Source organism: Haemaphysalis longicornis, unplaced genomic scaffold (genome assembly GCF_048455015.1).
Source record: "Haemaphysalis longicornis isolate Haplotype H1 unplaced genomic scaffold, Haemaphysalis longicornis Haplotype H1 scaffold_2, whole genome shotgun sequence".
Lineage (NCBI taxonomy): Eukaryota > Metazoa > Arthropoda > Arachnida > Ixodida > Ixodidae > Haemaphysalis > Haemaphysalis longicornis.
In genome coordinates, this window is record NW_027526295.1 from 193,182,120 (window position 1) to 193,325,900 (window position 143,781).

General features: G+C 47.7%; 3 protein-coding genes across 4 annotated transcripts; 2 read left to right on the top strand and 1 right to left on the bottom strand.

Annotated features, from left to right (window-relative positions):
• The first annotated feature begins 29,381 nt into the window (after positions 1-29,381).
• LOC144167580 (acyl-coenzyme A thioesterase 13-like) lies at positions 29,382-45,585 on the top strand. The gene is made up of 3 exons (XM_077696801.1): positions 29,382-29,670; positions 42,039-42,229; positions 44,650-45,585. The coding sequence occupies exons 1-3, from the start codon at positions 29,599-29,601 to the stop codon at positions 44,807-44,809; spliced, it is 423 nt and encodes a 140-aa protein (XP_077552927.1). The 5' UTR covers positions 29,382-29,598; the 3' UTR covers positions 44,810-45,585.
• A 6,476-nt stretch (positions 45,586-52,061) lies between these two features.
• LOC144169713 (tRNA endonuclease ANKZF1-like) lies at positions 52,062-95,754 on the bottom strand. Of its 2 annotated transcripts, none has more exons than XM_077699026.1 (17): positions 95,604-95,754; positions 94,910-95,109; positions 91,629-91,723; positions 85,117-85,213; positions 84,151-84,352; positions 82,562-82,682; positions 81,660-81,775; positions 80,125-80,278; positions 78,540-78,762; positions 75,086-75,322; positions 74,159-74,356; positions 69,648-70,152; positions 67,629-67,740; positions 61,948-62,046; positions 58,727-58,807; positions 55,162-55,232; positions 52,062-52,353 (listed from the first exon to the last, which is right to left on the bottom strand). In XM_077699026.1, the coding sequence occupies exons 2-17, from the start codon at positions 95,106-95,108 to the stop codon at positions 52,230-52,232; spliced, it is 2,634 nt and encodes an 877-aa protein (XP_077555152.1). In that variant the 5' UTR covers position 95,109; positions 95,604-95,754; the 3' UTR covers positions 52,062-52,229. The 2 variants fall into 2 exon arrangements, with proteins under 2 accessions (XP_077555152.1, XP_077555153.1); XM_077699027.1 differs by lacking the exon at positions 95,604-95,754 and adding an exon at positions 91,798-91,871 and having other exon boundaries at positions 94,910-95,040.
• Positions 95,755-95,944: 190 nt separating this feature from the next.
• On the top strand, positions 95,945-116,490 carry LOC144169716 (uncharacterized). Its single transcript, XM_077699028.1, has 8 exons — positions 95,945-96,251; positions 96,594-96,838; positions 97,033-97,096; positions 100,779-100,909; positions 103,306-103,424; positions 106,621-106,753; positions 109,350-109,446; positions 110,586-116,490. Exons 1-8 carry the CDS (start codon positions 96,008-96,010, stop codon positions 110,708-110,710), a joined length of 1,158 nt encoding a protein of 385 aa, XP_077555154.1. The 5' UTR covers positions 95,945-96,007; the 3' UTR covers positions 110,711-116,490.
• Positions 116,491-143,781: the final 27,291 nt, after the last annotated feature.

Genomic DNA, 143,781 nt, shown 5'->3' on the forward strand with positions numbered 1-143,781 from the left:
TGGGTTTGAGACTTAAATTTGAAGTAATGTTATGATGTTTTTTGTGGGTGCCAAAAGTTTTTAAAACCAATTGGTTGTATTTTAATACGTAGCATTTTTTGCCTAGAAATAGGCTAGTAACCCCACAGCCAGGACCATGTAGCGTCCTGCATTTCCAGAAAAATGAAGATTTGTGGAAGCAACACGTTGGGTTGTTATAATAGCCTAAATGAAGATGATTAATCGGAAAGCATTTACAAAAAACCAAGAAATAAATAGAAAAAATAAAATTCGCACAAAAATCGTCTGGCAAAATCCGAAATATCCATCTTATACATCTCCCGAAAAAGCCGAAGACTAAAAAGAAAAATCTGCAAAAGAATGATGGAAATACGAATAAAAAAGCGTGAACGGACCAACCCTAGAGTTCGCCTTGCAGCTTCGGGAAAAAAACAAGGAACTTCATCGCTATGATGGTATAAATTTACATCATTGGCGAAAAGAAACAAAAGAAAACTTAAAAAGAAATAGTCCAACGTCTTTCACTCCTCATAGCCCTAAGTGTCTGTAAAAAACTCACACTCCACGCAAGCGCAATAAGAATGCTACGCATTAGTAGACAATTCTCGAAATTTCTGCAGATTGTTTTAGTAAATAATAGTTGTTCGGTGTATTATAGGTGCTTTAGGCGCAATGGGTAACCTATTACAACTTCTAATTGTTTTTTGCACCGTTCCGGACTTGCCGGTTGTGTAATGCCGGAGAAATGGAATGCCGCCATACTTGTTAAATGGCGTTCGTGTACTTTCTGCTGTAGATGATGAACTTGTGAAATAAAGCCAATAAAACGCTACCACGGCAACGAACGAACCGGGCTACCCTTTTCTGCTACTTGTTCGGTGAGGGGGAAGATTTCGTGTTTTATTTTTGTGTTACGTGTTTTGTCCGTATTTAATTCAATTATTCGAGAAATAGGCGGCCACGCGCCAACTGCCGCACTTGCATGCATGCTGGGTTTCCTGCCGCCAGCCTCACTTAGGGCTTTCGTGAGGCACACTGGGGCTGGTCTACACTGCAACGTTCGGATGTGCTTGGGTCGTTTCGCCAATATTTGATAACTTCTGGACCCATCATCTTAGGCATGTTGCTGAGACAGTTTTGCAAATGCCTCGCGCGTATGAGTGAGTGAGTGAGCCAGTGAGTGAGCGAGTGAGCCAGTGAGCGAGCGAGTGAGTGAACGAGTGAGCGAGTGAGTGAGTGAGCCAGTGAGTGAGTGAGTGAGTGAGTGAGTGAGTGAGTGAGTGAGTGAGTGAGTGAGTGAGTGAGTGAGTGAGTGAGTGAGTGAGTTGGCGAGTGAGCCAGTGAGCGAACCGGTGACTCGGTGAGTGAGCGAGCGAGTGAGTGAGTAAGTGCGCCACATTCTTGTACTATTGATAAGTTGAAAAGTTGCGTGGCCCTTGAAATGTACTGACTTTCGTCTGCTCCGTACTGACGGAAGCCACGGGCTCCGTTATGTTAGTTTGTTTTATGTACGCTATTTTTGTCGTTTTGTCGTTACCGAAGAATAACGCCGGTGCCATCACGAGGTACACCAACATATCCATCTGTACTTACACCAAAAAAACACCGGGTCAGACGAATTGCCCCGGCTTCATACCAGTTACGACTAGAAAAAGATCAAGCACGAACTGCCCATCTTCCCATTGGCCCTCTCCAGGGCAGAAATCCTGCTTTCTGATTTTTTCCTTCGTTTATTTTGGTTTTATCGAGCACTTATTAGGTGCAAAGCGGCGCGAGTGGCGAAGCTGGGGCCGCTAAAGACGCTGTGTGCATGATGAAACTTGTACATGATGAAACTGTACATGAAATTGTACATGAAACTGTACGTGATGAAACATGATGAAACTGTGTACATGATGGCTTAACAGGGCGTCAGGTTACTTCCGGCTCTATCCCGAACTGCACAGGAATAGTTGGCAAATTGACTTCACCTTACCGATAGCGACGTACGAGAAGCTTATACGTAAGACCAACGCTGAAACGTTCAGAATTGCTCATGCTTAGTTTTCCTTCCTTCAGTTTCTTATTTTCGTCCCCAACAGCTCCCAAGACCTGTTGCCTTCCGTTCCATTCTCCAGCTCTTATCCCAGGCTTTGGGACATGCAAGGGAAGCATCCTTCTTCGTTTGAAATGGTGATGGTCTTCCTTGGGCTACCTAGACGCGAACATTTTCAAGGCAGAAAGTTAGGTCAGTTGGCTATTTACTGACTGCATTTCACTATCGAAAAAAGGGATGAGGACGACGAAGAAGAAGCACAGAGAACGCTCGCCAGTTGTTCTTCGTCCTCGTCCCTTTTTTAAATGCAGAGCATTTCATTAACTCACGATGTCACCCGGGTTGACGTCCGTAGTCCGCACCTTCGTTGTCCCTACTATATAAACAAAAAAATACCATCCGGCGCCCGGTTTCGGTCCCTCGACCCTACGGGCGGAACGCAATGTACATGGTGCTTTACCCACTGCGCCACAAAGCCGACACAGAATGGGACGCTACGAACGCGCCTTATATCGTTGACTCATTCAAATTACTGCTGACGAGCGCTCTCTCGTTGGCAGTTGCCACAAGTGCAACAACATTAACGTAACGCAAACTACTTAACGTCGTGCGCCCCCGGAAATGCTCTGCATTTGATCGTGCCCCTCGCGAGGGGGATGTTTCACTGCGTCTTGTCTCGGTCGCGGGACCCGTGACACCATCTGGCGGAGGCGCGGCACAACTCGTAGCACTTTGAAAAGATGCGGCGCCAGCCAGCTGTGTGTTTGCGGGCCGCACTTGTACAAATGGCGAGTGCATTAATTGGCTGTCGACAGAGCAAAGCATTCGTGCAAGCCGTTGCAGTCAGTCAGTCAGCCAGTCAGTCAGCCAGTCAGTCAGTCAGTCAGTCAGTCAGTCAGTCAGTCAGTCAGTCAGTCAGTCAGTCAGTCAGTCAGTCAGTCAGTCAGTCAGTCAGTCAGTTAGTTAGTTAGTTAGTTAGTTAGTTAGTTAGTAAACAACTCCGCAAGCATTTGCGTTTCTTGCTTTGTAAACAAAGCGAAACACGCAAGAATGACGAAATTTCCTTGACTCATTCAAACTACGTCAAGAAGCTGCTGATACAACGCATTCACTACCACCAACTCCCCAAACACTAAACGTTAACGCAATATACCCACCCCCTATGCGACGCATTTACTCGAGTCCCCCTCGCGGGGAGATGGGCCCAGTTCCTTTTTCAAGCGACAAATAGCCTTCTTTCTTCAGATAGAAGGGCGTTTTTCTAGCTGTTACGCCTGACGCAGTAGCGTTTGTCGTCGTCATAGCAACGGTCGTCGTCATAGCAAACACAACAAAAACATTTAAAACTTCTACACCACATTTTTCTCTAGTTAAATGTGAATTTTTCGCTAGTGAAATTGTCCCTTTATTTCACTAGTGAAATGTGAAATTTTCGCTAGTGATATTTTCACCTGCATTTCACTACCGAAGAAAGGGCCGAGGACGAAGAAGAAGCAGCACAGAGGACGCTCGCTAGTTCTTTTTCGTCCTCGTCCCTTTTTTCGCTAGTTAAATGTTAAATTTTTTTTTATTGCGGAAGTTTGCTAATCAGCATAAGGGGAAACTAAATGTATAGATACACGCCGGATTCCCGAAGGAATCGGAGCAGGGGGCCATGATGTGGTCCTTGTATCCACGCCATGAAGTCTGGCGGACGTCCGGGGTGAAATGTGGGCGAAATTTTCGTTAGTAAAATTTTCGCCCACATTTCACTAGCGAAGAAAAGGCCGAGGACGAAAAAGAAGAAGCACAGAGGACGCTCGGTAGTTCTTCGCCCTCGTCCGTTTTGTTGCTAGTGAAATGCAGGCGAAAATTTGTCTGTCTGTCTGTCTGTCTGTCTGTCTGTCTGTCTGTCTGTCTGTCTGTCTGTCTGTCTGTCTGTCTGTCTGTCTGTCCGTCCGTCCGTCCGTCCGTCCTTCCGTCCGTCCGTCCGTCCTTCCGTCCGTACGTCCGTCTGTCTGTCTGTCTGTCTGTCTGTCTGTCTGTCTGTCTGTCTGTCTGTCTGTCTGTCTGTCTGTCTGTCCTTACGTCCAACTACTTGCCACCCGGCAAGTCCCAAGCTATTCCAAACAGAAGAAAACGAAGGACAAATAAAAAGATGCTTGCCGACCCAATAGATTGCGCGCGAGTAGTGCGAACGCGATAAACTGTATTGAGACTTCCACTGTATTCATCTTGGGAGGAGCGAGAGGGGATAAGAGGAGCCTCAGGGATTGGGAAGGAAAGAGGGGGGAGAGGGCGCTACGGGCGGAGGCGGGAGTGAGTGAGTGCATAACTTTATTGAGCACGAGACGGGGGTAAGGGAAGAAGTGAGATGGGAGTCCCCTTCATTCTTACCCCCTCAGACGGCGTCCAGGAGTCCTTGCGCCCTGGCGGCGTCTTCGGCCATATGGACGGCCCGGAGTTGAACGTCCGGGTCTGAACTGAGCAGCACGGTCTCCCACTGCTCTGAGGAAGTGATGTCTAGTGCTTGAGGTGTGGTGTTCACTTTAAGGGGCAGGCCCATAAAATGTGTTCAAGGTCGGCCCTTGCTGAACATAATTTACACTTATTTTCGTATAGACCGGGGTAATAATGACTGTACGTCACCGGGTTCGGAAAAGTGCAGGACTGAAGTAGACGCCACGCTACTCACTGCCACTTTCCCAAGGCGCGATGAGCTGCGGGATATCTGGCCCTCCCTAATCTGTAATGGTCGATTATCTCTCTATAGGTCACCATGCGGTCCCTACCCCCCGTGCGAAACGATGCCTCAGGTGTTTCTGGGCAGCCTCGGAAGCTCAGACCTCGAGCTGCCTCGTGAGCGTTTTCGTTCCCCGGAAGTGCAGAGTGCGCCGGTGCCCATATAATTTGGACCCCTCGGAGTCTTAATTCTTTGAATCCTGTAAGGATTCCTTGGGCCTCGGGTGAGATCCTTCCCTTTGCGAAGTTTAGGATTGCAGATTTGGAATCGCTTATTATGTATTTCGCTCTTGTAGAAGAAAGCGCCAGTGCAACGGCTGCCTCTTCTCCTACATCCGGAGTGTCTATGCGGATTGTTGCGGAGGCTTTGCAATGGCCCTGCCGATCGACTACTGCCACGGCCATGGCGTTGTGTCCACAGTACTCGGCCGCGTCCACGTAGACCACGTCATCAGATCGTTCGAATCGTTTTTGGAGGGCTTTGGTTCTTTCATTCCTGCGCTGTAGGTTATGCACAGGATGCATATTTCTGGGCAGAGGGGTTGTGTATATACGTGTCCTCTGCTCGCTAAGGATATCCACCTTTTTTACTTGTTGACCCGCATAGGTGATTTGAAGCTCTTGTAGGATGTGTCTGCCTGTTTTGGTTTTGGAGAGTCTTTCTAGCTGTGCTATTTTTTGGGCTTCTACAAGCTCGTCCATGGTATTGTGCAGCCCCATCGCTCCAAAGCGTTCCTTTGGTGCCGTAATGGGTATACCTAGTGCCTGCTTGTAGGCGCGCTTAATGATGTTATTGATTTTTTTTCTTTCATCGGCCTTTAGTGCCAAGAAGGGCGTCGCGTAGACTATGCGGCTAAGAACAAAAGCCTCCACTAATCTGACGAGGTTACCTTCTTTCATAACATGATGCCGGTTGGCAATTCTGGAGATGAGGCGGACTGTCTGGTGTACACTCGTTTCGAGAGCCTTTATGGTCTCTGTATTGCAACCATTGGCCTGTATGCGAAGACCAATGACTCTGGTGCTCTGTACCATGGGAATGGGTCTGCCGTCCGCATATAGCTGGATATTGGTAACATCGCGGTCTCGTTTGCAGCCTCTCCGGGTTGGTCTGTAAATAAGCAATTCAGGCCCTTGGGGGTCACATAAGCCACTACCACGTCTATCGCCTGTTGTAGTTTTTCTTGAATTTCTCCGTCACTGCCACCGGCAACCCACAGTGTGACGTCATCAGCATATATGCTGTGGTGCATGCAGTCCTTCTATTTTGTTTAGTTGCTGTGGCAGATTAATCATGGCGACATTAAAGAGAAAGGGAAAGAGAACAGACCCTTGCGGCGTCCCTTTGCTACCAATTTTGATCTCGCCAGATTCCAATCCTCCAATTAGTAGTTGTGCAGTCCGCCCCGAGAGGAAATCTTTGACATAGTCATAGACCTTTTTCCTACCTCAAGCTGGGCGAGGTTGGAGAGCACTGCATCATGTCGCACATTGTCGAAGGCTTTTGTTAGGTCGACGCCTAGTACTGCCCTGGTATCTAGTTGTGAGCACCTGTCTGCATCAATAATTTGGTGCTTAAGTCGGAGCATAATGTCCTGAGTTGAGAGCTTTTGTCGGAACCCTATAATTGTGTGGGGATACAAATCTTTCTCCTCTATGAATTTGTTGAGCCTATTGAGAATGACGTGTTCCAACAGTTTGCCTACACACGAGGTAAGTGATATAGGTCATAAGTTTTCGAGGTGGAGTTTCTTGCCTGGTTTAGGAATAAAAACAATCCTAGCTGATTTCCATTGGGGTGGTAAGGTTCCCCTTTCCCAGCAGTGGTTCATGTACTTGGAGAGTGCGTCTATTGAGTTGTCATCCAGATTTCTAAGCATTTTGTTAGTTATTCCATCAGGACCCGGGGCAGACTTGGTACGTAGGCAGTGTATGGCATTTCGCACTTCTGCTACAGTGATGGGACGCTCTAGTTCTGGATTTGGTGGTCCTTTGTAGGGTGGGAGAGTCTCTGTAGGGTTAGTACCAAGGTAACGGTTTCTGATTTCTTAAATAAGTTCGTCGTCTGTGCCCTTGTATTCATGCAGTATTTTACTGAGATTGTGTCTCTGAGTAAGTTTGCTCTTTTCTGGATCTAGCAGGCATCTCAGGATGTTCCACGTTTTCGCGAGTCCCATCTGGAGCTCCATCCCATCGCAAGTAGAGTCCCAGTTTTGACGCGTGAGTTGGTTGGCGTAATCCTCAATATCTCTATTTAGTAAGGCGATCGAGCCGCCTGCGAAGGCTGCGGTTGAGTTTCTGCGTATTAAGGCGTTTTTCAAGGCCCGCCTTGGCTTCCCACATGTGTAGTAGCCTAGAGTCTGCTTGATGTATGTTGGCTTCCTCGGGTATAATTTTGGTTGCTGCCTGGACATGTTCATGAATATCTGATGTCCATGCTGCGATGTCCTCTATCACTGCACAAGTCGAATTTTGTTCAGCAGCCCTAATTTGCCGGAAAGTGTCTCAGTCTGTGATTTTGAGTTGCTTACCTGTGGCCCTAGTTGGCGAGGATTGGATGGTAGTTCTTAAAATGCAGTGATCACTCCCTAGGTTTTCTTGAGTGTTCAGCCATGTGACGTTCCATGTGTTCCTTGTGAATGTAAGATCTGGTGTGGTGTTCACGCTAATACTGTTGCATTTCCTTGTGGGGTAAGTAGGATCAGTGACCAGGGTGAGGCCCATCTGTTGGGCATCTTGCCAAAGCTGCCGGCCCTTGCTGAGGTCCTTCTTATACCCCCAAGCAGATCGCGGTGCATTAAAGTCACCCACAATAATAAGTGCCTGTTTTCGGGCTATGTCTAATGTTTTGCGAAAAAGATTTGCAAATCGGTTCTTTTGGCGGGGGCTGCTGTACAAGTTAAGCACAAAAAGGCTGCCCTCTGCGCGTTTTTTACCCGATAAAATTTCGACGAGGACGTGGCCTACTGTCGCAATGCCAGTATCGTGTTGAATGGCCGGGATGTTACGTTTCACTAGGGTAGTAACGGTTTTTTTGGATTCACCCGAGTTCAAGTCGTAGTACGGTTTATAGCCTGATAATTTAGCCTCGTCTCCCGTTTCCTGGAGAGCGATTAAGTCTGGCGTCTCCGGTTGCTGCTGATTACGTAAAAACTGCCATGAATTTCCCCGTTTTCGTTTGAACCCGCGGCAGTTTCATTGCCAAATGACGTACATATTTGCATTGTTACTCAGGGCCATAGTGTCCGCTGGTGTTATCGAATGTTCTGGCACCTTCCCCCATGTTGGGCCTCGAATGGGGCTTGGATTTGTATGCGCCTACGCCTGGTTTCTGTTGTGCTATTGTTTGGGCGTTTTCAATAGCGAGTACCCTAGTGTTTAAGTTTGCTAATTGCTTGTTCACCGACTCCGCAAATTTGGAGAACATGTCTTGCAGTTTTTCGAGACGGGCATCTATTTTTGTTTCTAGCCCCTCGATAAACGTTTACGTTGTCGGGTCACCGGGTTCGGTTCCGCTTTTCGCTTAAGGGGCGGTGTATCCGCCTCGGACTCGCACATAACTTCTACTGCTGCATTAACGGAAACTGGGATTGGCGTTACGGGTTCAGCAATGGGGCCGTTAGGTCGCGCTGGCGGTGGTGGGAGGTTTTTGGCCTTGAGTTGGGCATTCTCTGCTTTAAGCTGTTGGTTTTCTCTGATAACTAACTCAAGCATTTGCTTGATATGCGTTAGCTCTGCTTCAACTGCAGAAGGTAGCCCTGACTTGTATGTTGTATGGAGCAGTTCGGGAGACCTTGCTGGCCCAGCTCACCTTGCTGTGATCCACCATAGACTTGTCGTTGAGTCTGGAGCTTGAGGCAGAGCACGACTCTCTGCGCTTCGCCTCCCGGTGACGAGACTTGGAACGGGATCTGTGCCGGCCTCCAGTGCTCTCCTCTGCGGCTGGGGGAGGGAGTCGAGGAAACGAATCAGAGCGGCTCCTCTTCTCCGCGATTCTTGCTTCTCGGTGGTGCCCTTCCCGGGCCGGCTCTGTTGTCGGTGTTGCTCGTGTCCGTGGAGCTGTCCTTGGGTCTGGAACCACGATGCTGTTTCTCGTGGTTCCAGACCCAAGGACAGTTCCACGGACACGAGCAACACCGACAACAGTGCCGGCGAAAACTTGCGTAGTTCGACGTCGTTTGCGGCGAAGCAAGCAAAATACGCGGCAGTTTTGTTTTATCTTCGTTTTATAAAAGTGTGTGGACTAAACCAGTGACCCCACAAGCGAGAACGCTTTATTATTAAAGGATACAAATAACCTCACTTAAAATTGATCAAAATCAATCATTATCTTCGTCTGTGGGAAACGCTGGTGCCTGCTTCGTTGCGCTGAGACGCCGTGTAGTGCTTCCTCGATGAATCTGCAGGGGAAAAAAAAAGATCAGTGTGCGATGGAACGTTTCAAAGTTGATTAAAGAAGTGCTATAATGCCGAGTTGGAAAAAAGAGGAGGTTGCTGCTCGCTGCGTGCGATCGGCGCCATGAAAGGTTATTTCAAAGCACTGTCATGAAACACAACATTACACAGGCCACGTTTTGCTGCACGGGGCTGCAACGTGGCAGCCCGCTTGCACCCACAAGGCCGGCGGTCGTCGCCCACATGTGCTGACTGCCCAGAACCCGAGACCCTGGAGCACCTGCTCTGCTCCTGCCGCCAGCACGATGCCCCGCGAGCGGAGCTTCGGGCCGCACAACGGCGTCTCTGGCTGCCTAGCGACACCCTGATAGACCTATAGACCTGTTTTCAAGACGGGCCCCAACTCCATCCGGCGGGAAGCCTTCCGACTTGTCCTGGCCTTCCTCGAACAGACGTACCTCATACAACGGCTGTAGCTCAATGCCTGCCGGCCAGCCTTACGCACTTCTTATCTCTTTCTTTTTCTCTCTCCTTCTTTTTCGGTCCCCATTGTTTCTCACATATCCCCTTTCATATCCCCTCTCGCCTTTCCCTGGACTAGGTTGTATGCTGGTGAACTCCAAATGAGTTCAGAATATCCCCAGTCCACTTTTCCACTTTCTGTATCAATAAATCGCTCCCTCACTCACGTGACGTCGAAGGTTAGTCAAGGGGCATTGCTCACAAGCCCCTCTGCTGCTTGTTAAAACCTAGCTGAGGAATTAAGGCTTCCGTTCTCGGGAAAAGAGACTGACTCAGCCTGACTCAGTAACAGCGCGCAAACCCCTTTCTTTCCCTCGCTAGTTCTTGACGCTGTGCTACGCGGAATAAAGGGGACAGTACCTCAAGGCGAAACGCCCACCGAAAGGGCTCTTCTGATTTAAATACAGGCCCCGTTCCTACCGCGTGTTTAAAAATAGCGGTGTCCTTGGGTCATTTTGAGAACTTTGACAGCGCGGTGGACTACCCCTCCGCCCTTCCTCCTTCTTGAACTGTAAATTTCCATAACAGAATGCACCTTACACGCTGTTTCCGATTGCTGATCTTACCGCACGTCGCAAGCAGCTTTTATCGAAGTTTCTGCCATAACCTTAGTATTATGATTGAGCTAATAGAGACATTAATTCTCCATGCTTAAATCTCTCCTGAATTCAGATGCCCGTGGCGTCTGCAGACCGAATTAGCATTACCATCTGCCTCCCTGTAATAATAACAAACGGAAATCTTACATGCAGCCTTGGATACAAGTGTCGCCGCCTTCCCTTGCGAGAGCCTGCCCTTGAACGTGTATTCGCGCTGGGGGGCGTACTTAGTCCGGCAAGCTTCCCAGTGATCACGGACTCTCCGTAGTCTTCCGAAGGCGTGATTCGTACGGGAGTTGCAACGCCTCGCGTGCCAAGGCTCCATTCCGAGCTTCCGGTCTTGCCGAAGAGTGATCCTCGGTGTTGGGCGTCAACCAGCGTCTTCTGTTTTGCCGCCTCCTCTACATTTCTAGTTCCCGTAGTATACTGCCGAGGCCACCTTGAGAGCCGCGTTCTAGGTGCGGCGACGCGGGTTTCTGCAACGGCTGGGAGCTCGAGAGGTGCCATGGCAGCTGAACTGTCCTTCAGCTTCAGGATGACATCGTGTTCGGCACCTGCGTCGAATTTCTCGGCCTCTGGGGCGATGGTGTGGGAGTCGGGACTGGACAGCGTGGCGAGCCAGGCGGAAGAGCACAGCGCGATAACAACGAAAAGAAAGAACAGGCTGCAGGCGCTCTTGTAGTAGTTGGTGCACCAGTGGAGGAACGCCCTTCTCGCCGAGGTGTGCAGTCGTTGAGGCGATTCCTCGCCTTCGCCGTGTTCTGCGGTGTCCCAGGCGGTGTGCTGTGATGCCTCAGGGGGTGCCTGGATGACGCATGGGGCCGAGTTCTCGTTCAGTGACGACGGGCACGGGGCCAGGCCTTCCGCTAACAGGGGCGCCGACGAGAAGGAAAAGCCTGTCGACAACCCCAGATCCAGCGAAACGTGAGGCGTGAAGAGAAAACGTTCTGAAATAAAGATATCGTACTGGCTGGAAGCTGTAGAGCAATGTTCCTGACGTTCCTGGGCCATCTTTGGGGCACTGACAGTCCTACCGCCGATGACACGCGATGAATGGGGGTGCTCAAGAAAAAATTATGACGGTGACAATGGGGGTGATGGTGATGATGATAATGATGGTGACTCAGAAAAATATTTTTGAAAGCTATAAACTAATGTTATAGTTTTGTTTAATTCTCACTAACCCTTAAAAAGAAATATAGTTATGAGTTTGTGCTTTTATACTTGTCTGTTGAAGGCTTTTGATTAAGACGCGTTTTATTCTTGGCACCCTCGCGCCTCCGTAGATGAAGTACGGGGCTATTGTGAGGTATAACGTTTTGTGTTCGGTCAATAGGTGTCTCTCGCCAAAAGCGCGCGTGAGGTAAGCCTGTAATACTAATACACAATAGACTCCCGTTAAGACGATCTCCAAGAGACAGTGAAAACTTATTCGTATTATCATAAAATTCATATTAGGCGGAGGTTTTTTGCATTGTGGACTTCACAATACAGCAAAAAACATTACTTGTCTTAACCTCGGAGTTGGTCTTACCCGAGTTCATTTTAACCGAGGTCTATACTATATCTGAAATGACAGTGTTGTCGATACACTCATGACGCAATCGAAGGGAACTTCAGTCTCGCGCGCAGCGTTCACACATGCGTAGCTCGGCATTACCTTTGTCGACCCGAGCGGGAGTGAACGCGTGCGAGAGGGCTAAACCACCACCACTTTCGGTATACATTCCATCGAATTCAAACCGGTGACGATCGAGAGCGCCCAGTGTATACGATTAGAATCGGAACAAGTAACTGCACACACCCGGCGATATATATATATATATATATATATATATATATATATATATATATATATATATATATATATATATATATATATATATATATATATATATATATATATATATATATATATCGCACCAGACCAGTATTCTGGCGGTCGTGGGTTCGGATTCCACCCGGCGGGCATTTTAGGGGCGAAGCTCCTCTTGCTCGGGCCCTGTCCCGTCCCTCGTTGCTGCTGCATACCGCACGGCACATTAATGATGATTGTGGCAGGATCCCCCTAGGGATTGGCCAACCCAAGATTGGCCGAAGAGGACAAAACGTTCACCGCGTTCGTTGCTTTCCCTTCAAAAATTACCTAATTTCTTTCGGTAAGGCGCCCATTTCCTGGCCAATCCCCCTGAGTGGGTACGCGCCATTTCACTGGAACCACCACCACCACTTACCGGGGGTACACGACACAAGACGCTATGCAGAAAACAACGGCCAAGGTGGCTGAAATGTCACGCCGAATTCGCCAACTTACCTATGGAGATTCTCACCGTCCAAAACAACCCCAACCTAACCACCACAAACATCGACGTCGTCGACGGGCTTGTCAACGGAGCGGTGGAAAGTTTGACGCGTCGAGTCTTCAGTGCGGACGAATGTTTCACGGTTTTACCGATAAGCATTTTTGCTTCGCCTCTCTCATCATCATTTACTTCGTGGAGATGGCGGAATTTGTTTTCTCCACTTTCTTTCTTTACAAATTCTTTATCGGTTTCAATAACCTACCACATTTTCCCCTTTGCTTTCCGAGGTTTTTCTCACCGCCAACCCTTATTTCTGTCTTATTTCAACGAGCCCCTCTCATTTCCTATTTAGATTCGCTATTTATATATATATATATATATATATATATATATATATTTATATATATATATATATATATATATATATATATATATATATATATATATATATATATATATTGTAACAGAGATAGTGGCTGTTAAAAGGCGCACCAGTGTGGCCAAAGGGGTGTGTGCTCAACTGAGATCGAGGCTGACTTTCAAGTGCCGTCAATCGCCCACTAGGTCTATGTGCAACACTGAGTCATCGGAGCATCCCCATCGAGAACGCTCTGGCTGCGAGACCTGTGCGTGGACTCCCGAGCTAGCTTGGCCTCTGGTACAACCAGCCCCTGCTACCATGGTCTGGACGCCTGATAATAAACGTCGTTATAAGATATATATATATATATATATATATATATATATATATATATATATATATATATATATATATATATATATATATATATATATATATATATATATATACATATATATATACATATATATATATATATATATATAGAAATATAGGTCGGCAGTCTACAATGCCAAAGGAGGCATAGGGGTGTGGTTAGGCTCTTTTCTTTTTCACTACGGTTAATTAAGTAAACTTTTTTTTTTAATATACAGAAGAAAGAAAGAAAAACACGCGCCCAGAGTGGGGACCGAACCCACGCCTTTCGATTACATGTCGAATGCCTTACCAATTCGGCTATCTGGGCGACTGTGTTCTCCTTCACTTTCTGGGCTATTTATATTTACCAGAAGTGTATCTGACGCTTGAGGGTGGTAGCCAGCGCCACTCTGACTACACGGGGAGAAGGGGACCTTCTTTTCAACCCCTGGGGCGTGACTGGAACGTCTACAGCCTGTCATGAGCGGGTTACTGGCGGGAAGCCCTCTTATGCTACCTAGGCATCAAGGCTGCCAGAACCGAGACCCTCGCTAGGCTTTCGCAGAATAATATAGTAAGGAAATGAGGGGCTCGTTGAGGAAATACAGAAATATAGGTCGGCAGTCTACAATGCCAAAGGAGGCATAGGGGTGTGGTTAGGCTCTTTTCTTTTTCACTACGGTTAATTAAGTAAACTTTTTTTTATATATATACGGTTAATTAAGTAAACTTTTTTTTTTATATATACGGTTAATTAAGTAAACTTTTATATATATATATATATATATATATATATATATATGTGAAGAAAATGAAGATGACCGGGGCACGGCCTATCTGACGAAGGCCGGTCCCCAGTCGAAACGTTGACACCTATCCTCTTTCGACGTGTTTCATTTTCTTCATTATACGTACTGGTGGCCAAGAAATTGTTTCCCGCTCTCTCTCGCTCTCTCTCTCTCTCTCTCTCTCTCTCTCTATATATATATATATATATATATATATATATATATATATATATATATAGAGAGAGAGAGAGAGAGAGAGAGGTATATATACCACACTTTATTTTTTTAGCCACTTAAGTCCGAACCACGTCGAGCGGAGGCGGGAAATCACAGAGGCCGACTCGAGCGGCATGCACAAAATATGTCACGCGCCCCCACTGTGGCTCCGTCCCCGATAGAGCCTAGAAGATCATATTTAGCGAAGCGTCGCGCTCGGATATGATGATCCTGAACGTTACTTCAGTTTCTTCGCCTATAAGTAGGCACACAGTAAAAATGATTTCACTCCAAACCTTTGCCCATTTCCTCCCCCCATCCTCCAAAAAGGATAAAATTTAAACGATGGTGGTGATAACGATCCTCAAAGGACGCGCAGTGTCGAAAGAGCTGAGTCACAATTCACAACACACGAGTTCGCGTGCTGCACTACGATGTCATGATCGAATCGGGGTGATGTCTGATTTCCGGTGTCGTCACACCTGTACGTGAATGAATAAGCTTTATTATAAAGGAGGCACGAAGCCCTTTGGGGGGGGAGGAGGTAAGTAGAGAGGGGCTGAAGGAGGATACCACTGAAGTTCATTGTGGGATCATAGGTCCTTTCGGGGGCGTCTTCGTTCTTCTGTGCCGCCTAAAAACACATGGTCAGGCCCACTATATACTTCTCTGTAGAGACCACTCTAGAGTGCATATCGGCCTATTTCTCCGAGTAAGGATGCGTTACTCCGTAGTAGCTGTAAGAGCACGTGAGCGTCAGATGGCAGTGGCCATTTATCAAGCAAAGAGGCTCTGCTTTTGTAGAATGTCGTACTGTGCCAGATTAAATGGTACAGGTTAGGCATTGTAGCCTGCCTACAAAATGTACTTTTATCAAGCAGGGCGGCTCTGCCCTTGTCGAATGTCGTACAGTGCCAGATTAAATGGTACAGGTTAGGCGTTGTAGCCTGCCCACAAAATGTACTTTTATCAAGCAGGGCGGCTCTGCCCTTGTCGAATGTCGTACAGTGCCAGATTAAACGGTACAGGTTAGGCGTTGTAGCCTGCCCACAAAATGTACTTTTATCAAGCAGGGCGGCTCTGCCCTTGTCGAATGTCGTAAAGTGCCAGATTAAATGGTACAGGTTAGGCGTTGTAGCCTGCCTACAAAAGGTACTTTTATCAAGCAGGGCGGCTCTGCCCTTGTCGAATGTCGTACAGTGCCACATTAAATGGTACAGGTTAGGCGTTGTAGTTTGCGCACAAAAGGAATTTTAAATGCAGAGCATTTCAGTAACTCACGATGTCACCCGCGTTGACGCCCGTAGTCCGCACCGCACCCCTCCCTACTATATAAAAAAAATACTATCCGGCGCCACCGGAGCGTCAACTCGCGCTCGTGCAACGAGCCACGGATGCAGCGCAGGCCCGTGGCCTCCTGGACGAAGGAGGCTGACCACACCCCTTTTCCCTACCCCTTGAGCTCAGTAAAGAACGTTTTTCACCACCACCTATCCGGCGCCAGGTTTCGATCCCTCGACCCTGCGGGCGGAACGCAAAGTACATGGTGCTCTACCCAGTGCGCCACAAAGCCGACACAGAATGGAACGCTACGGACGCGCCTTATATCGTTGACTCATTCAAATTACTGCTGACGAGCGCTCTCTCGTCAGCAGTTGCCACAAGTGCAACAACATTAACGTAACGCAAACTACTTAACGTCGTGCGCCCCCGGAAATGCTCTGCATTTGATCGTGCCCCTCGCGAGGGTGATGTTTCTGTGTGTTTGGAGAGGCGCGAACGAGTTGGAAGCATTTCTGCCTCTAGGCGGCCGCGTGGCGCCATCTGCATGCTTCTCCGCGAGACTCGTAGAAGCGGCCTCAGGGCGGGGGATTCAAATTTTTTTTTTATCAAGCAGGGCGGCTCTGCCCTTGTCGAATGTCGTACAGTGCCAGATTAAATGGTACAGGTTAGGCGTTGTAGCCTGCCCACAAAATGTACTTTTATCAAGCAGGGCGGCTCTGCCCTTGTCGAATGTCGTACAGTGCCAGATTAAATGGTGCAGGTTAGGCGTTGTAGCCTGCCCACAGAAGGTACTTTTATCAAGCAGGGCGGCTCTGCCCTTGTCGAATGTCGTACAGTGCCAGATTAAATGGTGCAGGTTAGGCGTTGTAGCCTGCCCACAGAAGGTACTTTTATCAAGCAGGGCGGTTCTGCCCTTGTCGAATGTCGTACAGTGCCAGAATAAATGGTACAGGTTAGGCGTTGTAGCCTGCCCCGCAAAAGGTACATTTATCAAGCAGGGCGGCTCTGCCCTTGTCGAATGTCGTACAGTGCCAGATTAAATGGTACAGGTTAGGCGTTGTAGCCTGCTCACAAAATGTACTTTTATCAAGCAGGGCGGCTCTGCCCTTGTCGAATGTCGTACAGTGCCAGATTAAATGGTACAGGTTAGGCGTTGTAGCCTGCCTACAAACGGTACTTTTACCAAGCAGGGCAGCTCTGCCCTTGTCGAATGTCGTACAGTGCCAGATTAAATGGTGCAGGTTAGGCGTTGTAGCCTGCCCACAGAAGGTACTTTTATCAAGCAGGGCGGCTCTGCCCTTGTCGAATGTCGTACAGTGCCAGATTAAATGGTGCAGGTTAGGCGTTGTAGCCTGCCCACAGAAGGTACTTTTATCAAGCAGGGCGGTTCTGCCCTTGTCGAATGTCGTACAGTGCCAGAATAAATGGTACAGGTTAGGCGTTGCAGCCTGCCCCGCAAAAGGTACATTTATCAAGCAGGGCGGCTCTGCCCTTGTCGAATGTCGTACAGTGCCAGATTAAATGGTACAGGTTAGGCGTTGTAGCCTGCTCACAAAATGTACTTTTATCAAGCAGGGCGGCTCTGCCCTTGTCGAATGTCGTACAGTGCCAGATTAAATGGTGCAGGTTAGGCGTTGTAGCCTGCCCACAGAAGGTACTTTTATCAAGCAGAGCGGTTCTGCCCTTGTCGAATGTCGTACAGTGCCAGAATAAATGGTACAGGTTAGGCGTTGTAGCCTGCCCCGCAAAAGGTACATTTATCAAGCAGGGCGGCTCTGCCCTTGTCGAATGTCGTACAGTGCCAGATTAAATGGTACAGGTTAGGCGTTGTAGCCTGCTCACAAAATGTACTTTTATCAAGCAGGGCGGCTCTGCCCTTGTCGAATGTCGTACAGTGCCAGATTAAATGGTACAGGTTAGGCGTTGTAGCCTGCCTACAAACGGTACTTTTATCAAGCAGGGCAGCTCTGCCCTTGTCGAATGTCGTACAGTGCCAGATTAAATGGTGCAGGTTAGGCGTTGTAGCCTGCCCACAGAAGGTACTTTTATCAAGCAGGGCGGCTCTGCCCTTGTCGAATGTCGTACAGTGCCAGATTAAATGGTGCAGGTTAGGCGTTGTAGCCTGCCCACAGAAGGTACTTTTATCAAGCAGGGCGGTTCTGCCCTTGTCGAATGTCGTACAGTGCCAGAATAAATGGTACAGGTTAGGCGTTGCAGCCTGCCCCGCAAAAGGTACATTTATCAAGCAGGGCGGCTCTGCCCTTGTCGAATGTCGTACAGTGCCAGATTAAATGGTACAGGTTAGGCGTTGTAGCCTGCTCACAAAATGTACTTTTATCAAGCAGGGCGGCTCTGCCCTTGTCGAATGTCGTACAGTGCCAGATTAAATGGTACAGGTTAGGCGTTGTAGCCTGCCTACAAACGGTACTTTTATCAAGCAGGGCAGCTCTGCCCTTGTCGAATGTCGTGCAGTGCCAGATTAAATGGTACAGGTTAGGCGTTGTAGCCTGCCCACAAAATGTACTTTTATCAAGCAGGGCGGTTCTGCCCTTGTCGAATGTCGTACAGTGCCAGATTAAATGGTACAGGTTAGGCGTTGTAGCTTGCCCACAAAAGGTACACGTGGGTGCCGATGTGAGGGAAGTGGCGCCGTTATACCATTTTTCGGGTTGCGTCTGGGGTATGTGCCACGTTTGCGTAGGCCTTGTTAATAAAAATTTCTTCTAGCCGTCTGAGAGGAATTCCAGCAGGCAGGAAGCCCTGGGGGTTAATGTCTTGGAGCCGCTTACGGCTTTCTTGATGCAAGTATTGGCGCTGAAATACCATGTTACTCGAGTAGGTGCCGGCGGAGGGTTGGAAAGCATGGGAGGAGAGGTTAAGAGGCACGCCCTTGCAACGTAGTGGGCTTGCTGATTTCCATCTGCTCCAACCGTGAGACCTGCAGATGTCCACGCAAGTCGAACAATCGTGCGTTGTTGCTGGAGGGTCTGTATTAGTGCTATGATGTGATTGGCAGTTGCATTGTGAGCGTAGGCCTTGTTGAGCTCGTGTAACGCTGTATGAGAGTCCGTAATTAGTCTGAACTTGATGACGTTAGTTGGTGCAGAGTACATCCTCATCCGGAATAATTAATGTACAGCTGTTGGAATACTCGGGCGCTTCAAAAACAGCTGTACATTAATTACTCCGGATGAGGATGTACTTCCCAGCGCTGCATAAAACCGTGACTTGTCTCCTGCCAAAGCTGGCCTGTGATGAACCCTGTAATGTTACACCGAAGGAAACATCAAGGCATGAGGCGACACTAGTATACGACCATCTGTATTTTCGCCAATCGGGCCAATTCCGTGGCTACGTTATTCCTGATTCCTTTTAGTCTCTTTTTTTTCCAACTAAACCAAGATGTCGTCCATCTCAAGTGAACAAAAAATGAAGGAAGCAGATACTAACGCGGAAGCTTACTTGAAGCTGCACACAACCTTCCCGGCCATCACGACGGTTCAAGTCCACGATTGCAGCCGATTTGCTTCTTTTTCGCTGCCGCAACGACGTTTACTCCGTCATTGTTGCTATAAGTGTGGGCTTCCCTCATTTTTTGAAGTGATAATCATTGGACATCCCCTTGGAGGGGTGTACGCTATGACGTGCCGTTCTCGTTGCGAGCAAGTGTTGCCACGACAACGGCGAACGCTGGAGGTCCTTTTTTTTTTTTGCTCATCTTGACCAATCTTTCAAGTGGGTAGGCTTGAAAACGTGCGCCGAAGACGCTGGGCGCTCGCGGAGCGCACGCACACACGAGCGCTTGGCATTTTCTCGGTTTTTCTGAACTGCCGGGCGGTATCCGTGAGGCCCACGCGCACGTGCGCGCGCTCGTTAATTTCTTGGTATTTTTAACTGCGGACACGGAAAATTACGATTTGCCACAGAGCTTCGCACCTAATCTAGCAAAAATCACGGCAGGGTGCGGCAACAGAGAGACAACAGTGGAGCGTGGAGAAGTGACCACGCCAGTCGTGTCCTATCTTCAACAGCCACTTCTGCGTTAGACACTGATGCCTCGCAAGGCACAACAAACTGGGCATGACCTTCCACTTCGCGCACCCCACAGCTGGGCGCGGCCCCGTGAGTTCTGACGCTGCTCTGGGTTCGCTGCGTATCACCGGAAGATTGATTGATTGATTGATTGATTGATTGATTGATTGATTGATTGATTGATTGATTGATTGATTGATTGATTGTAGGGTTTAATGCGCCGACGCAACGCAGGCGATGAGGCGCGCCGTAGTGGAGGGCTCCGGATTAATTTTGACCAACTGGGGATCTTTAACGAGCGCCTAAATCTTGTACGCACGGGCGTTTTTGCTTTTCGCCTCCATCGGAAAAGCGGCCGCCCGGACCGGGAATCGAACCCGCGTACTGGTGCTCAGCAGCGCAACGCCTTAGCCACTGAGCCACCGCGGCGGGTGTATCACCGGAAGAGTCCACCCCGTTTCCTTCGTTGTTGTAGCTGTCTTCGTGGCAAATACCCTCTTGGGGGATGAGCGAAAAATCGGGATGTTTTAGGGGCTAATCTGCCCGCTTCCCAAAACCATTTTTTGGAAACGTAAAAACGTGGACGGCAAAAGGGGGCGCAATCAGACATGAGAATAAGACATGAGAATGAGCTTCCACGAGCGGTGCAGGGCTGGAGAAACAGCAGAGCTGGGGGTCGACCTAGCTTCTTCCCACACTGACAGCGGATCCCAGGAGAGGGAGCAGCCGGACCGCAGCAGTGCAAAGCCTTTTAGGACGGCACTGTAAATCAAAGACCATCAAAGTATGTGCAGTGCTTTATTCAGTAGCAGTCGTCGTCATCCCTTTCGTCGTCGTCTAACGACGGCACAGCCACGTAGGGAAAATCCTCTTGTAGTTTGTCCTCGCCTCGGTAGACCTCCACCTCTTCATCCGCTGGTTCAGTGGCCGTCTCCACGTGTGGATTGTTAAGGGATGGCGCGACAGATTAGTCGTCATCGACTTCGGCGCGGCGGACCCATCGCTACACGACGACGACTACGACGAAGGTGGGAGCTCCTCATGTGGGGTAAGGCCACGCGAAAGCCTGGACGATGCCGGGCGGCAGCCGTGAGGCACTCACTCACGTGCGCTCCATTTTTTTTTTGCTAAAGCCAAAGCGCAAAGGTCGTGCCCGCGGCGCCTCGCGCCGGCGACGCCGGGCGGTCGCCGCGAGGCACGCGTTCATGTGCGCTGGGGGTTTCTGTGCGGATTTGCGTCAGCCAAAACAGCTCGGCTGTTAAAAGGTCGATCGGTGCCAGATGTTGGGTTGGAAGAGCTCGGTAATAACCGGGGGTGTCCCGAGCCAAGCGCTAGCGATGTGGGTGACCCTGTCTGTCTGTCTGTCTGTCTGTCGGTCGGTCGGTCGGTCGGTTTTTGTCCATCCGTACAGCCTCCCAGCCAAAAGTTAAAATGAATACTTGAATGAGAAGTTCCTACAGGCAAAACTTTTCCAGACCACTAATACTGTAAACATGTTTTACAGCTTGCAGTCAAGAGTTCGACGAAAGTTCGTCCTGTCAGGTATCATGATGAGGACGAAGATGCGGTCACTGACCGAGTCAAGGTGAAAACACAGAGACATTTCTGGACCCATACGAGTTCCTTGGTCACACTGAAGCTACCTGTTTTAGTGTAATCAAAGAACCCGTACGGGTGCCGAAACGTCTCTGTGTTTTCACATTGACTCGGTCAGTCACCGCATCTTCGTCCTCAACACTCCATAATTGTTGACGTTGTTCAGCAAAAAGAAGACATTAGGCATATTTGAGGCAAATTGTCAATACATAAGTGGCATCTGCAGTGTTATTTCAATTAGAATACACGTCTGCTTGACTTTTGCGAGGCAAATAGAAAGATACGCGTTGAACACGATGCATTGACATATGCGTTGAAAACAAAGTCTACGGTCGGGCGCGAGCGCCTGACCCTAGACCTCGTGGCGGCATTCCAAGAAGTCCAACATTAACGAAAGGTTTCAGTAGATGGCGCGCCAGCAGTGGAACGCGGTAGAATCGAATTGACTTGACTAAACCTCCAACGTGTTTATCGTGGGAGGAGCGATACAGCAGGGGAAGAGCGTGATGATGTGGGCTCGAAAGAAAAGCGTTTACGTGGCGGTAGCGGCAGAAGACTAACGTCTTTTGACGACGTATGCAGCGAAGTGAGTAGATACGGGGCCATTTTTTTTAACACGAAAGTGTTTTATTCCCGGGTACACGAAGATTTCGCCGACGTCATATCCGTGGCGGAAGTGATGCCAGTACAACGAAGCAAGCGGCCTGTAAAGGGTGCACCCCTGCACACAGGGTCTTCTTGCGGAGAAGCAACCTTCAGTACTAAAGAGTACGTTATACTTAGGGTTGTTCGTTTTCGGGTTTTGTATTTTAACACGAAAGTGTTTTATTCCAGGATACACCAAGATTTCACTGGAGTCATATCCTTCACGGAAATGACTTCAGTGCACCTTTGTCGAAGCGACCCGCCAGCAGGACGTCGCTCGCCAAGCACGCCCACAAGACAGCAATCAACCCGCAAATCATGCTCAGCTGCAGATTTCTCTGCACATCTCACTTTCGTGTTTTACCGATCCCTATGACAGAGGAATCAATAACAGTTTTTTTTCGATGATCCATAACCAGAATGGTATGATTGTGCCGATGATAAAGATATAGCTTCGTTGATGGCATGCAGTCCACTCAGGAAATACCTGGCTCTGGACACGCCTCAGCAGTCCCCTTGTCCTTGAAATGCGTTCATCCCTGCTGTGGTTGGTCGTATTACCAAGTTTTTACGACGCGCCTTGGCAGCGCTATCCGTATGCTGGATACTGACCCATCCATTAGCACTTGCACGTTAATAATGGCGATAGGCACTGTAACAGACGACTCAGTAAAAGTGACAACAGGGATACTTGGTGAACGTCCATTACGGCAAGAAGCCTATCCCCGTAACGGCACCATAAAAAATTAAACCCAGTTCCCCCGGTGTGAAATCTGATTAAACAGCGGTTCTCTTGTGTCGGCTCGAACGTCAACGGGCGCTCGCCAGAGAACGGCAGCGCCTCCGCCGCGCAAATTGTACAGTTCGGGTAGAGGAATCGGCAGCTAAACGCCAGCGGCGGGAGGCTCCTTCCCTTCTCCCCCTCCGAGCGGAAGGGAGAAGAAACCTAACAGTCGCGCGTCCCTTTTCCACGCGCCGCCGTGATGACGTCGCTCCGGTTAGCCATGCTGCGCAGAAAAGCCCCCTCTACGGCCGCACCGCAGCCGCCTGCGCGGGTGGCACCGGGCCCCGTCAGGAGCAACAGCCGCAGCAGCAGTGTGAGCGACATCGCAGGAATCCATCGTAGCCGGACCTTGCTTCTATAAACGTTGGCCGTAAGGCGCCATCAACCGAAGCGCCCCCACCGCGTTTCGGCCGCCGTCGGAAGCGGCTCCTACACGCGCAACGGCCGGCTTTCCTGCAGCAATACGGATAACAAGATGGAGGAGGAGGAGGAGGAGGAAAAACTTTATTGTGAGCCAGGTGATGTGGGAGTGGCTCCTCAGTCCAGGAGACCATGGGACGACCTTGCTGTCTCAGCCCTGGACAGGTGGTCGCGCAACTCTTAGCTCCCTCCGAGAACTATCATCATCATCATCATCATCATCATCATCATCATCATCATCACCAGCCTATCTACGCCCACTGCAGGGCAAAGGCCTCTCCCATAAATCTCCAATTATCCCGGTCCTGTGCTAACTGCGACCAATTTATCCCCGTAAACTTCTTGATCTTATCTGCCCATCCTACTTTCTGGCGCCCCCTGCCACGCTTGCTTTCTCTAGGGGTTCACTCTGTTACCCTTGATGACCAACGGTTATCTTGCCTTCAAATACATACACTGCCCACGTCCATTTCTTCTTAATTTCTACTAATATGTCCTTAACACGCGCTTGTTCCCTGACCCACTTCACTCTCTTCTTGCCTCTTAACGTTACACCTATCATCTCCCGTTCCATTGTTCGCTGAGCCATCCTCAATTTAAGTTGAACCATTTTAGTGAGCCTCCAAGTTTCTGCCCCGTAGGTGAGTACCGGTAAGATGCAGCTGTCATACACTTTCTTCTTCAGGGACAACGGTAGGCTGCCACTCGTTATCTGAGAATGCCTGCCGTATGCACTCCACCCCATTCTTATCCTTCTAATTATCTCTGCCTCATGGTTGGAATCCGGGGTCACAACTTGGCTTAAGTAGATATATTCGCTTACCACTTCCACTGCCTCGCCGCCTATCTCAAACCGCTGTGCTGTCCCGAGGTTATTGATCATTACTTTAGTTTTCTGCATATTGATTTTCAGGCCCACGGTTCTACTCTGTTTGTCCAGTGCGGTAAGCATGCTTTGGAATTCGTCCCCCGAGTTACTTAGAAAGCCAACGTCATCAGCAAATCTCAGGTTTCTGAGGTATTCTCCACTAACCCTTACTCCCACCTGTTCCCAATCCAACGTTCTGAATACTTCTTGTAAGCATGCTGTGAATAACATTGGAGAGATTGTGTCTCCTTGTCTGACACCCTTCCTTATAGGTATTTTACTGGTCTCCTTATGGAGGATGGTGGTAGCTGTGGATTCGTTGTAAATATCCTCTAGTATTTTTACATAATGCTCGTCTACACCCTGGTTCCGTAATGCCTGAATGACTGCTGAGGTTTCGACCGAGTCAAATGCTTTCTCATAATCTATGAAGGCTGTATATCAGGGTTGAGTATACTACGCGCACTTCTCTATCACCTGATTGATCGTGTGAATATGGTCCATTGTAGAATAACCTTTATGGAACCCTGCTTGTTCTTTAGGCTGACTGAAATCTAAGGTTTCACAAATTCTGTTAACGATTACCTTGGTGAGTACCATGTAGATGACTAACAGTAAGCTGATCGGCGTGTAATTTTTCAAGTCCTCTATGCCACCTTTCTTATGGATTAGCATGATGTTCCCGTTCTTCTAAGATTTCGGTACACTCGCCGTCATTAGGCATTGTGTATACAGGTTTGCCAGTTTTTCAAGTACAATTTCCCAGCCATCCTTTAAGAGGCCTGCTGTTATCTGGTCCTCACCAGATCTCTCTAGAACTGCTCGGCTACTATGACTATTTTATCCCTATTTGTTATGCATTGCCCTGCTTGTCTTTAAGTGTATACATCTGAATTTTCCTCACGCCAAGACGCCTCTTCACTGCTTTCAGGCTGCCTCCGTTCTTTACAGCGTATTCGATCCTCTCCATATTATACTTCCGTATGTCAGCTGTCTTACGCTTATTGATTAACTTCGAAACCTCCGCTAGTTCTATTCTGTCAGCTGGGGTGGAGATTGTCATGTTTTGCCGTTTCCTAGTTAGATCTTTCGTCTCCTGGGAAAGTTTACCAATATCCTGTCTAGCCACCATGCCCCCGACTTCTACTGCACACTCTGTGATAATGCGTGTAAGGTTGTCGCTGGCTTCCTGTGTCGTAAACTCTGTTTCCTCGTAAGAGCTGAATATCGGCTCTGCAGCGCGATCCTGAATTCTTCTACTTTACGTCTTACTGTTAGCTCATTAATCGGCTTCTTTCATGCTAGCTTGTCGCGGTCCCTCCTTAAATCTAGCCTAATTCGAGATCTTACCATACGGTGGTCACTACACCTTACCCTTCCGAGCACTTCCACATCCTGCATGACGCCAGGGTTATGGCATAACATGAAGTCTATTTCGTTTTTATGCTCCCCATTTGGGCTCCTCCACGTCCACTTCTGGCTCTCCCGTTTGCAGAAGAAGGTATTCATGATGCGTAGGTTATTCCGTTTTGCGAACTCGACTAGTAGGTCTCTCCTGCTATCTCTACAGCCCACATAGTTCCCAACTGCCTTGCCTCCAGCCTGATTCTTGCCTACTTTCGCATTGAATCTCCCATAACTACGGTATACTGTGTTGTCACTTTAGCCATTGCCGATTCCACATCTTCATAGCAGCGTTCAACTAGTTGGTCGTCGTGGCTAGATGTGGGCGCGTAGCCCAGTACCACCTTGAGTTTGTACCTCTTATTGAGCCTAATTACAACGCCTGCTGCCCTTTCGTTAATGCTATAGTATTCTTCTATGTTGCCAGCCATGCTCTAGAAATCCCACTCCCAGTTCTCTTCTGTCCACTAGACCACAGTAACATAGATAGGACGTGTGTCCTCCTAACCTCCCTAAGCCCTAGTGTTGTCATGTTCTCGTGTTAAGCGTTGCCAGGTTCAGATTCCAATGGCAGCCTGTCCGGCTCCAGGGATTCTTAGCACCCTCTGCTGCATCACAGGTCTGACCGCCGCCGTGATCAGTTGCTTCGCAGCCACTGGAGACTGAAGGCCGTGGGTTAATTGGCGTATTCATGGGAGGTTGTGGCCGTTACTACACCAGGGTGGCCAATCCTGCTCTGGTGAGGGAGTGTGTTACCGGCAATGGTCACCGGCGTCAGGCCGCACACCAAGCCTCATTCTGCAATTCCATCTACACGCGGATTTTTTTGAAATCCGGTGGAAATTGCTCGGCACCGGGATCCGAGCACGCAAGGCGGAACTATATAAAGGAACTATAGCGCATACGAGACAATTGCGCCCTTTATCGATGGGTCTGAGAACCTGCTCTTACAATTGCGTGACGGACGACCTACAGCAGACTTGCTGAAAAGTTCGACCTACAACAGTTCCGCTGTTAAAATACTTTCTGCCTTCTAGTCTGCTTCTCGTCCTGATGCCCCATCAGCTGAGGAGCGTTTAAATTGGCCAAGGCACGTCCGTTTATATTTCTGGCACACAAAAAATAAACAACGACATGAAAAGAAACGACAGGACATTTACCATACCCGGAGCTGACTAGGCTCGCCTTCTGTTACGGACGATCGCGTTTGCCTTTAGTGGCAATAAATAGCAAATAACGTAATCGTGACGTGCCGCTTCATTGCGAAGCACCTAAAAAGCATTGACGCTCTCGGGAACACAGACGCCCGAATGCACACTTGGCACATCTGGCTATAATACAATATCTCCCATACATCAGGCTGACCAATTTACGTATACTGTGCTGAGGCGACCCTTCTAACAAAACCAGCTGTGTGTCGCGCACCTATCTCGCTGTTTCATTCCGCGTCGCTGTCAAATCTTGCGCTCGCTCAATTTTCGTTCGGGGGCTGGACGTAAAAATCAAAATCAAATTGTCTTTATGCGCCAAAGCTGGAGCGCACACATGTGAGCCACGCGATATAGGGGACGGATGCCGTTTAATTTAGACTAGCCTAATACCCCTGCTACACTAGCGTCCGAATGCCATTTAAACCAAATGTTATTTGACTCAAATTCGAAGTTTTGCTGTTCCACTGTAGTTTGAAATGCCATTCGGCTCAAATGACATTCGAGCCAAATGAGTACCCAGGGAGACATCTGGGCTCTCAAAAATGCCATTTCTAGCACACTCGCGCCCAGCGTTCCAAGTCAGCATAAACAAATACATTACTGGCGTACTAAAAACGAACAAAATATTTTTAATTTGTTTACTTCTCGTTAACTTAAATCGTGATATCGAGATATAATAATTCCGTACTCTCAGCACCAGTGCGAGCAAGCGACAAACCAGTGTGGCCAGACAGCACTAAAAACATTTCGATTGCAATTCAGAATTAAGCAAAAACCGTGTCAAAGCTTATGTTATTGATAATTTGATATCATTTTATTGCCAAAGGCTGCCACTAAATTTGATAGTTGCATTATTGTGTAAAAACAGAACTCGACAGCAGCAGCGCCAAGCAGCACGGCGAGCGATTGTTAACGCTTTCAAATGCCATCGATATTGCAGTGGAGCACGGCGGGTTCTGAATGGCATTCGAAGCACCGCATTTCAATAAAATCATATTCAGTTTAAATGACACTCGGACCCTAGTGTAGCCGGGGTATAAATCAATCCAAATATCCTCAAATTAATCCGGAATAATTTATGCGTTTAATGTGCGCCGCAGTTTCATCGCTACTGTAATTTTCATTTCTCAAGAAAAACTGCCAGTTCAAGCTTGTAAATGGGATTTGCCAAAAAAAAAAAAAAAACTCCTAGAGTTGAATCCGATGCATCTTAAGCGTACACTAAGCGCTCGCAGCAGGTAGGAGGGGGCTGGCTGCCACGGTTAGAATTCCAGAAAAGCAGTTTCACAAGTCTCATCGTTCGTCACGGATGAATGTGGAAGTTTGCCGACACGATATTTTGAGGACATATGCAGTTTGACATTACCCCAACACGTACAAGGAAATACATAACAGCAGAACAATAACGGCAGTCTGAGGCCTTCTGAGATGAGATGCCGCCCACTTTTCGCTCTTTTATTTCCTTTTTTTTTGTAAATATCGGTTCTATTAAACTTTTTCTTCCGCCTACAACACGGCGACCCATGCACTAAGGCTCGTAACACCACGTGAGCCACGCGGCTTCCGCCATCAGCAACGGCGCAGCGACAGAGCTGATCGCGGAAGCCGTGCACATACAGACACGCACAAACACCCTCGCTGGGAGCCATATGCGCAAAAGCTCCGCCACGGTCCCTCGCTGCGCAGGCGCGGCGCGTGTCACCATCACAAGCCCTCTTCCTTTTTCGCTGTAGCATCATTCGTCCTCCCTCGCTCGGCCGGCGTTCGCCTCTCCGAGACTTCACACACAGGTTACGCGGATTTATTTTTACGTTTTCGGCCTGTGCTTATAAACGTATGACTCGCGTTCGTGAATGAGCCGCGCGAGGAAGCCTAGGAGGACTCTGCGTAAGCGCGACGGATGCGGCCCGAACATATACGCACTATTGGAGAATATTTCCTGGTAGCAGTTTCCTTGAGATTTCCTCTCTTTCCTCTCTTCGTCTTTCCCCACATATTGGCGACAATGGCGCGTTGCGGCATCTTTCGTGCCTTTCTCTACACTTCTGTGTGCAAGATTGCATTAATCTCTCCGCATCATTCGGAAACATCTACCTCGTGCGCGGGGCGGGTTCTTCATTCGATACTGGGCGCAGACACCTCGTAAAAGTGAGGCTTTCGTTGCGGTCAAAAAAGGGTTTTCTGATACAACAAATGCGCTCAAGCCCCGGACGTTTCGAACAGCTAAGGAAGGCGGCGCGTGGCGATAACAATATACCGTATTTTTGCGATTCTAAGCAGCCCTCGATTCTAAGCACCCTCCCCTACTTTCGAGAAAAAAAAAAAAAAATCGAGAAACGTTTGCGTCCGAATGTAAGCACCCCCTCCCCAAAGCAACCATCGCCAGGTGAATTTCACACGCATGTATGCGGGCCCGAGTTGACGTTGTGGCCGAGTAATTTATGACGTTTTCAGTTATAAACAGCTTCAACGAAGCAGAAAACGACCTGTTGGGAAATACTGAGAGCGGCGGCCCGAGCGGCACAACGGACTCGAATGGTAGAGTGAGTGTAAATATGAGACGTAAGCGGCGGGTTCACTGTTTTCTTTTTAGTGTTTGCGAAATAAAACATTATTCCTTGCGCCCGTCTCGTCGATACACGGCCGCGAAAAAATGTGACGAGGTGGATGTAATTTAGGTTTTCGAATCTAAGCACCCCCCTCACTTTCGGCATCGAGATTGTGGAAAAAAGGGGGTGCCTAGACTCGAGTAAATACTAAATTAAAATGCGCACTCCCTCCCCCCCCTCCCCCCCCCCCCACTTCGTTTTCTTTTTTCTTTTTTTTTTTTTTTTTGTAGCTGCCACGTCTCGGCGGGGGCACGTGCGCCGTGCTTGCCACGGCCAAATCGGATTGCTCGGCTCCATGTGTCACGTCCTCAATGTTTCCTGCCGCGCACACGGCGCTCGTCATCTAAACCGTGTACGCCAGAACGAACGGAAACTCATCAGTGCCTGCGTACAGTGCCCGTCGCTCAGGGTTGGGAACCGCAGAAGCAGCGTTAAGTAATATTCTGACATGCAGCGCGTGAACCAGTTTATCGGCAACGTCATCAGAAAGATGCCCTACACGAAGGATTTCGTTGGCAAGGTATGCATGGCTCTAACACCGCTTTATTTACAGTGCGTGCTAATGGGCCGACTGGCCAGTAGGACTCTTCACATTTTGAATGCAGCTGTCCAGTTCTGTCTAGGGGGGCGATAACAAACCCGTTTTGCAGCGAAATTGGTTATCCGGTTTTTCGATTCACCAATTATTCGAATTTGAAAGCCGGGTAAGTGGAGTGATCAATTAGAGAACCTTGTTAACCGGTTTTGTACCAGGCTATTCGGATATCCGGATTTCTGTTTTATTTACGAAAAATATCTTCGTGAACCCGGGCAGGTTTTTTGGCGTCTATTTTATGGGGTCACCGTTCCGCCATCGCTTTTTTGAAGCCGGTTTATTTTACGTGGCTGCTACATTGAAGAATATATTTCACACCCAACCGTTCGAATATTCAAATTAATATCCGGTAACCGGCTGTTGAAAACGGATCTACTGATTATCTGTTGTTGAAAATTCAGCTATTCGGATAACAAGCTTTCAAGGACGGAGTCGCTCCGAGATCGGTTTAACCGGATAACCTGTTTTACGGATATTTGCAAGTACTATTTCGGTCGAGGATATTGATGTCTACATTTAAGTTTATATTTAAGTCTAGAAAAGTTTGAATACGGGCCGGGACTTGCCCGTATTCAAACTGTTGACGCACGCGCAGTCAACCCTCGCGATAACCGATCTTGAAATTAAACGTACATTCGTAAATAACCGAGTTTATCGATGCTTAACATCAAAGCAACGAAGTATTTTTTGTAACGAACCATTCGAATGTAAAAGAATGTTAAGAATGAACCAGAGGTATCTAACTTCTAAGACGAGGGAAGTCTAACTCTAACTTTTTCTTTTGACGAGGGAAAACTAAATGTGACTGCCACCTTTCAATGTTGAGGCTTGAAGATGCGGTTAAGCCTTCCCAAAGTAAAGTACATGCATTTATGTTTTATCTTCTTGGGAATCAGTTGCCATCGTTAAAGCCGAGGGGTGGGGAAGACTCTTGCTGTTGAAGTTTCCCTTTTTTCGTGTGTGGTGGGGGGACAGGGGTAACTTCGGCCATTGCTTCAAGTTGCGTGTCTCGAGTGTTGATAGATTCAATGAGTGCTGCAGGGGCTCTAGGTGGCTGCTAGTGTGGCTCAGAACGCTCCGAGTGCTTGGGTAATTCGTTCGTCAATAAGGGGAATGAGGTGTTCTGTGGCATTTTCATACAAAGCGTCTATAGGCGACTCAGGGGGTGTGCGTGAGCAGAGGCCGTGGGCTGCGTCTTCAAGGGCGTTGATGCGTTTGCTACCTTAGCAAAATTCATCCCAGCGTGATCCTAGCTTTAAGTGTTCGCGGTGCCTTCGACATCGTCACCCATGAAGCCACCCTCAATGGCCTGAACACCACACGCTGCAGTCAACGAACCTTCGACTATGCGCGGGCGTTTCTAGCCGAACGAACGGCCACAATCCGACTCGGATCACTGACCTCCAAGGCATTCTCTACACCCACCAAGAAAACCCCCCAAGGTTCGGTTATCTCCCCCCTATTATTCAATATTGCCATTTTAGATCTGCCTAAGCAGTTTTCGGGAATCAGTAACATTCATTATGCTCTCTACGCGGATGATCTTACCTTCTAGATCACCAAAGGATCATCCGGCTCCCAAACATACGCTTTACAACAAGGGGTGGGCACCGTCCTCAACTACCTCGCACAACGCGTTCTCACCTGTCAGCCCTCAAAATCGGCCCTTCTTGTTCTTCGTGCAAGACTCCCTTGCATGACCCCCAGGCCCGACATTAGACCCTCAGGTCATGATCGACCGGGAACCCATCCCACAAGCGAAGATCCTGCGAATCCTGGGAGAAAGCTTCCACGCAGATGGATCTGGAGCAGCACTCCAACCCCAACTACACCCCACCATATCACAGCTCGTCCACCTCATCCGCCGTATATGCATGCACAAACACGGTCTTAAAGAACAAGACAACTTTTGCAAGCATTGCTACTCAGCAGACTTACGTTCGGCACTCCCTACGTCCAACTCCGAAGAACACTCGAAGTTAGGTTCTCTCATCCTTCGAGCCTACAAGATAGCCCTAGGACTACCGTCTTTCACTCCCACCAATTACCTACTTCAACTTGGCCTACATAATTTGCTCTCAGAACTCATGAAAGCTCAAAGAACCAGACAACTATATCGCTTTACGCTCACATATATACGCTGCACAGTTCTCCAGAATTTAGGCCGGCCGGATCTCCATTAAGCATTACAGCCAATGCCACCTCACATACGGGTCAGCATCGGAGCCACCCCAATCACAAGGCATATGCATCCCGAGTACAACAAAGGACGTCGCAACGCTCGCGTTCGTTACCTAGACAGGAAATACTCTTAAGCCAACGACACCCGCTACACCGATATCGCTCACTCACCTCCCCATACAACCCTAGCGATCACCGACACCAGCGGCACTATCTACACCGCAGCCACATACCGCAACATCTCAATCTGCCACGGAAGCAATAGCCCTCACAGCGCATACAGCAACGTCCGACTACCTCACGGTTATCACCGACTCACAGCAAGCCTGTCGTAGATAACTCCTCGAAAGAATTCCCCGACCTGCCCTCAAGCGTCTGCAAGTCCTAGCATCCCCTCCTAACAGCACCATCGTCTGCACATCAGGTCACGCCTCCCTCCCCGGGCCCACGCTGCGATCCGCGAACTCCCCTACGGGGACCTGCAGGACCAGCAAAACCTGACCCAGCGGGCCGCCCTTGGGCAGCTCGGATTCGGCGGTGCGAGATTCCATCGTCGCCCGGGCTGCCAAAGTCACCGGGGACGTTCCTCCCTCGGTCAACACCCTTCCCCCGAATTAGCCCTTGCGGCAATAAAAGTTTTGTCTCTCTCTCTCTAAGGCGGCCACCCATCTTCTCTAAATTCTAAAATACACTTCTATTTCTCCTCCTCCTCATCTGGTGCCGATCGCATTCGGCGAGCCAGGCCAGGACGACAGGTATATCGCCATCTCTCAACGCGCATCAGAAAAGCCGAGTGCTGTGACGGAATACTTTTTGAAATGTTGATGGAGTTTTGACTCTGTCCTCAAAAAGCCTACAAAACAAGACTATGTAGCGCCTTTAAAAAATCAAACCCAGCTTGCCAACAGTACAAGCCTGATGTCCCAGCAGAGCTATGTTCGTCTCAGTAAGCCAAACTCGACGAGCGCCATAGAAGTCACGGAGAACCATTTACCCTGTGTATATATATGGCACTCGTCAGCAGAAGACAAAATAAACGCAAAGTAAAGTATGTAAGTGCTTTATTTGTACAGTACCCTCTTCAGTCTTCGTATACTTCGTTGTCTGCCACCGCAAAGTCTTCGTCGAGCGCTCCCTCGCCGTTGAAGACCTGCACTATACTTCTCGTTCTGGGCGACTGCAGTCTCGCCTAGTGGCGCGGCGCGCTTCCTGATAAGCCGCCTCTTCTTTTAGCGTCCGTATCTTCTTTGGTAGCCCCATATCTCTTGTGCGCGGCGGAGACGGAGAGTTCTGCCCCCGCCGCCGCGGCGGGTCCGAGTTTTATGAGCGCAGGTGGTTGCCCCAAGCAACACGCAGCGAGTGACGTCAGGAGCAGATGACAGTGTCAACGACGCTGTTTGCTCAAACGCTGACTGGCCCGTGTGCGTGGTATTTTAACAGCGAAGCTGTTTAGCAAATCGTAACTTTTCGTGTCGGCAGTTAGAAGTGCCAAGAAATTGCCGAGCGCGCGCAAGTGTGCGCGAGCTTCGCGGCGCCCGTCCAGCATACAACAAATCAAGAAAATGCCTAGCGCTCGTGCGTGCGTGCATCGCGCCGACCACCCAGCGTCCCTTGCGCACGCTTGCCAATCCTAGCATACGCACTTAGGGAGATTGGACAAGACTGCGGCGGCCGCCCGCCAGTTAAAAAAGTAAGAAAATGCCAAGCGCTCGCGTGTGCGTGCCTCCCCGGATGACGTTACCATCAGGGGAGGCATAGGCGTGCGCAGAGTTCTCGATTAGGGGGGGCAAAGTCTTACCGCTGCCCCCCCCCCTTACAGCAACTCCCGACCTCTTCCCACTGAAGGCCTAGCGGTCCAAACGAAGTGCGGAGAGGGATGGTTATAAAATTTTTATTTCAATGCGATGGAATTGCAACGCATACAAAATATTTCTAAGCAGAAATTTTTACTTTAATGTATTACATTGGCAAAATATGGGCCAATTTGACGCCCCCCTTCAGATGATTAGGGGGGGCGGCCGCCCCCTCTGCCCCCCCTGTGCGCACGCCTATGAGGGGAGGCACGCACAAGCGAGCGCTTGGCATTTTCTTACTTTTTTCTTAGTCAAGACAAGCACACCCACTTAGGGAGACTGACCAAGATTCGCAAAAAAAGAAAAAAAACTTCAGAGTTCGCCGTAATCGTGCTAACACTTGCTCGGAACGAGAAGGACACGTCATAGCGTACGCCCCTCCAAAATGATGTCCAACGATTATCGATTCCAAAATAAATGAAGGAAGCTCACACTTATGGAGTAAAGGTCGTTGCGGCAGCGAAGAAGCAAATCGGCGGCAATCGTAAACTTAAACCTTTGTGATGGTCGTGGAAGTTGCGTACAGCTTCGCTACCTTCAAGTCTTACGAGGTAGTGTAAGCCTCCTTCAATTTTTTTTCTTTTCTTTTAGCGAGCCCCTCACGTGGCGCAAGCCCACACGCAAGCCTGGACGATTCCGGGCGCTCCTCACGAGACGCACGCTCGCGTGCGTCCTCTGTTTGAGCCCATATTCGCCCTCTGCTCGCGTGTGTTCGGTAGTTTCTTTGTAGTTTTCTGTTTATGGACGGCGCAACCAAGAGTTTAAACATCTATGCTGTTAAAAGTGTCTTTCCCATCTAAATGGCATTTGAGGTTACGAAAACAAGGCAGCACCGCAGTGACAAACTGCAAGCAAAGGTTACCTTGTACGTAGTAATGAATGATTACAATGAAAGTAATCAATGGGTGTCATTTCTTCGCTGAAAAAAGACTGTTGTTCCGAACTCCTGCAGTGGCTTAAACACAGCGAAAAGCCCCGGTATTGTTTTTTCTTTGATGGTAAAAGCACAAACCACCACTCTACACGTAGGCGCCATGCCATGCAACCACACTAAAGCTTTTGTTGCCAACGTCACCAACCACCAGGGACACAAAATCACCGTCGTTACGATTCGCCCCAAACAACCCCCCACAGCGGAAGAAGTTGCCGTCGCCCTGGCTTTACAAACCACAGAAGAGTACATCACGATCCTCACAGATCCCCAATCGGCCTGGCGCAACTACCTCACCGGCCGTATCTCTCATCAAGTCCTACAAATGTCACGCCAGAATCCCCATGTGCCCCTCGTACGCATGGTATGGACTGGGTCAGGCCACATGGGATTAGAAGGCAACGGAGTGGCTCATGCCGCGGCCCGCGAACCTGAACTGAGGGCCGTGGCCGACTGCCCTTATGACCCCCTACCCTTAACCCCGCCCCCAACTTCGTCCACTCCTCTCCTCACATACGGCGGTATACAATCCTCACCCCACTATAAGCTACAACGACGGAAATATGCACCTCCTCACCATACTCCATCCAGGACCGGCGCAGTTGCGCTCCGCAATCCACTGACAAACACCTTTTCCCACAATACGCTCTCATGCTATGTTCCCTTCCCAATACCCCCCCCCCCCTTCCCCCACCCCCGGCCCTCCACGTGTTGATATCAGACGGCGTCTATTTCCCACGGAAATATGTCTTTTCAGCAACGCATTTGTGTTTAGAAGTCAAGAAGTCAAGATCGGTGTAAGCTTGGGCTTTGTATGATTGATTGATTGAAAACCCTTTATTAAGACAGGAAGACCAGAGGTCCGAGCGTGGTAAGGGAAGAAAGGAGGGAAATGAAAGCCAATGACTTGTCCACATTGATGTCTCGATGAAGTCCAATAGTTGAGGCAGTCGTAGGCCGGAGTCTTAATTGTGTCCATTGCTAAATAGTCCAAGCACGACAGTTACCGATGGCGCTCTTATACCAGTCGTGCTAGGCCACTCTTTAGAGAACACGCCGCTATTGGTACGAGTAAGGACGTGTCCATTAGAAATGGGTCAGTTGAGGGTTCGGGGCGGTGAAAGTACGGTGGTGATTGAAGGCCGGACATGTCCAGACCAAGTGGCGGAGGTCAGCTGGGAGGCTTTCACAATGAGGACATCGGGGAGGAAGGTGAGGCGTGTACCATCTACGAACTGTTTCCGGTGTGAAGGCAGTGTTTGTTATAAACTTGTGGTGAAGATGACGTCACTACGTGGTAAGGGAGGAAGTTTACTTAGGTAGCCTGTACGAGTAAGGTTTTTGAGATATGGCGTCTATACATTTTGTAGCGATGAATCCGCAACGACGGAGATGGTGTAGACGAACGAGACGGTTCCTCGGCAGATACCAGCGGAGTTTGAGTTAATGTACACTCCTGTGCGGCCCCATGAGCCGCCTGGTTACCAGTTGAGTTCGGCTCGTGGCCAGGTACCCAGTCAAAGCGGTCAGTGATGTGGTTACGTTGAAGAATTTGCACTTGGTAGAGAATTTCATGCACAATGGGGTTAGTGGTGGTATGGGAGCGAAGTGCCTGTATGGCCTCGTAAGAGTCCGTGATAAGTCGAAGCGAAGGTTGGAGAGCCATAGTAGTGTCATACAGGAGGGATGATACAGCGGCGTTCAAAGAGTGCAGTTCTGCTTCAAAACTTGTTAAGGTGCGGTCCATCATGGTGCAATATCCCGACAGAGCAGGAAGTTAGGGGCACGTCCATGCAAGGCCAACACATTGAAGGGTCACGCTGGCATCAGTGTATATATATATCGACTGCGCCGATTGAATCTACAGATTGCGTTGTCTATGCAACTGAGGGTTTCTGCGTCCGATGGGGTGTGAGTGCGGCGCTGTGACGCAGTCCGGTCGTGTCCACACGTGCATGTTGTGGGGATTTTGCGTTCGTCCCATGCAATCAGTGGTAGCCCTTGATGGGTCAGCGGCCACTTGCAGGAGGCCTGTGCTTTGGCCTCTTCGATGATTGCTAAGACAGGTGGAAGGGGTAATGATTGCTCCAAACTGGGGATGGGGGTGTGCCGAAGCAGTCCACTGATCACGCGAAGAGTGGCCCTATGTTACCTGTATGGTCTTCATGTGAGTATGGTCTTCGTGTGAGGTATAAGTTGGGAGTCTAAGAGCGGCTTTGTACGTTTTCCGTACGAGTGCGTCAAGTTTGTTGACTTCCTGCGGCTTGAGGTCGATGAAGGGGGTTCCGTTATAAGTATAAATCGGCTGAGCAGGAGGGCTTGCAAAAGTTTGCGCGTGTCCGTTAGGTCGTGCTTCTGACCGCGAATTTGGCGTATGAGGTGGGTGACCTGAGTGACAGTTTTGTGGATTTGCTGGAGGAGGACTGCTCCTGAGCCGTCGTGATCGAAGGGTACGCCAAGTATTCTGAGGACTGTACCGCACGCATCAACGCACATCTCTTGGGTAGATGAAGCCCGACCTACGCCTGACCTTCATCTGATCCAATTGTGGGCCTTTGCCGTCACGCGGAACTGCCTGCGGCCCGCCAACCGTCATCTGAGAGTGCCAAGATCCACCTTAATCACCTGACAGCCCAAGCGTGACGACATGAACGACGCCTTTCCAGGGCTCGCTGGATGGATTGGTGTGCTTCGCTCGGTCCCTCAACAAACACGGCCTCGATATGGCGCCCGTTTCATGCAATGGAACGAGGCCGCAAGCCGCAGAACCCCTTGGACAATGTTTACCTTGCATCGGGTTTCTCCTTGCAAGAATTTGCGGAGGAAGCAATGAAGGCTTTTTTCCCCAAGTATGACACGCCTCCTCCGACCTTCGGTGGACCTTCACCCCTTCCCCATGAGGCAGGCCGACCCCTTACTATGGAAGAGGCAGCTGGTCTTGTTTCCCCCTTCAGCATGGCGGAACTGTTGGCAGCTATCGACGCAGCAGGAACACATAAGGCACTGGGCCCCGATGGCATACAGTACGAAGTGTATAAGAACTGCACAGAGAAGTCTCTTCAGGTCATACTGACCACTATAAACGAAGAATGGGCCTCGGGATGCGTACCCACTTTCTGGAAGCACGCAGAAATCATAAGCGTCCCGAAAGCAGGAAAACCACCGGATAGGCTCAGCAATCTACGGCCGATTGCTCTGACATGTACCTTATGCAAGCTGGCTGAGCGTATGCTAGCATCAAGTCTCACATGGTGGCTTGAGGGCATGGGTTGGTACCATCCCTCTCAGATCAGCTTTCGGCCCCACATCGGCACAGAGGACGGCCTTGAAGCGTTCTCTACTTCCGTACTCATAGGAGGACGCACTTGTCGTATTCGTTCTATTCTTGCCCTAGTTGTGAAGAAAGCGTACGACAATGTGAGCCACCAAGCAATCCTACAGATACCACGCTGGCTTGAGTGCCCGGCGCCTGAGGTGTCCTTTATAGAGTCGTTTTTAACACACCGCACATTTTCAATTAGAGTTTCAGGACAGGCGGTGGGCTCCTTTTCAACATGCCGCGGGGTACTACAAGGCTCGGTCCTGGTACCCATACTGTTCAACCTTGCCCTTCTCCCGCTCGCTTGGACAGTAGGGGCATTAAAAGATCTAAAATGCCTCATCTATGCGGATGACATTACGCTCTGGTCGACACTTCCAGACATTGCGGATCAAGAACACGCTCTTCAGAGTTCTTTAAATACGGTTGACACGTGGTGAAAATGCGTGGGCCTCATGCTATCCCGAGATAAGACCGTGTTACTTATCGTCGGCAATCGAAGGGCTTGACAAAAACTGCAAAACCGACCCATTTTACTAAATCTTGATGGCGAGCCAGTGACGGAAGTTACTTGTCACCGCATCCTTGGCCTTGTCGTTGCGGCCTCCAGCTCAGCTACGCCATGGCTCCGGGAAGCTCGCCGGCGCGCCCTTCAACTGCTACATTTAGTTCACCGGATTTCCATGAAATCGGGAGGAGATTGCACAGAGATGGCTCGGCTTCTTGTATACGTGCAATCCTGCAGCCACGTATCACATACCAGGCTCAGTTTCAGTACATTACAAGGGCGGAGTGGGATCGTCTAGAGGTCATCAATAGAGAAGCCATGAGGACTATTAGCTGCCTTCCTCGCTTAACCCCCCCACGGCCGCTGGATGAGAGCGCACGCAAGGTCTCTACACTACAGGAAGAAGCTGGCCTTAACACGATAGATGAGTTGGTTCACCAGCGGCGACAGGCACGATCTCTTAAAGCGCCGGTGTACACATCTGTGGCTGCTTTAAGGTGGTATATGGGCCTCCAAACTAACACGCCGCCAGATCCCTCTCCTGAACCCCCTCCTTGGACCCGAATATTAATTACTGACTGCAAGCCTATGGGTCAGTCAAGCCGTGTTGCGCCGCAACTCTCATCCAGTGCTGGCCGTTTTACGTCGACGCCAGTATTTCAGGAAGCCTTATTACCACAGCCGTCGTAAACCCAGCCTTGCAATTTTGCCAAACCTGCCATTACTACGCCCCTCAGAGGCCCCCGTCAACACTTGCTGAGCTCAAAGCGATTTTCGATGCCTTGACGGCTATAGAGCTGCTGAGGCCAGACCAATCACAACCTGTCAACATCTTTACAGATTAAATGCAAGCAGTCCGAGACCTCCGGAAAGTACTTCATCAAGTGCTCATGTCCCAAACCATCCACGGGAAGGCTGCGACTCTTAGTTTCAGAGTGGAGATTACTTGGGCCCAGAGGACGTCGACCCCTGGACAGCAACAGGCGGATGCGGCGACTCATATACCTCCCACGACGCATCCACTGCCCTTTTTTGCAGTCGACGCAATGTCTAAGTTGGCCACCGACAAAGAAGACCTTCGGCGCTCCACACGCGCACTTATTTCACCATGTGGATCAAACCTCCTTGGGGGGCTCACCCGCCGTGAAGAGATGGCGCTACGAAGGATTCGCGTGGGGCTGCTCTTACACCAGCTGTCACCCACACCTGGCCCCCGGATCGACGGGCTCCGTTTGGCCAGACATGTCCATTTTGCACCACGTCGGCATCGACCGCAGACATTCACCATCTTTTGTGGACTTGTCGTGGCCTCCAACGTTCCCGACAGCAAGTACTACATATATGTAGTACCCAGGCCGGCTGCCCGACTACAGACGCTGGCTGTTTGGGCCGTATCACCGGAGCCTTTTAGACTTCCTGAGTGAAAACTTCCTGTTTACGTACATTTAGACACACTCGATTACCCCCACTGTTTTATGCTGCAGAGCAAACTTTCGCAATTAAAAAAAAAACTTGGGGTACAGGTTGGCCAAGAATTGTGACTTGTGAATGCGGGGTTGGAGGCGCCCTCTTGATTGTGCTCGGAGTACGAGGAGTGCCGATTCTGTGAGTTCGCATGTTAAGCATTTGTGTCGAAGGTATGCCATTGTTTCGTCAACCATCGGTTGTAGCATATTGTTTGCTTTTTTTTTTATTGCGCTATTTTGCCACAGGGCATAGGTAACAGGCAAACAATAGACAAAACAGGACAGGGGAACGACAAAGAAGGAAAGCAAAAAAAAAGGAAAGAAAGAAAGACACACAATGTGAGGCGGGCGCACTACAGAAAACTATAGAGTCCAGTTTCGGAAATAAATTCCAACAGTTTCTTGTAAAGTGGGCCGTGCGCCCACCGATGAATATCGGGAGGTCGCCCTGGACGATGTCCTGTGGGCCCCATGTGTCGAGCTCGGGTTGATTGAAGCCCTGGACACGTCCCTAGCAAGTGTTCCAATGTCGCTTCAGCAACAGGGGCAGGGCAGTAGGGGCAGGTCGGGGAGGGATCTGCAAGACTAGAAGTCCACGTTGCTCGCACAGCAGGCGTCAGTGCGACGCCCAGGCGGATTCTTCGAAGCACGACCTCTTCACGACGGGTTAAGCCGCCAGGAAGGTCAGACCCACGCGGAGGGAGAAGGGCACGCGTGGAGCGCCGAAGAATATCTTTCTTGATGAGTAGGGTGTCTTCCAGTGAGAGCTGTAGAAACGGGAGTGGGTACACCACTTGCTGCGGGTGAGCGGCTGAGTCGGCGAGGGCGTGCGTGGTCGTGCTCCAGCGGGTCCAGAGGACGCGAACAGGGCACGGGAATGATTGGAGTATCTGGTGCACCTCGCATGTAATGCCCAGTGTACTGTTGACGCGCCGGAGCTCTCGAGCAGCCTGAGCGGAATCGGTGTATAACACCAAGCGCGGTGGTGGGGCAGCGCCGAGCTCAGAAGCTAAAGCACACAGGCCATCTTGAATGGCAACCAGCTCCGCCAGCAGAGCAGGATTTTATTGTTTGCCGTCGGGGCCTTGAGTCGTCCATATAGTGTTAAGTCATCCGCATAGAAGTCGTGTTTAACACTGGTGATCGCATTTTGTTTTGCTGGAAGGGTGAAGAGGGCAATATTGAACATGGGCGATATTACTGAGCACTGCGGTGTGCCTTTGGCGGATGTTTGGAAAGTTGGCGAGACAAGGTGTCCGATTCTTATGGTGGCTGTTCGATTTCCAAGAAACGCCTTGACGAAGTGGAACGTTTTAGTACCGGCCGGAGATAGCTCGCTCGAGATCTTCAAGAGTTGCTTAATGGGTAACATTGTCAAAGCCTCTTTTTTTACGCTGAATATAGTGGCAGTTTTTCTGTAGTAACAAGAATGTAAAACACATAGCCTGCCACGCGCGTTCACTTCAGTTCAGTTTATTATTCATAACAAAATATACAACGCGTGAAAAACAATATATAGGGGGCTGCTGTGGCGCCAGCAGCCCCTCCCGCTTCGACTTCTGTCAGTGTGCCGGCGGCTAGCGGGGCCTCTCCCATAGAGTTAAGGCCAACCGAGATTCTACATGCATGCTACATTCAGTAAGTCAAAAAATATTTCTACACATGCGTCTTCGCGAGAAAAAAATATGTTTGTGCACAAGAAAAGTTCTACATTTTACTCGCTGGGTAAACATATTAAAGTACCCACAGCTCTTCCTGTATAATGTACTCCTAACCATGGCATAGTTTGTGTCGGCTTGCTTCAACTTTCTTGATGCCAATTTCGATACTAGGCAGTCTTGCGAAAACCGGACATGATTCTTTTTTGGAAGATAAGGATCTTTATCTTCCAAAAAAGAATAAAGAAAAGAAAAAAGGTACGTTCCAAAAGGGGCTATCCCTGCCAAATGAAGATGCCTTGGTCAGATTATATATATGCGCGTTTTAAAATCAACAGGCACGCGCACTGCCAAAGTTGTCGAACCTAAACTTTCAGGTGAAGCCCGTTGCCTGCCCCCGACCCGGTGTTGTGCAATTTGAGCTGCGGCTGGAGAAGGAGCATTGCGATCTGCACGGAAAGCTGCCCCCAGGCATGGCTACCGCCTTGCTAGACCTGTACACCTGGGTAGCCATCGGAACACTGTACGAACAAAACACCCCATTCGTCACCCTGCAAATGAACACCAGGTATTTACTATTCTCAAGGCAGGGGCAACCACATATGGGCGATTTCCGTGAGCGACGCGAGAAGCGTAACCCGAAACATCCATATGTTCACAGCTGGGGCGACAGCGACCAGCTGTCGCCCACACTTCACAATACACCGGCGACGAGCTTCTCGTCTTCCCTCCTACAAGGCTGACCATGTCGCCGCCTAGGAGGGCCTAGGTGCTGCTGTAGGAGGCGACTAAAAAAGCATTAACAATTTTTCTCAGCCGAGTTTCATTGTCTAAACATAATGCATCATATTCGTTTCGCTTAGAAAGGTACCGATTGCGGCGAAATTCACGCTCCCCCCCCCCCTTCTCACACACACACACACACACGCACGCACGCGCGCACCCCCCCCCCCCCCCCACACACACACACACACGAAATTGGCTGGCGATTACGATACTCCCTAATGCGATTTTTCGTGGCACGGCCGCTCGATCTCCCCCTTTCGAACGGCCGTGCTCGTGGGCTCTCTCGACGGCCTCTGCGTCGGCGGCGCGAAGTGCGTCTCAGGAAAGGACCGCAAACTGCGTCTTAAAGGGACCCTGCAACACTCTTCGTGCAGTGCAAGTAAACCTGCGCGACGTTTATATTAGACTTCCAGGAACACCCGAGCGAAATATTACACGTGCACGTGAAGCGGTAAGCGCGCAAATAGCCGTGAAAGACGCAGAAAAACCAACCTCTCTCTCTTCAATTCTCCTCATTATGCACCCCTGGCATGGCCTCTGCGACGTCAATCGGGCCATGGCTGTCCTGGCTGTCCTATTGGCTGTCGCCGGTCAACTTCGTGGCTAAATTCTGGCATTACCTGTGACGATCAGCCGTCGTCGGCGCTGTGTATGAACCTCTTCTATGTCTGAACCTGTCAGCATGCTTTTGGTGTTTCTTTTGTTTTGAGTGCGCGCAGAGTTTGAGTGACGAACTAAATATTCCACTTTCAACGAGCCCACTTGACAACAAACCTTTATTGCCCCCAAAACGCCCTACCAGCCTGAGCGCTTGCTTGCGAGCAGGCCACCATGCCTGCTTTTTTGTGACACCAGACCGGAAATAGACGCGTCCACGTTGCGGGGAAAAGGACGAAACTCCCCGGCCAGTGACATATCGAAGGCCGCCGAACAGAATGCCGCGCGCCGCCCCCCTTTCCGGGAGAGAGCGCGCAGATTTCGTCGCGTTGTCCGCGGTTGAGTTGAGAGGGAACATTTATGCGCGATTTTTCATCGCGCGTAGTTTCGGTGATGGTGAACGGATTTTCATCATTCTTGCAGGAGGAGATTTCTGGGGCAATAGACTTTACCCCAAAATACATTCCGAGTAGTCGATGGTAAGTGTTGCAGGGTCCCTTTAAGCGAACGCACATCATAGTCACGCGCACGCCCCCCTCACGTTTTCGCCAAGCATCGCGCCGTACAGCACCTCTTGCAGGCACAGCATACTGCCCCCTCCCCTCCCCCACCGCGCACTTTCGGAGAGTGCTGGCTCGCGCTGCCACGGTGAACCGCCCTCCCCTCTCAATTTCGCGCCACTCTCCTCCTTTGCTTTCTTTCACGGTTCGCTTTTTCTTTCACTCGTTGGTCCAGCCATCGTTTGCGCGGTCACGCCAACGGCAACATGGCTCAGCCAACGAACGGGCGACAAAGGGCTGTGCCCTGAAAGAGTGTCTCGCATACGGCACCGCATCCGTCGCGCACATGTTCTTTCCCGGTGGCCTAGCAAACGGCGGTGCTGGGTACACATTCTGCACAGACAAATGATGAAGTCCGAAAAACCATTCAGGATTTTTCAGTCACACCACCGACGCCGGCAAAATTTTCTGCGACATGAGCTCCTTAACGCTTACGCATGAATACCCCCCATATATAAGCGCATGTTTAACGCCCCAATAGCTGCACAGCAAAATTGGTCCACCCACAGATCATACAGCGGGTGGTATTCTGGTGCCCAGACGCAATACCACGTCTGAAAGCAGGCCGTGTAGTAGTCATAACCACCAAGTGCGACAGCGCTGCCGTGCCCGTGCACAAGCGTGACACGGTCTGCTGTTTCTGTGCCTCCACTCTTCTGCATGCATCGGAGCCGCTCAAGCACTCGTCTCTCTAACGGCCTTTCTCTATCGGGAATATGGCGCGCGGATGGATGATATACGAGTTAAACGCCATTGTAATAAAGAACCAACTTAGTGGCTCGACGAATGTCTGTATACCTGGCCTAAAACAAATCATTCAAATTATACCGTAATAGCGCATTTCTTGCATCTGTCGCCCCATATAAACTACTGACGGCATTAGTGTGGTCTTCATAGTTTTCTGGAAAATCTGTGCTAGTAACGCATTGTGCATGTATCGCTACGCTCCCAGGTGTGTTAATATAGAATGAAATGTCCATTCCAGGTATCTAGCCCCGGCTAAGAATGGAGACACCATCTTGCTGGATGCCCGCGTCACCCACGCCGGCAAAACAACTGTTCTTGCTGAAATGGACATCCTTGACAAAGCCACTAAAAGATGTGTAGTTCAGGGAATGCAAACACTTTTCATTCTGCAGATATGAGTGCTTCCTCAGTGTTACACATACCCCGGCCGGGCTAGCACGGCGGCCGCTCTAACCCGGCCGTGCACATACATACTTCCTTATTCGTGGACTCATCAGTTACTTTTTCTTCTCCGCTTCTAAAAATGTATAAACTCTTATTTTATATTAGGCACCATGCTTGAAAGTGTGTATTTGCCAGAGAAGTTAATTATTTCGATACATTATATTGCCAGATTGGAAGCTTGACAATATAATGCATTAGAGGAAACAGCCAAACCCAATGAGCCACCCTACTATTTTTGTGCACATCGTTTGGATTCCTGCGATTGGGTGCCTCACTGTCAAAAAAATCCCGGACGACCCCCACTATTGTGAAACCTGGGAAGGGGCGAAGCATGCAGTGTGTGAGTATATTCTTGGTGCCTTAGCATTTTTGCCAACGGAGAAATCTGTTGGGAGGTAGAGGTATACAGCTTTGCTGTAAAAGTCTCTTAAGAGTCTTTGAAGCACCAAGCTATATAGCGTGAGGCGTAAACGAGTGTCCCGGTGTTTTTTTTTTAGTACGCGTTACGAAGTGCTCCAGCACGAGGCATAAACGAGTGTCTACGTTCTAGTGCGTGGAGTAAACGAGTGTCCCGGTGTTTTAGTACCGTGTCTACATGAGACGAATGATGGGAGACGCCAACAGCCTCAGCCCCAAGGGGCTTCACCCCTAAAATCGTCGGACACTTGTGCCTGTTTACGAGCTTTGAATGCGAAAGACTGGTGATTGTCAAAGACTTTTTTACTGCTACTACATGTTGTTGTTTGGTTGGTTGGAGCCATAACAAGAACGGCACGTACCCGCTCTGTGGGATTTGCCAAGTCTGATTGTGGTTTCATTGTTAAAGAAGCTTACGAATTCAAACTAAGGGAAAATAGAAGTGGGATAGTAGTGGGTAAAGTGATGCGAACAATTTGAGAACCAAAAAAAACAAGAAATTCAATAATGCTGTAACAACAGGTATTAAAAAATTGGTTCATGCGATTGGCTAACAAGGCAAGCGACCTGATTTGGCAATAAAAGAGTGAAGAGCGTGACAAACATCCCCGTTGCACCAACCAAGCCCCGCTGCCCCAGATGACAATAAATTAGGCACGGACAAGGCAGGGCCGTACCCAGAAAATTTTTTCGGGGGGGGTTATGAATTTTGGGAAGGCGGTAGTTTTGCTGAAAGCAACAGTAAGTATTGTTTACGTGCTGCCTGGGAAAGATTTCGGGAGGGGTTTGAACCCCCAAACCCCCCCCTCTGGGTACGGCCCTGGGACAAGGCGAGACCCAGGTGCCGCGGCCTGCAGGTAACGATTTCAGAGGGAGAACCGCCGGCAAGACAACAGGAAATGCTCAATTGTTTTTTCCTCTTGACAGAAGCTGCACATGGCCGATGGCGCAATGTGTGCACGGTGTAGATAAAAATTCAAATTAGGCACTCGGCAGCGAAAGCAAGTCAGTGTAACCTCGTGCAGTCGAGACTGTGCATTCACACTTCCAAGAGTACCGGAGATGCTCATTGTCAGGGCAGCCAGCGATACTGTCTGGTGGGAAGCCGTCCAGCAAACTGTACTTTCGAAACCCAGTTGCAACAACGTAGGCTATCGTGGGCACAGTATCAGCCAGATGACCATTCAGTGCCAGGTAATCAGCGGTTTCGTTAAGTTCAATACCTGTGTGCCCTGGGACCCAGACCAGACGGATTTCCCTGACATGTGCCGGTATAAGCATCGACAGCGATCGATGAAGTGGAGTAACGGTTGGAGAAAATAAAGCGGAGCAGACCGAAAAAGAATTCGTCACAATGATCATCTGGTAATGCTCTTTGCTGAGCTTTTGAAAAGCGAGCTCGATTCCCAAAAATTGTGCCAAATACATTGATGTGAAATTTTTTTGTTTGTCTTTTGGCACGAACTGCTTCGACAGGCAAATCAGCCACACTTCACATGACAGCTTCCCCAGAATCAGAGCTCTCTGTAACACAAGTTCTACTCGTGCAGTCACGCTCACCTGTGACGCAGCACGCACTTGGCTGGCTAACTGTTGTTCTTACGTACTCTAGCAGGGTGCCGAGCTTGTGCAGTGGTAACTCACTAGGCTCCTGCTCTGAAAACCCAGGTTCAAATTCTGCACGAACCCAAATGTGTTTTTTTTTTTTTTTTTCTCTTACCCTGTCGAAGACTGGCAATAAAGAAAAAAAGAATTCAGAATGGAGCAATCGGTTAGACGCCGGCTTCATAACGCGAGGGTCCCATGTTCGATTCCAGCCACAGGAAACATTTTTTCTTTTCCACGATCATTAATCATCATCGTCAGAGAAAGTAAGCTTTCCTGCAGGGCGCATTGGCGGCATTGGCCTACAATGGCATCAGTGAGTGCACGAATTACAGGTTACACGAGCAGTGTCTGATCGGCATCGCTGTGCCACATATAGGAAGGCCGATAATTACCCACGAGCACATTTTGAGTCTGTTGGTAGCCTCAGTTCTGACCCCTATTGGATTGAAGCACTTAGATATTGCTGCGAACTATACCCTCAGGTTTGTTTATTCGTGTGTTATGTTGCAAGCGCCTGGCCATGCCCAGATTTCTTATCTTAGAAGTGAGGCACGCGCGTTTTCGTCGCTCTTTTGCATGCCGTGCAGGATATCTTTTTGGATGGGAAAGGTGTATCACCTGTCATCAGTAGATAGAAGGTTCGCCTTTGATCGCCAATGACCGATGTGATTCGATGGTTCTCAAAGGATTAACGCCGAAGGATAAATGCTCGCAAAGCAAACGCCACGGCATTCGATTCGCCGATGCCAGTCTGCGCACGTCACTTCGTTCACTGCTCCGAATTCTCTATTTGTGTATCCTTTGAGTTTCAGCAGTAAAGTTTTAGAGTAAAAGTCTGAAACTCACTCCAATAAACTTTGTTCCTTGAAGAAAACCTGTATCGTCTTTGCTACGTGACAATATGCTAGAGTCAACATACCAACCACCTACCACCTGTTTCTGGTACCTCTCACTGTTACGTCACTGCTGCATCAGCATCACAAAACATGCGATGCAGCGGGAGAATTGAACTTCGTCGTTAACTGGTAGATATTTCACTCAATACAGCATTGTTTACTGCCTTAGAAGCAGTTACAAAACAACTTATCTCCCGATTAAAACAAAGCTGTATGTTGTCTTCGCAGCACTTACTAATAGAAATGCATTCTGGGGTAATGTCTATTGTCCCAGCAATCTCATCCCACAAGGATTATGAACATCTATCTCTTCAGTATCACCGGAGCTACTTAAATTACGCATAATCGTTCCGTCTCAACTCTGCCTTGGACTACACAATGAATGCTAGGCGCTCTCTCCCGGAGACAGGGGCGGCTCGTGACATTCTTTTCGGCGGCCTTCAATATATCATAGGCAGGCGAGTTTTCTTTTCTTCGCAACGTGGAGCAGTCTATTTTCAGCTAGGTGCGATGCAAAACAGGCATTGGTGGCTGCTCGAAGGCGTGCGCTGAAGCTAGTAGGGTGTTTTTAAAGCAATAAAAGGTTGTTATCGAGTGATCTCTCTGAGTTCTCTGAGTAATTTCTCAGTGAATAAAGCATCGTTTGCTGCCAGACAAGCACTGGGGCACTATAAAACACCTAATCTTTCGAATCAAAAATTAAAAAAATCAAACAAACTTGTATTTTGTCTTCACGATGCTTTAAAAAGCATGTCATAAAGAGGCCAGCACAAGCTGGGGCCCTACTTCCAATTTTAATCGATCATCGCCATCTTCCCGAGTGCCTATAACTATTAGCTTTCACTTTCATCACAAAAATTGGAAGCCAATTGGAAAAAGGCTGTTGGCGCCTTGCAAGTTAGTAGACCCCACGCAAAATTGATCATCAACCCCCCCCCTCTGCCACCTCTGGCAAAGCTTTCCCTGGAAGTACTGCAGCCTGGAGGCTGGTGCAGAAATTACATGCACAATTAACACCAAAGTCGAATGGCCATCTTGTTTCAAGCAGACTGCACTACATACTCTCCGATTTTTTCCACTGACTGCGTATATATGCGCAAGTGATAAGCAGCTATGGTAGAGTTTCGCTTCCCACCGCATGCGCCTGTCGACTGCACTTGTACGCAAGGCAGAACATTTCAATGAAACCGAAATGGAAACAAAGCTTAGCAGATGTTCCGAGGCATGCTAATTTTTGTTTGATAGCTGAGGTTTGAGTCTTTTAAAATGCGCATGACCAGCAATAGTTCCAACATACATTTATTTTAGATTTACATGTCCCTGCTGCCTCAGCGTTTGTTTCACAAAGACGCTTAAGCAAGATCCACCAATATCGTCCTTCACCTTTCGAGAATCATTATGTTACAAAATTTGGATCAGGAAAGTGTATGGGGTGGCTATACCCAATTCCATCCTTTTGGCATTTTGCGTGTTAATAAGCAACCATGGCTACTGTGAGTTCTATACAGATAAACCTGGATGTAAAAAAGTTGAAAAAAGTTCGCAATTTTTCGTTACATGCAGGTTTTGAGTAAAGGCTCGCCTGAATGAAGCAGAAACGAAGCCAAAATGCTAGAAATCAGTGAAAGTGAACTCACCCTTTATGGACCTATTTCACAGCTAAAAACTGCGCGAGTTGCGCCTGCTGCTGTTGCACTAGCTTAGGCGCTACATGGGGCTCCAAAGAAGCAAAGTAACTCACCCCCACAACAACAAACGTAACTTAAGCATCACTTCTGCCTTTTGACACTTTTTCGCACATTAATGCGTTTGAACAACTACACTTACACTGAAAGAGTGCGTTTTTGCGAACTTGATGCTCTTTACCGCACTCAACATTGTTGAGATGGACCAAGCTGTACGAAGCCGCGGCATTCTCCTTTCTCGCCGGCAGAGACAGCATTTAAATTTGTGAGCTTGCCTTGAAAAAGCCCAACTTTTCGTTTTCTGGCAGCAGAAGTCATCACCGACACACCGGTACCACTGATAGCAGTGGAGATGCACGACTACTTCATTTCTTCGGCCGATTTGTGAATAAAAGTGGCAAAAACAGTGGATGATGAGCTTGCTAACTTCGTTATATCAAGGTTAACTGCCGCGATGTTTCGTTACAGAGGTCGCAAGGGCTTCAATGGGGTTGGCAATGGGGAACTTAAAAACTTCGTTAAATCCAGGATTTCGTTACATAGAGGTTCATTACATCCAGGTTTCACTGTATTTGTAGTCACAACACCGTCACTTTCTGCTATAGGTTGACTAGCATTTTTTGCTTTCATGTCCCCTTAACCATTTGCAGTCTGCACCTTTCACAACTTGTGAGAAAAGCTACGAAATATAACCTTGAACACCAAAGTCGGGCGTACCCCGACAGCGGACCGCTACGGCCGTGTCAGGCATGGCCTGGCAACAGACCGCAAAGGATTAAAGGGACCCGAGAGGCTGAATGAAAGATACCACCATTCAATGTTGTTTCAACTTTTGTTTGCCGGCAAACTATGCTTTGCTGCCTGTTTGAGGAATAAATAATTTTCGATCCCTGGCTGCGGCAGCCGCTTTTCTGATGGAGGCAAAAAGCAAAAACGCCCGTGTGTACGAGATTTCGGCGCATGTCAAAGATCCCCAGGTGGTCAAAATCAATCCGGAGCCCTCCGCTACGGCGCGCCTCATCGCCGTTAAAACCCTGCAACCAATCAAGGAATAAATAATTAAAGCTGCCATTTCTCTATCTCGTTTCCTTTCTTAATGTGATGGAAAAGATCGCGCCACCCATTGTGAAGAGGGATTGCCTTCAAAGGCAAGTAGAAACTACTTGTGTGGTTCCCCAGCACAGTGACCGATGGCTGTGGCTGTTGTTTGGCTGACTGTGCCAGTAATCTGAGTTTTGCCATGTATAAATAAACATGGGAAGCAAAAAGTGGTAGTAGCTCCCACGTTCAGTCGCATAAACTTTGTGACAACACTTACAACTACGTAAAACATTGGACTGAAATCGAAGCAGAAACAGATTTCACCAGCAGTTGCAGTAAAAGAACCTGCCTAATCATGTTTAAGGGGGAACACTGCCCTTGAAAACATTTTCTTTTAATTTTTAAGTGAACTCTGCGAAACTTGCCAGGCTTGCTTTTTTTCCACTGATTTCAAATATGGCATTATTTTTTTAGCCACTCAATTAGTTACCGAGATAATCATAGCTAATTAGCAATTTTGAGAGGAACAATGGACAAAACAGTGTTAACCGTGAAACTGTAATCTTTATATTTTCCAATAGTAGAAACCCTGGTGAGTGCAATAGGAGAATCAGTTTTGTGATGCACTGCTTGAAAGTACTTTTACAGCTCACTAAACTTTGGTGTTTGAAATGGGCATTCGAAATGGTTCCTTGCCACTGGTGGCACAAAGGTTTAATGTAAAATAAGTTCCAAGTGGAGCATCACAAAACTGATTCTCTTATTGCACTCATCAGGGTTCATAGTATTGGAAAATATAAAGATTACAGTTTCATGCCAGCACTGTTTTGTCTATTGTTCCTCCCAAAATGACTAATTAGCTCTGATTATTTTGGTAACTAATTGGGAGGTTAAAAAAACTAATGGCATATTTGAAATCAGTGGAAAAAAAAGCAGCAATACTGACAAGTTTCACAGAGTTTACTTCATAATTAAAGAAAACTGTTTAAAGAGCAGCTTCTTAATAAACGCTAAAGTTTGTGCCTTTTCAAAACACAGGGTAAGTAGGATTTCCCATATCAATTTTTGTTAGGTGTACACTAACTACCTGCTTTATGTCTGCGTCCCAAAGCTGCTTCGGTAAGCTGCATCAGTCCCGTTTCAGCAGTCCCAATTTGCAATGCCACAAATCGTAGTGCGGGAAAGTGTATGGGTTGGCTATAAGAGTTTTCACGTTGTTGGCATTTTGCGTGTTGATAAAAAACTGCTGTTGCCGTGACTGTTATATATGCATTAGAGGCACTGTAATCTACTGATACAGGACAACTTGTTTCCACACTTCTCTTTAAACGAGTGCACTCGCATTTGTCTAGCAGCTGGCATGCCGTCGTAGGCTCTCTTCAACCCAAATATCTTTATTTATATCGTCAGCTTTTGTAATTTTCATTGCACAACTCATATAAAATCAAATCATTGCCCCAATTGTACTCTTCTAGGTTTTTGTAGTGGCTGGCTTCATCTACCTGGGCACACAAAGTATACAAACGAGACTATTGAGCAATTACAACAAGGACCACTAGTAAGGCGATAAAAACAATAATTTATTTTAAACGCGTTCCTATGGCGTTTGCAAAAGCAGCAGTATTAAATTCTTGCCCATCAGTGAGCAGCCACGGCAGAAAAGGGCATGGCAAAGCTGTCAATGTGTCCCCAGAGGTGAAACACTGGACGTAAATGACCTGGGCATGTCAGGAACGATTTGTCTGAGGCTTCTTTCGGTGCTCCTTGACGCAATCAATCGTGCAAAACTTGTTCTCGTTGTAGTCAAACGGGACCTTTCCGGTAATGTCAGTGCCACACATAAAGCAACGCCTAGAAGAGGAGGGAGGGAAGTGCAGTACACGAGTGAATCGTTGAGCAAGGCTGCATGGTGCACATAACAAAAAAAAAAAAAAAAAAAAGCGACGTGAGAATTTCATCCTAAAACTGGGATAGAATCTTTTTTAGTGCTTATTTCAAGGAGATAATTTTTGTTAGAAATAAAATGTTCAAGCAGTCACTGTTCACTAGGCCAAATAGACTTATACAGTGTCACTTCGGCAGACAAGAGCTACCAACAACAAATAACTGAGGTATTCTTTTGTAGAAATGAGAGTTACAAGTACAGTAGCCGACCGTTTTTTCGGACTGAAAAATCAGACTTGCAGGATATTTCGGACTTTCCCGAGGAATCGCCAGCTGTCCCATAATAATGACTCACAGATCTTTCGAACTGCTCTTTTGTTCGGACTATTTTTCGTTCCCCTCCAGGTCCAAAAAATCGGTTGGCTACTGTAGCCAGTGTTAAAGGGCTAGTGAAGAGCTTTTAAAAAAAATTTTGTTGGGGGCATTACATTATGGTTTTCCTGACGCTGAATTCGAAAAACATGTTTATTTTATGTGTAAATACACCCAAACCATCTTTTTTCGTCAAAAGAAATGACCCCTGCCCGTGGGCACGGTGAGAGCCCTGGCTGCCTTTCGAGATTGGCTGGCGGCAGATGACGTCATATTCGGAAGAGCCGACGCTGCGGGGACCGCACGGCCTGAAGATATCATTCTGTTCCCGTTCAGATATGGGATAGAAGGTCCTCTGGTGAATGGAGGGCTCACACAATCTTTCCTTAGAATAGGAGAGCCTGAGGGAAGTATAAACAAAACAGGTTCACTCGCGGCGAGCTTTAGAAAGGGGTTCTCCCCTGACGACTCATGGCCGACTTGTTTCTCGGGTGCAGGGAAGTTGCGCAGATATTGGATCGCCGCTTTCACTACCAGCGCTAGCCACAATTCCTAGCACAATTTTTCAACCCACCATCACCCCCTTCCTCAAATGTGGAAATTTGTTTTTACATTTGGACAGGCGGCAACAAGCTCTGTGCAGCGGCCTGCGATGCGCACAGGCAAGCGCGGCTGCCGCCGGTCGCCGCGTCGCGCAGAGGTGCTGGTGCCAGGTCGCTGCTCGGCCGGTCAGCGGAACGTGGCATTGCTGCACATACGCATGTTTTAGAATAGGGGAGTTGAACGTTGGTCGCCCCCCAAAAGGTAGAGGAACCCAAGTGCAGCACGCTGGTCCCCGACAAGCTTTAGAACGCCTTCCCCAACAGCTCCAGCCGGCTCAGGTTGCACGGAGTCGCCGTTGATGTTGGGAACTTTAGGCTTAGCACCATGGGAGATAGTTGGTCGCTGCTGCTACCTCTACAATTGCGAATGACTATCCGTAACACAGTTTTTCACCACATTATCATCCCCTTTCTCGCATGTGGAACCTTATTCCTACGTTGATAGTCATTCTAGCGATCGGTGCTGTGCTCATTCTTGCGCGCAGGTAACGCCATCCATCGGCCTCTCGCCGCATCTCTTGCTCAGGCAGGCCCGTCGACGAGCCTCCGCGACCGGTCGGCGCTCCGCATTGCGATACAAATTGGATCACCTCTTTCGAAATCACGTTGGATGACAATCCCTAGCCCAATTTTTCACCACACTATCATCCTCTCACGCACGTTTACCTTGCTTTTCACGGCGGCCTTGATTCTGGACGGCAGCGAAGAGCGGTCGCTGCCGCGGCATGTGTGGTGCGAGCCGTTTCATGCGCCGTACGGGCATGCACGACCGGTGAGTGTGCGAAGCGCTTCCGCACGCAGAAAATGCTTCATGCTTTCAGCTTGCTTGATTTCTTCTTAAAATCTAGCTATTCAGCTAAGCTGTCATCACAGCCAACAACGTTGATCGGGAAAATGAGCAAGAAGTTCAGGAAGCCCAGAGCGCTGTGGTCCCACAAATTTTCTAACTCCCTTATAATAATGGATCAGAAACTTGGGGTACCTCCGTATTTGTTTGAGCCAGTCGCTTCGCGTATGAAGCACAGAGCAGCCGACTGACAGAGCCCTGCGACTACTCGTGAAGGCAATGTTAGTAGCCACGGGCGCTCGGGTAGGAAATCTCTGGTATCTAGGAGTCGCTTTAGGGAATCACACAGTAGCATTACGGTTAAAAAATCGACGCGGAAGCAACTTAAGACAATGATGATTAATAAAGTGCAGATTACACGCCTGCTTAATTCGGAACTTCGCCGAGAAAACTGGGACACAGCGAAGCGGCGGCGCACGTCGCTGGTTGTCTTCCGAATATGACGCTACTTCCGGTCGCTGCCTCTCAGTTTCTCGCTCTTCCGGCGATGCGGCAGGAAGCAGTGGGCGGTGTGTAGGGTCAACTTTAACGACGAATACCGCTGTCCCCTAGCTAAAAATGACCAAAAAAACTTTACAGGCACAAACTGACCAATGTAAAAAAGAGTTTTGCCCGGTTTTAAAAGTGCTCCAGTAGCCCTTTAACTAACCAAGCGAAGCTATGCAGTGACACCTAAAAAAAAAAAGTAACAATAACAAATAACTGAGCAATTGTCAAGCCAAACCTCTTAGAATCAGTATCAAATGAAAGTTAAACGTACTAGTAGCGAGGAGGAACAAGTATTAGCTACAGATTTCTCTTTAGAAAGCCAACCTAAATCCTCTCAGCAGCATTCCATTATCGCTTATGTTATCTAACACTCACAGCCTTTAGACAACTCTGCCTTCAAGGTGTCTCAAAACTGTGCAGAAAAGACACTTTGAATTAATGGAAACAGTGATGAAAGTTTCTCACATAAGCACAACATGGGCTCTATTGGTCTCCAAAAGTAGCTTTGCAAACCTTCGTTCTGCGGCCAGAGCTCTCTGAAAGAAAAAAAGAAATCGTACCTAAAATGAATGTGATGCTCTGCAAAACTAGGGTGAACTACACGTTATAAGTCGAGAGAAGCTCAAGAGAACTCCAAGAAGCGAAGCAGAAAGGGGGGCCAAACATCGAGGGTGCTGCCAGCACTACTACTCTATGACGTGGAGTAGTGGATAGAATACTCCCTTTTTATGCAAAAGACCTGGCTCAGATCCAGGCTGGACTAAAATATTTCCTTCATACCGAATTTGTTTTATCTACTTACAAATTTTCGTGGTACAAATGTTTCTTCTCTGTATGTCTACTCGTACAACCCACTAAAAAACCGTTAGCCTGCCAAATCGCACCCCCTCTCTCTTTCAACACACACTTGTTAGGTATATGCAAAAGCAACTTTGTGTGTTCTACTACGGGATTAATTAAGCAGCATTTCATGTGCAATAGTATTGAGTGACAAGAACAAAGCCCTGCAACACAGAAGCTCATTCGAAGCTCCCCAATGAAGCACTGGCAAGAAGCACTAGCAGACTGAGACAATTAATGCAACAACAGCATGCACTGCGATAAAAAATGAACAACTTAACTATTGAACTATACTTCTGCGAGCACACACACAAGCAGGTTCCACAGGAAAAATCATCTTGCAATGATTTCATTTCATTTCATTTCATTTTCATTTCATTTTCATTTATTCAAGGCAATCATCATTACAAGTTTATCTTGGGCGGCGTGGCTATAGGCAGAATTAACGCCTGACGAGGCCACGACGCCCATTCAACAACTGGAGACAACCCATCATGCAGTGCACTAACTGTCAGCATAAAAAATATTGACAAACGAAAGCAAACTGCTCAACTACGCACAAAACATGTCGATACACTACAACAGTAACACACCGAGAAATCCCTTTAAAAAGATACACGCAATAAAGAGTTCATTTTTCGGACAGTGGAGATAATACAGTCGAACCCCGCTACAACGAACGCCGCTTCAACGAAATCTCCGCTTCAACGAAATATTTCCAATTCCCCGTCAGCCAGCCATAGAAGTCCATGCAACAAAGTCCTCGCCACAACGAACCATTTGTCAGGCTTGCTTTCGCTTCAACGAAATTTTCGATGATTTGGGCTGGGTTTGAACAATTATTTTACAATAAAATAAGCATAGCGCCAGCTATATGTAACTTTTTATACATTCAGGACGCTTAGTTTCACCGAAAACATGCGCGGTGCGGCCACACCGCCACAAAAAAAAAAAAAAAAAAAAAACTCAGGCGGACGCCATTGTTTGATGGTGATAACGATGTGGCTGGCCGTCTTTACATGAGGCGCACGCCCGGTTCGCCAAGCCCAAGCCGGAGCTACAGCCAATCCGTATCCAGTTGAAATCGCACAAATGTGCTCCGCTGCTGGCGCGGCGCCGTCATGTATGCGTTGTCAGCAGCTGTCCTTGCCGTTTTCCGTCTACCATTCTTCATAGCCAAGAGCAAAAATCATGTTTGCGTGTTTGGTCTTGAAGCCAAGTCATCCTATCTTAGTCATGAGCGCGCGCGTCTAACCTGCCAAGGTCAGTAGCTGCCGCGCCGTGTCAGATGATAAGATAACGGCACTGCTCCTGCTACAAGTGAGAGGGGGGCTTCCGACGGCCTAGCAGCTATCTGCAAGTAATCAGTCGGTGGACACGCCTTGTTGTACAGCAATACGTTTTGCGCCTGCATTTCTTCACCCCACTCCGCAAGGCGTTCTTCGCGTGCAGTGAAAGAACAGATAACCACGCGTGCAGTGAAAGAACAGATAACCATTGGTATCTTTGTTATCCGAATAAACATGACGTTATTGCGCGTCACTCTTTTTTCTAAACATTGTATTATGCTGCCAATGATGCGGAAGCATACGGGGCTATTTTTCTGGCCTTTCCGTGGTGTGTTGAGGCAGATTTCGCCTCAACGAATTTTCGCTTCAACGAAATTTTTCGCACGTCCCGTCAATTTCGTTGTAGCGGGATTCGACTGTATACCATAATAGTGATTGTTTTACAGCAAAAGCAAAGTAGCTTTCACCAACAAGTCAAAATTCAAACCAGAACAGAAATCACAAAAGACCATAAGTTGACCACACAGTTCGGAGGTTTTCATTCTATATAAAACCAGACAAAACAGTACACTGCTAAATCAATTTTCCGCAAGGAAGAGAGCTTTCATAGTTTTTTTAAAACTGTGTTTTGAAACATCGGTATGCAAGAGATCTAAGATCTCATGGTACTGATTCAGTAACCCGGGTATTTGGGAAGCCAATCGCTGCTCCCCATAACCTGTCCTTGAATACGGTTTCGCGATTAAGTTTGTTCTTAATTCATACGGGCTTTGGGTTCTATGAAACTCCGTGTTAAATTTGTTTGTCACATTGGTACTTACGATATATTTCTAAAGACAGCCGATACTTATATAGTTTCCTATTATTTAGTATCCCATTTACCTCGAAGTAGGGCATACAACTCTCCGGGAGCAATATGTTATCTATAGCCCGCACCGCCCGTTTTTGTAACGAAAAAAGGTAGTTTAAGTTTGTCTGTGTTGTGGTGGACCACACAAGGCTACAGTAACTTAGTCGCGAATGAACAATTGCATAATAAATCTGCCGTTTCATTTTATTCGGAAGACAATGTCGCAGTCTATTCAGTGCCCCTACTGCTCGAGAGAGGTCTTTCCGCAAGGCGTCTACATGTTGCGTCCAGGACAAGGTTTCGTTAAACAGAACACCTAAAAATCGAATTGTTTGTGATTGGCCGACATAGGTACTCTTGAATTTTAGGCTCAAGTTGCCGGGTGCAGCCTGTCCTCTAGATCTGAAAAGTAGGTATTTGTCTTCGCGGTGTTAAGCTGTAATTTGTTAGCCGTAAGCCACGTATTCAAGCCGGACAACCAATTGTTAGCACATGTGAAAAGTTCATCAGTGTCCACGCCTGAAAAAAATACGTTGGTGTCGTCTGCGTATAGGACTAATTTAGCATTCTCTTGTATATTCACGTCATTGATGTATAATAAGAATAATATAGGCCCAAGTATTGACCCTTGAGGGACTCCATATTTAATTGCTGCTATCTCGGAGTTGTGACCGTTTACTACCGAATACTGTGTTCTTGAAGACAGATAGCTTTTTAGAAGAGACCATGCAATGCCCCGGATGCCATAAAAAGGAAGCTTTTTCAGTAATATGTCGCGTTGAACGCTGTCAAACGCTTTTTTCAAGTCTAGAAATATGCCTAGTGTTAAGAGCCTTTTTCTCAATATTTTCGATAATATCTTCTTTATTAGCAAGTAAAGCCAACTCGAGTGATTTATTTTTTGTGAAACCATATTGCTCCTTTACAATTAAGTTCCAAGACACTTAGATCCAAGACACTTAGTTTTTTCATTCTCCTTGCTCTCTTCCCACCTATCCCTCCACGCAAGCGAAATGTTAATGTCAGCATGCAAATTGAAGCAGATGTGCACCTTCTCTCTGTCACTCAGGGACAGGAACCTCTGCTTCTCTTGCTCCTCCTGTTGCCTCTGCACTTCAGCGGCTTTTCTCTCCTGTCAAAAACAAAAAGGGAAGGGGCATCATCATCACTCACTGTGTCAAGCAGAGAACAGTAGCTCCAAATACGAAAAGCACACGTGCTCCCTTCCTGGCAGAGGTCGTACAGTGTAGACCACTTATAACGCATGTCGCGGGAGCCGCAAAAAACCGTACTATAAGCGGTACTGCATTGTAAACAAAACATGCGCGAATCCAATCACATCGCAATCTACCTTTCAATCATTCTTTGTTTATCCCCACTAAAACGAAAGCCCCCTAAAAATAGAGGTGCAGTCTTTATTTCACATTTTTTTTGTACATCAGCAGGGTTTACAAGCTGCTGCACAGTCTTGCAAACAACGAGCGCGGCTTTAACCTCTTTGTATTTGTGTTTTAAGAGAGCACGTCTATGTTTCTTAGCGTCTATGAACGGATGCTGCAGGACAACATGATAAGAACGAGGGCAGGACTTCTCTCTTCCTCTCTCTTTCTCCCCACCCCAGCTCGTGTTAGCCATGCCGAATGCAGTTGCTTATCAGCACAACGTGCAGGTGGTGGAAAGCTTCGGCATCGCGGCTTGCTATCTCCAGATGTTCGAAAAGGAAAATGGCGGCTGTTTATATGCACAACGTTAAACAGAAAAGACTTACCGCGCGGGGTGGAGCAGGGAGGGGGGTCACTATCTTTCGAAGTGCGTCAAGCAAGGGCAGTTGTAATAATCACGTGTGTGCCAACAGGAATGTCACGTGAACTAGAGGGTGCGCGCAGTGTGGCATGGCTGATTCCGTGTTTTTTTCTTTCTCTTTACCCTAAAACGATGCCCCAGCTGCTTCGGTCGATCAGCAGAACCGCCAAAAAACTGCACTTAAGTGGTACTGCACTCCGGGCAACCGTGTCTTAATTAAGTGGTATGCTTATGCACTGAATTCTATGGGAGGCCTACCGGTGGCCAGGAAAACCCGCGTTTTATCCGGTCCCACACTACACGCGGTTCAATTATACATGTCTACACTGTAGTAATGTACAAATTAGTTATTCGGCGTGCGGGCGCAGTTACACAAGCCGCGCCAAGTCCGTGGTGCTGTAGCCATGTCCGTGGCCGTTTCCGGTGTTGCCAAGCGAAGAAATTGACAGCTAAACTTTTGAATGAATACCACCTATACAGCTCCCGCAAGGAGCTAAGAGTTGCGCGACCGTTTTCAACACGCCGCTCTGATGACGTCACTCGTTATCCGATGCCGCGTGGAGAAGCCCCCTCTACGGCCGCGCCGCAGCTGCTGACCGGCTGGTGGTACTGCACCCCGCAGCAGCAGCCTGAGCAACATCGTAGGAACCCAGTGTAGCTGCCGTAAGGCACTGCCAACCGAAGCTCGCGCTTTGGCCGCCATTAGAAGCGTGGCAGTGCAGCTCCTACACGCGCAATGGGCGGCTTTCCCGCAGCACTTCGGATAACAAGATGGCAGACAGTCGCACAACTCTTAGCTCTCTGTGGGAGCTATATAAAGGAACTCTAATGGAAACAGCCTCGCAGCGACACCAGCAGGGGCGGCAAAATTTGGGTCAGGGTGGTGACTAAAAGCACGGCTTTGGCTTGCACTACGCTAGCTGGCTACCACTGAACAGCATTCATGCATTTGTTGTGTGTGACGAGCGCCATGTTTGCTCTCAATAAGATGACTCCACCAGCCCAAAAGCGGAAGTTTTTATCACTACAAGATAAAGCAGCCATCATTACCCAAGTCAGCGGCCCAAGTGGAGGAAAGGAGGATAGCACAGACATGTTTGGAACCGCATTCAGCTTGCTCTCGACCATTTCGAAAAGCAATGATGCCCCTCTTTATAGGGGCACGTCAACAAAACAGACGTCAACAACGGACGTCAACAAAACAGTGCTCACTTAGTTTTGTGAACAGCATTAGAACAACGAGGTGGCACTGTGGCAAAGTTTGTCAGCAAAAGAAGGGGGACTTTGTTCGCATGCCCGGGCATGCTCGGTGCTGAAATTGAAGGAGAAAAATGTGCCGGGAAGGCAGAGCCACGGGATGTTTTGTATGCATTTGACACGATAACTATCAATGAACCATATCTGGTGTGAGAGCTGAGCCGTGAAGTTGCTGCAAGGTAAGGCTTGCAAAATTACCTATAATATAACCGACTTTCAGAAATAAACATTCGATTTGCGGGCAATCTTCCTGTCGTTGATGTTTCCCTCCCACAGCAACGAAATTCCTGCAAACACAAATTTTTTCGTTTTCCTCGGCGGTTTCGTTATTGTGGGGTTTGACTGTATTACTCATGTTCGGCATTTCAAGGTGATAACACGCCGTGTTTTGCAGGTAATGCCAGCAGCAACCTCAGTTTGATGTGTGGATCAGCACAACAGCAATGGTTTTCGATTTAACACAACTGTTCATGTTGACAGTGCAAAGCCAGGCTTAATCGAAGAGGCTTTAGTTTTGTCTGCTTCAGCGGGATTTAAAATGCAGACAGCAGATCCCATTTTTGCAGTGCAAACTCAGCAGTGTAAAAGAATCCGGAGTTGTTAGACGCTATTCATCGTATGGACTTGCTCTCCGTTCACTTCCCCACTTCCCTATTTCGTTACCATAAAGATTTTGCATGCGGTAAACTCAATCAGTACTTTCTGCGAGCAGGCGATATATTGAAAAAGAATTGACGCCTTGTCTGCCTCATGCCAGTCATCGTCATCACCGCGAGTTTGTTCCATTGTTTGGCATACACCGCTGATTGGAAGAACATCTAGAAGCAGCGGCCAGTCCGGGCTTGCTTACTTCCAGTTAGCCAGTAGTACTTGATTGCCTATTCACCTTGGTAGTGATCGCCGCTTGTTAATTTCATGGAGGTTTGTATCAACGGAACATGCTCCGCCATGCAAACTTTGAGCTTGCCCCATGGAAGTTGGAATTGAAGCCATCATTGACATAGGTCTTGGCAGTTTGTGTCTTCCTCAACAAGCTGACCCGTAGTTTTGAAGGCACAAAGCTAAATCTTGTTTGCAATTGTCTCACTGGTGTTTCAATAAGTGCATGGTCTAGCTTGAGGTGACACAAAAGATTGGGGGCTACTATCTACTCAGAACTGCTGCTGCTATAACATTTCCGAATATTGGCAACACTTAAATGTAAGAGCGTACCTTCAGCTTTTCTCTGTGGAGTTTCCGCTTCTCCCGCTGCTTCTCGGCTTGCTTCTGGAACCGCTCCTTCTCCATCTCCTCACTCAATGCGTCTGGGATCTGAAAAGTGCGCCAACCCTCCGTCACTTAATGCCTGGAAATTCCAGCCTCCATGCAAATGGACCAAAGTTTCTTGAGGTGTTCTTTTTAACTCTTTCGTTACGGCGGAAAAACGGCCGATTTTGAGTGCTTCCACAAAACCATTTCTTTCTCTTGAGCTAGTGGACACATTTAGCATTGCTATGCATGGAATTGTAGCTTATAGATTGCTCTTACGAACACATAACAGCAGTTTTGTGAACGGTACAATTACTTACAGCCTATTAGTCAAATAAAAAAAATGAACAAAAAGTATACATGCAACGTATATAGGCAATTGTAATGAGCCTAAAAATTATTTTAGGAATTCTAAGATACAGTCGAATCCCGCTACAACGAAATTGATGGGACGTGCGAAAAATTTCGTTGAAGCGAAAATTCGTTGAGGCGAAATCTGCCGCAACACACCACGGAAAGGCCAGAAAAATAGCCCCGTATGCTTCCGCATCATTGGCAGCATAATACAATGTTTAGAAAAAGGAGTGACGCGCAATAACGTCATGTTTATTCGGATAACAAACATACCAATGGTTATCTGTTCTTTCACTGCACGCGAAGAACGCGTTGCTGAGTGGGGTGAAGAAATGCAGGCGCAAAACGTATTGCTGTACAACAAGGCGTGTCCACCAAGCTGATTACTTACAGATAGCTGCTAGGCCGTCGGAAGCCCCCCTCTCACTTGTAGCAGGAGCAGTGCCGTTATCTTATCATCTGACACGGCGCGGCAGCTATTGACCTTGGCAGGTTAGACGCGCGCGCTTGCATTTAACACAACTGCGCGCTCATGACTAAGATAGGATGACTTGGCTTCAAGACCAAACACGCAAACATGATTTTTGCTCTTGGCTATTAAGAACGGTAGAAGGAAAACGGCAAGGATAGCTGCTCACAACGCATACATGACGGCGCCGCGCCAGCAGCGGAGCACATTTGTGCGATTTCAACTGGATACGGATTGGCTGTAGCTCCGGCTTGGCGAACCGGGCCTGCGCCTCATGTAAAGACGGCCAGCCACATCGTTATCACCATCAAACAATGGCGTCCGCCTATGAGTTTTTTTTTTTTTTTTTTTTTTTGTGGCGGTGTGGTCGCACCCCGCATGTTTTCGGTGAAACTAAGCGTCCTGAATGTATAAAAAGTTACAGATAGCTGGCGCTATGCTTATTTTATTGTCAAATAATTGTTCAAACCCAGCCCAAATCATCGAAAATTTCGTTGAAGCGAAAGCAAGCCTGACAAATGGTTCGTTGTGGCGAGGACTTTGTTGCATGGACTTCTATGGCTGGCTGGCGGGGAATTGGAAATATTTCGTTGAAGCGGAAATTTCGTTGAAGCGGCGTTCGTTGTAGCGGGGTTCGACTGTATACAAATTGTTCCTACATTTCTTGGCTATGATTCAATATATATATCAATGCTGTACACCAAGTTTTGTATTTTTGTGGGCCTGTCAACCTAGCGGAACTGACGGCTGTGCCCCTCCTCGAAGCCACTCGAGTGTAAGTCAATCATGCATCCAAGCACACTTTTTTGTGTTCTGACACAAAATCCTTTTCACTTTAGTGGTAAAAAACCAGAAAAAAAAAAATCCAGCGCTCTTGAGAAGTGTTGCGCATCACTCCGTAGCGGTAATCTGACACGAGTGCCAGGCTATCATGAAGGTGATAATGCGATATGACGCGGCGCATTTGACAAAATATCCCCACCGTACATTGGCCAGACCCTACACATCAATGTGTAAAGCCGCAGTCATCAGATAGGAAGCCCGTTTTGTTTATAAATACAGCCCAAATACAGCGGACGCAGTTTTCACACAACTCGCCACTACACGGGTTCAAATTTCACTCTTGGCGTGGTTTCTGCACGCGAAATATCAACAAAACATAGTAAAATCGAAAAATGAGTTGTCAATAAATACGCCAAATGGCGATAGCTGTCCTCCAGGCGCCGTTTTTAGCTTTCGCGGGACGTTTGATATCATCGGAACTCCGTGTCCGGTGGCCTATGGCGCCGTAAGGAAAGAGTTAAACCAACTTTTTCACTTGCCGTAATAGATATGCGGTTCAGATGGTCATGTTAATGAGTAGCAAGGTTATCGGGCTCAATTCCTGGCTGTGGCAGCCATTTCTTTAAAGGGGCCATGCAGACAAAACACAAGTTTGGTTCATTCAAAAGATTGCTTCGTTAGAATCATACTGACGGGTTCGATTCCCGGCCGCGGCGGCCGCTTTTCTAATGGAGGCGAAAAGCAAAAACACCCGTGTGTACGAGATTTCGGCGCACGTTAAAGATCCCCAGGTGGTCAAAATTAATCCGGAGCCCTCTACTACGGCGCGCCTTATCGCCCGCATTGCATTGGCATGTTAAACCCTACAAACAATCAATCGGAATCATACTGACACCATTTTTAACGCACACTTCGCTCAAATAAGCTATATAATTAGGAATGAAAGGAATGGCCATGCGACCCACTAGCTCATTTCCCGCAAGAGAACCTGTGATGCCATATTCACAGCTGTGCGATTGGCTGAGGCCGGCAAAATCAAACGCAAATTAGGGAAGGCTTGCTGAATGAGCTATTTGCGCTTAATGTAATGCACATTCATTTTACAGCAGTAAGAGCGGTGCGGTAAACAATGAAAGTTATGAAAATACACACAAGCATAGAAGTACCGAAGTGCACTGCTGTTGTTACTGGGTGCACTATGCTTGTTTTAGCTGCACAGCAGTCTGCCGCTTTGTCTTACACGACACTGACCGACTGGCGTAAGCGACGTTGTCATTCGTGACTTTGTATGTCGACAACACCCCATGTTTCATTAAATGATTACTTTCTACAGTAGCAAAAACAAGGCAGGTGCAAATAAGGTGAGAAACTAAGCAACGGCGGACAACGGTCCGTGGATGAGTACGGTAGCGCCATCTGGGAGGATTGACGGCAAGCAAGGCTGCAGAGCCGATTGACGCAGTGGAAGCTCTTTTGAATACGCGCACTTATGACTTCATTGCTGACATCCCAAAAACACACAATTTGGCGGGAGAATCAAAAATTTAACCTAAATTGATTGATTTCTCAGTGAATACGGCATTTGCTGCCGGAAAAGCGCTGGGGACACTATTAAACATGAAATCCTTCGAAAAAAAACAAATTTGTATTTTGTCTGCATGGCCCCTTTAAAGGGACCACAATGACAAAATACCAGTTTGGTTCATTCAAAAGACTGCTTTGTCTTCCAATAACAATGCCGGCAATTTTATCGCAAACCTCGAACCAATAATGGCAATATTAAAGAAAAGATATGAGGCAGGGGTCACCCACTTTCCGACGACTCTCCCACAATGTCCCAGAATCTTGTTTCTGCGATTGGCAGCCTGGGCCACCGGCAAGAACCACGACTGGGTGATTGCAGTGGGCCCTCTAGTTCCGTTTGAGTTAAAGGGACACTGAAGTGATATGTAAACATTGCGGGATTACTAGCGCAAATTGTAGTCCGGAATCCCCAGGCCATGTTTCGACCACTCTAGGCGCGTTTACGCGATTTTATTTAGTAGAAAAACTAATTCGAAAATGCTGTCCTCCTCTCTTTACGCTCGCCCATTTTCTGTGGCGTTTTCGTGTGACGTCAGGAGGGGATGAGCTGGCAATTGGCTGCGCTACTGCACGGCTCCCCGGCCTTCAGACAGAGTCAGTCGGCCCAGCGTTTCGTCCGCCGGCCGCCGGCGGGTCGTCGCAATCAAGGAGGTTAAAAAAAATTGCTTGGTCGCAATTCGTTCGCTTAGTTGAAACGAAGCCAGGACACGTTTGTGAATGGAAGAATGTGCCTTTATTTACTTGGTTTGTTTGTACACTGTATCTAGCTCCAAGTCAAGGTCGCTTCACACAAGTGCTGCACAAGCGCACATGCGACGCTTCGCTGACTGGTACGCCAGTAGGAAAATATAAGGCCTCTTGAAGGCGGGAGAAGAGTCAGCGAAGTCAATATAGGTACTAAGGAAATGAAATCAACTGATATTTTTACCGTACAGCGTAAAACTAGGGCGCGGGAAGCACTTTTTTGCGCTGGGCGAACAAGCACAGCGGTCAGCAGCACGACTACGCATCTGCGAACGCTTTTCCGTCTACGAAATGCAATTGCTAGACGTGAGCTACTGTGGAAACTCAGGCGACGCTTACTGCACGAGCGCAGTACAACAAATAGTCACCTAAGCTGCTTGAAATGCCAAAACTAAATAAAAGTGTAAACCGGTTGTACAATATATACCTTATATTAGCAAAACCTTTGCATCCCGCTCCGTGGCTCAGTGGTCTGGGGCGCTAGGTATGTCACCGCAAGTGTTTTGCAAGTCACGAGTTCGAATCCCCGCGGGTACGTGCTTTTTTTTTTTTTTGTAAGTTAACTTTTTTGTTTTCCACCGATGTTTTCTATATTGAGTTCACCTTTTTTTTGGCTGCAACGTTCATGGCTACACGAACTAGTTCACAAAACGCACGCAGGCTGGCACTGGCGCGCTAGCGAGTTCTCGTTGGCGTGCTGTTGCCATAAGCACCGACTGCTTGCAGGCAGTGGGCACAGGCCAGAATGAACAGACCCTTGACCTGGTGCGAACACGCTTTTTACGATACAGGCATGAGGGAGGCAAGCTCCAAATATGGGGGAAAAGCGCATGACATTTGGGCGTCTGCGGGTACGCGGAGGGCGTTCATGCACTGCGTAGGTCTCGGCTAGTGAATGCTACGACTACAAGCCATCCTGGGAGGCTTATCTTGTGCATTTTACAGCCGACAACATGGCAGAAGCGCGGTACGATGATTACTGAGATATTGAGAATGCCCATCCAACAACGCCATTGGTTATGTTTTACAGAACCGAAACCGAAACCGAAACTTGTTTGATTGCTAACCTTGGGCATTGTCCAATCACGGCGCCCCTCCTCCCAACGTCACAGCCTTAGTTGGTGCGGCCGCCGCAAACCGCGCATGGTAGTTTTTCTTCTTTCCCGCTTTGTAAAATAATTACCGATTTGTCAACCGGATAAACGATGAAAAGTGTGCTAATTTGAGCCAGTCTACGCAGTGCAAGCAAAAACGGGAGCTTGACAAATTCACTTCAGTGTCCCTTTAACAAAGGCCAGCTCTTTCAAACTGAACTAACTTGTCTGTTGTCTTCATGACCCCTTTTATCTACGTAACAAGTGAACACGCCGCATGACAAAAGATTTTGGCACGCATTAGACATGTTTCTTCTAAACTAAACTGCCACAGCTTTCGCTATGGTGTTCCTCACAGGCCAAATGTCGCTGGCATGTAAAACCACACAAGAAATTTGTGTTCAAACCATTCTAAGTATCGTGTGAAGATGAACTTTGCTGCCTCAGATTTCGAGCTGTCTGATTAAAACAGCTGTCTATTTTAGGCCCATCTGAAACAGAGCCCAGCATCTACAATGAAACATAAAAGCAGTGAACCAAGAGAACCAGAAGGAAAACGAACTTTGGACACCCCAAAAAGACACACACACACACACACACACACTGCACCAACACACCTGAGCAGCCTTGTAGTCGTACTTGTCTGGGTACTGGCCTTTGAAGCGCCTGAATTCATTTCTAGTATGCTTGTCCGAGCAAACAGCATATGGGGTTTGTCCTTTAGCGTTCCTGCATATATAGGAAAGAAGGAAATCAGTGCTAACAGCTAAGCTCTCTCAACTCCTGATACACCTCAACTCGCCCTCAACTCAGATTCGCCTGACAAGTAATACCGTATTTACTCGTATAATGAACCCTCCCCCCCTTTTCTTCTTGATAATTTACTTTTTTGTCACTTTGAATAAAAAATGCAGCGGGGATATGTTTTTATCTCATCATGGCTGCTGATGCTGTAGACGATCGCAGTAACTTGATATCACACCACAGTACACGCAAGAATGCTAAAAGCGCATTCCAACAAAAATAAATCTCCACAGTAGCCGGAGACGTGAGCGGGAATGCTGTGGTGCTCAATTTAAAAGTTCACGCTTGCGGTGCGCCACCTGCTGAACACGAAACAAACCTTGCGCCATAGAAACGTTGTGGCGTGCGAACGAAGCACAAAATGCACTCCACACTCCTTCCCTGCTCTTTGCCGTTCTGGCTGGTTTTGGCGGCGTGCGAACAAAGCACTAAACGTACTCCGCACTCCCCTGCTTTGCTGTTCCGCGACTTCGCCATGACGCTCCGCGGAGCCAGTACATGAGCTGCACAGACGGTTTTAAACTGAAGGTGGTGGAGCATGCGTTGATGCACATGGAAACCGCGTGGCTGGACGGCACTTCAGTGTTGTCCCACTGCGTGTACGCTACGGGCAAAAACAAGGTTTTTGGTCGGTGAACAAGGATCGTCGTGTTTTTCGTGGGCCCAAAAAAGGGAAGTTTCTGGGTGTGAGAAAGGAAGTTTTGGAGTGCCTTGACGGCATAGAAGACTGTGTGCTGTGGGCCGACTACGAATGTGAAGCCGCAAGCGACTTCAGTGAGGAGGACAGCTCCATGGCGAGTAGGAGGCCACTGGCATGTTCAGAATAAAAAACAATTCCCTCGCACTTCCCCGAGGGGGAGAGTGTGTAAGTGCGAATGCACGGTTGTTGATTGCGCGATTACGGTGGATATCGTGATCTTGGAGTGGAGAGGAGGCGCCCAACACCCGCAGTCACTGAGCGGAGAGAGGAGGAGGAGAGTAGCGCCCGCCGTTACGGCGAGGGCTACACGAGCGCCCTCACGCGTCGGAATGCGGAGCGCCCGCTACGCGAGCGAGAGCTCTCCCGCCCGAAGTGGAGAGGAGGCGCCCAACACCCGCAGTCACTGAGCGGAGAGAGGAGGAGGAGAGTAGCGCGCGCCCATCTCCCCCCGTTGCTAGGGAAGACGAGGAGGAAGATGAGGAGCGCGCGCACCCGCAGCTGTTGCTATGCGGACGACGGCGGCGGACGATTCAGGCTCGCTTAAGAAGTGCATTCGCACTTAAAAAGAAATTCCATTACATAATCACCCAGGTGTTTTTACGAAAATGGTGAGGCTCTGACGTACTTCTCTTAGCAACTTTATTGTAATTTCAACTTTTAAAAAATCTGTTGCAATATTTTCCCCGCATAATGAACCCTCCCCCTAAATTCATGACGAATTTTCTGGAAAAAAAGTGGGTTCATTACGCGAGTAAATATGGTAGCTATGACACTGCACTGAACCTACAGCTCCAACTGAGCGAATGCCCAATTTCAGGCCCCGAGCACCCTTGAAATGGCACAGGGCTCTGTCTAAAGGTGTAGCTGGCCTTCAGCTTCAGGTGGAAGAGAAAATGCCAGCAGCATTTAAGAGAGCCAAGATTTTTTTTTCCTGCTTAGCCACACTTACACATTTCCTAGCGAATGCATTAATGGCACATGCTTCTCCTAGATATAGTGTCACGAGGACTTGGTTTCAAAATGCACAACGAGACAGAGAGGATGGAACGAAACAAAGGTGAGGGGGGGGATACAGGAGCAAGAGTGGAGAGGGAAAGACAGAGAAGAGAGAGAAGCTGTAGTCACTACGCACTTGACAGCCGGGTCGGCCCCTGCTTCGAGCAGGCACTGGATGAGCTTGACGGCCGAGTGCTTGGCGCAGTAGTGCAGCAGGGTGGTGTCCGAGGAGTCGATGGGGCCGCTGAGCAGGCGCTGCTCGAGGCTGTGGCTGCGCACCACCTCGCAGCAGGTGGCCACCGAGGGGGACTCGGAGGACGAGTTGCGGCGCTCCAGCTGGGCGCGGGCCTCCCACTCCACCACGGGCTTCTTCTCCACCACGGGGGTGGCCTCCGGGTCGGAGCCCGTGGGGCTCAGCAGGCAGTAAGCAGGCACGGGCAGGGGGGCTTCTGGGACGGCTGCCCCGCTGTCGTCCTCCTTTGTAGGAGGAGGAGGAGGAGGGGCTTGCTCAGCGGCGTCTTCGCCCGGCTTGGCTGCCTTGCTTCCCGAAAGGGTCTGCAGGATGGACACGAGGGCCTCCTTGTTGGCGGCCTTGCAGGCGTCAAAAAGGGCCGTCTTGAGGGCACGGAACTCCCGAGGCACTGGACACAGCAGAAGGATGGGCACCGTCAGAAGACGCACACACGAGGTTTGCCACTAAACACGGTGGTTTACAAACGAGGTGACAAATACGATGTCTGTGCTGATTTCATGATCAACTCCTTCTCCTGCAAGAAATCCGAATTGTTCAAATTGGGTTTTCATTTACACTGACGCCACCCCCAGGGGATGAGCTGCACAGTAGTGATTGGCTACACGTTTATCTAGATCACCTATAAAGCTTTTTAAAAAATGCTGAAACCTTGCACGTAATAAGCACATCGGTTCTTATCTCCACCAGAAAAATACAACCGCTGCAGCCCAGAGATGAACTCGTGGCCTCATGCTTACAATAAAAGTGCCCGAGTTTGTCAACTTGTGCTGTAATCTGTATTACTGCAACTGCTTCACAAAAAATCTTCTTTCTCCATGCAGTCACAAAACATGCAAAAATAAAAGCTGCGGCAGAACCTTATGAACTATTAGGTCTCCAATAAGTTGTCTGTTCAAATTTCTATACTGGTGTCGCATCACCACCGTGCCATGCAGCACCACCCCGATCCCCACCATCATCACCACTTCGACACCGCATCACCATCTGCCAAGCACAAGCTGGTCATCAAGAACAATCTCATCACGCCCACAAAGAGCAGCATGGTGGCCACACGGCTAATAAAACCAAAATGTCACAGTTATGGTTTTGTGCGAGACATGGAGCCGTTCTTTGTAACTCCCAGAGTTAACGGTGGACACTGGTCTTAAAACAACTTTTTAATTTTCAAGTAAATGCTGTGAAACGTGTCAGTCCTGCTGCTTTTTCCCCACTGATTTCGATCGTGCCATTATTTTTTCAGCTGGTTAATTTAAGTAAGTTCCCAAGATAATTAGGGATCATTAGCCATTTTTGGTCAAACAATAGACAAGACAGTGTTGGTCATAAAACTGTAATCTTTACATTTTGCAATACTATGAACCCTGGTGAATGCAATATTCAAAGCAGTTTTTTGATGCATCGCTTAGAACTAATTTTACGGCTCATTAAGCTTTCGAGGCACCAGTGGCAAGGAACCATTTTGAGTGCCCACCGAAGTTTAACGAGCCGTAAAATTAGTTACAAGCGATGCATCAAAAAAAGTTTCGATTATTGCATTCACCACGGTTCATAGTATTGGAATATGTAAAGATTAGTTTTATGACCAACACTGTCTTGTCTATGGTCTGACCAAAAATGGCTAATTATCCCTAATTATCTTGGGAACTTACTTAATTAACCAGCCGAAAAAATAATGGCACGATCGAAATCAGTGGGGAAAAAGCAGCAAGGCTAACAAGTTTCACAAAGCTTATTCGAAAATGAAAAGAAGTTGTTTTAAGATCAGTGTCCCCCCTTAAGGGGAGACGTGGGTCTTGAAATGAACTTTTTTATTAATTGGTCTGTGATAATGAAAATCACTGTGCATATGTGCTTTGTCTTCCTCATTTCAAATATGTAATTAGTTTTCAAGTGGTAGAATTATTTTTTGAGTTATAAAGAAAACACTGGAGCCTAATTAAGTAATTTCTTACGGGCCTTTAAGGAACTTTTTATTCAATTTTTTTTTTAAATAAATGGCATGGATGTGTAGCTTAAGACCTGCCATGCATGCTGAAGCTATTTATATTCCTGTAAAGATAGTTGATTGGATAGAATTAATCTAATTATGCCAAGTACAGTTTTCTGAAAACTTAATGACTTCTAATTATTACTCATAACATATATTTGAGGCAAAATGCGCCAATTAAAATAGCATCAGCGTGCAGTTCATTTTATCCCGATTTCAACGGTATAACACTTGTAGAAATCCTTTGAAAAAAACCACCTCAAAACCCCTGTAAGGCTAGGCACATATGCAAAAAAAGGGAAGCTGAGAAAATCGCAGTTGAAGTTTTACTGCAAGTGACAGTTTTATCTATTGAGCATATGAAAAAAAGAAAGGTTCTAGAATGTAGCTCGCGTTTCGCTCAACACGAGCATACCAAGTTTGCTGAAATCAGTTGGTGGGAAAATTATGAAAAATCCTCTGTCTACAGATGGCACCTGGCAGAAAAACTGAACAAAAGCAAAGCCAGAACGTTGCTTCAATTTTTATGCTGTTGGCATCGCGCCGTCTCTCTTTGGCGACTAGGGCTGAGGTGCCGAGCGTGCATTACAGTTGTAAACGCTATTTTGTTATGTTACTGCTTCATTTGTAGCAATCAAATCGGATTTGCATCGCGTGAAGTGAGTTGCAGCGAAGGGGCTGGTAACGGAATGCCCGCCACTGTTCTGTGACGTGCATGCGCTTGGCTAGGTGGAATAACCACGTTTTCGGCTTAATCTACTCGTATATCACGTCCCCAACGCACATTGTGCACAGTGCGAACATTTATAATTCTCAAATCACTCATCTATATGGTAACCTGCCGACGAGGAAGCGCGCGCGCCGGAGTGCGGGCCGAACCGCCGCAGCATCGTTGATAACAGAATGAACACACTTCCCTTGCGACGTCGGCATGCGGCATCCTCCACTTTATCATTTCTTTTCTTTCTATTTGCTGCTGATCGAAAGATAGACGCACCTTAGTGCCCCCGCAGGCGTAATCATATCGCTACGCTATCGTCTCGGCCACAGTCTCGGCAGCCCGCGCGGGCGCTAAGCCTACCTCCGTCTCGGCGCCGTTCTCGCGATAAGTCGTCGTCACAGGAGCAGAAAATCGTATTTCAGGCGCTTTTAATAATGCCTGTTCTTTCTTTCGGTTATCGATAGACATCTTTACTTTATTTTTACGCCATGTGGGGCTTTTGCCGGTCCTCGCATAGACGAATACATGAGCCGTTGCCCTGTGATGAGAGTGCCGAGCAGACGATTCACGGCGCCCAGTCAATGAGGTTGCGCCCTGCGGTCACGTGCAGTCAGTAACCAATTAGGCTGCGCGATTCGTCTCTTTTCTACCCCGGTTTTACTCGCAACCAACGGACGAAACGGAGTGGTTCTGGCGGGGAATTGAAAACGAAAAGACGCGCTTTCGAATGAGACCAAGATGGACGCCGTGGCGCATGTAGAACCCGAGGGGCGAGTCGTCAAAAAAATGCTATTTTCGCGTCGAATCTTGGCCGATTTTAGCGGGCGTCGGTTCTATAAATTGATATTATGGCTCAAATACGTACTCCTCGGTCTGGATATTTTGCTAACCGGTAGAAAAATAGCTCTACTTCCTGAAAATGGCGATTTCTAAAAATCGATTTTTTGGCCATATTTCGGGATTCCAAGACCTGCGTCTCCCCTTAAGTTAAACTACTTTTTGGTTGGCTTATTAAACGAACTCAATGAACTCTGACCTGACAGTTTCTCTACTGCGCTCTTGCTTAGTGTGCCCGTGTGCGGTCACCTTTCATTGGTGACAGCTCTTGATGGCAACGGCAATGGTGTTGTTGCCCATTGGAATTTAATTTGGAGCTACTGCTAATAAAGCCTTAAGAGGATTTATGCTTGGTGTACACAACATAAAACAGGAATCTTCAGAGCTGCTTTGTGTTTGCCAAAGTTTGTCAACCATTGTATGAAAGTAAATGGTTAGTTTAGTGCTACTGCAGTGCTTGCGGCAGCCACTGGTTACTTCTTTCAAAAAACATCAAAACTATTTTCTTCAACATTATTCGAAGAAAGTAATTGTTCGCATGTACCTACTTTTGTAAACCCCACTGTGGCATTGCATTCTGTACACCAAGTGTTACCAATTTTAAAAGGCCGTTACAGCTCCTTCGTGAGCCTATAGGGTACGATAACAGTGGTGCCCCTGAGTCTTATCCCTGTATTGCAATCACCAACGCATCATTTGCGCTTTGTCATGATGCTCAGCTAAACACTGCTTCGCAGGCAACCTTTGCTGTTACTTTCGCTCTCACTATCAGTCGACCACTGCACTGACATTTCTGCTGGTGATTACACGAGAGGCAGCATAGCACGGCGGAGTGTTGTTGCTACCCACCTGGCTTTTCAGGGTGCTCCGGGTCTTTGCCGCCTTTCTTCCTCTTGCGTTTCTTCTTCCGGGGTTTCCTGGTCCCCGCAAACTCCCTGAGGTCCCCAAAGTCCACCACTTCGGTGGAAACTTCCCAGTTGACCGTGGCATCCGAGTCTGAACCCGAGTCATCCTCCTCAGTCTTGTTGTCCGAGAACTGGAGGGCCCCTGAACAAAGGAAAGCACCAAGAGCTTTGATGCAAAAGCATCCAGAAATCCGTGAAATGGAGGACCCCTAAACGATTTATTGATTTAGGGTTCAACGCACCGGCGCAATGCAGGCGATGAGGCATGCCGTAGTGGAGGGCTCCGGATTAATTTTGACTACCTGGGGATCTTTAATGTGTGCCGAAATCTTGAACACATGGGCGTTTCTGCTTTTTGCCTCCATCAGAAAAGTGGCTAAGCCCCACAAACTTTGATGCGAAAGCATCCCGAAATCTTCAGACAGCCAAAGGCAGTGGCAGAAAAGTAATGTAACTTGGATGTTTACATCACTACGGTTGTACCAAAGATGTGCTGGTGATTCCATAGCTTGAAGCATCTTTGGGTATTTCATAAGTTGTGGGACGGCACACCTGAAATCCTTCCGGACAGCTCATATCTAACATCCTGCATAATATTTAATAAGCACAATGGGCAGTTGATAACGCTGAGATGTTTGCTGCGAAAGCACGCTATGTTGTCTGCCAACATGACTATAACAGCAGTCATCTTTAGCTACTCGACCACCCGAGACATGATACTCATGAACTTGAAGCACCTAGTTGTGTCCACACTACTAGGCTGTGTCTCTGAACTCAATCACCATATAAAACAAATGTTCTCTTCTCCACCATCACGCCCAGTTTTACTGGATGAGAGACAGAAAGTCAGACATGCTGCTCTGCTACGTACCTACAGCCTGGCTCCTTGGCTTTTGTGTTTCAGACGTTGGCACGGGCAGTGAGGTGGCGTCCTTGGCAACCTCAGAAATGGACAGGTTCTCCAGCTGGGAATAGGCCCCATCACCTGCTGCGGTCGCCGGCAATTGAGCAGTGTGTGGGGCCCCTTCCGCAGTCTTGGCCGGCTTCCTTGTGCTGACAGTCAGCTTGGGCGATACTGGAATGCGCCCCTTCAGCTCCTCTTCACTGCCTGAGAAACACGTGTCACTGAGATTAGGTTACCTCTCACAGATGAGTCGCTGTCAGCTACTCTACTGCCGACAAAAAACACAGCTGTTTTTTTTTTTTTTGTTTAAGGGGGGACGTGGCTTTCAAAATCAACTTTTTTATTTCTTCGTGGATTTTGATGAAAATTGGCACAGCAACTGGAAATGCTTCCGTGATAACACCATAAAAATTTCAAACTAATATTTTGAAAACTTTTTTATGTATTAAATTTTCTTTCTGTTCCGCTTGTACCGAGCTTGAGCGGCTTATAAAACATGATAGAAAACTTGTTCAAAGTGCTTTGCATTCCCAAATGAATGGACGAGGTCGTGACAGTTTTAGAATTTTTTTTTTACAACACAATGTTTTTTAGTTTTCATTTTTTTAGAGGTTAATGTGCAATAGGCATGTTGACTGTGAACGATTATTTGAATAAAAAAATCACAAAAACAAATCTGGAAAACCAAGAGTGTCACGACCTGAACTGTTCATCAAGGAATGTAATGCAAGAAACAGAATCAAAATAGACCAAGCGGTCACAAAGAAATCCCTGGTACAAGCGACACAGGTGGCAAAAAAAACTGTTTTGAGAAAACGGCTTCCGAAGTTGCAACATAGGTTTCACTTATCAAAAGTCGTCACGGTTGTAGCCTTTCATGTCCTTTTGAACATGGGGCTTCTGGAATGCCTTGCCTTGAAATTGGAGTGTCTTTTACAGCCTTTCTCTTTCCAGAAAACATCATTTTCAGCTCCTCTGTGAAGAGTACATACCCCACTTTGCAGACCAAACGAAGGGGGAGATGGGTTTCAATGGGCTTTCAATGCAAAGTAGGTTAGCTGGTTGGCTGTATCGCACTGAACAGCCTCCTTTTGAAGTGCTGTCACCATGGCAACAAGTTAAGCATTTTTTTTACTTAAATTTGAACATTTTTGGCTTTTTTTTGTGTTTTATCATCTTGCCTGGCACAGCAACTTAGTACTCATACGTGCAGGTGTTTATTGCCAAAAGTTTGCATACCACAAGGATGTAAATGAGCTACTTTGAAGCTTGGTAGAGTATTCTGCATAACTCCCAACTTCAATGCAAGAGCATATTTTTTTACTACATTTGACATTCAAGGCATCCAATATTTCTCGCAGCAAAGCCATATGCCCTAAGCAATGGTATCAATAGGGAGTTTTAGTATAGCGTTTTAGCTGTAGCGTTAACGTTTTGCGGGCCGCAATCGCGAACGGATAGCGCCTCGTTATGCTACGGTTAGCGTGCCCGCTAACACTATGGGCGCGCTAAAGTGGTGCTTTCCGCTATACTAAAACTCTCTAATAATTTCACTAAAAAATCACTGTTAAATGCTGCGACAGTAACATACATTTTTAATGCAGAGAACATATTTTTATTCCTATATTACTAACTCAAACCTGTTTGCATGAAAATTACAAGTGCACGGGAAACGTTGCGCAAGAAAGGCGATATGGCTCGCGCGCATCGCAGCGCACGCTTACCGCGACATATCGAACTTTGATTATACCTGATATGGCTGATCAGGTCGCTTTTAAGATTAAATCTAACGTCGCAGGCATTAATTACAACTACTGGCGTTCAATCGTAACCGGTTGCCCAGTCATGTGCTGCTCCAATGCGCGTCGGCTATCCCGTGCGCGCCGCAGCGTTTGACGCGGCGACCGTTTCTTTCTCAAGGCTAGCGAGCCCACAGTCAAAACACAGCAATAACTAAGCGTGTAAACATCGCAAACCCGACTAAAAGTTCACTTCACGAACCGCTATCGCAAAAAGTTCACTTCACGAACCGCTATCGCAAGCGCGCACACCGCGTCACCCTCCGGGGTCTGGCGACGGTAGAGTCACGCGCACCACGAAGCGTTCGATGACCTCCTCCTTTCGAGCCACACAACTTCCGTAATCTGGCTCGTTATCTTTGGCATTCCCACCGCGATAACGTCCGTGTTGAATACCACAGATTGAACAGAAACTCGGCCGAGCGAAGCGGCGAAAATGAACTCAAACCGCTCGCTACGCAGCTCAGGCGGCCGCCATCTTGCGTTGCGCCCGTGACATCCAATCAGGAGGGTCGTTGTTCTGCGCCCCGACCGGAGGACCAATAGCGCTTCAGCATCTATTTCTAGCTTCGTTTGTGCGTCGTTTCTTTTCTGCCGTTTGTGCGTTTGTCAATGAACGAAGATAAAAGAGACGAGCGAAACCGGAAAGACGATCGCTCGGCCGATCTAACCATATCAAAATGGCCGCGCCCGGTGGCACCGTTGCGGAGATAGAGCGCTCCGAAAATTGCCGTTTTTTCGCCCTTTTGCGCTGATAGTTTGTCACCGCGCATGACAAAACTATTTTTTTTATGCCACTTTGCGACGCTTTTCAGCGTAAAAACTTTGCAGACGCATAGAATAGGAAACCTAGATGCCGAATATGTGGGTTTCAAAAAAACGATGTTTTGGGCAATTTTCCGAAGTTGAAAGCCGCGTCCCCCCTTAAAACATATGAAACTCTGCTCTTTTCTTCCCCATGGTTTTTTTTTTTAAATTAGGTCTCCCCTCCACTAACTGCGGCCAACATCTCTACGACTACATTGCCTCTTTCCGCACTAATCGCACTGCAACTGTGGGTATCGCGCACCTCCGTTTCGAAATTATCCAAATCCATATAAAGGAGCCCTGCAAGGATCACTAATATCTCCACTACTGTTCAACAACGGCATGAAGACCTACCTCCTCTGCTCAAAACTATTCCCAACCTGTGACGCGTGATATACGTGGATGATCTCAAACTTTCGACTCCCACAGGCTCCATAGGTGATCAACAAGACGCCCTCCAAAGCCCCATCCAGTAGCACAACAATACCTGCAAGCCCTGTGGTTGGAATATGCCCCAGAAAAATCCGCTTTACTTGGACTGTGCAAACAAACCCGTAAACAGCTTGCCAACTCTAAACCAGATCCTGAACTCAGGATTAATAATCAACCAGTCCCTAATGCTCACCATCTCCGAGTTCTGGGGTTCACCATACCAAGAGACGGGTCGGGTGCCTAAACAATCCTCCCACTCCAACGTACTCTCTCATAACTAATGCACCTCATCGATCGGGTCTCTCACCAAAGACTTGGCCTCCAAGAATCAGATAGCCTTCACATAATCCAAGCCACACACAGAGCTTCAGGCACACACTCACCGAAGCACTCGACGGTGCAGAGCATCTTGTGCACCCGGAGCACCTCCCGGTGGGTGGCCCGGTTGGTGGGGAACGGGATGGGACGGAGCCGCGGGTCGGACTTGCGGAAAGGCGGGCATTTCCCTGAGAACAGGACCGCCCTGTTTGCACCCGGGGCCCGGTAGAACACAGCCGAGCACTTCTGGAGCTCCTCCGACCACGACTGCAGCAGGTCCTGGACATCCTGCCATCACCAAGTTTCACCATCATCGTGAGGGAGAAAAACGGCACTTGGTTTTCCTTCATCCAAAACCCTGGCTGAGGTGGAAACTTTGTCCGGTGCCACATATACACAGTGGCAGCAGTAAGGAGACGGTGCTTCGTAATAAAAAAGACACAGCCCTGATGCTTCCAGCATTGCGTGGCCCTCGTCAGTGATATATTTGGAGCTTCTATCTGAGCGAAAAACAGTCATCAGCTAGTCTAGACAACACTTATCTCGGCTTCATCGGTACAACAGTTGTCTAGGCAAATCCACAAAACTACAGCAACTTTTTTGTAATAATTTGAGCATGGCGAATGCCATTGTGCCATCCATGTAAGCCTATTCGAACATCTTCGATACTTTGGAGAGGAGAGCCGTTGCTTTGTCCATTGCATTGCCTTGTGTGGGTGGACTACTGTGTAGGCCTATGGGGCTTATGGGCTGCCCTAGAGCGTTCTGTCTCCCATCAGGAATACGTTATCCAACATTGTTCCATCACAAATGCCAGTGTTGACACTTGTAAATTCTAGAGAGCTGTTAACCCTTTGAAGGTCACGGCCGTACATGTACGGCATCGGCAAACACTTTGAAAATGGTCAATGACGTACATGTACGGCACTACTTGTATCTTTAAAAAGCGCGCCTTTTTCGCCAATTTCTCTTGCTTGGCATGTGCTGCCACACTTCGGAAATACGTCAATTTTTTTTCTTGCGCCGATGGCTCTTCTTTTTATTTTTTTATGATTTACTTCAGCGGCGCGCCGGCTATCGTTTGCGCAACCGCTAACGAGGGGGCCCGCTGGGTATCGCCTACCTGGCGCCTCTCGATTCTTGCGCCTGCCACAGACCAAGGTCACCTGCGAAACTGATGAGGCTCTTTTCTCCTTTTTTTTTTGTATTTTATGAGCAGTGCGTGGTCTACCGCTCCCACATCCCGCCAAACGTGCCCGGTTCCGGCCAAACGCATCGACTGGTTTCGGTATCGTCCTCCGGGCCGCTTTCCGCATTTTGCGCCCGCGAAACTGATGTCTATCTGATTTTGATTCACTCAAAAGGTGCCGGTGTGTTACTCTCTCATCTTTATTTAGATTTTTTTTTGTGTTACTCATGAACAAACCACATATATGTAACAACATAAACGATTTTTTTGTCACTTTATGGTCACCCTAAAAAAAAGTAATATAATTTTTTATCGAAATAGATTCATCCGAAGAATTTAAATCAGCAATAAAAAAAAATCGACCCTGGGGGGACGCATTTGGTGAAAAAATTCGACCCTCAAAGGGTTAAAGCCCCTGGCACACTCGTGGAAACAACCCTTCCTTTGCGTTCAGTGCTCACCTTGACCAGGGCCATCTCGTTGTACCTGCGGAGGCTAGCCCCCGCAGACTTAGGCTGGCTGCCTTTCTGTTTGCCGTCCCTGCCGGCCTGCGAGCCCCCCTGCTTGGCTCGGACTGTGTATCGGTGGAACGTCTTGTGCACCACGGGCTCCGACCTGGGCACCCACAAATTCCCCTCTTGCGCAGGTAGCCGGGCAAGTGATTGAGAAGACACAGTGACTGAATTACTCGCACATGCCAAAATATAGGCAAGCGACACCCTCCGCACTAAAATTTCAAACTGGGTTGGTTACTCGTCGAGAGGTGTAAATCCTCTGCCCATAAGAAGAAACACTGCACTGCCACCTTGGATCGAAGCTTCACTGTGACTAGACCTACTCAAATCAATCATTGCCCACTCAGTGGCATTTCACATTTGATTTCCCAAGAGTTTGAAAGGCGCTGCCCAAGTCAGCTGCATGCGGGCTTTAACGAGGCGAGAAAACCTCCCTACCAAGCTGCCCCATGCACCCTTTTCGACTAATTTTCTCCCGATGTTGCACTTTATGCACATACATTTAAACCCGGATGTAACGAACCTTCATGTGACGAATTCCTGGATTTAATCAAGTTTTTCAATTCCCCATTGCCAGCCTGATTGAAACCCATGTGTTTGGAACCTCTATGTAACGAAGGCGTTCCGATGGTCAACCTTAATGTAACGAATTTGCTACCCCAATGAGTCATTGGTTTCAGCACTTTTTATAACCGCAAGGTCCAGTGCGTTTCCAGTGTGAGTGCAGTGTCAGTTAGGAGCTAGGCCTGCCTGTCGGCGTGTAGTCGCGCGTGTCCACTGCCACCTGTGGTGTTGGTTCACTGGTGACGAGTTCTGCTGCCTGAAAAACGAAAGGTTTTGTGTTTTGAAGACAAGCTCACAATGCCGCATCCGCCGGCGGGAAAGAAGAACGTCACCGCACAGTACAGTATCCCAGCTAGCATCCACCCTCTAAACAAATTTCAGTGCAGCAAAGTGCATCACCAAGTTCGTGAAAAGGCACCCTATCAGCATAAGTTTGGTCCTTGAAACAAGTTAATTAAGGCACTGAAAGTGTCAAAACACAAAAGCGATGCTTAAAGTACGTTTGTGAATATGGGGGGGTAAGTGACCTTGCTTCTTTAGAGTGCCGTGTGGTGACTTAGTTCATGGGAAAGCAGCAGGCGCAAATCACGCAGTTTTTTTCACTCTGAAATAAATCTTTTAGGAATGAGTTGTACATCACTCATGTTTAGCATTTTGGTTTTGTTCCTGCTTCACGTGCACGACATTGAACGAAAAATTATGAATTTTCGTCAGCTTCATTACATCCAGACTTAACTGTAGCTGCTATTCCTCCCCCCCCCCAGTCCGTTCCTATTAGAGCTAAGCAGAATACAGTGCACGGTCTCCGACTGCCCCTAGGCTGTTTCTTTCCCGCCCTACGCACTGCCAACCCACCCCAGCCACTGGGGTGATCTCCCTGGCCACAGCTAGCTAGCCACAGCAAGAGAAGTCAGTACCCGTTGAACACAGCCGCCGCAAAGTGTCCGCCGCCTACCATGAGCACGGCCCACTGCATCTGGCAGGGGACATCGCCTATCGCCGAGATCAGCTGCGAACACGTCTCGGGGGCCATCTGCAGAGCGGAGAAAAAGCTCTCACGACACCACTCGTGCTACAGTTTCTCCCAGGTCGCCACTCAAGGCAGCACTGCTGAGCCAAACGAGTGGTTGTTCCACTTGTCAGTAGTACAATAACCAAATCCCTCCAACAATTGTACTAAAGCCAAAGAGTGTATTCTACATAGTAGGTACATACGCATGCAGCAGACTGCTTAGCTAAGCCTTCATTTTACCAAAACAGGCGCTGCTCCAGTCAAATACTTTTTTTTTTCTCTCCCAAATCCGGCGAGCAGTTTTTGTTGGTCTTGCTGGAGGTTAGTGTTGGAGCCTGCTCAATCATGTGCCTTCCACAGCAGAAAGCAGTGGTGACACCAGCAAGCCTTCCAAACAGGAGACAAAAGGCACCGGAAACTTCCAATGGGCATGCACTGAGAGTGGTGCAGGTATGGCGGAAGTAGAACAAGTCAGCCAAAGCAGTCCCAAACAGTCTAAAACAGAAGTTTAAAACAATTTAGAACAGTTTAAATCAGCAGTGCGCTGATTCCAAAGATGCTTGCACTCATGCAATTCTGGATATTATTATGCCATAAGGAACAATTGGACACGCAGCAAAGTTGATGAAGCAAACTAGTTGTCACCTATGCGAGACAGAATGTCCGTTATGGCCAGACATTACGTGCCGAGGCAAGGCATCATAAAATTTGGCGTCATGTTCATAACAACCTTACCGGGAAACGACGGCCCAATTTTGGCCCAACTTTCTGCATGCTGAAATGTGCGTCTTGGTACACTGCACTTGCCAATTTTCCGTGAACGATGCATCTGTAAAGGGCGAGGACTTGGCCGCTGTCGTTCTTCAAGTACACCTTGGGGCTCATGCGAGAACCCTTGCCCTCTGGCCTGTCAAAATCCGTGTCCTCTCTGTTTGGCAAGAAGGGAAGGGGAGAGTTTGGGGTTTGAAGCGGCACTGGAACTGCCACACATAGCCACGTCACACTAGAGGTTGAACAAAGTGACCCGTGGGGGGGGGGGCGGAGTCGCTTTCAAGACAAGCCAGGTACCACGAGTAACTTGAATTATCGCTCAACTTCAGCTCGATAAGCACGAAAGTAGTGTAACCGTGTCTTAGTTCAGACTGCCCCGTTACAATCTGCCCCAATTCAGAGACACTTCCACCTCCCCCTTGAGAAGATGGGCTCGTCTGCAAGTGTTAATGGGGCCCTGCAGCACTTACCATCACCTACTCGGAATGTATTTTGGGGTAAAGCCTATTGCCCCAGCAATCTCCTCCCGCAAGAATTATGAAAATTCGTTCACTATCACCCAAACTACATGCGATGAGAAATCGCGCATAATTATTCCCTCTCAACTCGACCGCAGACAATGTGACGAAAGGTGAGGGCTCTCTCCCGGAGAGGGGGGCGGCTCGTGGCGGTCTCTTCAGCGGCCTTCGCTATATCACAGGCTGGGGAGTTTTCTCCTTTTCTCCGCAATGTGGAGGGGTCTATTTCCGGTCTGGTGCCACAAAAAAGCAGGCATGGCTGCCTGCTCGCAAGCGCGTGGTCAGGCTGGTAGGGTGTTTCTGAACGACAAACGTTTGTTGTCGAGTGGTCTCGTTGGAAGAAAATCACTGAGTTCGTCACTCAAACTCTGTGCACACCCATAACACAAAAGAAACGCCAAAACTGTGTGTACAGGTTCCAGCATAGAAGAGTTCGGTACACAGCGCCGACAACGGCAAATCGTCGCAGGGAATGCGAGAAATAAGCTGCGAAGTTGACCAGCGACCGTCAATAGGACAGCCATGGCTACAATGACATTGTTTAGGTCAGTGGTTCTTAAATAGGGGTCCGCGGACCCCAAGGTGTCCGCGAGAGCATCTCAAGGGTCCGCGAAGCCTCCCTCAAAACTTTTCCACTGCAATTTTTTTCTCGATTTTGCCAGCACTTTCTTGCAATGCAAAAAGGTAGCTTCGCCGCATTATACGTACGTTTAGTTTCTCTCCCTAGCACATATTTTAACAGCTTATTTTTGCACAACGCATTATCTATGAAAAAAAAAACAGATTATTTGAAATTTCGACACCGATTATGGTCCATCGGGGGTCCCCCATCACTTTCGCAAGCCCAAAAGGGGTCCCCGGGGCAGTCATGGCTGAGAACCACTGGTTTAGGTCATGCCAGGGGTGCATAATGAGGAAAATTAAAGAAAGTGCGGTTGGTTTTTCCACGTCTTCCACAGCGATTTGTGCGCTTACCGCTTCACAAGCACGTGTAATTTTTGCCTCAGGTATTCCTGGCAGTGTAATCTAAACGTCGCACAGGTTTACTTGCACTGCACGAAGAGTGTTGCAGGGTCCCTTTAAGAAAGCCACGAGGGGCAGGCTCACCCTTCCGTATCGGTGGAAGCGATGCTACTGGTCCTCTCCCTCCACATCCGAGAGCTCTTTGTGGGGCTCATGCTCAAGTCCACTCCGTTCTTCACCCTCCGGCGCGGGCTCGATTCGCCCCCGCTGGCCGCAGACTCCGAGGTCTCATTGGCCGACGAAATATCCGTCCCAGATTCCGAACCCGAAATGCTGGACACTTCCTCTGGAAATGGATTTGGGTCGTGCTATTTCTCATAACATGGGGCTAAAGCTGTTCTACAGAAACCACAGTGCATTGTCCCGACACGCTGCCAGGAATTTAACAGAAGACCGAGCACAGACCTGTGCATCGCACATTAGCATTAGGAAAATGACATTTCGAGTAGGGCCCAATGCAATTAGAAAGCAAGCTAAAAGAAAATGGTTACATGTTGTGCAAGATGAGCAAATATGAGCTTTAAAGAGTTGGATGGATTCTCTTCTTCAGTACAGTCCAGATGCTGCAAACTTAAAGGCGACCTAAAATTTGTTTCAATAAACTGAGTTCAAATTAGTGAACAGATAATCGCCAGTGAAAAAAAGTTCTGCAGGCACAAGGTGGGCACCTTGAGCAAACCCGAAGTTCAAACTAAAACAAACTTGTGCTATATCTGAAATTTCCCTTTGTCTTGAATCCAAGCACTTGACAATGTCAAATTATCACTGTATAAACCCGAATATAGGTCGCAGTTTTTCCTCCAACAGCGTTCAAAAGTCGCCCATCGTCTTATATAACGATCACAGGCAGAATGTAAATTTTAGCCTCCTAACCAAGGCAGTGCAAGCTTTCCTCTATAGTGAGCTACTAAGAGTGTCAAAACAGGCTGCTAAAAGTAAATAAACAAGGAAACAAAAAGCAAGAAAGGGTATTGGAAGGGCAATCCAGCGAGGCACAGCGACCTAACGCGAGTAATGCTGAAGGAAGACATTGTGCCAGCGCATACTCACCGATCATGTTCAGAAACTCCTGCTCGCTGAACACTCGCTCACCGCACAACTTCTGCTTCAGGTTATACCTATGCCAGTCAGCCTTGTAGTGCTGAACCTGCAGGAATCCAATGGGCAAAGCGTGCTCTAGAACACCCCCAATAAAAATAAAGAGAAGTACAATGATGCAGACGAACGGGTGGGAAAAGCCTACTGCTAGCAACACTAAATCCTCTTTCTTCTGCACTACCACCAACACAGGGCTCATGTTTACCATGTCCCGTACATTCCAGCAAAATGATGACACTTAAATACTAAAAGCTTGGAGAGCAATTATGTCAGTTGCATTAATGATTAGACATTTTCTACTAAATGGCATAATAGAAAAGACAGTTACACTCTATCTGTAGAATGCTGGCAAACAAAACGAAGTCACTACAACATGCAGAGGCTATATATAATAAAACCTCTCGCTTACTCAATTACCTTTGTGTTATTTTCGTGCTTAAAGGAGCCATGAAGAGAAAACAAAAGTTTGTTTTATTCGAAAGATTAGGTGTTTCATAGTACCCCAAGCGCTTTCCCGGAAGCAAATGATGCTTTATTCACTGAGAAATAAGGCAATTTAAGCCAAAATTTTAAATCTCCCGCTAAAATTGCACATTTGGTGACGTGAGCAATGGTGTCACACGGGCCGGTTCATGAAACAGATACTTAGTATGTCGACTCCATATAGCACCCACACGCGGGAGTCGACCGAGACGGCGGCCATTTTAAAAATGCTAGTAAAACCTAGTGCACCCGCAGCCCTAGTCATGGAATCGCCTGATCCGGAGAACAAAACTCTCGCCGAGGAGCTCGGGCTTGCATTTAACAACCTCACACCACTTGAACGCTCAACGCTTCTAAGTGCACGAGCGGCAAGAGTTGTGGGATACGCGGTGGACGGGAAAGCGATCATTCCGCGATTGGCGGTGAGCGCGAACACAGGCGGCGCTGCGAAGCGCCTCTCCGTGACGTCAGCTTAGGGATTCTCGCATTTGTCATCTGCTTCACTCAGGATCGCTCTCCCTGCTGTTTCTTTGCGCTCGGTCAACGTCCGATACTTGTCCGCACCAGAATTGGCGTGTGGTTAACTTTTTATCATAATAATAGGCTTAAAATCGCATACACTAGCTCATGGTGTCAATTAAAGTATAGTTTTGGATACCGCTACGGGAGAAACATTGCCGGCGCCACCCCATTCCTTGCGAAGCCGGTCCTGTGCGGAGCGCGAAGAGCTAGGCGTCAGCTTCTCATGTAAGCATTCGAACAAAAGGAAGAGTCAGCTGCTAATAACTGACAACAGCGAAAATGGAAGACTAAAACAAATTCTAGGCCTTCAGGGCTGTCGGCTTTGGCAGAAGGCATCACGATTCCCGGTAATCATATGTCAGGTAAAACAGTTTTTGCAACCTTGCCGAAAGCGTTTTGTCACATCCCTTTACGTTGTAAAGGCATGAAAGTTTGCCGACATGCACTATAGACAGCAAAAACTGCAGGTTGAGTTCCAAATAACCCAGTGTGTATATACGCGCGTGCTAATTCTATACCAGGCATCTAACCAGCATGGAGGTTTATTGAGCAAAACGAGTCACGTCTTCGTTAAATTTATAGTAACACATATATGTTTGTTAAGACCTGGAGGGATATTTCGGAACATTTTGCACAGCCATATCTTCCCTATATTCGGATATGCGTTATAGGAAAACTGCACTCAAGAGCAGGAGGAGGAGTAAGGGGAGGAGGGGAAAACTTTGTTTAATAATTTAATCGATCTGGTTAGTGGGCCGGGTCCTCAGTCCAGGACAAGAGAGTAAAAGTAATTTTCTTTAAATCATAGAACGTCATCCCGAGTAGAATAGGATTTGTTCTTCGCGCCTGGAAGGGTTGACTAGCAATAAAGAGCTACTTGGAATTCTTCTTCGGTTTCGAGTCTTTAATATATGCAGGTATACTATTTATTAAGTTAGTTAGCGAGTATATCATGCCTTCAACACCGTAATCATGTCATCATTGTTCGAGTTGAGAGTCAGTTCGTTATGATAACGATATAATTACGATAGAAATTCGGAGCACAAAAGCCGCCTTCGAGTACTGTGGACCACGTTGTTTAGGGCGAGATCGCGGTGGCGTAGCACAAACCTTCTCATTGTATTTGCATGTGAATAAACAAAGCACGCTGCGGATATGCACCTACTTCCACGCAGCTGTAATGAAAGCCAATTTGTGAAGAAGGGAATGTATGCCATACAAAATGAAGGAAATATCCACACTACCTTTGTGAGGCTCCCAAACATCCCGAAACCTCCTAATAAGAAGTTGGTGACGGCGCAGAAAAATAATGCGTCGGGCAGAAAAAAAAAGCAAGAAACATTAATCCGATACAAGACAACAACCAAAGAAACAGAAGAAAGCCGCTTTATTTCCTGCTGTGCGATGAGCGTGTAGAGGCCGCTGCTTGGTACGTAGTATTAGACTGTTGAGTCTTCATATGAGCATCTCAAAAATACTGCAGGGAAGCCTACGCATTTTGAATACTTATCGAGAAGCTCTGATCGCTGATCCTCGCGAATAAGCAAGAAAGGACTAGTTACACACGATCTTCTGACCGATACTCTGAAGAAAGTTGTTCTCTATCTCTTCGTGTGTTGCAAACTTGTGGGGGATACAGCTTCAAATTATTCAGATGCGTCAGAAGCTGGCAAAATAACTGAGTCGCTAGAAATACGCTTTTTAACGCACTACAGCAACGAAGCGGGCGATTTCTAGCCCAGGCACTGTTGCCCCTTACAAGCGGAGTGTAGCAGACGACAGCGGCGCGAATCCCTAAGCCGACGTCAGAGCCAGGGGGCGCCACTCAAAGATCTCACCCCCAATAGCCACAACAGACGAACGCCCTGCCGTCGGCACCGCTGCCTCGTCAGCGCCGTCGCCACGGACGAATACAGACTGGTACGTATGTGCCGTATTTTTATTACGGTTAATAATAGTTCAACTTCAGTAGCAGTATCGCTTATGCCAGTTGGCCGGTGTCGTGTATGGAAAGCCGTTCGCGCGAGCTCTCTGCTTCGACCAGAAAGATACGAGCGTCAATGCGCGGTGTTTACGGCATTTTTCCTCCAAGGTCAGAGCGCCTCGAACCCGAAAATTCGTCTGCGCGACGGCGAGATGTCGAGCTCGGCCAGGCGGTTGTTTCGTACGCATTGGCGCACACGCTTGCGTGTTCGTTCGGAACTTCAACCATTTACTCCACCGTTCTTTGTCATAAAAAGAATGTGCAGTATGTTTCACGGGCATTTAGCTCGCTATGCAAACTGTAAGCCCTGCCTAACATGCGTTTGCTTTTGCCGGCCTCCGCCAATCGCAGAGCTTAGCCCATGTGACGGCATAGGTTCTGTTGCGGGAAATGAGCTGGTGGGTCGCATGACCATTCCCGTTTTTCCTAATTATGTAGCTTATTTGAGCGAAGTTTGCGTTATAAGTGGTGTCGTTATGGTTCTAACGAGGCAATCTTTCGAATGAACCAAACTTGTGTTTTCTCTTCATGGCTCCTTTAAGGTGTTCTTTGTAGATGCCACAAATTAAAAAGAGAAGACTTGCGTCAGTGTGCTTTTAAATTATCCAGTGGCTTATGTGACGTGCCGGGATCATGAATACTGTTTAAATAGGGGACCAATTAATGCAGACGTTACATAATTAGTACAGACCATTTTTTAAGGTAAATGCTTACAGTGCGGAACCAGATATCATGCAGGTTTTGATGACCCCAAGTTCAACTCTCGTAGAACTAGATCTATATTTGACGGTGTATAAGGCCCAGCTATGCTTAAAAATAAATTTGCTAGTGTGCCCAGTACCTGTATAACGGTGCATCTTACATGTAGTTCTCATTTTACTTTTTCTTTTTTTGCAAATGGTGAAATACCCCCGGATGATAGCCAGGGTTGCTCTACCATTTAGAAGAGGCGGCCACAAGCACTGCCCGATAGCATTAATCAAACTAGCCACCTCAAAAGCATTTGAGTGCACCAACACCTCCCCATCCGCCTCCTATCCAAGCATGGCTGGAATGAAATGAACACCGGAAGTGGAGCCCCTCATGTAATACTGCAGGCTACTCCCAAGCGCCCGGGCTCAGCCACACAAACACAGCCTTAAAGGAGCCATGAAGAGAAAATGCAAGTTGGTTTTATTCGAAAGATTTCGTGTTTTATAGTGCCCCCAGCGCTTGTCCGGATACAAACGGTGCTTTATTCACTGAGAAATTAAACAATTTAGGTTAAAATTTTGATTTTCCCACTCAATCGTGCGTTTTCGTGGTCCCAAGTGACATCACTGGAACCGACCGCTCTGCAGCCTAGAATACCTTCATTCACGCATCCGCCGTACAGGGTAGAGACACGTAACGCTGGCGCCGCCATGTTCGGTTGCTCGCTCGCCTCCGAAGCAAGTCATTGTGTCAAAACCGCGCTAAAATTATCGCCGCAACGCGGTTTACTGAAGAAGTTTGAATCATATTGTCTGTTTCGCGTTGCTAGGTCTCGTGGGAAACGAAAAGAATAACGCGTTGAGCCCGTTGGCCCAATTGCGGCGGCACGGGACCGTTCGAAGGTTGTCTCCACCCTGTACAGCGGTGTTGGTTTGTTCCCGCGTTTCTTTACGTTCCGTAACCTAGATGGCGCCACCATACCGTGGCAAGCGTTTGGTTTGTTTTTGCCCGCATTTAAACCTGGCTTGTTTTTGTTCTGGGAGAAAATATTCGTTCCCTGAAACAGTGCTCGCTCAACAAATGGGGTCACGTAAGACACCGTTGCTTGCGTCAATCGGCCAGTGTCGTCTGAGACAACCCCAAGCCCCATAGTGCTGTGCAGCTAAACCAAAGCATGCTGTGCGCAGTACGAACAGCAGAACGCATCAGTACTTCTATGTTTACATGTGCTTTCGTAACTTCCACTGTTTGTCCCATCATTCCTATTGCTTTGTAAAGAATGTGCCCTAAATTTAAGCGCAAATCGCTCGTTCGTATAGTTTGTAAGCTCTACCTAATTTGCATCTGCTTCTGCCAGCCTCCGCCAATCGCAGAGCTTAGCCCATGTGACATCACAGGTTCTGTTGCGGGAAATGAGCTGGTGGGTCGCATGACCATTCCCGTTTTTCCTAATTATGTAGCTTATTTGAGCGAAGTTTACGTTAAAAGTGGTGTCAGTATGATTCTAACGAGACAATCTTTTGAATGAACCAAACTTGTGTTTTCTCTTCATGGCTCCTTTAAAGGGGCCATGCAGGCAAAATACAACATTGTTTTATTCAAAAGTCTTCATGTTCTATAGTGCCCCAGCGCTTGTCCGGAAGCAAATGATGCTTTATTCACCGAGAAATTAATCAATTTAAGTTAACATTTTGATTCTCCTGCCAAATCGTGTGTTTTCATGACGTCTGCAATGACATCACAACAACAGGTCTATAAGCTAAACTTGGTGTGGTTTGGAGCCTTCTTTACTGTTAGTCGATCTAAATGATTGATTGATTGTAGGGTTTAACGCGCTGACGGAACGCAGGCGATGAGGCACGCCGTAGTGGAGGGCTCCGGATTAATTTTGACCACCTGGAGATCTTTAACGTGCGCCGAAATCTCGCACACACAGGCGTTTTTGCTTTTCGCCTCCATCAGAAAAGCGGCCGCCGGGGACGGGAATCGAACCCGCGACCTTGTGCTCAGCAGCGCAACACCTTAGCCACTGAACCACTGCGGCGGGTCAGTCGATCTAAATGATGCCACCATAGCGCGGTGAGCTGTTTTCTGCTATTGCTTTGTTTTGGACTGTGTTTGTACCTGGCTTGTTTTTGTTAAGGTAGAAAATAATTGTTTCCTGAAACATGACGTTCGCTCGGCAAATACGGTCACGTAAGACACCGTCGCTTATGCCAATTGGCCAGTGTCGTCCAAGACAACCCAAACGCGCCGCAGTGCTGTGCAGTTAAAACAAGCATAGTGCGCGTAGTAGCAACAGCAGTACGCATCGGTACTTCAATATTTACGTGCACATTCGTAACTTCCACTGTTTACCCCACCATTCTTACTGCTATAAAAAATGCAAACAGCTCATTTGGCAAGCTTATAAGCCCTGCCTAATTTGCGTTTGCTTTTGCCAGCCTCAGCCAATCGCAGAGACAGGACCCAATCGCAGAGACAGGACCGTAACAGGACCTGTGATGTCACATATGACATCACAGGTCCTGTTACGGGAAATGGGAAATCGCAAGGCCATTCCCTCTTTTCCTAATTATACAGCTTATTTGAGCGAAGTTTACGTTAAAAATGGAGTCAGCATGACTCTAACGAGGCAATTTTTCGAGTAAACCAAACTCATGTTTTGTCTCCATGGCCCCTTTAAATACTAATACTATGGCTTAGTACTAATACTAACAAGTGCCCTTTGACCACAGCTTTTGCACAACACAAGCAACCCAGCCACAGCGAGATGGGCTACCTGATCTTCTCGAGAGTCAAACTCGGCTCCGCAGAGTGAGCAGCACATGACGGTCGACACCTTGAGGTCATCCGTTTCAGGCACGGGTTTTTCATCTGCAGGATACAACATAGGAAAAAACTTCTGCCAAGCTGAACAAATGATGCAGCTCCTGCCGACCAATGCTTACAAGCCAGTCAGGAAATCGCCTGGAACAGTGGCTGCCCAATGGTAGTAAGCCAAGAGGCTTAACTCTTTGCTTATCTGTACGAGTAACAAGCCAATATGCACTACAGCATTAAGACAGCTTATGATTGTCCTAGCGTATAAACCACACAAAGGAGCCTAGGAAATTTATGGATTCAAAGGAAAATTTGACGTCCACCTCAAATGCAACTGTACGGCTACAAAGGAAAGCTGTACAGATTTATCAGAGAATTCGCAGCTGCAGTAAAATTAATCCTGGTTGAGGATTCGAACCCGGGACCACATCCTAACTAGGGCAGCTGCTCCACCAACTGAGCTAAGCAGGAGGCCAGCTGTTTGCAGCGCGAAAGTGAATTGATCAACAACTCGAAGTAATGAACAGTCGGTAGAGCAACTGCCCTAGTTAAGTGGTGGTCCCAAGTTCATATCCTGGACCAGAACGAATTTTTCTTCAATTAGGAAGTTTCTGACAAAGCTCTAGTGTTTTCTTTTGTAGCCGCGCAGTTGCATTTGAGGTGGATGTCAAATTTTTCTTCACAGAAACTTACTCCACCTTGGGGATTTCTCCTAAATTTGGTAGGAGTTTATGGATGCAGTAAATTGGTATCACTTCTGGCAGCCTAATCCAGGTGCCTGGATTAGTGCATGGTGGCTGTGCCTTTATGTGGCATAATTTTTGCTGCCTAGTGCAGGTGTACAGAGGGACTACAGTCATGTCTCGTTAATACGGACCCCGTTAATATGGTTACCCCGCAATATAGACAAAATTTTAGGCGCCCGGTTTCTCGCAAAGCAATTCTGCCCCATTAAGGTAGAAACCCGCAGGCCGGACCATGGACGGCTATTTTGGGGACGAAATTTGGCATTTTTGTCTCGTTATTATGGACACAGGTCCACAAAGCAAAAATAGAAAAAATGACCGGTGACCCCCACAGGCCCCAGCACGTAACAGACATTCACTGTTGGCCGAAACATGCATTTATCTCGGAACGCTCTCCCTTCAAGTACCATCAAATTACGTCGCTACAGGGTAGTGACGACCGGGTGACACCCTTTATCAAACAAGATTGTCCGGTTCGGTATGCGCCAGAAAGAGCCAGTCATGAGGCTCAGGACAAGATAAGACGATAATAGTTTGTGACAACATTTGACATGCTTCACTGGTCACTTTGGTTTGGGCAAAGGCTGGTGTAAAGCGTAAATGGACCGAGCTTTCCACTCAGCTGCAAACAGAAATATGCCACTTCAAAAGTGAGAAGGCTTCAGTGTTTGTTCCTTAATGTTTGGGTTTTTTACCTTTATTCTTTATTATGGACAACTCACATCATGGACAGGTTTTCTGGGGAATAGAGGCGTCCATATTAACGAGACATGACTGTATTTGACTGTCTGAGTGGTCAGTGGCACAAGAGTAACAAGACAAAATAGTAAAAGCCACATGCATCAAATAAAAAATTTAGTGCCCTTCCATTCTGTGAAGGATGACCTGCAAAGCTGGATGCAGTCCACGAAGTGCACGAAACAAAAGACGTTTGTTCGTAATTAGCGACTGAACATACTTCCTAGCCAGTTAGCTGAATAAAACTTGGAAAGACTCAAGCTTTATTCTAGTGTAGTCATCTTACTGTTCGTGTAACACATCAACCCAATCCATTAGACCACTGAGGACAACGGAGAGGTCGCATGGGGGCGTATGATACCCATTAAACCTCCCGCCAGCACAACGGTCATGTCATCAGTGAGGGCATGAAACCTATAGCTGCACATGCACACCTCCCTCCCACTACTCCACACCTGTGCACACATAAACCGGCAACCGGTTACATGCGCATGGTTAGAAGTGAAACACACCGGCGAAAATGTCACTCTCAAAGCTCCTCAAGCTGGGCAAGAATTATTGGCTTACGTCGGTGTTCCAAACTGACAAATTTCTGTTCATTTAGGAGGGATACGCAGCTACTCGACGAGCTGGAACTTGTGGCAGCAACGGCTTTCCATTGTTTTCACGCCCATTCGAGCTTCTGTTCTTGCTGACGCTCCTTCAATTCCCCCTTGTTTTTCTCAAGAGAAAGAGATGCGTCAATCCCATTGACAGTTGAAACATGGAAGGACTATAGTTTTATTCTAGCACACAAACATGTGGCTGTCCATTTCCCTCCGGTGTCATAGGCATCTTAATTTGAATTAATATTACTTAGAATTCTTACTAACCACCCAAACCCAAACCGCTTGACCACGGTGGACAGACAGGTCGCATTGAGCCGTGAGACTTCAACGCTTAAATCTCCCACCAGCACAGCAGGCATGTCATCAGTACCTGCAAGATGCCTAGCTGTGCGAGGATGCCCCCCTCTGTCCACCCCCAACCCGTGCAAGCATAAACCAACAATCAGTGATGGGCGCATGCTTAGGCGTGTGCCCATCACTGATTGCGCCCATCACCGCTTAGGCGTGTGCCCATTACCGGCGAAAATGTCTCTCGGAAAGTCTTTCATACTGAAGAAAGATTATGCGCTCAGGTTGGTGTTCCATGAGGACAAGTTGCCCTTCATTTGGGACGGATTCGCAGCTAATGGTGGAATTTGAGGCTTCAATGGCGGCTTAACGTTTGGCAGCAGCGGCTTTGTGTCACTTTTACTCTCAGTCGTGCTTCTCTTCATTCCCCGCAACCGTCGGTATCAGCCGACTGCACAAGTTGTGAAAGATACATGGTGGCGAGGGGAATAAAAGTTGTGAAAAGGGGGTCGGTGGTGGCGGGAAGGAGCACGCAAGCAGCGCCGAGTAAAGCGGCTTCACCAGAATGAAATCTGGGGGGGGTTAGACATGTCCTGCCTCGCAGTAAAGGGTTCATGCAGAGCCACCTCTTGTAAACCACCTTTTGTTGACATGAAAGCGCATGGACTGCGCACTGTGGCACTAGTGAGTAATGAAATGACAACTGGTGAACCACCAGGATAACAGAGTTGGTATCAAGAGATCGACTAGAGAAGGGGAATGCCATTGACTGAACGGAGGGAATCAGGAAAATTTGCAGTCAAAGAATGGACATGTACAGTGGACCTAAACAGGCTGTTGCTGATGATGACATAATTTACCGTGTCTCGGGTTGAGAGCTGAGTAGAACTCCTGTTCCAGTTGGGGTGTGCAGTTGGCGAGTGAGAGGCCAATGAGGTATCGCTCAACCTTGAAAGGGTCTGTCAGTTGCCAGGTGAAGAAGTTCGGATACGTGGAGGAGGAGGCAGGCTCGGATGAACTTTGGCCTGATGCAGATGGTCCTGCCGATGCCTCGGACATACTGAAAAGTGTCACCACAAAATTACATGTGGTCTTTGAAAGCTCGCGATCGCTGTAATACAACATAATAAACTCAAGGGACGGCATCAGATCGTGCACAAGCAACGTTTTACTGGTATCTTACTGGTATTTACAATCAGCGCAACTTCTGGCAACAAGCTGTCCACTGCAGTCAGGTTCGAAAAGCGGATTATACCGAAAAAAGCCGGCTAAGCGAGTCGATTATAAAGGTGTAATCAGGTAGGCGACACAAGCACGCCAAATGCGGCCAATCCGGTTCCCGTTTACTTGGAATTGCAATGACATGAAGGCCGCGTTACGCAATAAACTGCAGACGCGCGTTTGTGCTCGCCTGAAACAGAGCTGGCCATGGGTAGTAACATACGGCTGTTCAGACTCTCAGAAATTTATTACAGGTCTTAAGCCGCTAACGCAGGCGCGGCGATAGTGAACTCTCGTTTCACGCGGTCAGAGAATGAATGAATTTGAACTCACATTTTGGCAAACAACGTGCTCGTCCGTCCGCGTACCTGCTCACCCGACAGTCGGGACTAACGTTTTACAATCTCTGTAATAGGTGGCGCCAGCTGTGGTTGCATTTACGTCTCTTATCAGTTTGGAGAGGTTCCTTTTCTTTTTTTTGTAGAACTGATACATTATCAAGGGCGAAAAAAAGACGTTGCGAGGCTTCGTTGGCCGAGGTGTAGATTATTGGTCGGGCGCACGTTGAAGAGAAACTTCTTGCTCTCAGGTCGTCTGTCCTTTCTTGGGGTTGCAACTTTCGAGGAGGAAAAACGTCTTTATTGCTTGAGTTGCTGCATTCGCGAACAAAATACCCTTATTTTCCTCGCGCGCAAATCAATTGCGTCATAAACCAAAGCCAGCAGCGAAACGAAATCATGAACATCATTCGGCTAGCGGTTCTGCGCACGGTTGAAAACAATGCACGCACCGTTTGGCCTGCTGGCCTCGCCGCAGCACCAACCGCCTGGAAGCAGTCTGCTGCGGTCGCGCGCACAAGCTCCTGCGAGCGATCAGCTCCGGGACTTTGTCGCGCGTCGCACGCCCGTTCAGCTGCTGTTGGCATGAACTGGTCGGCGAAATTGCAACGTTTGCTGGAGAACTTCGACATCACGCGCATCAGTAAGTCGTGCCTCGATTAATTTCGGATCGCAATCGTTTCCCGGGTGCGTTTCCAATCGCTTTCGGGCTCTCTCTCCATTGAACCTTCGCGTGCTGCGTTTTCTCTCGTGCCTTTCGATTACGACCCGGTTCACCAAACGGAGCTATTTTATGCTATCTGACGCGTTCGGGGGCGCGGTGAAAACGCGCGAAAGCGAACGACAGGTCGACGCAAACTCTGGCCACCGTCCATTCGGGGGTGTGACGCGGTGCGGCGATCCAGCAGTGATTTCTCCGTGCTATTTGCGTGGCATCGGATGTGGTTTGAACGTGGCTAAGCGAGACGTCGCGTTCTTCTCGCAGGTTTCTATCATGAGAAATGCAAGCCGTTCTTTATTGGCGACGAGCAGATGGGCTTCATTCGGCCGAACGACTGGGTCCACCTGGCCCCCTACAAAGATGCCTTTCACTACGACAACAAAACGAACCGGGTTACTCTGAACCCTGCTTGGAAAACGTACGAGGAACGCAGCGCTAAGGTCGCCGACGTTTTGCAAGATATACGGAGGAAGAAAATCTTCAAGACGCTGAATGGATGGAGGAACGAGGTATGTGCGATGCTGTTTACGTGTCCGCGATCGCACCGGCCACTGTGGGAGTTGCTAAAAATAGCCGCAGCGTCCATTCAGTGGGCGCTCATCCAATCGGGGTACTGTTAAAAGGCGCGATAATCAATTTCGAAGGTTGTCGTGATTAATTACTGATCGAGCCATCTTACCTCGTTTTTTTTTTAATCGTTTAGGGCTACGATGTCAGTGCAAGATACGGCGACAAGCCTGCAATGAAGATGGAGAGGGCTGCGACCTGTAAGCGAAGCAATTATATTTATTAAGGACGATGCTATATGTACTACGTAGTGGAGCCCCACCGGAAATTGCTATACGCACTACCCATATAGCGCCATCTATGAGGCTCTGTCAGAAACTCCCGAGCTTGCTTGGTGGCGGGCTGACGCGACCTTCGTACGAACGGCAAAGTACCTGCGTACCTGGTTTCGGCCACAGCAAAGTTTGCGCTGTAGTCATGGGCGTGAAATAGATTATGACTGCCCACAGGGCCGTTTACGACACGTTTGAGCATTTAATCGAGGCAGGAACAGAAATTACGCGGGCAGCCGGTGCATAACATACGGTGTTGATCAACATATCATGCGTTGTGTCGGGCCGCCCGCGTCATTTTTTTTATTTTACTTTTGAGTTTTGCGTAATCAAGTATGTATCTATAGTAGCCTCAAGCTGTCTATTCCTGGGTATTGCCAACTCTCTAAATAATATCCCACGGCGGCTTTATTCGCCTTAATAAGATTCTGAGATCCCTGAGTGAGATGTCTAATACGCTGCCCCGTGCCTCTTAGCGCGATGTGGTTTCGGCGGCGCACAAAACACCAGTTTTAATTGACTACGCAGCAGTTAACTAAAGCATGTTCTACAGGAACTCTTGAGTACAAACGGGGGAACGCGCACCTGTGCTTTTAGCTCGTATGCGTTCGTACACCTTGCCTCGAGCTGTTAAAGTTGGCTTTTCCGCATGGCTGTTAAGCTGTGCAAGGAAGTCATCGGGGCTAAACGTGATGGTAAGAAACCCTTCTGATCAGGGCCGTACCCAGAGGGGGGGTTTGGGGGTTCGAACCCCTCCCGAAATCTTTTCCAGGCAGCACGTAAACAATACTTACTGCTGCTTTCAGCAAAACTGCCCCCTTCCCAAAATTCATAACACCCCCCGAAAAAAATTTCTGGGTACGGCCCTGCTTCTGATGTAAAGCAGCTAATCCATAGTGTTTACGAAACTCTTAAGACACATTCTTTTGCAGTGTTACCTTTAAACGTTTCACATCCCTCCTCCCACTCAGCCTTATTTTGGCAAATAAAGGCGCTTTCAACATGCAGACACAGGAAAAGGAAACCGGAAGATGCATGTATAGAACTTTTATCCTGCATTCTTTCACGTGCATAATGTCACATGCTAGCAGGGCCATTTGTCCAACACGGTTTACGTTGTGTATTGAAGCAGTTTCTTACCAAGCTCCAAAGACTCCCCTAGGCAATTTCACATCACGAATGGTAAAAAAAAAATATGTAAATTATGTGGAAGCAATGCCCATCTCTTCATTATTGACATTTTCTAGTTTATCAGAGCTGCTGCAGCCAAGCATTATGTTATTTTTAAAGTAGAAAATACAGAACGGCCATTTCTAAGCAGAAGGAAATATATATTGATTAGCATCTGCATTGTTTGAATTGTATGTTTTCCAACTGGCAGGGCAACTGCTATTATTTCTATGCCACATAAGATGCCCATGATTTTGCTCAAGTATGTGGACTCTTAGGTGGTTACATGCTGATAAAAGAATTCTGTGCTACCTTCATTCACACCTTGCAACTCGTCCGTGCCCATGGTGAGCATGCAGGGTGCACGTGTGACGCTTAGCATGATAAACTTCAGGCGACGTCAGCTCAGTTGTACTGAGAATATGTCTACTCCAGAATGCTTAAATACCTGAATCAATCATGAAAAACAGTCAACTCAAAACAACCTGAAAGAAAAGAAGCACCACCTACCCTAAAAGAAAAAGAAGACAAGAAGAAACGGGTTAACTAGTTTACATTGTTTTCAAGTTATCCAAAAATAAGCCTGCATGCAAAAGGTCCAAGAAAGGCTGTTGTTTCTTACACTTTCAAGAAGACATCAACACTGCTATTGTTTTACAATATGAAGTAAATTTTTATTACACCACATCCTCAGCTTCAATTGAAGTTGTCCTTTCTGGGTGACCTGTAAAACCAAAGGTGCAATACAATTAGCAATACGGCTATGTTGCTTGTATTACCGATAGAAAAAAAGCACAAACATAAACATGGCAAAACCCAGGACCTTTGTTATGTTTTTTCATTGTGTTATTTTTGTCTTACTGGCACAATTTGAAGTCTTGAAACCAACTTTCGTGAAAAACCTATTGAGCACGATTTTCCATACCAACCATTACTACATTAAATGGCTGCACAATACTTTTTGCCTGAATGTAAATGCGGCTAAGAAATTTACTATTATTTTGAAGCAGCCAGTTTTTATGGCCAGTCACAGAAAATGGGAGCAGATGCCGTTGGTGCAGGGCTGCATGCGACCACACCGTGTGAAGTGTTGTGCAATTTTTTTGCAAATCTGCTAGCCCGACAGGAACCACACCGCATGCAGAAGCTGTCGTAGTTTTTGTTATGAATTGACGTGAACCTTTTTCCTCCTCACTTAGAACTGATCTCCTTTTTTTTGCTGTTTGGTCCCGTTTACAGTAAGAACTACATTTTTTTAGGAAAAAGGAACTGCCACCCAAATAAAACCAGTACTTCTGAGTCAAAAGAGCAATGCACAAGATTAGAATCATACTACACAATGGGAACATATACATGTTGCCCCCCCTCCCCCCCGCCAGCACTTGCACCCTCCCCCATGCCCCCTCCCTATTCTTGCCCGAAACAATGGATTTGCCCTCTCAAGATAAAATTCTGCAGACGCCCATGCTAATACATACGGAACCAGTGAAGTGTGCAGCTGGTCGAATTTGTTCTCAATGCATAAATACAAGGCTGCTTCAAAGAGAAACAAGGCATTGGTGCCTTCCTGGTCTGTTCCACAACTTTCACTACAACCTGGAACGATGTTTTGGCCCTGAGAAAGATTCAATACACTAATTATACGGCACTAGAAAGCGGATACAAGCATCATCACTGACTCTCCCCATCTCCTATTATTAGCTTCACACTTGTTGATTAAAAAAGTGCTTGTCCTTATGCGTTATCGCACTTGTAACAATGCATGAAACGACATTTAACAAGGTGAGGGGAAACGTGCTGAAGATATCCAATACGCGTTCGCACCGTTCAGTTGCTCGGGCCGGCTGAAGGAACCACGCGACATGCATGCATGCTCGCGCATCGGGTGGAAAGGCTGGTGACGGAAATATAAGCTCGGCGGTCGACGCGGGTGTCCAACTTCAACATCAGTAAAGCAAGCGTTACGGGACAAACCAACGAGGCCAGAAATACCTACCTTCAGATGCTTCAGACTGGGCAAGCCGTCTTCGAACCACTGCGGCGTGTTGACGGCGCGATCGGGAAGTTGCCACGCCAACTTGACGGCCCTGGCGCGAATCGTGTGCATCAGCCCGGCCCACGATTCAAGACTTGCGCTTTATTACCGTGATTTGTCGCAGGGGGGGTCGATCCATCCATGGATCGTTCAAAAGCTTCAAAAGCGACGACAAGCAGCCATGTCGACCGGCGAACGCTTGAGACCGCGTAAAAACAGTAAAAACATAAAAAAAAAGTGCTTCTGACAGCGTCCATAGATGGCGCTATATCGGTAGTGCGTATAGCAATTTCCGGTGAGACTTCACTACGTAGTACATATAGCATCGTCCATTTATTAAAATAAAAAAAAATTGTTGCCATTACATGATAGTAACTGGGTACCGCACGTTGTCTTCCTTCGAAGGCTTATTTGGTCTGAAGCGGTACGGAGTTCACATCAACGGGTTCGTCAGGAGGCCCGATGGATCTATGAGTGTCTGGTTCCAACGCAGAGCAGCAACCAAAGAAACCTTCCCAAACAAAGTTGACAACATGGTAAGTATACCCATGCACTCATGTAATGACGTGAATGAAAAAAAAAAAAAAAAAAAACCCTGTGCGGTGGGTGTATGCACTAGCTAGCAAATATTGTGCTATTTGCCTGATCAGTACATAGACATCATGTAACAAAGCCAGTTTTTTGCATCATATATGCTGCAAAAAATAAAAACCGACTGTTTTATTTAGATTCAAGTAATTGTATTTGTTTTAATGCATTTGTGTGTGTGTCTGTATATGATTATTGCACAAAACGCTTTATTTTTGCCACTTCTAAATTGCATGCATTCAGCTATAAATTTGGCCCTGAAACAATTAGTGCGAAACGTCAACTTTTGAAACTACAATAATGGTCAGCAAAGCAACTGCAAGGATCGAGGCTATTTGATACAGCATCCTCATTCCGTGCCAAAGTTGAAAAAAATTGAAAAAGGCTGTTCATTACTTTCACAGATCATGCAGAGCCTACAAAAAAAAAATTGTAAAAATGCATTTAGTACGTACTGCACCTTAGCTGCGGTAAAAAGGGCTTGCAAGATTGCTGGGAGGAAGATGCGACGAATGATTTGGTGATGTTTACTCGTGCTTTTCTTGTTCTGCATCTGTCGGAGCGTTTGACAGAGAAAAAAAAATTGGCTGACAATTCTGACACTTTTTAATGTAACGTTTGAGCGCAACTGCAGCATTCTCTGGTGGCGCATAGCTGCCGCGTCTCAGGAAGTGATTGCGTTATCAGCAAATGCACGACGGCACACGCTACTCTGGCGTTATCTCGTAGCGCACCACTGCCATGGAGCATGTCTTGCACGGCCTTGGCATACCGCCCTCCCCTCACACTTTCAACTGGATACTTTCCTCCTCCGCTTTCGTGTTCCCCTATCTCGTTTATCTTCAGTGTCCTCTTCGTTCACTCGGTTACAAAAAGGCCGACAATGGCGCGAAACCACTGGAGCGGGCACTAAAGAGCTGCGCTCTAAAAAGCACATTAAGACAACTGATGATGGGTACAGAGCCCTCCTTTGTTGCCTGCAACTGAAGTAAACAAGTTTGCCGCCCTCTTAGTTAGAACTGCATTGTGTGACCTAATGTAATCCTTCATTACACTACAACATGGTTTGTAACACTCCAATGTAGCTGGTAGTACAGAGAGTGATATCGTGGGATTTGAATGAGAAACAGCAATGTTTCATCCTGCTCGTCTCAGAAGAAAGAAGGAACATAAGGCCCTTCTTGCTGATGCAGTTGCTGGTGATGTAGTACTATACTCGGTTACAACTCAAGAACGGCACCACCTCATGTAGTGTATCACTCCGCCAAAGCGCCGGACCCGTGACGTCAGTGCGCGCGCGTTTTGAAAGGGGTTTGCTATGAATGTGTGATATCGTCTGCCTCGTCTCACGCAGTTTGTTTGTCGTCACTGGAGTCGTTTATAAGCATATTAAGTCCAAAAAATCACGGGAACGGCTCACGCCATGTTCAAAATATTCCCAGTAACACCCTACTTGCGCCGCGCGGAGAAACGTCCGGCTATGGTGATAAGGCACAGCCACGACTTTTGGTGCCGTTCTTAAGTTGTCACCGAGTATAGCATTCTCGATTAGTTGATGAGTCACTCTTTTAGTTGACGTCTACTGCGACACTTTCAGGTGGCCACTTTTTGATATACAGCACCAGTAGATTTATAATACATAGCACCAAGCTATACTAATCATCTCCTCGCTTGCAAAACACTTTAGGCTTTAGGACGCTTCCATCATTGTATAGCCAAGGCAGGATCCAAAAGGCCGCTGATTTTTTGTTTCTCCTCTCTTTTTTTTTTCCCCCTTCTCTCTTCCCCCTTGTGTTTTGCAGTTCATTGTCTGCTGAGAATCCACAACTGCCCTTCTATTTTTTAGCTTAGAAAGCAAACATGGCTTCATTGTTCAGTAACAAAACATGTCTCGCATTTATCAGTAGCTGTGTGGAAAAATTATTCCGGTTTTCTTTTCCTTTCTTTTTTTTTTTTTTTCTTGTTGTTGCTGGTTTTAGAGTTGCGAACACAACGGAAGCATCTACGACGTAAATGCGTCCTTGACCTATCGACATAGTGTGAAGCATTTTGTTGTAAGTGAGAAGGCAAAAATTAGAAAGGCTTGCCATTTATTCACAGTCCCGACATGGCCTAAATTAATCCACAGCCTCTTCCCAGTGCAGTCACTCCTGCAGCCTGGGAGCATTATCCTCGTTCTCGTGAGAAGCAGTGGGAGAGGATTTATGTAGAATTTGTATGCATCATATTTTATGCTCTTGCCAACTCGTTCCAAAGATAAACATAACACAAAATATTTTTTTCAGGTGGCTTACATGACGTATAATGCTGCAACGTGACTTTCCCCTTTTTGTTTTTCTTCCAGGTGACTGGGGGATTTTGCGTCGGCTACACCCTGATGCAGTGTGTGCGGAAAGAGGCCCAAGAAGAAGCATCCCTGCCAGACCACCTGTTGAACGCCATCCGGCCAGCTGGGAATGTCTCGTAGGTCCTCTTTTCCTTTCCTAATGCCACCCTAGCAAGCTCGACAAAATAGGCAGTTGGTTTCGCATCATTTCATGTGTAACATTGCAAACGTAGGAAATGGGTTTGAGAGCATTGATTGGTGTAGAGCTAAAAACTACACCTTGGTGAATAGGGGAGAGAAAAAATAGTCTCAATAGTTCGAAACTGCTTCATCCAGAATGCTAAGCAATGCTGATGGACTTTGCAGTCTCGTAATTTATTGCGGACCTGTGCCAATAATTTTCACCTGAGTGGGTTAGTTCTCATGGTCATGCTTTTGAGTTACGGAAATTTTTGCGGTATTGTGTGTAGTCTAGTGTATGAAATTTATGACGTATATCATATCAGATAAGGTATTTATACCAGATATATCAGGGCATTATATATACCTGCCGTTAATTAGAGTGTTTCTTTTTTTTTTTTTAATATAGTCTTCGTAGTCCCAAAGACATCTGTAGTGTTAGTTTGCAGCGTACACTGCTGATTAATAAATAGGAAGATATATTTCTCAGCACTATTGATATATTTTGAAAGCAAAAACCTGTGACATAGGTAATGTGCACCAAAAGACTAGTCTACGTGACCCTGCATGGTTTTGAAATTTGAAAACATGGTTGTTGAACCCGCACAGTCTGTGCATGTATTTTGGGCACATTGTCATCTGACGGATGTTGCACCTCCACGCTCGCTCAATTTGTAATTAAGAATAATGCCTGAGGCTGGTAAGTGAGGGTACCTAGAAATTTTCTCGGAAGCCTGCAACCATGTTGTGGGAGTTATATCCGAACATGAGTATTCTCGCCTCATTTCGCAGCAAATTTTTCCCAGCTTGCCATTGAATGACACAAACTTCTTAACGCTGTGTCTAGAGTGACGTCCGACAGAACCCAGCACGAAAATTAAAGTTATGACCGATGGACCTTTAGCCCTATGTTTTGAGTTACGGCTGACGTAAACTGAGTCATTAAAGTCACGACTGGCAGAATCCGAAATGAAAATTAAAGTGACATTCGACATAGGGTCAAAGTGAAAGAAATTACGGCTGATGGAGCAAAGCTACGGTCACACCCTATTTAATCTGTGTAACCTTATTGAAGTGGTCTGTCTTTACGATATATGATGTAAAATATTAAACATGTTGTTGCCGCGTTACGTCTGATTTGGTGAAGCATACATTGTTAAGTTATAGTTGAAACTGCACCCTTTCTCTGCTTCCACATTGAAAACGAGTACCAGACCTTCCTGTTACAACCCCTAGTCTAGTAGTAATTGTATTTGTTAAAAGACTCTTGACCCATGTCGACTTCGTTCCCCGCAAGAGCTACGCACTCTACAAATTGGCACTGCCCCGCGGCAAGAGGTTCTATTTCGTAAATTCATGTCGCTTGCTTTTTCTTTTGGGCATTCTATATGGAAAGAAGTCTTATGTGAATTCGTATAAAAAATTCAATTATGTTGTGTGTGTCTGGGTGTGGGTGCGTGCATGGGTGTGTGCGCATAAAAACTGCCTGTGCACGACTCAGGATTTGAGGAGCCCATTACACTGCTGCAGGTTGCATGTGAATAATACCCGTGCCACACGTACACGAAAAATGACACTTAAAGCTACCGAATGACATTATTTGGTCAGGCCGTGCTACGCGCGAAAACGTAAAGGCTTTAAATGTGTTAGGCATGATGGTAATAATGACCAAAAGGAGAAATGCGCTCATATTTTAGAAGCTTTTAACGTCGAGAAAAACGTCTTACAAAGGTTTAACGTGTTTTTTGTGAAAGGAAACGTTATGAGAAATAGTTTTTTCAAAAAAATGGTGTGAGTCGTTTCTAAAGGTGGTTTCAGCCGCGGCCGTCACCTGCCAGTGGTAGCAGAAGCAGAAAAATTTAACACGACGAGTAACACGAGGCTTTGCCTTTTGCCGCTGTTTTAGTGAACTTTGTCCTCTTCAGAACTTAACTGGACGTAACTCAAAGCATTTGTGTGAAGTTATGTCCGCTGTAAGTTTTTTTTTTTTTGGGTTACATCAGGCGGAGCTTAAAGCAGTGGGTTAAAGCATGTTGAAAGGCCATCAAATGTAACTTTAATTCATTTGGTTGAAGTTTTCTTGGGCGCAACTTCAATTTTAATGTTGGTTTTCGTCAGATGTAACTCTAGACACTGCGAATTTTTAACTGCCAAGTAAATTGCTCTGATGAACTTCTTCTTGGTCTTTATTGTAAACTGCTGCTCAGCTTTATCGATTCAGTGCTAGTTTATTCTGAAAGAAGCATCATTTTTACATGACAGCCTTGTTTCATCACCGTAAATGTGGGTGATGTAGTACCTTTTTGGGGACATCAGGTTTAACCCAATTTACAAGACTGCCAATCGGAGGAGACGTATCGGCCATGTCGGGTTTCACCCCAAAGCAAAGGACCCCATTTATGGTGGACTGTGAATGCTTGAGGAATTTGAGCAAAGCTTTGGTGGGGCATGGTTCCATTAAAGGAGCACTAACACCAATTTTCGGCGTTAATGTTATTGCACACTTCGCTTCCTTCACTCAACAGAATACCCTGGCTGAAATATGAGCGGCCTGCGACGCGAAGAACATAGTTCAATTGGATCTCATTTATCGCGCCGACGGAACAGCGGCAGAGCGGCGCTCAGCAAATGGACATCAGCGTGGCATCAGCCAGTGAAGCCAAAAGAAGTGACGTGACAGCTCTCGTCAAAAATGCGTGACGTCACTTCACGCGCGCGGCCCCACGAGAGGCGAGCGGGCGCAACACCCTCTCAAGCGGGCGCCGGTGACATCCGCACAATGCGGTGAGGTCAGGCCGGGATTCTGTCATATGCACCGTTCGGGATGAAAGCGCGGGAATTTGAAACAAACGATTTTCAGGCCGTTCAATGTAATTAACTATAGCGCGCTGAAGTATTTGAAGTGCTGTTTCAGGTTTGCCAGACCATTAAGCATCGATAAAAGCAATGAAAGTGTAACATAAAAGTTTTGTGTCAGTGCTCCTTTAAGAATTGTTATTGAAAGGAATTGATGTTGCAATGCACCGAACCTTTTCTTTCTATTTTCTTCGGAAAATTTCGACCCACTGTTTTTTTCTCGCTAATTGAATTTTTGCTCATCGAGCAAACTTCCGTCAGACTCTTGTTTCTGGTGCTTTTGAATGTCCCTTCCAGGTTCGTGTATGAGGATGACCGGGGCATTTTCCCGGAGACCATTTTCGTCTTTGACTTGGAGCTTCCTGAAGACTTCCAGCCTCTCTGCTCAGACAATGAAGTGGACAACTTCTACCTGATGACGATTCCTGAGGTATGGGCCTCGTGTACTCATTACGTTCGCCAAACCAGGAGTAAAGGAGGTTGCTTGGATGTGTAAAGGCGTGACCTTCGCTGACAGGGTCCTTGCTGAGTTCGCTACAGTCGAAGTGTGCCACTCGCAATGCTGTACTTCAAGGCTACTGGGGAATGTCGTCGAGACACTGAAAAGAGCAGAAGGGGACGAAGGCAAAAAATCTTGTAATGTACGCAAGGTGATTTTTTTCTTCCCATCTTGGCAGAAAAGTTAACCTTTGGGTACAGCGGAATAGAAATTTGGGTTAATACTGCCAAGCCAGTGGTGTCGCTTGTCCCTTGCCATAAGAAAAGCGTGCGTTGTGCAAGCTTGGGGATTTCACTCAGCTTTAGGGTGCGTGGAAGAGCCAGCGCAAGGCACGTGCTCTGCAGTGAAGCCACACAAGAAGGATGTGGGACTTGAGGCATAAAAAGACTGCTCACCTTGCTCTTACCGTATTTGCCTGATTGTAGGTTGGCCCGTTTCTTCAAATCTAAAAATCTGAAGTTGGGGGGTCAACCTCCAATCGTAACTGAAACTTATAGTATGCTGGTGATGGCAAGCTAAACGAGAAATTGTTGCAGCTGTGCATTTGCTTTCTGGCTCTACCTATTGTGTATAGTAGTTATGGCTGAACGTTCGTTTGCAGTACTTTATTTTTTCTGCTCTTGCTGGGCTTGTAGTAATACATGTGGCATCTTCTGTTGGCCATTTCGGGGCACTCTCACGAGCAGCGCGTGTTGCCAGTACATAGCGGTGGTGATGATGCTGGTGAGCCCCGGTGGTCTGATGGGGCAACTTCAGCCCCGCTTTGTGGAGGCATAAATAAGTCTTTCAAGGGTCTTTTGCACTGTGAATACAATGAGTGGCTATCAGCGGACGACTGCGAACTCGCACCAGCAGGGCTCACTGTGAAGTCTCTGGCTACTGTGTGTGGGTGGGTGCTTTTTGCATGGTCGGCCGTGGCGTGCTATGTTGTGATGTGGTCTTTTGTGAAGTGTGGGCTCGCACTGGATGACGACGTGCTGTGGGACTGCAGCAGCTGTGACGGCAGGAGCAGCATTAGTAAAGACGATTGCACTATAGTGAGGACGAGCCGTAGGTCAGCTGAGCAATATATTTTGGTTTGCTTCATTCGAAAGATTAGGTGTTTTATAGTGCCCCTAGCGCTTGTCCGGCAGCAAACGGCCCTTTACTGACTAACAAATTACACAGTTTAAGCCAAAATTTCAATTTTCCCGCAAAATTGAATTTTGTGATGTCAGTAATGATGTATCCAAGGAATGTATTCGAGCGATGAAACGCCTTTTGTTGGTTTGTTTACTATTCGCCCTATAGATAGTGCCGCAATACCGCTCAGGCCTGCGGTCCGCACTCATTTTGTTTTTGACTGGATTTGCACCTGCCTTGTTTTTGTTACAGTTGATAGTAATCGTTTCGTGAAACATTGGATTTGCTCAACAAACAGGGTTACTCAAGACAGTGTTGCTTGTCCCAATTGGCCCCAGTGTTGTGTGAGACAACCTCAAAGCGCGGGACAGCTGTGCAGCTATAACCAGCACAGTGCACGCAGTGCGCACTGGTGCTTCCATGTTTATGGGTGCGTTCGTAACTTCCATTGTTTACCCCATCATTCTTACTGCTACAAAAAGAATGTGCACTAAATTTTAGTGCAAAAAGCTCATTCTGCAAGCGTTATATATAAGCCCTGCCTAACTTGGCTTTGCTTTTGCCGGCCTCAGCCAATCACACAGCTGCCCATAATATGTCATAGGTTCTGTTGCCGGAAAAGAGCTAGTGGGTCACATGGCCATTCTCTTTTTCCCAAATTGTACAGCTTATTTGAGTGAAGTTTGCGTTTAAAGTGGTGTCAGTGTTATTCTAACAAGGCAGTGTTGCATTTTGTGAACCAAAAGTGAACCAAAAGTGAACCAAACTTGCATTCTGTCTTCCAAACTTGCATTCTGTCCCTTTTAGTGCCCTTTAACAATTCAACTACCGCTGAGCGCCATGGGTAGTGGAATTTCGTTCATACTAAAACTCTGAACACCGTCTTTCATTCGCAACGCTGTGCGAAGTTGGCATAGATGGCGCTGACAAACAGCCAAAACCAAAGGAGACTGTGAGGAACCTTGACACTTGTGAAATGCCTAAGCTAGTAATGATTTGAAACATTTGGAATTGTCTCGTACTATTTTAAGTGAAAAATAGTGTAGGTTGCTGATGCTGGGTCACTTTATGAATGTACATAAATGCTAAAAATATGACGTCGCATGGATGTTGCTGTGCGGCCGTTGATGTGTGTGGGCAAACAATAATGGAGCGGTTGCATCGAAGAAGGTACAGACAAAAACTTTTTAATACTCTACTTGACATTGGCAGGTTGCATCCAAAGATCTTGAACTGGAACGTAGGCAGAATAATAAGCTTCGGTAAATTTTTCACTCATGAGAGATACTAAAAGCCATTATGAAAAATAAATTTGGGAAGTTGTCACCTTACATGCCTGGTGGCAGGGTTTATTATTATTTTTCTTTTTTGAACAAGAAGCCCCAAAAGTGCATCCTTTCCACAGGTCAAAAACCTTGTTCTGTCTGACGAATTCAAGATAACAAGTTGCCCCATCTTGCTGGACTTCTTGGTGAGGCACCACTTCCTGTCTCCAGACGAAGGTAAGAAAGTGCACTGTGGTCTCTCACTGGCATCTTAGTGCCAGGGCTGTCAGATTAGTCTCATGCTTTGTACGCTCAACCTTTGTGTTTGTCAGCCAGAAGCTTGTGACAAATTCTTGAGCTAATCTAAAACAACTCGCCATCTTGTGTCGAGAATAGCTTCCCAGGTCAACTTGTGCCCCTCTTGCGGCAAAGCAAAACAGCATTGGATGGTCACTTGGTTATGGGAAAGGATATTTCATTGTTACCGTGTGGCAAGTCTAAGGTGTTGTGTGAGGCATAGCTTGAAGTTGTGACTCAGCAGTACAAAAGTTTTTTGGCGCACGAATATGCCAATGGTGCAGTTCTTAACCGTACATACACTCACATTGTGATTTAAAAAATGGGATGTTAAAAGACAGCGTAAGAACCATCACACATGGGAGAACGCCTGTGTTGTTTTATAGCAGTGTGCCCTATTAAGGTAGGAGAAATTGTTGTAATCATCATTTTATGCCCTATTTTAATTAGGGCATGGCCAGAAGGGGGGAATGGTACTCAGTCCTCTCGCCTCCCTTGCCCATTCCGTCCTCTTGGCCATCACTAATTACCTTACCATTACTAGCAAGTGTCGAACAACAGCTAAGTGCCTCCTCTCCCTAGCTTTAAAAATAACGGCTCTTATTTGCATGCTTGACGATAGTCCGGGGGGGTGGCACGGGGGGCTGCTTGAAGATTATCTCTCTGCTCTTGATGATCAGGTCTCCACTTGTCCCTCAAAAGCAGAGAAAAAAAATGTTTAAGCGTAGAGAATACAGAAGCACCCACAGGTGATAGAAATCAAATTCCAGTATCATGCAAGGCAGACAGTTACGTTTCGTTAACTGTGCCTCACAAGCTTGGTATGACTTACATGTTTGGAGGTGTGTCTAGGGGAAACTGGGTAGATAGGTGATTTGGGGAAATCTGAAGAGAAGGAGGTGAACTAAAGTGGTGTGTGGAGTGATGGCGGGCCACGGGTTCTCTGGAGTGGTGAAGTGTGATGCCTAGCCAGGACAGGGAGCGCCAAGGTGAAAGCAAAAAAAGGGTATTTCACTCTGGTCACTCCCCCTATGATCAGGGCCACGCTTGACTCCTGGCTGGTGTCCTCTTCCTTGCAGAACCGAACTACTGTCAGCTAATCGACACGGTGCACATGCCCCTGCACAACTTCTACCCGTCTGCCCTGGTGCCCACTGGCGTGGAGTCCAAGCACCGCTTTCACAACAACTCGTCGGCAATATAAGCGGCACGGTTCCTAAGTTAGAGACGAACGGGTCCTATGTACATATATTTATCTGTACGTGATGCACACACACACACACACAAATGACCACATGCGTATTTATCTACACGTACACGTGCAACCGGGGGGAGTGTTTTCAATGCAGACATACCACCATTCTCGCCTTTCTGTTGCTTCTTCTTGCAGCGCCCCGTGTTCAACCTTTTCCTTGTTTCCTTATTTATTACGGTGGTGTGAAACTTGTTCTTCATCCAGGCTGTTTTGCACAGCCAGCGGTGGAAGTTCTTGTTCTTTTTTTTTTTTTTTTTTTTGGTCTGTTTCGGAGCTTTTTGTACTGAGATTAAAAGCACCACTAAAAAACGTACGCTAAAGAACAGTGTCAAGCGTGAAACTAACGGGGATTTGTCTTTGGTAAATGCATACGTTTTTGGCTCTTGACATGTTAGTGCTCAAAGCACTGTGAGGACTGTCCCCATTAATGTATTCACACCACATGCTGTCTGGAGTGGTGTGCATGCTATGAGAGCTGTCTCAACCGCAAACGCACGTGTTGCATCCGGGCCGATACAGCAAATGGCAAGCCTTCAACACGGGCCATTTGACGAAAGAAAAAAAGAAAAGCTGGGTGCACAAGAGGCATGCATTGAATGAATTAAGCCAGAAATCTGATGCAGTGTCCTTAACTATTCAAGCATTATGCAAAGACACTGAAGGAATTTTGTGCATTACCATGTAAGATTTTAAACTCCAGCATTATGCAACTGTCGGTGAGAATTTTTTACACCATGTGTTTTAAATCAGTTTGTGTGTTCCAGCTCACATGCTACACTTTTGTGATGTAAACATGTTTATCATTATTGAGGAGATAATCTGGGAGAAATGTTTAAATTTTGGGTTTGTTCTGTTGATGTACAAGGCCTAAAAATTAGTATGGAAGGTACATAGTTCAGTCGTTACCATTCACAGAAACTCGCAGAACTAGAATGACACATTTACTGGACTATGGTACCGCTCTGTTTTCTCCCTCCAACAACCACACTGTCTCGCTACACTCTTCTGAAGGGCTGTTGTGTGTGGGTAGGCTTGTCTTTCAGTGAACTCCCGAGTCATTTTTACGGAAGAGTGTTTCACAGCAGCACGACGCTGCATTTCTTTTTAGACGTTGCGTAGGCTAGCGGGTTTTATAGGGCTGCACGGCCAATTCTTTCTTACTTAACGGCACTTACCATAGCTGCAGCTGTCGAAGTTGCGTGGCCTTTCTCTTTACCAGGCATTTAGACCATTTGCAGGATAGGCTAGGTCCGCTTTGGAAACATTTCTGAATGCTCACGTTCTCAAGCTCGTCATGTAGATAACTGGTCAGTTCGGTGGTAGCCAAGAGGGTGCCGATAAAGCTTTTTGTTAGTCTCCGGGCATGTGTCAAGTGTGGCATAGCGAGTGCCGTATGTTGGTCTGCATTTCGTGCACTGTCTAAGGCTTGTACTGTGTGCAATCGAGATGTCTGTGCTGCCTTAATGTCTGGGCACTTACCTAGTGCAGAAATTTGTAGAAATAAGAAGCATTTGTTTCACCTTATTCCTTCTTGGCCTATCACTATGGGCTTCTTCAAAAGTCTGCTCCAAATTCTGCTCGTTCTTTAATTCTCGTGAAGGATCGGTGTCTTAACGCAGTGTCAGCCTGTGGCAATGCAGTGTGGGTAGGATCTAAGTGTGAGGGACTTCTGCATCCTGTTGACACGAGCAGAAACTGCATTCCAAGCTACGTCATGCTTATGATATATTGTACTGGCTCGCGAGTTTTCAGGTTTATTTTTGAGCTTGACACGTTTTTACTGCAGTGACGTGCACCTAGTAACAGCAGCCCGCACAACTTCAGTTGGGGCATGATGTAGTGTACTATGTAACAGTAGCTTTAGTGCCACTGTGATCTTTTACATGGGCACTTTTGGACCTCAGGCTCTTCGCTACATGCCGTCTGCCTGTGTGAGCACGGGCGCATAGGCCTACGACAGCACGCGAACAGCGGTTCTTGCAAGGATGATGTTCTTGATTCCGTGTGCAAATGAACGGACTGGTGATGTGCTTGGAGGGCTTATTTCAATGCACGGTGGCTGACCTGCTTCAGGATTTATCTGCTGCTCTGGTACATGGTGATGATTTCACAGACCAGCTATGACGTATTAGGTGCGGCATGCAGCCTGAAGCTCCAATGCTGCGAGTAGGTATGACCTTAATGTGCAAGGAAAGCAGTGATGTTGGAGTGGCTTCACACCCACGCTCATCTCACCAGCTTCCTAGTGTGATGCTTGTATGCTTCTGGCATGGACAAGCCTGCCTTTTAAACTTATTGCAACATCCGTCTCTGAGCCTTTATGCCTTCTTATCTTTTCCTTTCTTATTTTTGATGTCTTTCATTCCTTTTTCTGTTTTGCCTATGGCAACTCCCTTTTCAGTTCTGTGTAGTTCTTTCTGGTTTGGTTGGAGAAAGAAAAATCAGTTTGAGAGAAAAGGTTGCTCCACTTGGCTGACAGCTAGCAGAGTACATCCTGAGCATGGAGTTTGCAGCATTCAACCGAATGTTTGTGAACAGTTGAAACTCGAGGTTTTGGTGCCAGCAAGATAATGGCGGAATAGCCAGCCAGTCCTCAGAAGTGAGTTGGAAGAAGTGCTTCAGTGTTAATCTCGTGCCGGCAAAGGCAATGGTGGCATGGCCATTTGCCATGCATAACTTTGCAGTAGTTTCGGTTAATCTGCGATCTTAATCCGCTGTGATAGTTTCGTGGCTAAAGCATTGGGCTGCTAATCCCGAGGATGTGGGTTTGATCCTGGTCCCGGCGACTGTTTTTCAAATGGAGGCGAAACACGAAAGCACCCGTGTGTGAAGATTTGGACGCACGTTGAAGATCTCCAGTTGGTCTCAAATTTGCAGCCATCCACAATGATGTGCCTCATAGCCCACGTGTGGCTTCGCTCAGTAAAAACTTCCCAAAATTAAAAAAATTTAGCCAGTCATTCGCAATTTACAATTGCTGCGGCTACGCTCAAACTCCAAAATTTGAGCTCACAGAAAATGTAAGAGTTTGTTTGGAGCCTGAAGGTTCGATTAACTACAGCTTATCTTGGAGGCACTTTACAGAACTAAACTACAGCTTATCTTGGAGCCACTTTACAGAGCTACATTTATGGGGACGCAAAACACTTCTTTTGCGATTTATAATGTTCCTTGCCAGAAAGAAAACTCGTCTGGGCTTGAACTACTTAGGGAGCAGTGTGAAATATTGACATTCAGATCATCAGCCCTCGACTGTGTGTACGAGTCTGACTTTATAACATGTAGTTCAATTACTTCACTGTTCGTTTCCGCATAGTATTATGCATCTCTTCGTGGAAGCATACGCAACAAGACATGCCCCGATCTTTACAGCAAGCTGCTAGTGCTGTTATAGGTTCATTTTTATTTTTGCACCTAATGTGTAGGGGGCGAAAATTGAACTGCGGGGAAATAGCTCCTTGTAGCAGGGCGCTGGTCGAACAGACTGCAGGGTTGTGAGCATTGTCATCGGAGAAGTAAAGGCGCTGTTTGTGCAGTTGCCTCTTGACGTTAGGGGGCAATTAGAGCTTGTGTTGCCTTGCTATAGTGTTTGGGTGCATTGATTTTTTGTTTTCTTGCACAGCATAAATGTAGCTATACCACAAACCACCATCATCATTATCACTGTGGCTTCTCTTGCTTAGTATTTGATGCCTGAAAACTTTTGTAGACTGTCTTCAAAGTGGGGGTGGTAAGAGAGGTTACCCACATACCTACAACTGTGCTTTGTTCTTTTTGGGCTACCAGGCTTATGTTTGTTATGCTTACATAGACCTAGCAGTAGTTTTTGTGCATTTGTGATACATATAATTACCCCAAGCAACATTTGGTAATATTATCAGCTTGCAAGCTGTATTTAAATCTTGCTTCATTAAATGCATTAGCCACTCAGATCTGCTGCTTTGTTCTGCGAGCCTGAGAAAGATTTTTATGCGAGCAAAGCTCCTGTGAAAACTGCTTCTGTAGCTGTTGTGACATCCTGCTTCGATCACTGGAAAAATTCAGTTACCTTTATGAATGAAAACACAAATTAATATAAATTAATTCAGCGTTTCAAACAAGCATCTTCATAGGCATGTGCAAGAGTGGTAAAGCAGTCAGTTGACTTTTTTCTTGTGTTGGCAATCAACAGGTACAGTTTAGTGTAGGGGGGGGGGGACTGCATGGAGTCAAGAAAAGTTTTTCTATGGGCATTAGCTCGATAGGAGCTGCCATGGATGCTTTGTGCCGCAGTAGAAGATACAAGGGATGTTCGTCACTGGGGGTGATAATCTCGCAGAAACAGAGTTGAGCTTTATGAAGTGTCACCTGAGCGTTCGTTTTACTGTGCATTGTGTACCAAGTTTGCAATGGCCCAATCTTGATTGAAGCGTTGTAAAACTGCTTTTCAATTAAGTTCTTGCCCGTATGCTATTTTGTGGCCCAGAGATTCAATTACATGATTTGAAATTTGAATTTGTGGCGATGATGATGATGAGGTGATGTGTGCTGTGATGATATGCCTGTATGCGAGACGATTCTTATGAAACTGGTGGCTGGTGCTTAGTCTTGTATATTGATTGATGGGAGGCTGGGCAGTTGAAAGCTTCCTTGGTGGTGTGTTCAGTTGATGGTCATGGCAGGCAGTGAAACTGGCCCCAGTATAATAAGCATCACATCAATGTTTAAAAAAAAAGGAATGTTTGCGTATAGGTACCCCAGGTTTTCTGGTCATGGGCTTATTAACGGGGGTCATATTCTAGGCTCTTTTTTCTTTAATTTCATCCATTATTGGCTCTTTACTTTATTTACGAGACATTGACCGTCATACAGTCGATATCTTTGAGGGTGGACATACAAGCTGTTGCTGCCGTGTACTGAGAGCTGCATCCGGCAATACAAGGCTAGATTCGCACATTTGATGAACAGTGGCTTACTTTACGTTTCAAAGTGTGAGGCTGACAGCCGCCAAACCTCCGCCCAATCGTGGGTGAGTGTAGGCAATCGTCCAGGTTTTGCGGTTTAATTTTGACCCGCCGCAGTGGCTCAGTGGCTAAGGCGTTGTGTTGCTGAGCACGAGGTCGCGGGTTCGATTCCCGGCCGCGGCAGCCGCTTTTCAGATGGAGTCGAAAAGAAAAAACGCCCATGTGTACGAGATTTCGGCGCACGTTAAAGATCCCCAGTTGGTCAAAATTAATCCGGAGCCCTCCACTATGGTGCACCTCATCACCTGCGTTGCGTCGGCGTGTTAAACCCTAAGATCAATAAATCGATCAAGTTTAATTTTGGTGGATATTGCTGGTCGTGCACCATTGCGGCAGCAGCTTGTGCATTTTCCCTTGGAAATATTTTGATGGCAAAGCCTCCTCACATGCAGTACGTCGACACGGACAGGGGTGCACTTTACCGCACACATGTTACTGAGTATGGTTTCACAGCCTGCTGTAGCTATCTGTTGCTTGCAACCGGTGCATTAGATGTGCATGTTTGAGGTGAGATATGCAAACAACTTTGGTTCAAAGTTAGCCAAGATCTCATTTATTTACAGCAGCGAGCGCCTTTGCTCGCAGTGCCCAGTCTGCCTTGGTATCCTACGCGAGTGACAGGTGGGAGTGCTGAGCGGAATATGTCATATACTTGCTGCTGTGTCTCCCAGCATGTGACATAAGGCAAGAGATGGAAGAGCAGAAATAAATACCTTCAGTTTGGCATGTTTCGGCTATTGGCTGCGTCCTCACTTTGTTTGGGAGTAAAACCGGTGAGAAACATGGCATGAAGAGTGACATAAATGAAAACAAGGGAACTCTGCAAGTTGCAAAGTGAGTGGATGTGTGAAAATTTGGTTTTAAAGAGGTAGGTTTGAAGGTCACATGTATGTTGTTTTATTGCTAGGGGCTCTGGCAGCAGTGCAAACTAAGTCACATAATCGCGTTACCTAGTAGACACACTAAATGATGTCTGTTGTTGATTATAGGCCTTCAATTTAGTGACCATACCGGTAGTTTTGTTAGCTTGCTCTCCCCTGAGTTTTCTTTTAGGGTTTGTGATGGTGATAAGGGCATTTATTTCATTAATGAAACAGGACGAAAAGTCTGGCCTGCCCACAACGGGCTCAAAAGTGGAGGGGTCAGATTATTGAATACGTTGTTTCAGCGGCCTGCAAAAGCTGCAGTAGTGCCGCACTTTCTTTTAGTGCATCCTTCAACAGAAATGTATCTTTCAAGGTTCCCTGAAAATTAAGCAAGGGAAAGAAATGAGCAAGACATGTCATGCCAGGAGGGAGAATGTCCCGTTTTCCTGTTTTCACGTAGCGATTGCACAAGCACAGCTCAAATCATCCAATGAATTTAGTGGGCAACCCATGCAATGGAGGCAGCGGTTAACATAAAGACGTGCGCCTTATTGTGTGCTGTATCTGTTTGATTTGCAGCTCCAACAGCACTGCAGAAAACGTGTGAAACGAAGCACAAAAAATTTCTCTGCAGCTTCCTACGTATCCGGTGCATAATGGCTCAATCGCATCTAGACCACTCGCTGTGAGGGACAGGATGGGGGCAGATCTCGTTTTACATGGAGGGACCCTGGTATGACCGGCCGCAGCTTATCCCTGCTAGCCTTGTGGAACTTGCAATGCATGAATGCAAATCCAGAAATTTTGAACTTTCACTGCAAGACAAACTTGTTTTAAAACAGAAGCCAGTGGATATTTTAGATAAAACGCATGATTACCTAATGTATTAATACATAGTGCATCAACGCAAAGTGCACAACTACCCAAGTAGCACAGAACATTAGAATAACGTTATCTGGAAGTTGCGAAAGTTTAAATAACGTTAAATGTTACGAGGCAATGTTTATGTAACGTTTAAAAAAAACATTCAATGTTTATGTTATGTTAGAAATGTTATTTTTACGTTGAAAACAAACATGTATGTTAACGTTTTGTTCCCAACATTTATTTAACGTTTAGGAAACAACTTAAAACCAATGTTAGAAATACTAATGTTATTACAATGCTCATACTCAACATTAAAGTAATGTAAATATACAAACATTATAATAACGTTCAGGACATGTTCAGGAAACAACTTATCACCAATGTTAGAAATGGTAACGTTATTAAAATGTTCAGGACTCAACATTAAAGTAATGTACAAATTGAAACATTATAATAACGTTCAGGGCATGTACACGGCAGAACATTAATGGGATGTAAAAATGTAAACATTATTATAATGTTAAGAAGTACCCGCAAAGCAACGTTATAGGTAACATCTTTATTGCAACATTATTACAATGTTCAAGGCATAACGTTGAAGTAATTTTAGAAATTTAACGTTATTAAAATGCTCGAGGTAGTACTGTCAGGTAACATAATAAATCTGAACATAAGCATAACATTTATGTTACAACGGCAGGGTGATGTTATGCTTGAAGCATTAGCGAAATGTTCAAACTAATTGCACAATACAACTGGCTTTTACCAAAGTCTTCAGGGGTACAGGGGGTCAAAACAAGTCCTCCCCCCGAAATTTCTCGTGAGGGAAGTGGGGAGGGGGGTCATCCAGGACGGGTGATTCGCGCGAACGTGAATCGCACGCGCCAAATAACGCTTCCAGGCTCCAGCACGTACCGGTCGGTTCTTCTAGCTCCCTCTTCACGATTTTGACACATTAAAGGGGGGGGGGGGGGGGAGGATATTTCGGGTTATTTCCTTATTTCACATGTATAGAACTTTGCATCTCGTGCCGTCGGCGTGTCGCCACCGATTCTGCTATCTTTGGCGTGTCTTCCGCGGCCAACTTCCAGCTCGTTTGAGCAGCTCTGGCGGCTCAAACCCCCCCCCCCCCCCCCCCCCTTCCATATCCGATATAAAATCCTGGCTACGCCAATGCTTTTAAAAATCGCAGCCACATTATTTCAGTGCTTGACTGCATTTTGACGCCGCCGGAGATGTGCTGAGACACATGTTGTGTGTACGCGTGCGTGTTTATTTTGTGTTATGAGCCCAGCCCAGCCCAGGACATGGGCAAGCCAACGTGTTGAGGAGGATAAATTACAGCGCCAATCGTGTCATCAGTTGTGGTTTTGGCCGCTGCGAGTCCGCGCGAAACATTTCTCAGGCAAGGCGGCTTTCCCCTCAGTTGCCTTTTGTTCCCTCAGAGGAATAGCTCCGTCAACAACCGGTCCCGTTTATGACCAGTCCTATTGTTGCCCACCGCCGCTCCCCTCGTTTTGCAAGGCGTGTATCATCAACACCACCTAGACTTTCAAGGCCTGCGGAGTGCCGCCGTGACGTCACACGGCAGGGGCGGCCGCGCGCCGCCCGCAGAGCACGGAGGCGGAGGCACTGATCAGGTTTAGTGCCGTGTCACTGCAAAAATTGTGAGGTCGTAGTATTGTGTTTCTGTTTCTATGCTTGGACATGACCCTATAGTTTCCCTACCATGTAACGCCAGGCTGTGTTGTTTGAGTAAACATAATCGGTGGCCACAAAAATCGTTTGCACTGTTGCTCGCGAATAATTTCTTGTCTAACCATTAACCGCACAAACTATAAATTCATCAGACAATAGGAGCCTCCTCATTCATTACATTGTAGTGTATATATGGGATTTAAATGTGCTGCACTTGCAACTAACGCTAACGTTTTTCAGCTGCAATCGCAAACGACGAGAAGTTAGATAGTTTTAAGTGAAGTTATAAGCACAAAACATTAACCACGAAGCACACGCGCTCGTTTTGGATAGTTTTGGGGCAGTAAATGCAATACATGCTGAAATACTGAACGTAAAGCTAAATTTAAACTTTACCTGTTCTTATTTTAAATATGTTCTTTTTGTCACGTACGAACAACATCATTACGAATATTTTGTTGTAACATGCACACCATATTCAATTTCACTGCACGTGCTAAAAAGCGCTGTGAGAGCGTAATGCAAAGCAAGACGGCAAAATAGGATTATTATATGACTAACTGGCTGATCATTCGTGGACGCCATTATAAGGATAATGAAAAATGTTATATTGCGCGCGGAGGTGTCTGCAGCCGGTGCCTGCAAAAAGAGTGAGTTGGTAAGAAAAATTTTCACCTCAATAAAGACTTCTAATTTTTTTTTAAATCCGTTAGAAGCAGTCCTTCACACACTACTCTGAAACTCGAAGGGGCAGGACTATTTGTCATATTTCGCAGAAACGATGCGACCATGTTGAACTATTGCGCTTATCCTAAGTTGTAGGGCATGTCGCTCCACATTCAGATAAAAGTATCACCACAAAATTACTCGAAGTTTTTTTATGAACCCGTCCACGTCAATCCTGAGCCATTTACTTTTTGCTACGGAGCGTAAAGTATTTTTGGGGGAATTAATACGTCTTGATTAGTGAAACATGTGTTATTAGGCCTGTCTTTGTGACTTCTCCGCAAGCAACCTTTTTTTTTTTTTTTTGCAGCGAAACATTCTAATGATGCCAGCTATATTTTAAAAGCATGCAGATGGAACACTACAAATGCATTTATGATGACTTTAAACGGATTTATTGCACTAAAAGAACACCAGTGCTGCTGTGAACAAAGTGACTCACTTGCTCAGCGTTTGAAGCTTTTTTTCTTTTCTTTTTTTTTTTTTTTTTTTGCGGTAGCGTCCGCGATCTTGTCATTCAGTCGGCAACAGAAGTTCTTAAGCAGAATGTTTGTACTGCACCACAGCACATGCTTCAGCAGGAGCTCACCCTGGAGTTCAGTGTAGGTTGAAAGTCTTCTCGGCGTATCGCACGTATCCATTTTCGTCGCAACTCGTCTTCTTGAGGAAACCGCAACACCAGCACTTTACACTCGGGTGTGTAATTTCCGCGACACCACGGAACTGATCACTTGCACGGCATCACAAATTTAGCGCGCACCATCCCGACAGAATGACAAATGACAGGCACGAAAAGAAGCACGGTCAGGATCATGCGCGCAGTACCATGCACGTGGGTGCAGTGAGAAAAAAAAAGCTGACTGAGAACACAGCAGTTTGTTTACAGGCGCCGTCGAAAATAGTGCGGGGTAGGTATCATTCAACCTCCGTCGAACTTGCTTGCAAATAAAGGCTGTAACTTATACACATAATATTGCGTTATCTTTGTCCACAATTTACCGAGCAATCTTCTCATTCTACCGCAAAATATACATCAATATTTGTTGTCACTGCGCGAACTGACACAAACACGGGCAAGCTGTGTGGCACTACTTGAACCTCTTTACCCTAAAGGAAACATGTTGTGAGGGGTGGCTATGAAAATTCCGGTAAGTTGTGGTTAGTGAACCCTGCCGCCCAGCCACTACAAAGGATAAGCCGGGAAGTTATGCTGCTGGGCGCGCCTTTTCTTTTCGTCCCCTTCTCGTTGGGCTTTTGTGGGCCCCATCGGGAGGCAATTAGGGTGTCTCGCGACAATAGCCGTCTTTCTGCTCCTGCACGTACCTACCTGTGCCCGGACGGGGGACAGTGGAAGGGGTGGCAGAGCCCCCGGAAAAGCTTGCAAGTGAAGCCAGAAGAAAAGTATTTGGGCTTTGCAGGGAAGACGACCCTGTGCTTTGCCAAGAAGCCGACTTTTTCAATTAGCCCCCGCCCGCCCCAGCCCCATGACGTAGGCCGCGTCGCGCAAAAGAGATTTCCGGCTTTATAGTCTAGGTGGTGTTGGTATCATGCGGGTGCGCGCGGCGGGTGGGGGCTTGCTCCCCCTCTCAAGACCTGCAGGGGAAGTGCGTCAAAAGCCTGTTCTTGTGTCTTGTATTCCGGCGTGAGGCTGCCTGCCTGGTATTTTTCTTTTCTGTCATCTGCACCGAGCGCAAGAAAGAGCGACAGCACAGAGCAGCAGAAGGTGTTTTGCGTCATCGAGAAATACACTTGTTGCCGGGAAACAACGATTTGCAAGTCCAAATGCAGGTTACTTCAAATATACACGAAAGCACGCTTTTAACTATTTTCAGTAAGCATCATATGAAGTTAAATTTATTTTAGGAATTGACTAGGAATGATTAGGAATTAATGACTAGGATGAATGAATGAATTAATGAATGAATGAATGAATGACTAGGAATGAATAGGAATAGAAAAAAATGAATAGGAATTGACAGTATTATGTGTAATTTTCACATTCCTGTCACGTTTGCACCGCAAATTCTGCGCCATTGAAGCAGAAAACAAAAATGCGAGAGCTGCTTCTTATCAATGCGGCGATCGAATTAACACCCATTGGATGATTTGGTAGATCTGTAACGAACTCACACCTACAGTGAAAGCCAGAGTTGCCCTGCGCATGCAACGCGAGACTGCGACACCGCAGTTTCGCGTTATTTTGTTTCGCATTAGCCATATAAAGTACAACAGCATTGTTATGGTGCATCAACCACAGAGGAAGAAGACACGAACGCCAGTGCCTAGCCTGCTCGCACGTGTGCTAAATTGTAGCCAAAACAACACGCTGGGCGCGCTCAGATCGACTCTGAGGTGTGCATGTATTGAAAAGGAAGAAGCCGAAGCTCTGGCGTTCTTGGTCTGCGCGGGGCCTTCTGTTCTGTAAATACGCCTTGTTGGTTGATGGATTGTAGGGTTTAACGCGCCGATGCAACGCAGGCGATGAGGCGCGCCGTAGTGAAGGGCTCCGGATTAATTTTGACCACCTGGGGATCTGTAACGTGCGCCTAAATCTCGTACGCACGGGCGTTTTTGCTTTTCGCCTCCATCGGAAAAGCGGCCGCAGCGGCCGGGAATCGAACCAGCGTCCTCGTGCCCAGCAGCACAACGCCTTAGCCACTGAGCCACCAAGGCGGGTGTAAATACGCCTTGTAAATACATCTTCGTTTCACGTCTTCCTCTCTGTAACATTTTGGTGGCGGTTGCTAACCATATATCCATGCTCCTGCCTTGAGCCTATACGAGCGCGTAAGTGCTCACTATCGATGATACCTTACGCTCACGCTCGCGCTACAAACGGCTAGCCTCCTGGTTATAAGTTTAGTCGGGAAATCGACTTCATGATGTCGATGGGCGGTGGACCCTAGGTGAAATCAAGCACCGGAACCCTTGCGAAGTATCTAACCAAGCTGTACAGCCTTCCTTTGTAGCCGCATAACTGTATTTCTAGAGTGGATTTCAACTTTTAGCATCTACGTATATAAACTGCACTCCGCTGTCGCTCCAATTCCTCCCCATAGCGCTGCGCTGGCGGCACGATTGCTGCCTAAATATTTTGATGTCTGCTGCTGCGGTGTTGTTAATTCACTGCAAAAGCTATAATGTTTGACAACTGTATTACCTTTGATGAAACTTCATAAAAATATTTAGGCGACGAAATTGAAACTTTGAAAACTTCCCTTTGCGGCAGACGTAATCAATTCGTCAATTTTGATGCAAGCCTAGGTTTATCCGCCGTGTAAAAGCACGCACCACGTCGAAATATAGAGTTACGCGTACAGTTAAACCTGTATGTAAAGAAGTTGATAAAAATTCAAAATTTTCGTTACATGCAGGTTTTCATTATATGCAAGTTTCGATATAAGGCACCCGTAAATGAAGCCGAAACTAAATCAGAATACTTGACATCAGGGACAGTGAACTCTCCCTTCAAGAAAAGAGTGAAAAAAATGCTCTATTTGCGGCTTCTGCTTTTCCACGAAGTTTTTCAGTACACGGCAGTCCAAAGAATCAAGGTCACTTATACCCCTGTATTCGCAAGCGTAACGTAACTATCAATTTTGCCTTTTGACACTCTTCGCTGCTTTAACCAGTTTCAAGGAGCAAACGTGTGCTGAAAGGGCGCCTTTTCGCGAACTTGATGCTATTTAATTGTGCACTCAAACTTTTTGAGAAGGTGCTAGCTGGGATGCTGTACCGAACGACAACGTTGATCCTACTTGCCTGCGGAGACGGCACCTGAAATTGCGAGCTTGTCTTGAAAAGACAAATCTTTTTTGTTTTCTAGTAGCAGAACTCATCACCAACGAACCTACACCTCAGAAATCAGTGGAGACGCGCGAATATACTCACCGACAGTTGGGCCTAGCACCTAAGCGACACCACACTCGCATTGGAAACACACGGTAGTTTGCAGCGCGGGCAATGTTCGCTAAATTAGTGCATATCTCCAGCCAATTTTTCAGAACAAGTGCAAAAAACGATGGCTCATCAGCGTAGCGAATTCGTTACATGAAGGTGTAATTGTTGCCATGCCTTCGCTATATAGAGGTCAGGTCGAAAACGCATCGTTTTCAATGAGGCTGGCAATGGGGATTTGAAAAACTTTGTTAAATCTAGGAATTCGTCACATGGAAGTTAGTTACATCCTGGTTTAAATGTAATTGAAATGACTCCTTTTTTCCCATTTTGTGCCTTGCAGACATTGTGCTAACTCAAAGCCCGAATTCTTCTCACAGGCAAGGGCAAGACGATTAGGAAGTATTCGAGTCCTTATAATCAGCCGAAGCGCAATGTTTAGCCTCCAATTACGCGAACTTCGTTTAAAACCTTGAGTTGCGTTTGTTGTTGAAAAGCTGCGTACCCATATTTTTCCCATCATCGTGTGCGGCGTAAGGACACGAAGCCCTCGAAAAATGGGGAGGGTGAGGGAAGAGGGGGGGGGGGGGGGATCGAGCCTTTCAGCGCCCACTTTGTTGGCGCCTATGCCATCGAGCTAATTTGAAACGAATCATCCGATCTCAGTGTCTCCCTGTTACTGTTATGACGGGGTCTGGGACATTTCGGTGGAGCACGTTTCGGCGCACGGGCTTTCCGATGCACGGACTTCTCGGTTCACAGGCATTTCGATGCGAAAACATTTTAAAGGACATATATGGTTACTCGTAGTGTGCTCCTAACGTGCCACGATGGAAGAAGACAACGACGGTAGAAAACGACGACGAAGCGTTTGAGTACGCAAGCAGTGCACGTGCAGTTTTCTGGAAACAGCAGTAATAAGACAACGCCAGCGGTGCGCTAGCTGTCTCGAGCAGGTCATGTAAAATATATTTGTTGGTACTAGCCACCTACTTCGGTCTGGTTCTTGTACGCCTTATTTGCTTTGAACGTATTGTTGTATTTTGATTTTGGTAAATCATATGTCGTGAATGACTATTTACTGCACTTACTGAATTTTTTTATTATATTAATGCCGCGTTTCAAAAGTTTATCTTACGGTTTGTGTCCATTGTTAGGTTTTTCTTTAACACACTTCAAGCAACTCCTGTTATAAAGCAGATTTATTTTACTCGTTGCGGCTTATTTCCTATTAAGTTGTGGTTCTTTGGGCAGGGGAGAGATTGCTCTAGATTCACTCAGAAAACATTTTAGAAAACATTAGAAAGAGCAGTTTCTAGCCGTAATATCCCGTAATGTGCGTAATATTCCGTGATTTACTGTGAAATGATATGCTATTATTTCTAGTCGTGAGACTATGTAATTTTCGGAGGTCGCGGGTTCGATTCCCGGCCGCGGCGGCCGCTTTTCTGATGGAGGCGAAAAGCAAAAACGCCCGTGTGTACGAGATTTCGGCGCACGATAAAGATCCCCAGGTGGTCAAAATTAATCCGGAGCCCTCCACTACGGCGCGCCTCATCGCCTGCGTTGCGTCGGCGCGTTAAACCCCACAATCAAATCAATCAATGTAATTTTCGGAGCCGTTTAACGGGGGAGGAAGAAGGGGGGGGGGGGGGGGGGGAGATGGACTCCATGTGCGAAGGCATTCCTGGCGAAGGCATGCTTTATCGGCGATCAGTCGAGAAATGACGTAATCGTGTTCGCTAATAGTGCTCAAGGCTGCAGGGGTAACTCGCTTGTTTAAAGCATACATGTACGAAAAAAAAACCCCTTTTTTGTAGTTATGTGACCACATAGTTATTCCGTACGTACCAGCCGGACTGGTTAAGTTGCCCACAATTCTTTTTTCATCGAAGCATGATATTTCTGACTAGTGAATCAAAACGTTTGAGTTCTAGTTTACAAAAAAAAATGCCACTAGTGTTTTTTACAAATTTTCTCCCTACACCACTCGTATTTCATGTTTGGTTATGAAGCGTTCCTTGATCCGGGCATCACGATCAGTCTCGTTCAAAGTCAATCTTGTTCGCGAGTCCTCTTCATTCTGTTCGTTGAGGCGAGCAGGTAAGGCTGTCTTCACTTTGCGATGTAAAAGGCGAACTTCGCGGCGCTGTCCCCAAGGGCGGGTGGAGAAGTTTCCCGTCGCATTGTGCGACGTTCCTTTGTGTAGCATCCCCCCACGGCTTTTTGTTCATTCAGACAGGTTTCAGCCACAGACAGCGGCTGCGGAAAGTTGCTTGGAGATCGACTGCCTTCTCGCCCCATATGAGAGGGAAAGAAAAAAGGGCAAGGGCTCAAGGGGTCTTTTCTCGCCACTGCCGACCCCGTGCGCACCCAGCTCCAGTCGTTACACCGGATCGTTTACCTGGAACATTGCAGTTGTAGACGTAAGTATATGCGCAAGCGCATGCTTGTTCAGTCGTAGCCTGTTTGATATGGTGTTATATCTTTCTCCGTGGTCTGTCCAACCGAGACCCGTTTATCGCTGGATATTCAAAACGAAGCGCCAGAGGCGGCGTTTGGGCAATGTAAGCGACATACAAGGAAGGTGTGCAGGAGCAACTCGTGAGTATTTTCTTGCTTATAGGCCCGTGCACACTTGCGACGAACAACGCGATTTCTGTCGCGGCGACAAATTGGCCGAGACCGAACGACAAAACGGATCGCCGGGCGGCAAAAGTTTCCGAAATCGCGTCTCATCGTCGCAAGTGTGAACGGGCCTTTGAACTATATAGTAGGCAGTATTGATGGAAGAATCGATGTTACGGGTACGTTGCATGGAAACGATTTTTCTTCGTTGCATGGAAACGATTTTTGGGCGCTTTGTGCAAAGCAATGTGAATTCGGACAACTAACCTCGCCCACACTCGAATGATCTTCACTTCAGCCGGGCAAGTGAGGTAGCGGCTTGGGCACGCGAAACAAAATAATGTGCGTGTCACGTTAGTTCGCTGTGCGAAATTTTGAAAAAAAAAAAGCATTACATTTGCCCCTAATTGCCTGGCGATGCGATAATTATGTTGGGAACGCCGGGGTTCCTTAACGTGAAAAAAAAAAAAAAGGGGGGGGGGGTGCAGCCAGTGCAGCTACTTCGGAATGTAGTCGATACAAATGCAAACGAACAGGCCAGAATGCACGGTATGACGATGTACCTATCGCAAAAAGTTCGTCAAACTTCTGGGCTATTTATTGTTAAAAGCTGCAAACCTGAGCCGTTTGTCGTAGCTCTCTTCGCTGGCGGTAACCAACCAGACAACCTGCGTGACTATACAGCCAACTAGAAAGGGGCACTTTGAGGGCTGAAGGTATCACAGAGGGTGGGAAAAAGTGCGCTGTTCGAGTACATGCGTTCGTTTGCGACTTACATTTTTGAAATGCATTAAAGCAGCATAGCGCGTTCTTGAGTTGTGAAAAATGCACCCCAAAAGGCTGGTAAATAGTCGAAAGTCACTTTCATTGCAGGCTATGGTTTTCAAGATACCCTCAAGCCGGGAAAGCCGCGGAGTTCATCGACGATGAGTGCCAATCCCGAGACCATAGAAACTGGTAAGTAAATATTGTGTAAATGGCTAGCGGGTTTAGCGAATCAAAATGGAAAAGCGAATTCAATCGAATACGCAAGCACAACAGGAGCTGGAATGACCAGGGCAGGTGCCACTTTCAACTAAGCCGATAAAGATCCGAAGGGGGGAATTGGGGTTAAGAGGTGTGGGAGGTACTTGGTCATGCTAGCGATCACCCACTCCCTCTAACCGTTCCGCCCAAAAGAGGTCACTCTGGATACAGAATTTTGCCTACTGCGCGTACTTTATCAGAAGTTTGGAGCCAACACGCTTTCATTGGGGCCGCATTGATCATGCACAGCCGTCGTTCGCCGAAATAAAACCGACATGCTTCGAGCAAAAAGGCTAGTTCTAGTACTGTTCATCGGTGGTGCGGTTTCGAACAGCTTGAATCAAAGGCTCTTACAGCCGTGGTTCCAGGCGCTCTTCCCAACTTTTGAAAAATCCTGTAAATGCTCAGCAGTGATGAATAACAGGGTGCGTTTCATATGACGAGGTAACAACGCCGAGCGTGAAAAAACAAAAACCATGGTTAAAGTGAACGCTAACAAATTTAGTGGCTGCAATGATACGCATGGCTTTGACTGAAAAACAGAACCTTCCTGCATTCGTGCAAAAAAAAAAAAAAAAGAACGCCCGGGTTGTTGTAAAATGCTCAAATTATTCCTCCTTTCTTCCCCTAGCCTGTTCCAAGCATGTATTAAACATGTCACACAACTCTTTTCAGTGCTGAGAAAGACTAGGATCGAAGTTGATCGTTTATCAGTTCCCACTTTGATTCCCTTTATTACGTAAGTAAACTTGGACCATTATACACATTCGTGTTTAATGGGTGTTTCTTTTGTGTGAACCATCTGTAATACCTCTGTAGCACTTTGTGTTCTTTTTTAGGTGAAAGATCTGCCGGACTGGAGGAGCAAACGTCGCTTCTACAACCAAGCGAATTTTCAGATGGGTTGTTTCGATTGAGGTAGCGGTCATGTATATACAGTTGGACAGGAAGAAAAGAAGAAAAAGGTCCGAGAGGTTAGTATCCGTTCCCGAATAGTATTTGGTGAGTGTAGAAAATTTCTGAGAGCGTATTTTGATTTGTTTTAGTAGTTCAATTTATGAACTGCTATGCAGCCCATAACTGGTCGCGCCCTATGCTTTCCAGCTGCTGCTGGTGTGACGCAGGAAGACGGCGCCCTGGACTAAGGGTGCTCAGAAAATAAAGTTTACTTCCTTCCTTCACAGTCGATAGCGGGCCACATCATTGGTGACTGGATCCACTTTGCGAATATTGGGCTTACAGGAACCCACAAGGTAAGCAATAAACTAATATTCTCAAAATTTAATAGTGCATTTATATTTAAATGATTTTCATCCTAATCTCTGCCTAATAAAAATACATGAACCATGTAGAAGACACAACACTCCGCTAGCGAGCGACTTTGACGAATAGTCACTAACCTGTATAGGTTACTGACTCGGGAGATTCAAGTAGGGAGTCAGGTGACCCAAAATTTTGTGCGCTTGCTTTCTTCTGGTCATATGGTTAGCACGAGTTGCTGCGTAGCTGCTTGTTCAGTTACTCTCCTTTTAGTGCGTGCGTGTGTGCATGCATGTGCGTGTGTGCGATCGTTAACTAAACAAATCCTTAGGCGGCGACTACTTTTTCGCGCAAAAACCGCCTACTGCCGCAGCGTACTGAAGTAGGAATTGTTTGCTTTTTCCACACAGACGCAGCCAGCCCCTGGATGGAGCCTCCTCTCCTGCACAGCAGCAGCAATGGAATGTAAATAAAAAAAATGTTGTAACCATGCAAAAATAAAATAAAATTTTATTTGAAATTTCACTTTTCCTTGTTATTTTGAAAATGCTTTAAAATATATCGTAACCGGCAAACGTGGATAACAGAAACAATGCTCCACGATACACATTCCACACGTTTGGCAAAACGTCACTGTAACGTTCCTGGTCCACATTCTGAAAAGGTTTTGCAACGTTAAAAGATTGTTTCAAGCGTGTTTTCTGCAACGTTAAGTAAATGTAAATCCAACATAATTACTATGTTGTCGAAATGCTTCCTCGCAGTTCCAATAATGTTTGACGAAACGTTACTGTAACGTTTTTTAGTTGTTCTTAAAATGTTTTTGTAGGGTGCTTCTGCAACGTTAGGTAAACGTAACTCCAAAAGTATTTATATGTTGTAGAAATGCTTTCTTACTGTTCGCATAACGTTTGGCGAAATGTGATGTAACGTTTTACATTGTTTTTAAACGTTTTTTGAACGTTATTAGCTTGTATCGCTTCAACGTTAGGGAAATGTAACACTAACATTAATATTATGTTGTAAAAATGTTTTGTGGACGTTTAAATAATGTTTGACAAAACATTACTGTAACGTTTTTGATAACATTAGTTAAACATTTAAAAAAAATGACATTAAGAACATTGCTCTAACGTTAGCACCAAACAAAAAAAATACGTTCTTCTAATGTTTTGGTGCTACTTGGGTATTTTTATAGTTGGAAGATGGTCGAACATATGCACGGCCATTTCCAGGTAGGCAGCTTTCTCTAAGTATTGATTGATTGTAGGGTTTAACGCGCCGACGCAATGCAGGCGATGAGGCGCGCCGTAGTGGAGGGCTCCGGATTAATTTTGACCACCTGGGGATCTTTAACGTGCGCCGAAATCTCGTACACACGGGCGTTTTTGCTTTTCGCCTCCACCAGAAAAGCGGCCGCCGCGGCCGGGAATCGAACCCGCGTCCTCGTGCTCAGCAGCGCAACGCCATAGCCACTGAGCTACCGCGGCGGGTCTTTCTCTAAATATACCTTACCCCATGGAGCCTCCTATAGTTGGCATGCATTCCTATAAAAAGGTGAAATTCATAACGCAGTTTATTGTTTAACTTCTTGTTATTTCTGCTTTGATATGGCTTCGCAGTAAACTTAGTTGTTAGTAGCGATCGAGTTGTCACCTCCAGTTTTTCTCCGTGGCCCCCTTATGTCCCCTTTCTAATACGCGCTCCACCCTGAAAGGGAGGTGTTGCCATCTGGCCATCTCTGTAGCTTTAACGCCAGTCACGACCGTACTAGAGCGCTTCGTGGCACTGATCCGGCCGTGCACCAATGTGGAGCCAGAAGCGCGCGGTTTCAATCCCCCTTCGTCGCAAGTTTCCATTGCGCAAGGACCAGAGCGAGGGAAGCGCAAGATGGCGAAGGTGATTCGGGGAGAAAAAAAATTGCTGACGATTACGATACTCCCTAACGCGAAATTTGAGCGCAGCGCGAACTGCAGGGTCTTCTCGGCGGCGGCGCATAGCTGCTGTTTCGGCGGTGCGTACCTCATGGATTCTGGCGTCGGCGGCGCTGAGCCTCTGCTCGGGCGGCTCGTTTAGCTGCAGTGGCAGACGAGGCGATCGCGTCATCGGCGAACGCACCACGACGCGCGCTATTCCGGTAGCATAGCGGCTACCGGAGGCTCACGCTACTGCGGCGAGTTACCGGGACTCGACTGCGCTGGCGCGCGCGGGAAGGGCTAGGAGGTTGCCCCTCAGCGGAGCGAAACACAACCTAGCCTGGGGCAGCCCCCGCACTACCCGCAGGCGACGAGAGTTGCTGGATGGTACCACAGCCTGCGGTCTGCTCGTGGCCAACGCAGGCAGCCCCACCTTCAGCCGCCCTGGTCCCTTGGGCACGGTCCAGCGGTCTCACTTTGACGTCACACTGGTGCCCCAGCGTAGCGGTGTGCCTACACGAGGGAAACCGAGCACCTGGGGATCGGACCACTACCCCATCCTGGTCCCCCCCACGAGCGATCTCAGGCGAGCAGACACCAGGGTCTACGCCAACTGGACCACCTACCGCAAGGAGATGGCAGAGCGTCTGGAGGAGCCCGATTTCCTGGCAGCTGTCATGCAGAGCGCCAACAAGGCGACAGTGCAGCCTGCCGCCACCAACCGGCACCCCCTGAGGGCCTCCGCCATTTCCTTGGGCATCACTGAGGGGGCCTTGGTCGAGCGGCGAGCCGACCAGTTCACCCAGGCTCCACCTGCCGCTGAGGCCCAGGTGCACGTGTTGCCGGCGGCCCCCCAGGACCCGCAAGTGGTGGCCATTTGCAGTGGCGACATCACACTCCGGGAGCTGCGGGCCGCCCTGGATCGATGCCCCAAGCGGTCTGCCCTCCTCTGTCTGCGTGCCGCCGACCAACCAGCCTGCTCCAGTGGCTACACTGAGCGGTCGCTGGCGGCCGAGCTTCATGCGGTGGAGGCGCAGGGGTGTCCACTGCGACTTCACTGGCTGCCATCGCACGTGAACATCACGTACAAAGAGCTCGTTGCGTACGCCTTGGCCAAGGGTGCTGCTCGCCAGGCAGGGTCCCAGCCTCCCGGGATGGGGTGTCATTTGTCGCTGCAAGGACTATCCTGGCACGAGTGGAGGAGGCCATGCACCCAGATGCCGGAGTAGTCAGTGGCCAGGCCTTACTGGTCCTGCCCTGACGCATGAACAGAGACGCCCGGTCGCTCCTGCTTCGCCTGCGGCTTAACCCTTTGAGGGTCGAATTTTTTTCACCAAATGCGACCCCCCAGGGTCGATTTTTTTTGTTGATTTAAATTCTTCGGATGAATCTATTTGAGAAAAAGTTATAGTAATTTTTTTAGGGTGACCACAAAGTGACAAAAAAATCGTTTATTTTGTTACATATATGTGGTTTATTCGTGAGTAACACAAGAAAAATTGTAAATAAAAACGAAAGAGTAACAAGCCGGCACCTCTTGAGTGAATCAAGATGAGATAGACATCAGTTTCGCGGGCGCAAAAAGCGGGAAGCGCGCGGAGGACGATACCAAAACCAGCCGCTGCGCACGCGCGGGCGGGTGCGCGCGGCTGGTTGCGGGAGCACCGCTCATAAAATACAAAAAAAGGAGAAAAGAGCCTCATCAGTTTCGCAGGCGACCTTGGTCTGTGGCAAGCGCAAGAAGCGAGAGGCGTCCGGGCGTCAGGTGGGCGATACCCAGCGTGCCCTCTCGTTAGCGGAGGCGCAAACGATAGCCGGTGCGCCGCTGAAGTAAATAAAAAAAAATGAAAAAGAGCCATCGGCGCAAGAAAAAAAGTTGACGTATTTCCGAAGTGTGGCAGCACATGCCAAGCAAGAGAAGTTGGCGAAAAAGGCGCGCTTTTTAGATACAAGCAATTGCGTACATGTACGTCATTGACCATTTTGAAAGTGTTTGCCGATGCCGTACATGTACGGCCGTGACCCTCAAAGGGTTAATTGCTGCAACGTGGGAGCGCGCTTGCACCACCAAGGCTGCCGGGCGTCCCCCACCGGCGCCGACTGCCCAGAGCCCGAGACGCTAGAGCACTTACTATGCTCTAGCCGCCAGCACGACACCGCGAGGGCGGAACTCCGGGCCGCACTCCAGCGACTCGGTCCCCTCAAGCCACAAGCTGGAAGACTTCCTGTTCCCCACGGGACCGGACGCCATCCGACGGGAGGTCTTCCAGTACCTACTCAACTTCCTGGTTGTGACAGGACTAGCGCTGTGTTTGTAGCCGTCGAGTCATGGACAAAACGAACGCGACATAGACTGTCCCCCACTCTTCTTAGTCTTTTACCGCTCTTCTCTTCCCCCTTCTCTCTTCCTATCCTTTGAAACCCCAATCGCCTCCCCTGTTCTTTTTTCTTCCCTCCTTTGTTAATAAATCAACACCACCACCACCATCGCGGGCATGGCGAAGGCCGGCCCGCGGAACTAATCCACCCTACCGGAACGAATGTGCACCTGCCCAGTCGGACCCCGCTACCCGCGGCCGTAGCGTTAGCGTACGGTACCCGCTATGCTAAAGCTCTCTAGTATTAGAGAGTTTTAGCATAGCGGCTCCCGTACTCTACGCTAAGGTTAGCGGGTAGCGGGACCGGACTGCGCATGCGCGCGCGGGGAGTCCGAGGAGGTTGCCCCTCAGCGGAGGGAAAGAGCGGGCATGGCGAAGGCAGGCCGCGCGGAACTAATCCACCCCACCGTGACGAATTTGCTCTCCCCAGTCGCGCCCCGCTACCCGCCGCCGTAGCGTTAGCGGACGGAGCACGCTATGCTAAAACTCTCTATTACCACAGCGGCTAGCGCACGCTAACGCTACGGCGGTGGGTGCCGAGACCCGACTTCGCATGCGCATGCGTGGATGGCGAGGAGGTTGCCACTCACCGGAACAAATGCGCGGGCTCCGCGAGGCGGACGATCGTCCCTGACGAATGTGCGCCTGCTCGGACAAGCCCCACCACCCGCCGCCGTAGCGTTAACGTGCGCTAGCCGCTTTGCTGAAACACCGCCGCGGAGCACGCCCCACGCTGCACCCCCGGCATATTGCCTTCCCCCTCACACTTTCGACATACTCTCCCCCTCCGCTTTCCTCCTAGCTCTCTCTTCGGTAAATAGGTGGCGCCCGGTTTCGATCCCACGACTCTCTGGCCGCAACGGGAGGTACGCGGTGCTCTTCCCACTACGCCACAAATCCGGGACGCGTATTTCCAAACGCTTCGCTGCACAGAGCACCCACGTGACATGTCTGTTCTCGCGATGGAAAACGGTAATTCAACGAGGTCATTGGCTGCGCCCAAGCCTAAAGCGACCTAAAACATACCAAATCACCATTATTAACAAAAACGAAGCGTAGATTTGAGTTTAAAAAATTATGTTTAGGAAAATATACGCAATTAAAAAAAATAATTAGGAAAATATACGCAATTAAAAAAAATAACCCACAATATAGACCGGCTGGGGCTCGAACCCAAGCCGTCAGCGCCAGCACTCAGTGCTCTACGTCAAGGCAAACTGGGAACGGACAAGCCGGACAAACCTGTTTCGTAGGGTCAGGGACGGAGGTTTGGGACTAGCACACTTATTTGTACGTCAAATTGTAAACCGTTTCTTGTTTCTCCGCGATGTTAAGGACCCAACGTTAAAAGAACTATCTGTCAATTGCGCTTGGGTAGAGCGTTACCGGATATTATAGTCACGTCCAATGTTATACCTGGCGGCCTGCATGGTTTTATGAGAGAAGTTGTACTGTCATGCCGTTTCTTGGCTGTTCGATTTTCTTGGGAATACTTGTGTCAAGTAAATAGGAAAAAGTTGTATAACGACGTGTGTGATGTAGTCCTCCCTGAACCAATGTACCGGTTGATTTATAGAGTAGGTAGGGGTAAAGATGTGCTTAAAAGAGTTAAGCGTATGCAGGTACCCCCTAGCGTAAAGACTTTTTTCTTCAAACTGCATACTGGAACCCTCTCTGTTAAGGCGTGGATGGCAGAAAAAGACTTGTTCGTTCCATGGGGAATTGACTGTATCATATGCAAAAAAGCTGAAACTATTGAGCATGTATTCATCGATTGTTGGGATGCTGTGTTCCTGTGGGATGTGCTCCAACGAACTCTGAAAAAGGATCTGCCTGTGGATGCCCAAGGCATACGGTACTTGCCTGTTGAAAACGAGGATGGTATGCCTTACGACCTGATCATGCTTGTTGGATTGAGCTCTATTTGGAAAGCAAGAATGGCTGCAAGGTACTCTGACATCGATGCGCGAAGCGCGAGACAGTATTTTAGAGAGGCAATGAGTGAATACGTGGAAAATCAAAAATATGTGTCGAATCCGCCCGAATGTCTTGCAGACATGGAATCGTTGGTACACCTAAGGGACTTTTAAACACATGACGTCAACCAAAGTCAGGTTGACGGCTGTCTGTGAATGAATGTCTGTGTTCTGTATGTGCCAAAGCAGGCAATAAAGAGTCAAGGCTACGGAGCCAGAACGGTGGGTTTGTTTTAGCAGGAGCCTAAAAGAATAGCGCGCGCAGTGACATCACACATGTCACGTGCGTGCTCTGTGCAGCGAAGCGTTTGGAAACACGCATCCGGGACAGGAGCAAGTGCTACGAACGCGCCTTATGTCCTTGACTCATTCAAACTACGTCAAGAAGTTACTGATACAACGAAGGCACGCGAAGCTGAACGTCAGCGGAAACGACGAACTGAAAACTTTAGAGGAGGATGTTGAATTTCCCGTGGGAAAGCTGTGGCGGGAAGCGCCACGCGCCTTGCAGCTCAACCAGAGAAGAGGACGAAGAGGGCGGGCAGCGGGGTAGGAGCGTGAGCCCGCAATAAAGAAAGACGAGAACCAGGAGGTGTTCAATCAGGTAACGCGGGTGTCGGTCTCTTCGCTGTCTCTACATTTCTCTACATTTCTCTGTCTCTACATGGGGGTTCACACTACGTTCCCATTCGTGCTCTGATAAATGAAACAACATAACGGCAACACAATGGAACCTACACGGAACCACCATGATGCTTCGCATCCTCCTCATGGTTCCCCACGGGAAGATGGTGTAATTCTTTTTCTGTCTAATTTTGCACGTCCATGCACCCTTCTCCAAAATCAAACTGCTTCGACCGAGTCGGAATGGCGAAATCGGACAAACGTCGGTTTACAACGCGAGGAATCCAGGTTCCGTTACGACCACGGGGATAATTTTTACACCATTGTGCACCCTCTTCCCCCCACCTTCGAAACCATGCCAGCTCATCGAAATACGAATGCAGGCTAACAACATCTAGACAATACGCTGTCGTCACTAGCTGTAGCCGAATTTGGCGTTATGTAAATGATGCAGAAATGAGGTTTCCAACGTATGGGTACGAGCTAGTTGGTACACCATCCAAACAGCGTAGAGCGCAGTATGCAAGACAAAGGACCGTGTCCGTGTCACCTTCGTCCTTTGTCTTGCATACTGCGCTCTACGGTGTTTAGAGGTTTCCAGTTGTAGAAATAGTGTGTACGGGCTCCAAAGTATCTTCAGGGGGAGATAGAACTAGGCGGTAATTATTGATGTCGGTGGCTTGATTAACTAAAATTGAATAATTAACGTTTTATTGGCTGCAGTAAGCACGCATGTTTGTATTGAAAAGTTGGACGCAATCGTGTTTCTACGCATTTTTATTCCGCAGAATTCTTCTAGCGTATCCGTACTCCGAGATACAGAACTCCGAAGTTTAATTGCCGTGCGCATGATTACGCAAGCAAGACAGCGAAATCCGGCGGAAAGCGCCTCCCTTTTGTGACGTGCCTGCTGTGTACGGTGTTGGGGTGAAGGCACAGGCAAAAGATATAGCTGACACTCTTTCAGTGTGGCTACATTAATCGCAATCTGCGGTATAGTCGGAACCGCTATCAAACACTGAACAAAAGGGAAGAGCCTTGCGACGGTCTTTGCGGTCTAGCATGCATAATCATGCGAACGGCAATTAAACTTCGCAGTTCCATGTCTCGGAGTACGGATGCGCTAGAAGAATCCTTCCAAAGGAAACTCCGTAGAAATACGATTGAGTCTAACTTTTCAATACAAAGATGCCTGCTTACTGCAGACACTAAAAGGAAGTTCGTTAATCAAGCCATCGACATCAATTATTACCTAATTATGTGTCCCCCTGGGCGCATAACCCCACTTCAGAGGTGGTCTTCACCTAAATCTAAGCGCCTTATTAAAAAAACGTGTCGACTTAACTTTGATAACCCTGTATAAATACTACTCACCGACCGATTGCGGAGAGTTCTGGTACAAAGATGCCAGGAATCTGCCGGTATACGTATATTAAAGAACGCTTTAATCAGCTAAACAACCATCAGTAAATCTCTCATTCCGTCTTGAACCTCTCCAGTTAAAATACCGGAGCTAAAGCTTAAATAACAGCGCCATCTTAAGCAGCGGCGCACTTTCGTCGGGGATTCATGCCAGAACCAGCGGAGCAGTTGTATGCACTCGAAAAGTCCCTGCCGTTACGCAGCGCAACGAACCACCGCCTCCCGGCGAGAGCGGGGCTGTTCATGCTGACGTGATCTCCCTTCTCGCACGTCTGAAGCATAAGGTAGACGAAGAAGAGTTGCGACTCGCTGAATACTCGATCTCCGAGAAGCCGAAGGGCGAGCACTTTGTCCGACGTCCTCATGCTTCTCTCGAATTGAGCGTAAGCGAAGAGGCCAGAAAGGGAGTCCCGAACCCTGCTGAATGAGCCAAGATGAGCTCCGTGGGCTCCGAAGCATCCTTCGGCCTCCTGCAGTTTCGAGCGAGTCTCCCCTGTGAGCCAAGCAGTGGTGGCGTTGCTCGAATTGCCTTCGCTCAGCAGCGCGTCGAAGATGCATCTGCCCAGGCGCGGCCCCACCCGCGACAGCTGCAAGGCGTCGATGTTGTTATCAAAGGCTTGCGTTATATTGAAGGCGAGAAGCGGTACGTAGATGGTCCTAGGGTTTGGCTCGTACCAACAGTCTGCCGTGAACGCAGAACGGCTCCAGCGCTGACGAGAGCCGAGCTTCAGCACTTCGATGAAGGTGTACTCGTAAGTGGCCACGTAGGACTCGAGGCCTCTCCTTGCACCCGTGATCGTGGGAACATTGCTGGCGAACGAGTCGACCAGCGCGGGGCTGTTGATCCAGTCTGGGCCCAGCACGCGTGTCTCGGTGGTAGAGAGCAGATTTCGGATGGCGGTTTTTGAGCGGGCCTCGAAATGCGCTGAATTGTCGATGCCGCGTGAGAACTCCGCTATCACTTCGTACACTAAGTCGACAAACCTTCTCATGGACACGTGAAGTTTGAGGTCAGCAAAGAGGGAGAATACGACTAGGGGGAACAGCGCCCTGTCGACGACACGAATGCAAAGCTTCCAGCGCGGTAGCAGGCCCCGGCGCTTGCCGTATAGCAGGGTGATGTAAGCGTCGGTCAGATTAGCGTGTGGCATGAACGGAGAAACCTCGATCATCAGCCGCACTCCGAGATAATTCATCACTGTGTGAGCTTCGGCTTTCCTGACAATCGCCAATATTCTACTAACAAGGCCGGGAGTGAAGACTAGCACGTCCGAATCTAGTCCCCCTGTGAAGGGTGTCCCGTTTATTCTCCGGAACACCCCGCCGATGAAGTCTAGCAGCTCCGGCGTTGTGTTAACATCGTAGAGCACTGGGCTGCTGTTATCCATCGACACCATGCTTAGCTCCTCGATCTCCGTGGCGAGCTTGACGACGGCGAGTGCGAGGGACGATGGTATGAAACCTTTCCCCAGGGTCCTCATCGCTGAGAAAGCGGCCGCCGTGTAGAGACGAGCCGCTTCGTCTATGTCCACGCCACCCCCGGATGTCATCGTCTGGGGGGCACCGACTGACGCCACGTCCCTGATATCCGTCGGATGGGAGCCGATGCGAACGCTGAGTAGAGCCGAGCTGCCGGTCTTGCGCAAGATCTTTGCCGCCGCCTTCCACACAGACACGCTTTCCCTCACGGGCGGCGTGAACGGGAATCCCCCGAGGGACACGTTGAACATGAGCTCCAGCAACAAATTCCAGCCTTCGTCCTCCGTGCGCCTTACGTCTGCGCACTTCTCGTAGAGGTCCTGCAACGGCTGTAGTGCCGTGGTGGTCTGGGACTCGTCCTGGAGCAGTGCGTACAACCGTCTCTCCAGGTAGGATACGTAGTCGTCATCGGCAGACACGGGGTAGGACCCTGACGGCGGGTAAAAGGGGCTCGTCCAGTGGCGGCAGACGAAGGCGTAGAAGTCATCGCACGGATCCACCTCGTCCCAGGAGAGCAGGTGGTTAAGGTACATCGCGTTCTGGAGGCAGCTGGTGGAGGCGCAAGTGGGGAGAGAGAACACCCTGCCCTGCTCAGCGCCACCAGTGGATGATGCACTGAGCGGCGAGATGAGAATGGTGAGCACGAGCACGAGCACAGAGCTGAGCAAGAATGCGAGAAGGTAGAGAAGCCTCTCTCTGGCCAACAACACACGCCTCCAGCTTTCGAGGACGGGGCCTTCGTTGGCCTGCACGACGATGTGTTCTGCTTCAGACGAGCCGGGAATCGCGGGGTAATGGCGGTTTCTACTGCCGTCAGGTGCAGACAAGCCTGTGGTTTCTCTGCCCTTCCTCTGCAATTCGTTGCTCTTGCTTGACTCTTTATCTTCCCCACAGTCGAGCGGCGAACTGGCGGCTGACTGAATTCGAGCCTTTGTGACAGCGTGACGAGATTTTTCTTGGTGGCTAGGGCGGGTGCTCTTCCAGCTGGTCGATTCAATAAGTGGCACCATCTGAAGCTCTGACGAAACGGGCACTATGCCAGATGGCCTTGGCTCTCTTATCAGTGGACGTTGCATAGAAGAGGTATTGATTTCGGATTGCTGGCAGCTCGAAGAACCCTCGCCTTCATCCACATCCAACGCTCGTTTTCGTACTGGGCCCCCTAAGCTTTTCCCGCTGATCGAGTCGGAGGCAAGCTTGACGGCTTTCTTCTCGTCTTCAAGTATGGTTCGGCCAATACTGCCTCTAGTTGCACTCCGCCTCGCCAGATCGTGCGGAGAACTCACTGAGCTGTCTTCGATTGGTGAAAACTTCCTCGGCGGGTATTGGAGCTCGAAGGTGACCATGTCCCTGCTATCCGGCCTTGAGCGCTGCTTGGCTTCTGAGCGCGATTTCCGGCGCTTCGCTCTTGACGGTTTCCAGGTGGTGGCCGTCGGTTTTGCAGTGTTGGGATGTTTGAGGCGTTCTGCCGACCTGCGGTTGTGAGGAGGGCCGGTGCTTTCGGACAAGGTGGATACCGTCCCTGCTCGGGGAACTTCGTCACAGGACGACCGCGGGCAACGGACAGGCGCCTCTTGCGATTCTCTGTGGGGAAGAACTGACTCTCCCTCAGATGATTCCAGGATCAAGGGGGAAGCGTCGAAAGCGGTGGGCGGGCCGGATTCATCGAGGGAGGCGGCCATTGTACCGCAGAAAACGGGGGCTTCAGCTGAACGACTGAGCTACGAATGGGCGTGGCCGCGAGCCAATAGTGCGTGAGCGCACTCACTCTTCTTCATCCTCAGAACCGGCACGTGTTTTCGCGAAGCAACTTCGTAACGCCACATGGCAGGAAGGCTAGCCCTACAAATCTACATATAGCTCGTAATTGTATGACTCCTCATAGCCGGCCCCATGAATAAGAGAGAGAGAGACAGAGAGCGTGACAGGGAACTCTATTTAAGCCTAAACTGGTAGAAGGAAGGGGGAGAGAGGGAGGAAGTCACCTGGCCTTACTCGTTTGATGGTGGCCATGAACCCGTGGGCCCCAGTAGCATTTTCCCCTAGTTGGACAAGTTTTCTTTTTTTTAACACGAAAGTGTTTTATTCCCGGATACATGAAGATTTCGCTGACGTCATATCCGTCACGCAAGTGACGCCAGTACAACGAAGCAAGCGGCCTGTAAAGGGTGCACCCCTGCACACAGGGTCTTCTTGCCGGGAAGCAACCTTTAGTACTAAAGAGTACGTTATAATTAGTGCTAGCTGTTCGTTTTCGGGTTTTATATTTTAACACGAAAGTGTTTTATGCCGCGATACCCCGAGATTTCACTGACGTCATGTCCGTCACAGAAATGGCGCCAGTACACCTTTGCCGAAGCGACCCGCCAGCAGGACGTCGCTCGCCAAGCACACCCACAAGACAGTCGCCGACCCGCAAATCATGCTCAGCTGCAGATTTCGCTGGACATTTCATCTTCGTGTTTTACTGATTCCTATGACAAAGGAATCAACCACAGTTTTTTTTTGTGAGATTACCTTACGGCATCAGAGAAAGTTTTCAGAAGTGCAACATTGCACCATTTTCGCGAAAATGTGCAAGAGACCGGTGCTGTGGTTCCCATATCCAGCGCTTAAGATCTGGGGGTCTCCCAGGATGGAGCCGTGTGCCTCAAAGGGGTTACATTCGTGCATTTCTAGGGGCGGGACATGGTGTAAGATATACTTTCAGGTGAGGACCCAGCTTGTAAAGCAGATGTTTACTGACCGTTCTAATGAAGTCTCCAAACAGATGCAGATGAGACCGTTGACTGCAGCTCCCTCTAGCGCGAGAGAAAAGAAGCTACCCGAACGCTAGCCACTCGGAGATGTTCGGATATTTTCGGCTCCTCTTCAGGCGGCAGCTTTAATAACCGGTCGTCTGCTCGCCGCGGATTAGCCGATACCACTGGCCGATGGAGCAGACGATAATTTGAAGAAAGCCGCGCGAAAACTATTGCGCTCATCGAAGGGTTTCAACGTGTTCTGGGCAGGTGTTTTGAGTGGGAAACGATCAAAAGAGTATAAAACACTAAACCAATGTGAATGTGCGCCGCGGTAGCCGCTGAACTCTCGCACAAGGGAGATTTCATGCTTGCGCAACGAAAAAATGGGGTGGAAATGCTTTGCAGAAGACTGCAACGCAGGTGCGCGCAGCTGGCAAGAAAACGTGACATTATTTAACTTCCCTTGCGATCCTAAACGAATGAATGCGTGCCCTGCAGCAGTCTCTTCCAGAAAATGATGCTACCTGCCGTCGGCATTTCTCTGGTGTTGTGCGAAACGGTACTTTTCGGAGCTTGGAGGGGAAGTACTACTCAACGTCGAGGAGGTGTGCGCTCGCAAACGACGCAGTGCCGTCGATTTTGCCGTTGGCTACAGCTACTCAGTGCCAGCGCGCCAGAAAAGAAGCGTCCGCTGCCGGAACACCGCCCCTAAATACAAGGAAGGAAGCTGAATTGCTGAAATGGATTACACTAGCGGCGAGTACGCTAATGTTTCTTCGTCGTAAATAACGTTGCGCAACTTGGGTAAGTACACGCATGAAAGAGCGGACACGAAGCCATGTTGTAGAAGTCAGTGGCGGTGCCCGATGTTCAGAAAAGCTCCGGCGCGTGACTAAATGAATTTAGGACGCCAGCACTCTCGCAAACGTTTTAGCAATGCGGTAAAATCAGGCGTTAAGATCGCGTTGTGTGAGGTCACATGGTGAGCTTCCACAAACAACGTTGCTTTACACGCATTCCGCTGGTGCATGCGAACCACCTTGCTCCGGACAGTCGTTGGGTGAAGCCACGGGGCCATGGCAGTCTACGACGCTGCGATGTTACGAGCTCTGCCACCAGATGCCCTTTAAATGGAAGGTCTACGCTTGGCGCCACCAACTTTACTTGACAGCTCTTTGGGCCTCTGTGTCCACACCTAAGAGTATATCTTACACCGGGGATCGGAGAAAGTCCACAACAGGGGTTCAGCGTCAGCTTCTGATGCAGGAAGCACACAAAAGGGGCAGGTGTCCACAAACGGTGCGTGATAGCGGGCAGGCCAAGCGTGGGTAACTGCTGGGGATAACACCACCCCAACTCGAAGCTTCCGCCGCGGCACGCACGACCTTCTCCCAGCGGGCGATCTCACTGGGGAGGTCGGTCCCACGCGGAGGAAGTAGAGCACGCGTGGCGAGGCGGAGGTTCTCATTTTCCACCAGCAGTTCTATGGTGGATACTGGAATTTATAGTGGCCATGGGCGGTCTCTACGGTGGCAGGCGCAATACGCCGCTGTGTGGGCAGGAAGCATGTACCAGCGGATCCACAGAACATGGACAGGGGATGGGTCCATGGACTCCTGGATGCATGCAGTTAGGCTTGCACACCGCGCAACGCGAGGTAAATCACGAATCGCTGCCGTTGAGTCAATGAAAATTTCCAGCTGCAGCCCATCAGTCGCTGTAGACGCCTGCAAACCATCCCGAATGGTTCTGCCCGCAGGCTATGCATGGCATCTTGTTCGCGCAGCTTTGTTTAAGGCATGGTGACAGGCGCACGTCAAGGCCATGGTTACGAAGCAGTCGTGTGCCTCGGCGTTCAAAAAAGCTTGGACAATCTGTGGTTGCGTCGCAAGTGCCCAGTCAGGCGCATGAAGATCTGCGTCCGGTTGCTGATGAAGGCAAGAGGGAACCTTGTCAGAAGCTTGTTGTCCGTCACGTGATGATACAGCCAGGGCGGCCTAGCGCCAGAAAAGGCAGGCATCATGTCAGGCGGCTTGCCCATATATACTCTGTGAGAGCTGCTGCCTCCGGAACTAGTTCACGCTTAAGCAGGTGTGCGGAACGACGCTTATTAAGGATTTCGTCTAGCGTGTTTAGCTCGACTTCCGCTTGTAGCTGTGGAATTCGCGTTAGGCGGAGGAGGCCAATAATGGTGCGCATGGGGTCCCTGTTAATCGTCTCTAGCCGATCCCAGTTCGCTTGCATCATATGCTGAAACTTCGCCTGTTATACGATGGCTGTAGTACGGAGCGCACTAGGAGACAAGCAATCGTCCAGCAGGCCCCGCCAGACTTCTCAGATATGCGGCAAACAAGGTGGCGCATTTGTCAGGCTTTCTGTCGAGTAGGGCGGAGCCCTTTAGCTGCTGACCCTGGTGTCGACATCTCTGAGCCCAGATCCCGAAGGTGTCCAACATTGGGATTGGCGGTCCCATTGAGCTGCAGTGCGATCGGAGATGCTGCAAGGGGACG

Bases quoted from the DNA above. Each gene is read 5' to 3' on its own strand.
- LOC144167580 (XM_077696801.1), top strand. From the start codon at position 29,599: ATGCAGCGCGTGAACCAGTTTATCGGCAACGTCATCAGAAAGATGCCC. The intron at 29,671-42,038 runs GTATGCATGGCT...CTAAACTTTCAG, and splicing joins CGAAGGATTTCGTTGGCAAG to GTGAAGCCCGTTGCCTGCCC. The intron at 42,230-44,649 runs GTATTTACTATT...TGTCCATTCCAG, and splicing joins ACCCTGCAAATGAACACCAG to GTATCTAGCCCCGGCTAAGA.
- LOC144169713 (XM_077699026.1), bottom strand. From the start codon at position 95,108: ATGTCCGAGGCATCGGCAGGACCATCTGCATCAGGCCAAAGTTCATCC. The intron at 58,808-61,947 runs GTACGCTCTTAC...TGTTTTTGACAG, and splicing joins TCCACAGAGAAAAGCTGAAG to GAGAGAAAAGCCGCTGAAGT. The intron at 55,233-58,726 runs GTGCACATCTGC...TTTTTCTTTCAG, and splicing joins CCCTGAGTGACAGAGAGAAG to AGAGCTCTGGCCGCAGAACG.
- LOC144169716 (XM_077699028.1), top strand. From the start codon at position 96,008: ATGAACATCATTCGGCTAGCGGTTCTGCGCACGGTTGAAAACAATGCA. The intron at 106,754-109,349 runs GTATGGGCCTCG...TCCTTTCCACAG, and splicing joins ACCTGATGACGATTCCTGAG to GTCAAAAACCTTGTTCTGTC. The intron at 109,447-110,585 runs GTAAGAAAGTGC...TCTTCCTTGCAG, and splicing joins CTTCCTGTCTCCAGACGAAG to AACCGAACTACTGTCAGCTA.